Below are 144,179 nucleotides of genomic sequence, written 5' to 3'. Positions count from 1 at the left end.
TGTAGTCATGCAACTGTCACTGCCAAGTGGTGTTGGACCTGGAACTATGAAGATATCATCAAAGGGAGCACCCTAACAATCTATAGAGAGGCACCTAACAACCTCTGGGAACCCTAATGTCCTCTGGAGGGACCGCTATCAATTTTTGGGGAGGCCCCTAACAACTTCTGGAGGTTCCCCTAATAATCTCTGGCGTAACCCTTAACAATTTTTGGAGGGATGCCTAATAGCCTCTGGAGGGACCTCTTACAATCTCTGAAGTGGTCATGCAACTGTCACTGCCAAGTGGTGTTGGATCTGGAACTATGAAGGTATCATCAAAGGGAGGCCCCTAACAATCTCTGGAGGAACCCTTAACAATGTCTGGAGGGGCCCCTAACAATCTCTGGGGGAACTTCTAACAACCTCTAGAGGGACTCCAAACAATCTCTGAGAGGCCATTAACAACTTCTGGGGTAGCTGATGGAAGGAATGCCCCCCTTTGTGGTGGAGGTCAATACAAAGAATGCCCCAGGTCAAAGACCATTGTAGTCATGCAGCTGTCACCGCCAAGTGACCTGGAACCTAAAGGTAACATCAAAGTGGGGGGGGGGACCCTAACAATCGCTGGAGGAGCCCCTAACAACTTCTAGAAGGACCCTAACAATGTCTGGAGGAATCCATAATCTGGCTAATCCAGGTCAGACATTTTTGACCACAGCCAAGAACTGCACAGACACCCGGATTTACATGACTGCGATCCTGAACAAAGATGGCGTTGTCCTTCCAAATAGAAGAATAGCTAAATGCAATGCCAGGAGATAAATCTACAGTACATATATAAATACCATATCAGCTCTATGGTGTCTGTGTAACACTGGGAAAAAAAGGGTAATGGAACTTTTTGATAATTTCTAAAAAGGCACATCGACTGGTGTTGGTTTTTTGATAAGAAAAACAAAATAATTATCTCCGTTATCGACATCATTTTTCTTTGCTGACATGACGATTCTGTTCATTGGCCAGCAGCCAGGAAAAACTTTTCACGCGGCGTAGTACGATCTACCCTCACAAAACATTCACTGCACTGAATTGTGAAAAGCATGCCTTATGCAAATGAGCATGTAGATGAGTTCCCATCTAATTAGGCATTCACAGACTATTTCATGAATGTCAAGATTGCATTTCACATAAACAGTGGATGCAGAATCCCGGGGCCCCTGGAGAAGGAAGAGTCTGGATGAAAATTAGGGGAGAGGAGAGGAGGGAGGAGAAAGCAATTTTTTCATGAACTCTCACTATTGAGTCCTAGATGAGCAACAGACATAAGATGGCTTGGTATGAATAATGGGAGTCTTGTACAGTTTTATCAGCTACTCTTCAGGACAGAAATTGCTTATTCTGATTTCACTGCACACTGTGAGCTTTTTACAATGTACATTAGAAACTGCAGCAAGACCCCGCTTCATTTCATGGTTAGAAGATGTCCTGCCTCACCCAGCGCCTCACTTCTGGCCTGACAGTCCCTAACCCACCCTATGCAGCCATTTGTTTTCAGCTCTGTCAATCATGTAGATTCAGCACCACAAGTGGGTGTCAGCTATTGGGTGGGTCTATGCAAATAAACCTAAGAGCACCCACTCCTCCAGACTGACATGCACCCATGAAATATATTGATATTTGCATAACGTTGGCCCACTGGTTGCAAAAAGGATGAGGACTTGGTAGTAGACAACAGAAGCAAAGTTCTGTGAAAGCTATATGTAGCACTCTGTTGGTCCCTCCCTCCAGCCATAACTTGCCTGCATTGCATAGTGAAGCACGTAGACCCAATGTTGCCTATCTGGGTCTAAAATAAAAACCCTTGTCAGGTTTTTATTGCTGCCTGTGTCCCTGTAAAATGGGCTGCACCGCCTGATTCTTCATTTTTTTTTTTTTTTTTTTGTCAAGCACATGAACATTCTGCTTGACACCAGAAAGCACCTTTGGATGTGGTTAGCTGATGTCGGCAATTGATGTGGCATTTGGTCATGACTAGCCCTAATGGCTGTACTTAGTCCAAGAGGACACATAGCACCCTTTACTACAATATAAACATGAATCAGAGCATATGGACACGTATTATTAATATAGTGAGCATCTAGCCCCACCCCCGAGGAGCAAAGCTCAATGATAAGACACAGACAGCTCAGGCGTGATCATAAATGTGTTTATTGCTCATATACCCAACGCGTTTCTGGGCTGTAATGGTGTAGCCTTCATCGGGGCTGTCCATATGAAACCAATTATACCCTGGCCAAATACCATTTACATATATTACAGATTTCCAGAAACTTTTTGGATAGAGAACACCAGCAGCAGCAGCAGCCGGGCATAGAAAGAACCGAGCTGTATACAGAAATGTGTCGCCATCCAAGTGAGATGATTTTCTGTGCAGTTACCCCACAAAGATAATTCTCTATGTTTACAGCCATCATTGGTAATCTTCTCAGCATCAAACTGCACATCTATTTTTGCTCAATTTTGACAGACACAATTCCTTGTTTACGAGCGATATGCATGAGCAGCGGGCATCGTACTGTGCTTGTTAGCCGCTCGGCAGCAGAAGGCGGTCACGGCGGGCTGTTGTTTGAGATGTAGCTGGATATCGTATTGTGTTCCGGTGTGTTATGCGTGGGTATAATTCACATTGAAAATAAGGGGCCTATAAAATAGAATTTCCCAGGACACTGGAAGTTTTCTGTCTATTTCAGGGCAAACAAACTGGAGAAGACAATCATGGGAGAACCTGGGTGATCCAGACTGACAGAAAACTAAAGGTCCAAATGTTCAAAAACAAAACAATTTATACCTTTACCAACAGATGGATGCCACTTTATCAAAGAGAAATCATCCTAAGCACAGTTCAGGGGGTGTTGACTAACTGGTCCCCTTCTGAATTGAATGGTTCCTTCCACTCACCATTAGATAAATACAGGTGTGTGAGCCAGTGGAAGGTACCACAGCATCAGCAGGGGAGCCAATATTCAACACACTAGAAAATGAGGAATTTCTGCAAATCAGCAATGCATTTTTATTTTTATTTATTTATTAATTGCCCCTACAAAGGTAAATTTGAAGTACCTTTGTTTTCAGGCTGCTTTTAGTTGTGTTTCAGACCCCAATATTATGGTAATAAAAAATTACGGAATTTATTTCTGCTATACATGCACATTTCCTCATATCTCCTCGAAAGCACTACGACTACAGATAGGTATTTGCTCCTCATGCAAGAAATCAATAGAGCGCCTAACTTCCTTTTTTGAGCTGACAACGCTGCACTGAAATCACAAGCAGTGTGGTCAGCCTCCCTATAACAACAAAACACCTTCCCCTTTTTCCTCCATACAATAGGTGGGGGGTTCTGTAGTCTAGAGGAGAACTGAGGAAGGCTGAAAACAAAGCCTGGGGTTTTAGTGCAACATTGTCAGCCCACTACAGGAAATTAAGAGTTTAGGAATTCTGGCACATCAGCAGATTAATGCAGATACTACATGGGTAGATGTGTTTTTCTTTCATATTTTGCAAACACTTTGGGGTCTTTTTATAAAACAGGGATTCTGATATTGACTGAAACATTCCCCGGTGGGGATAATACTCCCATTCAAACACATAGAACTGGAAGATTCTCCACCAGGGAATGTTTTAATGAATGTCAGATTCACTGCTTTATAAATGAACACACTGTAGGTAAACGCAGGGTATCAGGGGCGAGATGGGTGAATCACAAGAGCAGGTTTTCTCATTACTTTGGCAGGTTTTCTCATTACCATACATCTCAGCTCAGGCTGGCAATTGATTAGCCTTAACATGCTGAGCTTATAATAAACATTTGCCTGTGAAAGGAATCCGCTCCCCTACAAATCTTTTGCGCCCATGAATGGGAAGCCATCTCACATTTTCTGTAAGTGCGTCCGCTTGCAGTACGCCAAAACCTGGGAGACAATTACCGCTGTCACTGTCCGGCCACAGACATAAACTTCGCCAATTTATTATAGAACTGACTGGAAAATTGCATCAAGGGGCAGGATAAAAATAACGCGCTCTAGAATTACGTCTCCTCCCGCAGACCGCTGTCTGACCAGCGCTCAAAAAAGTACATTTCACTTTTTTTGGAGTTTTTTCTTTAACCCTTGGATGGATAGACAAATAGATGTATGGATGAATGGATGGATGGATGTATGGATGAATGGATGGAAGGATGAATGGATGTATGGATGAATGAATGGATGCATGAATGGATGGATGGATGGATGGATGGATGGAAGGATGAATGGATGAATATATGGATAGATGAATGGATGTATGGATGTATGGATGAAAAGATGGATGGATGGATGGATGGACGAATAGATGGTTGGATGAATGAATGAATGGATGTATCGATAGATGTATGGATGAATAGATGGATAGATAGATGGATGAATAGATGGATGGATGAATGAATGGATGGATGGACGAAAAGATGGATGAATAGATATATGTATGGATGAATGGATGGATGGATGAATGAATAGATGGACGAATGGATGGATGAATGGACGAAAAGATGGATGGATGGATGAATGAATAGATGGACAAATGGATGGATGGATGGATGAATGGGTGGATGAATAGATGTATGTATTGATGGATAAATAAATGAATGGATGAACGAATAGATGGATGGATGGATATATAGGTGGATGGATGAATGAATAGATGGACGAATGAATGGATGGATGGATGGATGGATGAATGAATAGATGGATGGATGGATGGATGTATGGATGGATAAATGGATGGATAGATGAATAGATAGATGGATGGACGAATAGATAAACGGATGGATGAATAGATGGAGGGATGGATGGATGGATGGATAGATATATGGATGAATAGATGGATGTATGGATGAACGAATAGATGGACAAATGGATAGATGGATGGATAGATGTATGGATGAATTTGTGGATGGGTGGATGAATGGATAGATAGACTACAATTAAAGGGTAGTTCCAGTTTAACATGAATCTAGAGGCAAATGTGTGGGTTTCCAGTCAAGGCACAAAAAATCCATTTCTATTTTGGGCTATTTTGCAAAAAAACAGCATTTGACAACACTGCCCAGGAATGCAAGATCTAATAAGAGATTTATCAAACCTGTCATTGGATAAATGTTTAATGTTGGGGCCCCTTCTGACCTATGGTGTCAAACCCAGCTGGCACACTGCCCAGGCATGCAGCAAACTGCTATTATATGATTAGAGGATATATGTACACCATGGGCTACAAGATTTGAGGTGCGTTGCAAATCTTCAGGCCACAACCACAGACCACACTGAGAATTGCAACAGCTATGTACAAAGAAAAGGGTCCCAACTGCTCCCACTAACTTGAATGGAAGAGGTTCGGACTGCCTACTAGACCACGGGTTTAATATGGCCATTAAATGCATATATTTGTGCGATCTTTCTAGTGACAGATGAACGAACGAGCACACAGCGCAGAAGAGGGAAGAACAAGCGAGCAGCACCCGACTGTGCTTTCCTTCTTTAAAATCCATAGCGGTCATTCCTAATTGGTTGCTTATTGAAACGTCAGGATGGATCAATGAACGACTTTTGACATCTGCTGTCCATGTCAGATTTTTACCAAAGAAGAGCACAACTGTTTGTTTGCAGCAATGATTCTCAAACATGTGAATCTCAGTGTCTGCACAGTTGTTGTGTTCACCAATATCTGACACAGCCCTCCACTGCTGATCCTTAAACTACATACACATCAAACTTCAGTAGCTGCAAACATTCTTTTGTGAATGATTCCTGCAAAATAAGAATGAACAAGCTCTCTACACACAGCACTGTTTAGTACAATGGAGATGAGAAGGGGGAGGACAAGCAAGAGGAGCCCTGCTGCATCCTCCCCCCTATAGGAAATGACAGCAGTTGCCCCAAGTTGGACATTTAGTGTTCCACCATGGCGGACCTAATTACATCAGGTGACTGCTGCCGATCACAATCTTTTGTCTTGAGTGACAATTATCCAGCCTTTGTACATAGCTTTGGTTTATGACTTGCTACAATGTTGCAGTCTGGAAGGGGATGAGACTGAGGGAATGCTTCTTTCTCTCTGCAGCAGATTTATAACATCATTTGATCTTAGGGAAGTCATTGGGTTGGAGCCTAACTGACAGGGTACTGTTACTGTGTATTGTGACCTGTCAGGAATGCATCTATATATTTACTGAAATCTTAGCCGGACCATGTGTTATCACCTCCCAGATATTTGATGTACTGTGACTGAAGTGTAACTGTGTTTTTTATGTAGATCTATAAAACCCCACCGTGCCTGGGAGCTGTATGTGTGCAGAATGTGAGCTTTGTGTAGAAACTTTACATTGTATACAATAAAACTACTCCATTTCCATCTGTGTAAACATTCTTGCTACCATAAAATTTACCCCCCTTGGGTTGCTCTCAGTTGGCTGCTGTTGGCAAAATTCAGCCTCTTGTAACAATTCATTGCTACACCAGCTTCTGATATCATATAGCACATATCAGATCCATGGTGAGTGTTCTCACATGGGTTCCACCTCAATCCCAACTTTTCCAATTCAAGTGATTGGGAGAGGTTGGTATCCATCCAGCAGATCACGGTGCTGTCCCCAAATCATGATGTGTGACCGCAGCTGCATACAAATCTGGTTACCCATGGTGCAGTTTGCCACTGCCAGGCAGAAGTTTAATGTGCTTCTAGTAGTTGCCAGCTATACAATTTCACTCTTCAGGTCTGCAGCCTAAATTTTAATGAGACAGAACTGAGGGGAATTTGTCCAATGGGGAACCCCGATGGTTATTGACAATGGGCCTGATTTATTAAAGCTCTCCTGAAAAGATAAACTATCATGTGTGAACCTGAGCAATTTAGCAAACTTGAAATGGTTTCTTAAAAATCCTTCATTGGCAAAAGTTTTAAATTCTGGACCAGATCCATTTCTGGTTTGCTGGATCATCCATGATAAACTATCTTCTCCAGTCTTAGAGAGCTTTAATAAATCAGGGCCTATGTCTAATATTTCCTCTTAATTTGTAGAATTTCAAATCTTTGCAGAGAAACCACTAGTTCTGCACAGAGAGCAAGGATCCTCTAAGCCCTTCCAACAATCCCATGTTTAAACCTCCTTACCCCCCCCCATCCCCCAATGAATTCCTTCCACCATTAACTACTATCTTCTGGTAAAACTTACATGCCATTGATATCTGCCTGCAGTTTGATATCTGCACATTGTTGATATTTACTTGCCCTTGCTATCATCTACTTTTTGCTGGTTTTATTTATATGCCATTGATATCTATCTGTCATTGGTAATATCTGCCAGAAGTTTGTAATATCTGCATGTTGCTGATCCCTGATTGTCATTGGTAATATCTGCTTGTCTTTGGCATTATCTGCATGCCAATAATATTAATATTACACAGTATTTTATAGTGCCAACATATTACACAGTGCTTTACAAAGCCCATAGTCATGTTACTAGCCATCCCTCCAAGGAGCTCACAATCTAATGTCCCTTCTATAGTCATATAACATTAATACAGTCTAAGATCAGTTTGAAGGGGAAGCCAATTAACCTAACTGCATGTTTTTTTGGGATGTTGGAGGAAAACAAAGTACCCAAAGGAAACCATTGCAAACATGCTGCCCATTGTTTAGCTTGTTGATGGTATTATCTGCATGCCATTGATGTCTACCTGTTGTTGGCAGTATGCTCCTGGCATTGGTCTCTGCCTGGTATTGGTAATACCAGTTAGCCAGTGGTATTTTTTGCATGGCAATGAATAATTCACCTGTTAGTAATATCTGTCATTAGAATCGGCTAATCAGTAAATAATAAATACATGTCAGTGGTATGGAGCACATGCAGCATAACTGCAGCAATCACATATGGGCCCCAGTCTCAGCTTTTCCGGACCCCAATCAGTCAGCAATCAGTGTGGTCTGCCAGTTTCTTTTAGCAGTGTGATCTTAAACTCTCTATAAAAACTATTAACACATTACAAGGGGGAATACAACATCTAGGACACACTATGGATGGAAATGCAAAGCTGAGACATCCTTTAGGGATGCTGTGAAGCTGGAGCACCCTTTAGGGCACACTATGCTTTTCATAGTGATATATAGGAAACTGGAAAGCTTTGTCACTGTGCAGAGGGCATTGGGGATCTTCAACACTAATGAGGACACTTTGGCACTCCTGCTACCCCTACTACACTCCATATCTGACAGCGGTGTCCTGGTTGTATTAGCCCTAATCCAGAAGGTCCCAAGCCTCCCATGACCCCACGTAGAATGAGTTGGCAGCCCACAATCAAGGAAATGAAGCACCAGGCAGTCTTCTTGTCCAATTTTGGCCATTTTAATCCAGTTTGCCTAGAGACCGTCAATATCTAAAATCCAAACTCTTTTTGTTTTTCATTATTTTACTTTCCATGTCTCCTTAGTAAAAAAAAAAAAGCCTTTCTTGGAAAAAAAAAAGTAATTCCTTTCAGACCTCATCCAGAGAAGAAATCCACATGTTTACCCATAACAGGAAAATAAACTCTTAAGTTCCAGAACATTTGCCGTGTCACTGAAGCATGGAGATTACCGAGATGATAATATTTAGATAGAGCCAGGTCATTGGAAAGTCAAGGAAAATGATGAGTCAGAGTGTAAAATTAAACCTTCTAATCAGGCAGAATCATACAGCATTATGCATCACATACTGCGCTCTGATGTATGGTGGCCAATTATTGTTCACTTCCGAAATGCATACAGCATCAACATTACCGGTCCATGGGAATATTTAAATAGGAGAGCAAGAAAGGGCTTCAATCAATGTCAGAGCATTCATGCTGTTTCATTGGTGAGATTTCCCCTTACTTCCTGTAATGGTGTCTATCAGGACAGGAAGGGGAGTCATCAAAATTAGCAGGTGATCTTCCTTCTGGAATAAAATAAAGTTACCTGTTCACCTCATCTCCTGGGTCCATCATGGGGCATCTGCACCTAGTCTTCAGGTTCAGGTCTTTGGCCATCCTAATTGGCCAGGCTGCCATGATATGTACATGGGAGTCAATTATTTCTCAGCATTCTCAGCAGCCGGGGGTATGCCAGGATACCCAGTATTGTACATGTGTACATTCAAGAAAGAGTTTCGGGCAATCAGGTAACATTGCAAAGCTTTAAACAATAATTTTGCATAGTTCCTGTAAGGAACTTACCCGCCCTGCGAGCCTGCGGTGTCCCTGGGGTTCCCAGCCACAGAGGGAGAGCCCTCAGTAGCAAGCAGCATAATAACCAAGGCTGCTCCTCTGCTCACAGCTTGTCTGTCTCTGCAGGCGGAGGGATCCGCCCTGGACTAATTACTGATCAGCCAGGCAGCAGCCCTTGCATCCCTTTGAATGTGGTTCCTGCTCCCAGCACTGTGCAAGTGCAAAGTAGTGCACGTCCTAGGGGTACTGTGGGAAGAGGTGCGCGTGTTACCATGCGTCCCTCTTGTACCCCCCGAGGGCGTGGCACTCGGCTGCTTCGCCCCAGGGCGGGACATAGTTAGTTTGAATTCCCTGCGGCCAATCAGCTGCAGGGGATTTACTCAGTCTCCCATCAGACAGTGCCAGGTGGCGCAAGGTGATTGGTCATCCTGGCTATTTAAGGAGAGCCTGTCCATCACCCCATTGCCCGCTATAGCCTCTGTTAACACAGTGTGCTTGGGTGTGTCTCTATGTGGTTTAAAGTTTATCTGTTTGTCATTACCTTAGTGACCTGGTCTGAAACTCACCTTGCTTGAACTCTGCCAGCCCTGACCTCGGATTGTTATTGACCATTCTGCCTGCTGCCTGCCCTGACTTAGGATTGTTCTTGACCTGCATTTGCCTTATCCTCCTGTACTTCGCTTTATTGGACTTAACCCTTGCTGTGCTGTATGATCTTGAATAAAGCCTGATTTAAGGGTATCTGGAGTTGGTCGTGGTTTGTGTGCCCAGGCGCATTACAGTTCCATTTTGAAAAGTTTGACTTCATTGTTGTTCTCAGGTTGGATTCACCTCCCCAGTTTGTTATGGTGATCACTGTCAATGAGAAAGTAATGGGAAATCCAAAATTATAGTTGTCACATGACTAAGAGATGAGTCCACTAAGAGTGCTTCTTCCAGTGACAGCTACAAAGTAAATTCCCTCACTTTCTAAAGATTTGTTTCTTGTTGTATCTCCAAGACAGAGAGTCATGGGAAATTTTCCCCACCATGGCACACAAAAAAACTAATCAGACAGTGGTGTTAAAGCTGAATTGTTCTTGTTGGTGGGTGGTAAGTCTCTGCTAAAGTTAACAAGAATGCTCAGCATACGCGGCGATTATGGCAGACACCATGCAGCAATGACAGGTCTCCATGGAAGACCACACGGAGACCCTCTTTGACCATTGGATGACCACTAATGATGGCATGAACAGGAGTTACATTGTACCCGACAGCTGGATCTGTATGTGGCATCGCATCCACAGCTGAACTCTATACTAAACAGCACATGTAACGGCAACGGCTAAAACAAAAAGCCACCAAGAGCGAGGACAGTATTTTTTGGCATTTGGCTCAACCTCCTGGTGACTTTTTGTTTTTTTAGGTTAGGTCTGCTTTAGCCCTTCACCGCTTTATTTAAAAATAAATAAAAATAAATACAAACACTAATAAATTCCTCTTTACCGTTGACTTCAACATTGCAAGATTTTGTCAAGTTTTACTGATTTTCCCCAAGATCTTAAGAAAATCAAAACTCTCAATAATTCTCATCTTGAATAACCTCTGTAGGGCCCAAAAAATTATTTATTTGCTGACGGAGTTTTCAAAAAAAAGTTTGGCCTAAAGTTTGGCTAATCCTGAGACTTTACACTCAGTAAACATTTGATATACTACAAGGGCAGATGTAACATAAACATCTTGTGACACATTGGTCTGTACAGATGAAGGGGGCTTGTGAATGGATTAATTGGTTGATTGTGTACATTGAGGACATGAAGTCATCAGGCTGAGTCAGGGAAGGAGAAGTGTAAAATAACACATGTCCAGGGTGACTGATGGAGGGGACACAAAGGCAGCCGCTGGCCGTGCCAATAACAGAAGGTGACTCACCATCAGATGCAGCTGACACAGACGATCGGACGCGGCACAAGCATCTGACGGGATGCCAAAGTGTATTTAATGGAGCACAAAGGGACATAAATACGCATTAAATTTTGCCTTGGAGTCCAGGATAAAAATAGATCCTTATATAGGAACATTTGATTCCATTAGAATGTATTCAAGATTTATCACTGGTTTGTTTTGCAATTTGTTTTTATTAAAAGTGACTGCTGCAAGTCATCCTGAGGTTGGGCACTTTCTAAAACCACATGCAAAGTTTAGGCACTGCTTCTTGCCATCATCACTACAGTACAGTATAGGGCAGCAATTCTGAACTAGGGTTCAATTAAACCTCATGGTTCCTCCACAGTTTGCTCGGAGTTCCTTCATTGGCCAACACCAGTTGGCCAGCTGCATGACCCATAGATTTTTCTACAAAGGTAGTGTTCTAGCCACTATATTAAGGGCTACCAAGTTAGGAGGCTTATTTCCCATTTACCCCAATTTTAGCAGGGGTTTCCTAAGACCTAAAACTTTTTACAAGGGTTCCTTAGGGGTAAAATTTTTTAGGAAGGCTGGTATAGAGATTAGATTGGTTTATTTTGTTCATGTGATTGGCTCATTACTTCACCTTAAGGTCTGCAGAGTTTGAAGGCTGGCATTGGACAGACCTGACCTAGACCAGGGCTCTGGAATATATTTCCCACTGGTAGCATATAGGCAGCAACGAGTAGAGGTGACAACACTGGACCCTGTAAAACTCCATAAATTGGTTGGACTGGGTTGGATTAATGGGAACCTAGGCATACCTGCTGAGACCTGCCGAACAGAATACATAGGAAACCAAAGTTGTGCCCGGAACACATGGGCTGATTCTCACTTCCATTTCAATACCACAATCAGATAGAAAGGAAAGTTGAAGAGAATTTGGCAGCCAACCTATCAAAGATTGTTGGGTTTCTGAATGGGGGTGGCAGTATTTATTGAACAGAAGTTGTGCAGTGTACAAATGATTGGGTACATCCGATATGAAATCGGAATTATTGCTATCCCAGGAATACAATTGTGGGACATTAAACTCGTGTGTAGAGTTTGGGACTACTGAGATATGATTACCAGTCAGTACAATACAGAATAATAATCTGATTGGTGAGCGAGGCTCAAAATAGTCTGCTCTTGTGTAACAGACCACAGTGGTTCTGTAAGATATAGATTCATATTACATGGTCCACACAATCGAAAATCAGGCACAGTGTTCCTCAACTATTTTAACATGGGGGACCCTTTAAATATTTTTCAGGTCTTGCTATAATTACTATATCCACAGTTCACAGTACATGGGTTTGGTGGTCAGTAGGAAGAATGCCACTTACATTGCTGGCCAGTAGAAAGAATGTTTTATAGCCAAAAAGATCATTGGTGACAGTTAAAATGATCTGAGAAGCATAAATTGCTCAACTGCTCTAGAAACCCAGCAAAATCTGCTGGAACCCTGTTTGAGAAACATTGGGCGAGCAGAACAAAGCATTGTACAGATGTTGGATGCATGTCGGATTTTTGTAGCTAGTCTTTTGTGATCATTTCCAGTGACAGGAGAATGACCGAGTTCTGTTCTGTTTAATGGAGAAAGGTAGGGGGAGAACCAGCTAGCAGCAGCCCACTGTGCTTTTCTCCATAGGAGTGCATGGCAGTTGTTTCTGATCAGTTGTTCATCTATAAATCATTGCAGACTGATGAACAACATTGGGTAATCTCAGATTTGCACCCAAGATTAACAAAATCACGATCTTCATCTAGGGCAGTGTTTCTCAAGCTTTTTAACAGGGGGGACCCTTGAAATATCTTTCAGGTCTTAGGAACCCCTTTTATAATTACTATATCCACAGCTCACAGTATATTAGTGTGGTGGTCAGTGGGAAGAATTCCTCTTACATTGCTGGCCATTGGGAAGAATGTCACCCTTGCAGATAGCCAAAAAGATCATTGGTGTCACTTAATCTGTACAAATTGCTCATTGCTCAAAGAATCTCTAGCAGAATCTTGATTGAGAAACTCTGATCTAGGGCAATGAATACTAGGGTGACGAACTAAACTTTAGGGTTTAGCATTTAAGAAGATACTGGCAGGACCGCCAGGTGAAAATCAAGGGAATCTAATGCGGCCACCACATCTAAGCACCGGTCAGCTGCCATTGATTACATTTCTGATCTTGGGTTTAGATGCACATTACAATTCTAGAGCCTGGAGCAAAGTGCTCCATGAGTCACAAGATCCTGCGCCCAAACTTGGCCCCTGACACAAACCCGCAGCTCAGTTTCCACAGCCTTCCGCTGGTGCTGTTAAGAATTCACGGTATGGACAGGGAAACATGAGGAACCAATGAACGGGGACCCCCAGCCGCTTGGCTCTTATGTAGGAATGTGCGCAAGGCCATATATGAAGTAGAAGTTTATGTGCGGTATGGTTTTAATTTATCATGCCTGCTTATGAGTGGGAAGAGCTGACTCAGAAGCAGATTGTTTTTATAGCATACGGAATTAAATACCAGCATCGGATTTGTTGTATAGCTGGGGATCAGCTGTGTGCAGTGACAACGTACACCATCGATTGCACAATGGGTGATGAAAGCACCCGTTGTAATTTACTAAACAAGTCAAATTTCTGGTGATGGAAATGATCTTTTAATATCATTTTTGTAAATTAAATGAATGAGCGCTGTACACACAGAGAGTGGAGGGGGGAGGATTCACAGGAGGCTCCCCGCTGCATTTCCCTATAGGAAATAACTGTGATCATCCCCAGTTCTGACAGATCATTCTGACATCAAGGGACCACTGTACACATGCTAAGATTTCATGCAATCACAATTTTTATTCTTGCCAATTATTTGACATGTGCACATAACTGTAGTTTATGACTTGCTATAATGTTGCAATCTTGGAGAAGGATTGAGGGAATGATTCCCTCTGTCTGTAACAGAATTTATTTAATATTGCGAAAGTCATTTGATTGAAGTATAAGGTTTGTAATGCTTTTGTTGTAGAATAAAGCGTGCCTGAACTCAGAATTTTTACTTACATAAAAAGGTAGACAACCCGATCCCGGGAGGCTCTTGGGTGCTCATTCTGCTCATGGCTGAGCATCTCGGGCATGCGCAGAAGGAGCCTTTTCATGAAAAGGGAAAAAAATTGCAAATCTCACACTTGCTCAGTGAGATCGACACGTTTTTTTCCAACCGACCAGGGTGGGGTGACATAGGAAGAAGAGGCAAAGATGGCGGCACCCAGAGCTCCGGCCCACGGACTGATGCCGGGATGGCAGGGATCTGATGGAAGACACTGTGGGATTGAAGGTAAGTTTTTGTGTTTTGGGAGATTTTGAGTTTAGTTCCTCTTTGAGACCTGTCATGTGTGCAAACAATCCTTCATCCAATGTGTGTAGGTTGCTTTAGGGTTGACCAGGGAGCAAATAGGATCAGTTTTAGGCATTGTTTGATTGGTAATAAATTGATAAATATTGGAGAATTCTGATGAATTCTCATGGATGCAATAAAAACCTATTTGCTATGGAGTAAAGTAAGAAATCCTGCATTGCATGATGACTGCGAATTACCTCGGCGGTCCCAGGGATCGTTGGGTCTGCAATGCAGGGAAAATCCGGGCCCCGGTACAAAGAAGGTGTGGGGGACCCTATACAAAATTCTACACACGTGTATGTGTGTATATTATCATTTATTTCTAACATTCATAGATTACATTGATACATTTAGAAAAGTATGTATATGTATAAATGTATTCATAAAGTAATATATTTATAATAGTAAAAGATGTTTATATTAGCATTTATTGTCTGCTTAACAAAGGTGCTTTTCTGGCCTTTTTCCTGGAGAAACTCTGAATTACATAATCAAAATTAATCTGTTTTGCTAAATCAGAACCCCTTCCTCCTCATCACATCCCACTGAGCGGGGAATACCCTTGTAGACCACATGACTTCTCTCCCAGGGCAGCGTTCATAAATGTCTCTTACGCCCATGTGCCTTTTAAATTTTGAAACTAAACAGACTTGCCAAATTTTAAAAAATACAAAAAAAATTAAATAAAAAAATGTTCTTATTATAATAAAAATTATGGACGCGTTGGGATTCATGGGCCCTCTTGAGCTTCATAGGCCCCGGAGCGATGTACCGGCTGCCCCTCTCGTTGGGCCTGCTGCCATGTATTGGTCATCATTAAAGCTGGACTCCAGACATACACATATAACTGCAGTCCAGACCTGCCTCTGGATTAAGCATTCCTGCACAGCTCCCAGCACCCTGCTAGCTGCTCGATCACTTGCACCACAGGGCTGGCTCCTAAAGAACCAGCAACTGCAGATTTGACAGCTACCGGCAGAACTGCTAATTGCCACCCCTATTTATTCTCTATGGGGCTGCCGTGGGGAGAAGCTACATGTAGCCCCCCCTTCACCTGTGATAGCGATACATGAGGGAGCAGTAACAGCACCATAACCTTATGGCCAGTGTGAACAAAGCCTAATCATTTATTAAACATTATTTATTTTATGCTAACATTTATACCTGTTCCTGTGCAGCTGCCTGGGAAAAGTTAAAGCAGCACAAGAAATCAATTCACTGTGCTTCCTGGCTAACAAGGGAAATGCTTATGAAATGGGAGATCAGAGTGACAGAGAGATGAGCTTCTTAGTCATCCGCTTCTCTTTATATTGTCCAGTGACAAGTTTGGAGGAGGAGCCAGACCTGGAGCTGCAGCAGAGAAAGATTGGGTCTCCTGCCTATCAAGACGGAGCTTTGTTGTTATTATTACACAGTATTTATATAGCGCCAACATATTACACAGCACTGTACAAAACACCCCAGTAAGTACAGGTATTCCCTCTGTTTGCCTGGATTTCTACCCCTTCACCCATCTAGGGCAATATTTCATATGGATGAGGTGATATGCATTAGGTTTTCCTGGAGCTGTGATTGACGTCCCCCCTGTCTTTTGTCTCTCCCTCTCTATCTTTTATTTTTCCTCCCTCTCACAAGCAGGATATATTTAGAATTGTTTAGTATACCAAGATGTACCGAGCAGCGGATGTCTGACTCCATTCCAAACACTTGCAGGTCTGCTTCTGTGGCTGCCAAGTCATCTGCGCTCCTACAATGTGAGATGCGTTCTCTTTTCCTGGCTTGTTTTGTAGTTTTTTGGGAGAACAAACACAAGATCCCAAAAAAACATTCACCGCGGTCCAGCAAAGTTTCTGTTCGCCTTGGGATACCTCAACCAGGACTGGCACTGGGGCAGCTCTGGCTTTTACCTGTGAAGCTGGCCCATCTGAGCGGTCAGATCCCAACGTAAAAATGTAAAAAAAAGTCAACTTTATTTCTTGGATGCAATCAACGTGGCTGTCAGTCCATAAATATTATTGCTCCATTCATTTTTTGGCATGCGTAGTTTTGGCGTTGGATCTGAATGTTTTATGCAAAGTGCAAGAAGAGATGAATGAAAGGAAAGGGTTAAATTTATCTCCATAACATAGTGAGGAAGTGTTGTGTAGTCTACTGCAGAGTTTAGGAATGGAGGGGAACAAACTGGACAATTGCCAAAGGGCTTTATCTTCCCCAGGGCCCCAGAATGACAGGGGCACAGAAAGCTGAAATGCTGTGCATTTGAGGGCCCCTAAATATTTCCGAGGGCCCCAATTCCTCTACTCAGGGACCACAGTGGACCATGCTTACAAAATTTGCCACATTGCCATTGTAGTCTGCATTGGAAACCAGGTGACAACTCAGAGACACAACTGGGAGACAGGGACAGAATGTTGTCACTCTATACCAGGAAAAGCTTGAACAAAGATTTTTATGGCAGGATCACCAGGTAATATTCTAATGGAAGCTAGGAATCTACTAATATTAACATTTAATTTTTAAATTATAAATTTAAACACCAGGCAGATATAAAAGACACAAATAAATGCCAGATCTGCAATCTTTAACATATCATTCCAGTATTTTATTTCAAGCAGTGCAAGTGCCTGGTTTTGACTTTTTATCAGTTTCTGGCAGTCACTGTACAGCAGGAATGGAATATAAGGGGGAAACAACACAAGGGGCCAATCAATATGCTACAAAGAAGAATGCTGATAGGAGGAGAGAACAATGACAAAGAGATGAGCTGCTTGCCCTTCAGTGCCCAGACACAGCGGGGATGGATCTTAGACTGTAAGCTCTTCGGGTCAGGTTCCTCGCCTCTTCCTGTGTCACTGTCTGGATCTGTTTGCCATTTGCAACCCATATTTATTTTACAGCACTCTATATGTGTAATATGTTGGTGCTATATAAAAAGTGTTTTACATTATTATTATTATTATTATTATTATTAATATTAATAATAGGTCCAGGAGGACTTGGGCTCAGTGGAAGTGGGTGGAATCATGCTGGGCATCAGACAGAGGACATCTAGTGGCAGTCATCTAGTACTGCAGGCAAGTTTTTGAATTGAACGTAATTATTGAAGGAAAAGTTGTTTTTTTGATTTATTCATTTTTAGATTTTTTTTTTGGAGAGGGGACAGGAGTTCTTAAGGCTTAGACATTAGGTTTACATCTACCTTGACGTGTCACTTTACCAAGTGTTCTGTCATTGATATGTGAATTGCTGTGAGTTATTTTGGTCGAGTGTTTCTGTATATATCTGGGAATAATGAAGAGCAGCCATACGCCAGGAGTCCCATTGACATAGCGGGCATATCTGGACATTCCTAACCTATAAACACATAGAATTCCAGTCCCCGGCGGAGAGACGTGAGGAAGAATCTGTGTGTCACAAATAGTTCCAGGAGATATCCAAACCCTTCTCCGTGTTACACAACCTCTCCACACTGTCAGCAATGTGACATCAATTTATCATTCACTGTCAAGGGAAATTCACTCAAACTTCTGCAGAATTTACCGTGATCTAAATTTGTTCATCAACACGTACTCTGCGCTCCATCGGTAAAACGCTAATACAATCCATCTGTAGTTCTGACCAATGACAGCGCAGAAAGCTGAAGTTTAATCTACTTTTATTTGACTTTTTTAAAGCCACATACAGATTTCCGATGAATGATGCTGGAAATGATCTTTGTGGCTGATGAAAAAACAAGCGCTGTGCACACTGACCTTTCTGTTCTATGGAGCATGGAGGAGGGAAAGCAAGTGAGCAGCACCCCGCTGTGCTCGCCTCCATAGAATTGGTTGTTCTAGATTGGTCAATCATCAATTCACCTTGGCTGAATGATGAATGGTTGATCACTGTACATCATCTGATGTGTGCAAACGGTAATTCCTCCATTCTCTTTATTATTCATATGCAAAATACATTTTTTTTAAAGAGAACCTGTTTTCACTTCATGCTTTATTTTGCACTCACTGTGCAATGCAGGCTGATCATGGCTGGTAAGGGAGGGAGCTGCATATGGCTTCCAAAAAAACATTACAGCACCCTGCTTCAGTACTACTTTCAATAGCCCATTTGCATGCAGACATGCAGGTGAAGCCACCATGTGATGCTAAGCTGCCATGATTGGCAGAACCAAAATCCAATGAAGAGAAGAAGTGGGTCAGGGACATTCAGGATGGGGAGGAAAGGGCTAGAAAAGATCAGTGGATCAATGGGCCAGTGGATCAACGGGCCCATGTTTAACGCTGGACCAGGATACTATCTGCATGGAGTTTGTATATTCACCCATTTTTTTTGTGGGTTTCCTATGTCACCCGTTCCTGTGTGGGTTTCCTATCACATTCCAAAAATCATCAAAAGTCAATTGAGTTCGGCTACGAGCCATGTCTTAGTAATGTCAGAGTAATATTTTGCTTCTCAGCAATCCAGCATTCATATTAGCAGTAATGCCCATACTCGTATTTGTCCATGTGGAAAACATTCAAAATTCAATTTGCAACATTAACAATGTTTACAAAATTGAGCCCATTGATAAGGTACACAGTCTTCAGTGTAACCATTGGCTGGTGGTTGTCAGGGAACCACCCCTGACAACCACTAAAAAATGAGAATGCTGCCTGCTGTGTACTTTCAGAACTGGCTGATATTCAACCATTAACAATATTATTTAGTAATAACAAAAACTCCTCAATAACCACATTCACAATGAAGCTTTGCACGAATAATCGAAATCCATTGAACAAATTCCTTGTGTGTATGTCCAGGCTTAGTCACAAGGCAGCTCAGGCTGACATCATAGTGAAAATAACTCATTGTGACATCAGCACGGCACCGTCTCCAAATTTGGACAGGCCAGAGATAAATATCGTGGGGCCACCTCAGCAGAAATGAATGCGCTTTGCTCATCGGTGTCAGACAAACAAAGCCAAACCACAGGAGTGCTGGAATTGTCCAGGAATTAGGCAACCGTCCTGACAGGAGAGGAGTGTAGGGATTACACACTGAGGAGGGATCCAACACAGAGGGGAGCCCGACATTGTCCTCCCAGAAATGTTCCTGTTTATTCAATCGCTCCCAGCGACTGCATCACACATTCCTTTCCAAAGATCTCAGTTTAAAAATACTGAAGTACCCCCACCCCCAAATTCGACCCTCCATGGTGTCTTTTAATACCCACAGGATAGTCAAACCTCATGGGGCTTTGTCAGGGCAAATTATTAAAGTGGAACTCCAGGTATGGTACTGAGTGCAAAAAGTGTCCTGAGCAAATGGGCATTTTTAGCTCTCCTGGGACCCGGGACTACCTGTGGTCCTTTACTTAGGTCCCATGGTTTCCTTTTCACAAGTTGTCACTGGCATCCAGAATATGACAAATTGATCTGAATAAAAACTTTTTATCTTGTGCATCTGTAGTGCTCCACTTGTGAGAATATTTTTCTATTAGAATATGTTAGTAGGTAGTTTGGTCAAAGCAGAATTCCAGCAAAAAAGCAGTTTTTGTTTCAAGACTCACCTTCAATCCATTACCACCCCTATAATACTTTATTGCAACTGCAAGACGCCCCCAGTCATTGGATTTTATTATGAGTAGCTTCATTCAACCCACTTCCTTTGAGCCCAGGTGGTTATTGGCCCAACTCCAGAAGTAGAAAAATAGCATAAAGAACTAATTTCTATTTTAGTATTAGTCCCCATACAGCAGAGTTCTGACTCCAAGACGTTGATAATCCTTGTCCATTATAGATATATTTACACATATAGACACTGATTGGCTCAGTACTAAGAGATGTGCAGAAGCAACATCCACTTTTTATTATTTTATGCTACAAGACTATTAACCTTTATTGTAGATGCAAAGGGGAGACCTGGGCCCATTAGAACCCTAGGTTCTTGCTAGATCATCTAATCGACCAATACTCGCCTTGGAGGAATGATCCTGCTGCTCCATTGAGGTCACTGCACAATACTCAGTACAACTAGGGATGAAGGAGCTCCCATAATGCCATGCTTGGGTCAATCGCCATAATAATATTATTATTATTAATAAACAGGATTTATATAGCGCCAACATATTACACAGCGCTGTACATTAAATAGGGGTTGCAAATGACAGACTAATACAGACAGTGATACAGGAGGAGAGGACCCTGCCCCGAAGAGCTTACAATCTAGTAGGTGGGGGAATTTACACACAATAGGAGGGGGATATGTAGTGGTGGGAAGTAGTGATGGTTTCAAAAGAAGATGGGTAGGCAAATTGAAAAAATGGGTTTTGAGCGCTCTTTTAAATGAGCAGAAAGTAGAAGCAAGCCGAATAGGACGAGGAAGACCATTCCAGAGAGTCGGGGCAGCTCTAGAGAAGTCTTGTATCCATGCGTATGATGAGGTTATGAGTGAGGAAGTCATTAGTAGGTCATTGGAGGAGAGGAGAGAGCCGCTAGGGGAGTACTTTTTTACCAGGTCAGAAAGGTAAGTGGGACAAGAACTGTGGAGGGATTTGAAGGCAAAGCACAGGAGCTTGAACTTCTAAGGTGAAATGGAAGCCAATGGAGAGAACTACAAAGAGATGCAGCAGAAGAGGATTGGAGGGATGGATGAATGAGTCTGGCTGCAGCATTCATAATAGATTGTAGAGGAGAGAGTCGGATTAGTGGAATACCAGGGAGGAGGACGTTACAGTAGTAACACCATAACCAAACCCTGCCAAGTGAGGACAGCACAGGGGGGCGAATTGGGATTTGAACCTAGAACAAGACAGTGGAGAAGCCTGAGGGTTAGGACCTGGAACCGAGCGTTGGGATATCTTGGGGTATAGATCTGGAACAGAACAGTAAGGAGATTACCTGGAAAAGGTCATTAGGAGATACTGAGGTTTTGAACTAGAACAGAACATTGGGGAAACATGTGAAGTACAGGTCTGGAGCAGTGCAGGAGCTCATGGTTTGGACTTGGAATAGAATTTGAGTTTAAAAATAGAACAGGACAACGTTTGGGTTTGAACACTAATGAGAACAGTGGGGTAACTTAGTGAATGGACATGGAGGAGGAGAGTGGGGGAGCTTGAGATATGGACCAGGAACAGAACAGTGGGAGGTCATTGGGTATGGACCAGGAACAGAACAGAGCACTAACTCAGGGTATGAACCTGGGACAGAACAGTTGGGGAAGCTCAAGGCTATGGACCAGGAACAGAACAGTAAGGGAACCTTTGGTTTAGATCTGGAACTGAATAGTGGGACCACCTGGGACATGGACCTGGAACAGGACAGCAGGAAAAATGTTAAGTACAGGTCAGGAACAAAAACAGTGGAGAAACTCATGGTATGGACTTGGAACAGATCTTGGAGTTTGGAACCAGAACAGAACAGTGAGACAACTTTGGGTTTGAACCTTGAGGCAACTTAGTGTATGGACCTGGAAGAGAAGACTGAGTGAACTTTGGGTATGAACCAGGAATAGAAAAGTAGTGGAACTTTGGGTATAATCTGGGAAAAGAACAGTGGGGGAACATTGGTTATGAGCCAGGAACAGAACAGTGGGATACCTTAGGGTAAAATCCCTTGGGGTATAATCCCGGAACAATGGGGGAGCATGCAAAGATAGACATAATTGGTTGGAAGGTGGATTGTAATGAAACTCTGAATATGCAACATGACCTATCCTTTTTAAAGAATTCTCAGTGTCCCATAAGTTTATCTATAACAGCCACTGTGGATCTGTTCTGCATTTTAAAAAAAGCCTGCACTTACAGAATGTTCAGAATTCCTTTGCTGCTCAATCCTTCAGGAAATGCAATTTGCCCAACCACTGTGCTTTAAAGCTTTAGTACTTAAGCACTGGTAAGCAGAATCCTAGATTTGTCTATAAGTAGAGATAAATAGTGATATGTATTTTTAGGTCCAACAAAGCCCCATCACATAGTTGAAGGAAATCGGATCACTTCCTTTATACATTAGCTCACTGTTCTATATTCTGAGCATGAATGAGACCAAACTAAATAGAAACTCAGTATTGCAAGAATTTAGCTTTGCCTTTGGCACCTCAATGACAATAGGCAGGCAGATCAATATTGATGATCAATGATTCATTTATCGAGTTTATAAATCTTCCAACACGTTTCAGGGCAATCACAATGTCACCTTCATCAGGGCAGTTTGTATTAATTTGTATAGGTAACAAATTTGCACCAAGGACTGCACGCTATTACTTGTAACAGCCAAAATGTAAATTTTTTAAACTCACCCATAAAAATATGAAACTGGAGTAGTTTATGTAGGAATTTTAAAGTTGCATCAACAAATATATTATAGTAATAGTATAGTAAATTAGATAAAAAACATTCAAATGAGTGCTCGTTGAGAACAATCGTTCCTCCTTAGGCAATCTCCATGTCAGCAGATCTCTCAGCAGTGATAGCTATTACACTTCATATTTTACACAGACAGAGAACACAAGTCTCATAATATCAACCAGATGTTTGATTCTGTATCCAGCCAGCACATTCAATTCATGCAACCAAATGAATGCAGGAACGCTGCCGCAGAATCTGGGGTACAAGTCAGAGGTTTATGTTAAGTGTACAGAACCACTGACCATGTATATGTCTGTATGAATGACAGGGATCATGAAGCTCTAAAGCTGAACTTCACCCCTAATGCAGCCCTGTATTCATTATTCATTTTTTATAACAGTTCATGTTGAAAAGCAAGGCTCAGACAGGGAGAGAGAAAAGCAGCATAACAGTCACCACTGTAAAGAAGTTGTTGCAAAGCAAGGAACATGTTGATAGCAGGAGGAGATATTAAAAAGGCAGAGAGATGAGCTCATCAATCTTCTGCTACTCCTTCCATTGTCTAGTGACAGGCTGGGGGGGATAAGGTCCTGAACTGCAGCAGATCAAAATCAGATCTCCTACCTTGCCAGACCAGGCTGTGCTCTGTAGCTGTATGCCATTAAAAGGAACTTGTTGCAGGCGAGTACAGAGGACAGTATAGAGGAAAAAACAAAAGATTTTAGCTTTAGTAATCTTGTGGTAGCAATTTTGGCACAGATTCCCAAATGAAACAAGTCACCAGAATTTGTAGCTACAGCATTAACTCGTTAACCCTTTATTAGGTTTCAATGCTGGTTTAAAAATACTAAGGCTGGGTACACACAAGCAAAGATCGCGAAAGATCCTTTCCAATGACAAACGACTGCACAATGCATGAACGAGCTCTGTACATACAGCATCGTTCTGCTCTATGGAGAGGAGAGGAGGGAGAACGACGGAACAGCACCTCTCCACGCTTTCTTCCCTTCACTTTCATTACTACCGTTCCTTGTCCGTGGATTCGCCTGGGCGGTCGTTTGGACGACGGACGACCTTGGCTGTACACGCCAGATTCTCGTCTGATATCAGCCTGAGCCGATTATCGGATGAGAACCATCTGACCTGTATACAAATTCTAAGGGCCCTTATAGACCTGTGGTATAAAACTGTGCAACTGTGCAGAGGGGTAAACTGCACCTTGGACAACCAGATTGGCATTTGGCTGCAGTCAAAACTGCAATTAATATCTTTCAAAGCACAAATGCACATCCAAAAATGTCAGTTTTGGGAACTGATTTGAATTGAGTATTTGAGGATTTGAAGGAGTAAGCAAAGACAAGACCTTATTTTTGTTTTGTTGCCTCTTCAATATCCATTCACATGCTGGGGACAGGTCCCAGACCAGGATGAAATGCTGAACAGAAGTATAGCATACAGAGCAGTCCAGCCAGAACCTGCATGTTGCATGGCAGGGGTTACAAGACCATTAAACTCGCTAAACAGAATTATAGATTTAGGTAAAGTAAATCAATATATATATATACTGTATATTTCTGTATCTGTATGCCTGCAATGTACTTTAAACCCCAACAAAATTAAGATCTGAAATCTGCATGGAAAACCACATTTGTAAACAGGAATTGCAGCATTTCCAAAGAGTACCTGGCAGTCACAGAGGAGCGCGTGGAGAGGATTTACAAGCAGACACACACTGGATTTAGTTTCATAAACATCTGTCCATGTATGGCCAAAATATGAGACTGAAGAAAGAAAAAAAGGAATAGAGAATAGAGGAGAAACTTCTTTATTAGCAAACCTTGATAATGAACTCATATTGCAGTTTTGGGTGGTCATTGGTAGTCACACCCATCCGCCAGCTTCATGTATCTTTCAACTATCCACTCCAAAAATCCATTATTGAGGTTTTTAGTTGTCTTCATTTTTATCTTTTACTAATGGCTAAAAATGAAAATCTTAAAGCTGGAATCCTCAGATTGCTGTCTGGTCACTGATATGGTGGATACCATGGGGAAGGTGACCCCATCATTTAGAATGTTCCACCCATGTAGCAAGACAAGCTTGCCAATGGAAGGTTAAAACCAATATGTGACTGCATCAGTTAACAATTCTGCAGGATGAAAATATTTGTTTTAGGTAGGATTTGCAGGTACAATTAATTCATTGGTGACAGGGTATGGGCCTGACCCTCTTCAGTTGATAATCAGCATCACCATTCTTTCTCACGGCCATTTGCTCCTAATAGTCCCCAGGTATGGAGGAGAATATGAAGTTTCTGCCTTCCTATAGTGCAGTACATGGACTCTGAGCCCCAATTACCAGTCCAAGCATGGTCATTGGACAACACCTAGCCTGGACAGACCAACATGGAGTTTTAAACTCAAGGCTCTGGGTGGCAAACAGCACAAATGGGATAGGGAAGCCTCACTGGGAAGCAGGGTGGGATATCAAAAGAAGCTGCATTTGCCCCTAATGGTTCAATCACGTGAAAAGACAATGATCAGGTAGACGTGTCAACCCACTCACATGCAATAAGAATAATCACAATGGATGGCAGATGTGCAACTATGAGAATATATCCACATAAACTGCTTTCATTGCACTTTTGAATATGAAGCAAATAGATTTTAGGTTAATTTAGAAAATCTCCTATCACATAATATGTATACTCAATCACCCAAATCTTCCTGTTCTGGTACTCCCTGGTAAAAGGGTAACAATGCCCTCCCCTAAACTTTTTATTGTGCTTCTGTGTTGTCACCCTTTCACAGGGGCTATGGAGACTACAAATGCACGTTTCAACTCACAGGTACAGTCCACTGGTGGAAACCATTATTGAGAAATGCCATGCAGCTGTCACCGCATGTAGACAGGAATTGGTTGCTCATTGGGTGCTGGTGACCTCAGCTGAGTTCATCAGCACAGATGCAACAATGAATGATCATCACCCAATGCTTTAGCAGACTGAAGGTTATTCAGTTGGGGTTTACATCTAAATTAATACATTGAATAAACATAGGCTTGGAATTTTGTACTACCTCCATCCTCCTCCTGACAAATGGGGTCAATGAGCTAAAATCAGCGTAGAACATTCATGAGGTCACCATATTGGAGGCTTTGTATGTGATCCTCACTGAAAATATTTTTGGGATGACTGATATCCCAGCTCTGCCAATACTGAACAGATATGTAATGCTGGATATCTGAAGCCAAATGGATTAACAACACAAAACATGGAGCAATTCTCTTGTTCCTTCTAGTCTAAAGCTGAACTTCAGCCAAACAGCTGAACACACAGTTGGGATGCCTTTGTGAATCATTTTACCTGCCCAATTCTGTTCTGCAAATCTTTCACTCCAGCGCCATTCTGCATGGTCAAATGGTGACACTGAGATTCCTTGTTGCAGCTTTGTAACTTCTTATCTGTAAATTGGACAATGAATAACATCACCATAGGGCTACGATAACCCGTCTGAGCTTCTTCTAATCACCTCCGCTAGTGCCTGAAAACATTTTTATGGTGCAAAAACGGTGACCTGATCAGGAATCCTTGCACTGATTTCCAAAGCAGCTATGAACGTTTGCAGAAATCTCTGCCATTAGCGGGCTGATTTACTACAGGAATATAGACTGTTCATATAGCAAAGTGAATTATCTCCTTGCAAAAGATAATGAGATGATAAGATAATGCTCTGCTGACTTCAACAATCCAATCATGTGCGAGGAAAAATCCTTAAATTTCATTGTTCTTCTTCAAAATCCTTCGATTTCCTAGTTCATGATTGGGTATTCTTTCCAAAGTGAATTGTCATAAAATGCACTAGTCTTTGTGAATTATCCAAAGAGATATTTCACCTTGATAAGGGAAGCTTAAAGTCGAACTAAACCCACAATACTCACCTGTCCTGGTTTGTTCCATGCCATCACCATCTTTTTCCTTCTTCTCTTCCTGTTGATGAGCTTTGACCATTTTGATTGGCCTGGGAGTTCCTTTATTCCCAACATGAGCATAGGAAGTCGGTATTGCTGAGAATCCTGGCAATCAAAACTAATGCCCAGGTAGATGCCCAGAAAGATCAGGCAGGTAGAATGGATGATTGAAGAAGGGACATTGTCTTTTATTCGTGGAACGCAAATTTTAGTTCCACTTTAAATTCTTTTAGTACATCAGCCCCATGGTGTCTGATAAGGAAGAAGTTATACATGGCCAGGGGCTTATTTTAATGGTATTGACCAGAAATCAGCTTGTCAATTCCAATCCAGCCACATGGCCACCATGACAGCTCTTTGGATAGTTGGTTGGATAGTCTTCAGGTACATTTGTTGAAGAAAAAATGGCATAATAATATCGTGACCAAAGTTTCAAGACTTTTATTCTGCATCTTCTGAATTGTGATAGACACACACATAAAATACAGCTCAGTCAGTCCTTCTATTTTTAAGCCCACAACAAGGGATTACCATTATCTGTGCGTCTCCACGGTTCACAGCAATTTAGCTAATTACCAGCACGGTGTGGTGCAGTCACAAAACGCCGGTGAGTTGTTTCACCTGATACATGATGTAATATTTAATGACTCCGCTTGTCGAGAAAGTTTAAGCTTCTGCCTTACAGAGCATGAGAGAAATAGGAGGGAACGGTCTTCAGAGATAAGACAGGACATGTCCTGACCCAGAACCGCGTCTGCAAAGGGTTTATAAAGCCATTTTGAGAAAGGTTTTTCTGGGATCTCATTCAGTGAAAAGAAGACATTTAAAGTAGACCTCAGATGAGTTTTTATAGGTTAATGTAATCTTATAAGATGTTTTGAAACTTTTTTTAAATCTGCAGCTTTCAATAAAAGAATACCTGATGTGAATGTCATGACTTGTTCAGGTATTTCCTGATATGGGGTGACAACTTTATCCAATTTTTAGGCCTGAAATATCACTCTGTGACAGGCACCGTTGGTGTACAAGCATGTAGTCATACCAGGAAGATGGCCCAGAGAAAGAATGTGTAGTCAATTCTAGAGTGAGTCCATGTAGACAGGAGGTGAGAGTCAGCGGAGGGACTGGGACTTGAAGGAGGGACAGTCACTTCAAAGGAGTGAGAATTGGGAGGTACAGAGAGGGAGAGTCTTTCCAAATTAGAGACAGTTAGAGAGGATCAAGATAGACAGTGCCTCCAAATCAGAGACAGAAGGTATCAGGGAAGACAGTGCCTCCAAATCAGGGACAGTCAGAAGGTATCAAGAAAGACAGTGCCTCCAAATCAGGGACAGTTGAGGGGTATGAAGGACAGTCCTTCTGAATCAGGAATAGTTAGGATGTATGAAGAAGGACAGGCTCACCAAATCAGGAACAGTTAAGAGGTATAAAGATAGACAGTCCCTCCAAATCAGGAGCACTTAGGAGGTATAAAGAGGGACATATCAGGTACATTTGAGGGGTATGAAAAACAGTCCCTCCAAATCAGAGACAGTTGGAAGGTATAAGAATAGACAGTCCCTCCAAATCAGGGTCAGTTGGGAGATATGAAGAGGAACAGCTTCTCGAAAGCAGGGACAGTTGGGGGTTATGAAAAACAGTCCCTCCAAAACAGAAACAGCTGGGAGGTATGGAGAGGGTCAGTCCTTCCAAATCAGTAACAAGAAGTAGAAAGATAGACAGTCCCTCTAAATCAGAGGCAGTTGGAAGGTGTAAAGAGGGACAACTTCTCTAAATCAGGGACAATTGAGGGGTATGAAGAACAGTCCTCCCAAATCAGGAATAGTTAGGAGGTATGAAGAGGGACAGTCTCACCAAATCAGGAACAGTTACGAGGTATAAATATAGACAATCCCTCCAAATCAGAGGCAGTTGGGGGTAAAAAGAGGGATAACTTCTCCATATCAGGGACAGTTGAGGAGTATGAAGAACAATCCCTCCAAATCAGAGACAGTTGGAAAGTGTAAAGAGGGTCAACTTCTCCATATCAGGGACAGTTGAGGGGTATGAGGAACAGTCCTTCCAAATCAGGAACAACTGTGAGGTATGAAAAGGGACAGTTCCTCCAAATCCGAGACAGCTGGGGGATATGAAGAACAGTCCCTCCAAAACAGAAACAAAGCTTGGAGACATGAAGAGGGAGGTATGGAGGGGGTCAGTCCCTCCATATCAGAGATAGTTGGGAGGAATGGAGAGGCACAGTCTCTCAAAATCAGGAACAGTTGCTTGTTGGTGTAACCAAACAGTCTTTGCAAATGTATTCTTTGTGATCCCCATAACTGGGGTTACTGTACTTTGTACTAAAGTAGTTCCTCTTTCTCATCATATAAAGTTGTAAGGTAACCCTCCTAAGCCCCCTCAGACTAAGGCCGTCTATCACAGTGATGGGCCAGGCAACTTCATGGTTGGTCCCTATTGATATATCCAATCTGCATTTTCTGTAAGTTCTTCTTGTTCTGGGCATGTGTTGCCAGCTCAGTTCCCGTATTAGAACCACCAGCAGATAATGTATTTTCAGTTATTTAATGCCGCCTTTTTTCAGATGGCAGTTCAGAATCGCCCAACCCATAAAAACCCTCCCCTGAGCTTTGTTAATTCTTGCTCTAAGCCTCCGGGATCCTCATTATATGAAGCAGAAAATTACCCGGTATAGCCAGTTGTCAGCACATTAAGCTGGAGCATTGTGCACAGGGCGAGGGGCGACACCCTATCACCTGAAGACATAATTACACATTGTAGACCGCCATTCTTACCGACCAGAAAATCATTATATACAGTTTGTGTATGGGTACAGAACACTTAATGGCAGAAGTGAGCTGAGAGCATGGAAATCCCCAAAAAGCCTGTGCACCAATTTTAAAAATCGAGATCGAAAGGTTCATAACATAAGGCTTAACATAACATAAGGCTTTTTTTTTACCTGGACTTTTGTTTCCAATAGATTGGTGAACATCTAGAATTTTTTTTGAATTTTTACTTCTATCCAAGGATCAGTAGTATTTCACCCTCACTTCCTGTTATGGTGACAACACTTTTAACTAAACAGGAAGGCAGCAGTTTCTCCAAATGGGAATTGATGCTAAATCTGCAACATCAACACAGACAGAAAAAAAAAAAACAATCATCTTTTATACTCCAACCTGTTTGCATGGTATGGCTGTTTGTCCCTGGTGCAAATGAAGATTCTGGGCAAATTTAGCTTGTAAATCTTCAGATTACAGGACAATACAAGAGGAAATGTCTCTGTGTTTCTCAGTGCATTAGCTAAGATAGTTTGCCCAAAAATTTTGGAAAGAATCTTCTTAAAAATCAAGAGAACTGCCATATTCCCATACGTGTATCCCCAATAGAAGATCTCCACTTTTGTCGCCCTAACGGGGGCAAGGGCAGAAGACAACCCTGATAGTAGTCCCTGCCTTTACCCACTATGCCCAAAAAGTCAGCAAAAAACATGAGCTTATTTTGATATATATATATATATATATATATATATATATACATACATATAAAATGTATGATAAGTTCACATCCCCCGGCAGGACTGAAATATATTTTATGATTGCCAATTAGGTGGCACTGGGCCTATCCATTCACTTACTGTATTTCTACAGCCAGTCTAATGACTTGTATTTACCACATCAACCCAATATTGTTGTTTCTTAAAGAATGATATTTCTCTTTTTTCAGTCAAGGAAATTTAAAGTGGCATGGCAGTAAAATATAGGCTCATTCTTTGTCATGGGTCACCGTCTGTCTCCTTCCCTTGCTAATCTTCACCTATGTGTTAAAGTACACATATGACTGCAGTTGAACTTTATTACACAATGCAGACACAAACAGTATTCCTCCAGGGCAGACATGTGTCACCACAACAAGAACAAATGTCCAAAGGGTAAGAGGATTGAGCACATACATACATACATATACGGTCAAAGGTTTGTGAACCCTGCACCATCACACCTATTCTATATGGCCAAAAAATGTAGACAACCCTTCAAATGATTGAGTTCAGCATACAAAGACATTTGTGAAATGTGTGCACAGTTTAGGGAATACCCTTTTCTGTTCCAGAATGGCTATGTCCTGTGCACAAAGAAATAAGGACAAGCTTTGATGAGTTTCAGATTGAGGAATTTCAGTGGCCTACTCACTGGTCTTGACCTCAACCTTTATGAACACTTTTGGGATGAATTAGAATGCCAACCACCATCAATACCTGACCTTGCTAATTTACACTGTTGGCTGAATTACCATAAATTCCCCCAGACATACTCCAAAATCTTGTTGAAAGCCTTCCCAGAAGAGAGGCTGTTATAATGCCCCAAAGGGGAACAACTCGATATAAATCCTCATGACTTTGGAATAGAATGTCCAACAATCCCCTAGGGGAATTATATAGAGAGGTTTTCACACACATAAAATGTGTGTTTGGCATGTACACACCCTGAACACTCACATTTGTAGGTAATGGTTCACCCCAGTTAAACATACACATGTAATGTAATAGTGCTCAGTGATGGGTGGGAGAATGTAGGTCATAAGGGATGTATAACTAAAATAAAAATATAAAAAATAAATCTACAAAACAGGAATTTTGCTTGCACATGACTGGATGGGTAAAGTCAGTGGATCTTTTACTAATTTCCCATGCAAGCAGATAATTCACATTGCTCAGTGTCAAATAATGCAGTGGTGGAAATTGCAATTGTGCTATCACTGTAAAGCAGGGGTGTCAAACTTTGGCCCCAGGGGCAAAATCGGACCACAACGTCCTTTTTTTTGGCCCCTAAAGGAATTCTAAATATGAACTGCAGTGGCCTGCCACTGCATTGAAATAGCACCACTACTACAATTTCGGGCATCACTTGCGTCTATAGACCAGCGGGCTCTCTGCCTATGCGTGGCCCCGAGTTGGACTGTTTTATAGACGCAAATATTGCCAGGAATTTTAGTAGCGGCGCTATTTCAATAAATAGGGGATTCCAGCGGCGGGCCACTCATAAGATTTAGCCACACATTGGCTGCGTCTGGCATTTCCAGCACTCCCCCTCAGCTGTTTTCCTTGCTACTCCAAGACATGGACTTGAATAGTTGGATTTTCATAGAAGAATATTGTTATTATTAATGTTAGCCTGTGCAAAAAGTTTACCATTGAAATTTAACTACAAATAGAGAAAGAGGCATAAGATTTTTTCTCAAATAAAATTAAAAAAAAAAAAAATCTTATGCCTCTTTCTCTATTATAAGCTCATTCCAGATTGAAAGTGAAGCAAAACCTCTTTGTTTCCATATGAAAAGGTTTTATATCTAATGAGAAGAAAAACTTCCTTAATTTTTTCAATAAATTTCAAAGTTGGCCCGCAACTTTTAATTTTGGCCCACTGTGTATTAGAGTTTGACACCCCTGCTGTAAAGTGAGATTGTGCCATCAGTGCAGAGAGATATGTGCACATCGGTTTGGTAGCAGTGAGTTGGGTCATGCACATCAATGTAGTGGTGGACAGTGAAATTGTGCTATTGGCACAGTGGAGTTGTACTTTTATTGCAGTGGGGCTTAAGCATGCCAGTACAGAGTGTGGGGTAGCCTAGTAATGGAGAATGTTGAGTTGTGCCATGAATGCCGAGCCAAATAGTGGCCTTGTGCCTCCAGTACGGTGGCAGAGAATGTGGTTGGTAATGTCAGTGCAATGATGGAGAGTAAACTTGTGCCATTGCTGTGGTGGCAGATAATGGGGTTGTGCCATAAGTGCACGAGTAAAGATTGAGGTTGTGTTTGTTCGTGCAGTAGCAAAGACTGAAATATGTGCATGGTGTAGGAGCTAAGATTGAATTTATTTGAATGGTAAAAGTCAGGGTTACGTTTGTGAAATTTTTTTTTGTAGAAATATAAAATGATAATATATATAAAAACAAACAGCTGCAAAACAAGCTAAATTCATCAACTTTTTTCTAAAAATAAAATCTCAGCATTATAAAGTTTCACAATCCCTACGTAGGCGTTTAAGTGAGATATTGGCAAATATCCAGCACGTGATCCGATTTGCCGGACAGACAGCTGGATGGCTCATTTACAAATCATCAAGTCGTAACGGAACTCAGGACAATGTGGGAATGAAAATTGCTATATGGCAAGTGTAAAGAGCCGGTGTCAGCACTCAGGTGACGGGAGGTGCTACAGACACTAAGCAGACCAGGACACTTCATGTTACTGCTCACAGCAGCCAGTCATATTTATCTTTTCTATATCTTTGTTTTAACTTGCACTAGGAATGTCATACGGAGTTATATTGGTCTGCACGGTCTTTTGGGACATTTGGTAATGGGCAACATTACCCCAGGCCCTTTCCAAAAAAAAGAAAAGATACCTTCTTAGCTTTTACGATAATCTTTGGGTCTTTTTGGGCTATGAGGAAAAGCATGTTTGTGGATTAAGAAAGTCAAAAAAGTCAGAAGCCCTGATCTGTATGTGTTTTTCAGGTCAATGGCCCAAAATATTCAAACATGAATCTTAGGATAGCACTTAGCATATGTAGAATAAAGATTCAGCAATAGCAGGCTCAGTGGTTTTCCAAGCATTTTATTTACTGATTTTTCAAAACCGGGCTATGTTTTACATTGAGATGACTGATATGGACATTAATTTCCAAACATGTATAAAAAAACACTTGGTTGTGTTGGCCCTGGAAGTGTATGTCCAATAGCAGTACAGTGGTGAGTGAGTTAGAAGAACAATGCCAGACCTTGGTGGATTATTACCTAATGGTTTTTACCTAAAAGATCAGTAAAAAGTATCAATCCAAAGTGGGTCAGTGCTAAACAAGTCTCCTATTGGTCAGTGGACAACAAAAAAAACATTTCCAAGTGGACCACTGAAAAGTACATTGTCATTAGGTTTTGGGCCAATGGAAAGTGAAACACCAGGCCCTGATGGTTTAGTGGAAAGAACAAAGAAATTTACTGATTCACCAGAAGAAAGTACTTTGCTAATCCGCTGAAGGCCTGTGTAAAGCCAGTCTATAATTGGTCATTGGAAAAAAAAATAACATGTAAAGATAACGGAGACTGTTGATCCAGTGAACATCCGGATGCTTGCCTCATGGAATCAGGAAGGAATTTGTTTCCCCCATTGAAGCAAAGTGAACCAGGTATTTTTTTGCCTTCCTCTGGATCAACTAGTTCTTTTAGGGTTTTTATCTGGGATATGGTAATTTCCACAGTGTTGAACTTAATGGACTTATGTCCTTTTTCAACCCTGACTATGTAACTGTATACCAATGGGCCAGTGCAAATTTGCCATTAGATAATCAGTGTTCAACCCAGAGTTTTTTTTTAAGCCAGGTGGAAAGAAATTGTAGGCGGGTGGGAGCCCTTTGTTGTGACCCAACTACTCAGTAACCCCCCAAAACAGCCGGGTGGTTACTGAAAATTGCTGGGTCATGTGGCTGTCTAAAAGGGGCTGGGGAGAATACTGGATGATGGGCCAATTGAATTTACAACACCAGTCCTTGGTGGGTCAATGAAAAACAATACTATTTACAAATGAGAGGAAAGTACTTTGGTAATCCCTAGTGGGCCAGTCTCTAGTTGGTCCGCGGAAGGTACATAATCAGACCCACTTGGCCAAGTGAACTAAACACCAGTGCCGAAAAACTTAGTTGAAAACACAATACTTGTACCAGTAAAAAGAATAATGATAGACCCTGATTGGCCAGTGGACTGATGTTGATCCCCTGATAGCCTAGTGGAAAAAAACAGGGCCAATTTTTTCTTTGGGTCCATGAGAAAAACAATGCTAGACCCTCACGGACCAGCAGAAAGTACTCTTTTTAAATAATATATTTTACTAATTTATCAGTAAAAATACCCTGCTAGCAGCTGTTAAACCCATGGAAAGTACAACAGCAGTCCCTGGGGAGTCAGTGGAAAGAACAATGCCATTACTTGATGGACTGTTAAAAGTTAATTACCAGTAGCCGTTGGGCCAATGGAAAGTACAACACCAGTTCTTGCAGGGTTACAAGAAAAAATAATGCCATTCCCTAATGAACCAGCAAAAAGTACACCACAAATATTTAGTGGACCAGTGTAAAGAACAAAGCCTGACCCTGCTTGACAGTAGAAAACACATTCCACTGGACCTAGAGGGTTTGGCAAAGTATCTGATTGCTTATTTCAAAGCACAATACAAGTTCCTGTTGGGCCAGTGGAATGAACAATGCTAAACCTTGGCTGGTCATTAGAAATTTTAAAGACAGTCTCTAGTTGGCCAGTTGAAATTCTAATTGAAATACTAATTCATAAAAGGCAATGTAAAACTGCTGTTGGGCCAGGAAAGATCATATTGCCAATCACTGGTGGACCATGAGGACAAAATGCAATGGCAGCAGCAAAAGAAAATGCTAATTCCGGTACGTTTACTACACAAATGCTGCAATATACATTAAACCTGTGAAAAATATTTTGTCTCTATCATAGTTTTTTATGATCAGGTATAAAACGCCGGAAAAAGATTTACACACCTGGACTTTCCATACAGCAGGTTATAATATGCTCATTTCCTTGAATGGCTTCATTTGTCCTCATGCAATCTATACATATTATCACAACTGAAATCACTGACTCAACATAAACACAACTTTATACCCCGGAAATAACTGACATCTCATGGAGGCTTGAGGTTTACAAGAGGACAGGACAGCTAAGGCTGGAACTATACAGGGGACTATGACTAAAAACAAATCCCATTATCAATCAGTTGTTTAATGACCTTGACTGTTTATGATTTTTTTCATGATTCAGGCAATCTGTAGCTTCAATAAAGAGGAGTTTGCAAAAGTTTATGTAAACTTTTTGAAACCACATGTGGAAGGGACTTTGAGTGACTTATTGCTCAAATAATCAAAGAAATTGGGTAAAAAAAAATCTTCTTTCTGCTATAAGACTCATTTGGTGCACTGAGCTAACATCTGTGAGCAACATGCATGAAACTCTTTCAATTACAAATCTGTCCTAAAGCAGGCGATTGATCCCCACTGATTTTAGTCGTGATCAAGACTTGTCCCTGTAGGATTAGCTTTTTTATTTCTAGAGGAAAAAATATATGTTATGGTAATTATACAATGATACAAATATATTAGGATTGGAATTCTATTTTGACCAATAAATGTTAATGTGGAACTCCATTCTTATCATTTTTTATGGTTGTCTATGTCACTGTAAGGAAAATCTACCCTTACTCCCTGCCCTATCAGAGTCACGAACTGTAATACAAACACTAATAATAAAAAAAATATATATATTTCAAGGTATTCAATACCACAGGCTGCATTTAAAGTCCCATTTATAAACAGTATGCTGCGGAATTGAGTAGAATTCCTCTGTAATTGGAAGAAGAGACATTCATATGACTTTACCAGCAAGCTATTCTTCATTTTTTTAAAGCAGAGGTATTCCACTCTTAGATATATCCCTAAAGACTAAAACACATTTTTCCTTTGTGGTGCTTTACCACAATGCAGGTTAAGCGCTTTAGCTCATTATGAAGCCATTCATTCTGAATTGAACCATATGGCATTGCCATTTATATAAATAAATGGCACCAATTCTTCTGAATGGCACCCTAATGCATTGAGACAACACAACAACACTGATATAAATGAGTTGTAGCACACCATAGCTACAGTAATGGCTGCCTGTTTGTTTGGAGATATATGGAGCACTGGAAGCACATTTCTTTGAACAGAATACCTTACACAGAGCGCCAGGACACCAAGGGCTGAATGAGTCCAAAGACTGAATTCACATTTTTCTGTGTCCATTGTTGCATGCATGGTAATATATAGGTGTTGGTGTTTCCATATAGTATCCCTTTCACTGTATACTGCAGCACAATGATGTGTAATAACCACATGGAAAAGAATGGAAATCTATTTAACAACAGCAAAATGCATGCTGTGGAAGTATAACTAGGCCCTACAAGTAAGGGGGTTCCATTTGAGCTGAATTCACATCTATGAAGACACTGTACTTTCCAGTGTATTGCCCAATTATATGAATAGGTTGCGTACCAGCAATTGCATCATTGCAGACCTATTGGCAAGATGTGTTGGGATTCAAGTTATGAGTGGTAATATTGTGGGAGGAATGTATTTTACATTGGTGTCAGGTAAACTAACCTGTGAGGATCAAATTATTATTATCATTATTATTATCCAGTATTTATATAGCACCGACCATTGTCCATAGTCATGTCACTAGCTGTCCCTCAAAGGAGCTTACAATCTAATGTCCCTACCATGGTCATATGTCATGGGGGAAGCCAAATAACCTAACTGCATGCTTTTGGAATTGGGGAGGAAACTGGAGTACCCGGGGGAAACCCACGCAAACACAGGGAGAACCTGCAAACTCCATGCAAATTACAAACTGCTCGTGGCTCCAGGAACCCCTAGCAACCTCTGGAGGAACCCTGGTTGAGAAACACTAATAGCATATGCAGTGCCACACCACACTGACGTAAATAAGACCTCAGATACCTGTATGCATGTATTTTGTAGTTTCTTGGTGCATTTTGATGGGCTTTCATGTGAGTGGGTTTTTCATAGGCCATCAGGTATTTTTAGCAAGTAAATTTTGAGTTATTATTTCAATGCTTCACATATATTAATAATGTCATTCACATCAACCTGTTGTACATATTTATCCAAAACAAAAATTGGAAGAAGAGCTGAGTGTACACATTTGATAGACACCTGCCGATAAATCTGCGTTTGAGCGGTCGGTTGCCGCTTGCAGCGTCCTTGCTTGCCTCCTGCACGAATCTCTCCCGTGGATCCTGGTGTCTCTTCTGTTTTGCCAGCAGTCTGTTTGTTTGGCTGTCTGCGTCTCTGTGAATAGGACAACAAGAGGTGTTGAGACTGCCACTCCCTGCAGCTAGGAAATAACATATTTACCTAAGGCTCAGTCCTGAGAAAACTTCTCTCCCTGAGCTGAACAACCTGGGGTGGGGTGTGCAGCATTTTACAGATTTTCTGCAGCTGAAAAGCAGAGCTGCGTGTTTATTTTAAGGGCTGAATTTGGTTAATTGCAAACAAATATGTCCAATCACACATTAAATGCCTATAAGGGAACTGTTTTACCTGTATTTCCATCCATGGTGAGTTTTATGCAATTACAGCAAGCACAGCCCTTTCTAGGAGGACAGAAGACCTAATTATTCTATGTTGCAGTTAAGTAACTCTTATAGGTCTTGCTCCTCCCCAAGCCAGTGATTGGGCAGTAAAATGAGAATAAGAAGACGGATGAGCTCAACTTTCTGCCACTTAGCTCTCTCTGTGTTCGCACTTGAGCACTGCAGCACAACCTATTGGCTCCTTGTGCTGCTTCTTTCTCCCTCAACTTAGCCTTCTACAGAGGACTGAAAGACACTGATACCAATATTCAGAATGATTTGTATTAGTGAATACAGAGATGCATTGGTTTGTGTCTTATATATCTGCCTGGAGTTTAGTTAAGGCCCCCAGGAACACCCAAACCCAGGGCCACCTGCTATGATGCTGACACAATGGCCCCGATTTAATAAAGCCCTCCAAGACTGGAGAGGATACACTTTTTTCAGTGATGCTGGGTGATCCAGGGTGGATCTGGTCCAGGATTAAAAACATTTGCTAACAAATAGCCAACACTATTGCAGGTTTGCTGGATCACCCAACTTCACTGATAAACGTGTATCCTCTCCAGCCTTGGAGAGCTTTAATAAGTCAGGCCCAATGTGCGGGCAATGATTCAGGTCCAAGTGACTTTACCTTCAGTATAGATTTGGATGGCAGACGTTGCATAAACTTTGATTTAAGTTAGCTGGAAAATGGAGGAAGGTTCAGACCAGTGGCAGGGGAGGTTAGGAAGTACATTGTGCTGACTTATCAACTTTTGCTAATCGTTTGCGTTTGAGTCACAGGAAAAAAATCTGCAATACTTTCCCGAGTTTTCAGCAGATGGTATATTCATTACAATTCTGTGCTTCTCTGAGCATCTTCTATTACAATCACCTCATTCATAAAAGTGTGTTTTGTTATTTCATAACATTGACATATTCCAAAGCTTTTTATGGACAAACCTGAACTATTCACTTCCTTTCTACATTCACTCACAGAACGTGGGGCCAATTTAAATGGACTTGGATTAAAGCTACTGAAGGATGAGGTTTAAGTTGGATCTCATCATAAGTTTGGCTTTATTGTTGCTATTTCCTCAAACTTATGTTAAATGTGCAGCAGACAAAGTGATTGAATAGGCGAAGATCAGCTGTGAGCCCATTGTTACATTTCTTGATCTCTTTTTCATCATAGCAAAACCTAAAGGCTTTTGTACACAATGGACCATACAAAATAGTGCAAAAGATTGTAGAAAACTCTTGACACACATGTTAGAATTGGACTGTAACATTTTATAAATTTCTAACAAAAACAATAAATTGAAAGAACCTGAATGAAGGTATATGATGATCCTTGGATGTAAACACTTAGGTTTGTATTAAATAAAGAAAGAAAAGTACAAATTAGTGTCATGTTTTAATTTATGTCTTTGACTCCATTGGGAAGGGGGGGTGTTCATTAACCTCTTCTCTTTGTGACTGCAGATCACATGATGGGGGGTTGGCTCTCTTCATGTCATTTATAATACAACATGGTTTTGGGTTAAAATAAGCTCATAGCTTGTGTATGTAAACCCAAAGCAGTGGTGTCAGCCTGCCCTGTGCTCTCAATTAGTTGGGCTTCCTATCAGAGAGGTGTCCCAATGGCCAACTGAAGGCAAGCACAAAGCTGGCTGACAACTCTTCTGCTGATTGTGAGGAAGCGGAGTCAGCCTACAATAGGAAAAGCTGTTACCGTTTGGTTTCCCAGGAATTAAACTTTTAGCTATGACAGCAAACAATTACTTAAAGCAACTGTTTACACCCAATTGGCTTCTCAGTGTGATTGCTGACATAAAGAAACAACTACATGCCCCCAAATTACATGCTAGTCCCAAGTCTTTTCTCTTCTTCTGTATACAGAAGAAAAGAGACCTTTTTCTGGTGTTGATGAAAATACCAGACACGTTCTATTGGCTGTTCAGTGGCTGGGCCCTCTCGGGATCCAGAAGTCTACAGCAGTGATGCCAACCCAATGAGACTATTGGGGGTTGGCTGGCATGGGGAATTACGTATATATTGCGCCCAGAACTGGCACCAGTTTGGTGCTGGAAAGGTGTACTTAGGTATATCATTACAAGGTGAGAAGGGGGTTAATATTTGTTCAGAGATGAAGTTCGCAAAACCCATGTACAGTGAGGAATGATGCCAAACATACCAAAAAAATTGTATTTTAGGATTACATACCCAGCTATGACCAGAGGACCGGCAGCATAAGCATCACTCTTACCGCATCGCTCATGAATGTGTCTCTCTTTATAAATGAGCTCCCTTGTCTCTTCGTTTTGATCAATGAGAAAAAAATAAGCATGTCTCATCTCCTAACATTCTTTGTGCTGAGCTATTCCTAGACTGTGGATGCCATATGGAAGAGATCAGAGCTGAAACAGCTCTCTTGAGTCAGAGGTGAGGATACTGTACAAAGTATATTCTGGTCTTCTGAGCCGATACTCATTCCACTCACCGGAGTATCCAGCTTATGTAAAACCATCAGCATTGGTGACTTATGACCTCTAATGAAATAAACACCGGTGCTCACTTCAATGGCCTTATACATGAAGGGTGAATCACCGCCTGTAGCTGTAGAGATGTATGTTCCTCTTGAAAATGTAATGCAGTCTGATGAAGAACACATAACTTGCTAAAGCAGAGCTATGAGTGTTAGAAATATTATACTTATGATGGTAATTAAAGCAGAACTTTTTACCTAATACAAGAAAGCAGTGCTGGGATTTTAGCACCCAAGGTGAACTGGCCAAAAGTGCCCATTGAGCACCACATTAGCACCACACATAACCAGCATCCGCAATGACCATAGGTTTATTGTAAAAAAATATGCATGCAAGGAAGTAAACATCAATCAGAGGAATCTGGATGAGTAAGGGACCAGTGTCAAACAATACAACTGACAACTCCAGGACATACAGTACACTGCTGCTGTGCAGCTGGAAGTGGCAAACTGCACCATGGCCAACAATATTTGCACCCAGCCGTTTGGGCCAGGCTTTGGAGAACCATGGCACAATCTGCTGCAGCTGCAGTCTCATGCAATAAAAGGGTCCCATCTTCTCCAACTCACTTGAACTGGAGAGATTAGGACTGTGATTGAGCCTGTGGCAGACTGCTCACTGTGGGCCTGATTTATTAAAGCTCTCCAGGGCTAGAGAGGATACACTTTCATGGGTAAAGCTGGGTGATCCAGCAAACCTGGAATGGATTAGGTCCAGGACTAAAAACATTTGCTAACAAATAGCATTTGAATTTTAGAAAATCCATTTCAGGCTTGCTGGATCAACCAGTTTCACCCATGAAAGTGTATCCTCTCCAGCCTTGGAGATCTTTAATAAATCAGCCACTGTGAGTGTAAAATGCGATTTTGAGCTACATGCATTGAGGATGCAGATTCATCATATGCTGGCTATATATGTGAAGTCCAGGCAAGGTCAGGCAAGAATTTGGGGTATTTAGCCTCAGGGTGTATTTTAGGATATGAATGAGGAATCTTTTGTTTGCATTCATTTAATAAAATATATCCATGGCCAAAGCTCTGCTTTAAGGGTTTAAAGGTTCTGTGTCAGGTCACAGCTCTGCCCACTTCCCCAATTATACTTCCCTTTTATAATATTTAAACTTTACCTTGTGGAGCTTTTTGCTTTTCCCTCTGTAAGGAATTTCTTAACTCAAAAATTTACAGGAACAGACCATTTAAAAAGTGAAATGCATCAGTTTTGTGGTCCCATAATATTTGCTTGGGTTTTTTCTTGTCCTAAGATTTCACAATTGCCAATGTACTTCCGGTCTTAAGGCGATGAACTATGATATGCAAGACTAAAAGAAAAATTATAAAGAGCCACTGTAAGCAACAAAAAAAAAAATTGTGACCTTACTGTTTTTTAAAATGGAACTATATGCATAAATTATCGTGCCAGCAAATCTGTTATTTTTCCATTTCCAATGGGTTCCAACACTGTTCATTCTGCCATAAAATAGCACAGAACATTTGTCACCCTCTGTAGTCATAGGTGGACATGAAGTCTTAAATATACTTTAGGTCCAGCACTAGTTGTTTCCCTAGTGAGATCATGGACTTCTTTCTGTTCTTGCCTTTTATTCTTTTTCCTTTCATTCTTTTTCCTTTTTTTTTTTTATTTGATTTTTGCAAAGGCGTTTATTCAGGAATGCTCATTTGTTTTACTTAATGTTAGATAAGTACTGATTGTGTGTTGATATAATCCATACGAAGGGTTAGAAAAACACAGGTGTATTTGTATCTTGTTTTGTTTCTGTGGTTTTGTATGTATTTCATGATGTTTGTTTTCATGTTTTGACATCATTCTGTATTTTGCGCCTACCTTTCTCTTATTGTTTAATATATGTTTTTTTTGCTTTTTTTTCTTTGTGATCCTGCTTTGTTGTATACTTGTATATGTTAAAAACTTTAATAAACATTTACATTTAAAAAATGATAAACAAATTATCAAGCAACTTCTTAGCAACAATAAAAAAAGTAAATGTTTGAAAAAAAAAAAAAAAATGCTTAACACCCCATGGCTGTAATCCCATGACTAAAGTCTGTTGGTACATAATCATTGGTACAAAAGTGGGCCACCCTATGGTCATCTACACTCCAGATCCACCATCTGCAATACCCACTACAAAATTCTCATCATGGAAATGAATAGAAGTCCACAACTAGATGTTGATATATGTCTTTTGTTCTTCACATCTGTCTATGGTCAGTCATACATTTATTAATCGAAACCTGGAATATGTGGGTATAATAACATTAAATATTATTTTCTCCCAAACCTTTATATTCAAGAAGTGTTAATTAGTTACAGATTTTGTCAGTGCCATATATGGGCACTGCCTGGAGTTCAGTTAAGGGCCCCAGGAACACCCAAACCCAGGGCCCCTGCTATGATGCTGACACAATGGCCCTGATTTATTAAAGCCCTCCAAGACTAGAGAGGATACACTTTTTTCAGTGATGCTGGGTGATCCAGGGTGGATCTGGTCCAGCATTAAAAACATTTGCTAACAAATAGCCAACACTATTGCGAGTTTTCTGGATCACCCAACTTCACTGATAAAAGTGTAATAAGATAAGTGTAATAAGATAAGTAATAGGATAATACATGGGCATCCTTAGGGCTTGGGCTCCTGGGCACTGAACTCTGTGTGGTTCCAAGCCAAGATCAGCATGACAATGAAAACACTCTGGTACAATAAAATGTTTCCATGCCAAGAATAACAGTTTGAGGCCAGCTTCTTTGAATCTTTGGACACATAAGGAACATAAATGGACTTCATTGCACGCCAGCACCTTGATCTCTGAGCACTGGTGCTATTGACCTGGCGTTTTCCTGTGCAGATTATTTTATTGCAGGGAAAGATGAGCCAACTAATATCACAAATTGTTTTGGGTAGATATTGACAATTATGCTTGAATCTGCTTGGTGAACCAGCTTACTTCCCCCCTCTTCTGCATTTACTGTTTAAGTAGTTGTTTAGATACTTTTACAGTTCTTTATCAAGTATTGGGTCCAAGTCCATGAATAATAATGCAGCTCTAATGGTGAAGAAAAGGGCTGGGGAACTAAAAACAAAAAAAAAATATAGTATTTTTTTTTTTTTTTATCAGATCAATCAATATTGATTTTTTTTGGCTGGCTGCTGACATCTTGCTCTTCTCTACTAACTACCAACACACTAAAGTAAATATCTGATACTATGTAAAACTACATTCTTCGCTAGTCTAGTCCACGTCAATCAAGGCTTCTATGATTCTAGGAGAATTTCATTAATACGTCTTGCGGTTTTCTATGTGAATCAAGATTTTTACGGCGATTGATTATATAACCACATAATAGAAGTATCCAATCAATCGATACCTATATAATAATAAAAAGGAGCAAAAGTTAAATACTTAAGAACTTCAGAATAACCTTAATAACAATTAAAACTTCTATATAAATGAACTTTTGTCCATGCACAAGAGAGCTGTAGACAACCAATAAACTCTAATATTCAGCTAAGAATAAGTTTGACTTATACTTTCTTGTCCTCCCTCCTACACTAGGTCTGATATTTAATGCTACTCTCTTCTCACCAAGCAATTGCAGTCTCAAGATATCCAAAAAGAGGAAGCTTTTTGGAGCGAAACGTGTCAGGGTTTGAGACACAATATTGCAAGCTGCCTTTTTGACTACAATTACCAACTCAGTCATGAATATGTGAATATGAGAACTGAATTTAGGATCATTATGTATAGCTCAGGTATTTAGCATAGAAGGTCTATGTTGATAGATTGGTCAATTTTAGTGTTATTAAACTATATTTGTTTTTGCACTATACTGCCAAAAAGCCTGTCTTTTCTTTCCTCTTTCTATTTTGAATCAGTCAATATCGATCTAATTTTCTGTCGGTGTGTGTTATCTGTTGTTAAATCTCTTTTGCTAGTCATTGCAGACACTGGGCCGGACACTATGACGCCACTTTCCATTACAGCGCTGGATTCTCATGTTGTGCTTTGAATTAAAGCTCCATTCTTCCGGGCTACTGATGAAGTGTCAGAGAATCACTGTACACTGCTTACATCCCTGTGACAGCTCCACGCTGCAAAATGAGCCGTCGTTATAGGGACTGTGTACAACACTGAGGATGGGGCAGATGATGATGACTTCCAAATGTCTGACAAGGGGATAACTCCCTCATTGCCAGTCTGTCTCCTTGATAATGCTTTATTATTTTGTTAACAATTACATATATCAATGTACATATAACAATCTAATTGTTATATGTACATATAGGCTTTGCATATATTGATGAACACGCTACTACCTCTTCCCCTTCTTTTTTTTCATCAAACTGTTTAGGAAAAGACTTATGTCTCTATTATATAATGCCAGGTAAAAAAAAGAGTTGCATACTTATTGGTTTAATTACAGCACACATTCACCATGGTATGATTTCTGTAAACTTGTTGCAACATTTATTCCTATCTAGAACTGCATTCATTTTTCACCAAGATCTTGTATTAATAATGGAAAAAGGACCGCTGTGGGTTGCTTCTCCAGCTCATCCTAAAGATTTTCAATGGGGTTTAGGTCTGGGCTCTGTAATGGTCATTCCATGTGTGAAAATCATGTCTCATGCTCCCTGAACCACTCTATCACAAATATGATGCTGATGAATCTTGCCATTCTGCGTTTATTCATTTACAGCTATTCTGAGATCATACACATACAAAAAAATGGGAACAGGCAGGTAAGTTTGTTTTATGGCTCAAAAGAACTTGCCTGTCCCTTCAACAATAAACAACTTGCATTCTTGTATTATTTTAAAATTCATTTCTACTTTAATGTATTAGTCACATGACCACAGCATACTGACTATCCAATATAACAATGATATAATGATACAGATCAGCTGTCATTTCCTGCAGTAGTCCCATGGATCTCTAATCCACAAACTGATGTTTGGAGTCATTGCAGCAAAGCACCATATTCCTGTATGTCCTAATCTCTGATGTATCTGCTTTTACTGCCCAATGTTTATGAAGAAGTCCCAAATAACAGAAATAAAAGTCATGATTTATATCAATTCCTTCCTGATACTTTGCTTCTTTTACAGCCTAATAGCCATTAGCGAAGCTCTCTTAATTCAGGTGCGTCATGGAAAATTTAAACCTGATATCGAAGGAAAAAAGTTTCTGGATTTTCTTTTCCTTACTTAAACAAAGGATCTGTCCTGCAGCAATAAGACTTAGGGACTGAGCCATAGGATCTGTTATGCCGTAATCAAAGTTTTCCTCATCAATTTAGCATTAACTCTGGACTGATGAATTATGGAGATGGAACAAACTTTCTGGTACAATAAAAATAACTTTTTTTGTAATACTGCTTTTATTAAAACTGGACAAAAGCAAACATCTAACTACATGAGTGAGTGATTCCTTGTACATAACAAAGGGTTTGAAATTTTGTCCAGTCGTGTAATTTAGGAACCTTTTGTAACTAAACCAGCTTCTACACTCAGGGTCGAGGCGCTATCAGATTATTCTACCCCTTGGATTTGTGCTACCTTGGAAGTGAATGTATGCAGTGACGTCTTTGGTAGTAAACAATTATGCTAACAACTCCCTGTGCTATATCACTTAATCCATTTGTTGAATAGACCTGAGATTATCAATTTCACTTAACATTTACTTGTGCTACATGGACATGAAATTTTCAGGATGTCTAAAGGACCCCTTTAGCTTTTAGCACCCAAAATTTCCAAAGCCTCCTAGCATTTGAGAGGTTCCAGATATTGGGTCACAAGTTCAAAACATGAAAACAAATAGGGCTCTCTTCTCACTTAAGAGGGGGGGGGGGCTAGTTTACGATCACAGGCTCCCAGGGGCCCTAAATTGAGCCAGGAACCCATGGGGCTTAATAAAAGACCTCTAGGAACCATGGTCTCAAAATACCACCCCCCCCCCCCAAATGATGAGATCCCTCTTTTCATGTTTTTTGAACTTGTGACCCATATCTTGCAACTTCCAAGAGCTAAATGACTGGAAATTAGGGTGCTAATCCCATAAGGGTCCATACAACACACAAATATGAGATATGTAACACAGGGAGATGTTAGGGATTTGCAAGCACAGCTGTCATATTGTGCTAATAGATGATGTCACTGCACACAATCACCTCAAGGTACCACAAATTTGGGCAGCAGGATCTGATCTAACAGTTTTTTCTTTTAAATGGGGCAAATTGGATTACTGCTCAGCCCCCCAACTGACAGAACGGCAGGGGTGCATGGAGGTGGTAAATTTTGGACATATTTGTATATTTGTGTATACCCATTTTATATTTGCTAATTTGCATTTTTTAAGTATCTGAGTGTTTTAGCACAGCAATGTGCCCACAGGTGCCCAACCCAGCCCCAAGACATGGATGTGCATTGGGTGCCAATATTTTGACAAAAGGCACGTCATGTAACACATACTTTACCACATTGCATTGCAAAAGTTTGTTTCATCCATAAACTGAATGATTGGAAATAGGAAGAAAGACGTCCCTACAGTAGTCCATAGTGGGTGAGGGACTTACAGTAGTTCTAGAGGGGTTCAACAGATATTTACACCACATTTACAAAGTGCCGCATTGCAAGCAGACCTTGTACTCCATGCAAGGCTTCTTGCTGAATTGCCAAACATACTCACCTTTACCTCGTCTTCAGTGTCCAGCCCTGGGGGTCGAATGCATTTGTTATGCCAATATTTGATCTTTCATATAAATCTTTTTACAAATCACTGATCATGCTACTCATGAAACTGATTTTATGACAATAAGAAATTGCATGTCACCCCTTTAAAGGCTAATATTCTATAAATCATACCAATTTATTATGCTAAAGCCAGGATCTTGAATATTATTTTAGGAGCTCCTCTAGGGTTGGGTTACCTTATTATAGAAGCAGAGTCTTTGGTCTGTTAAATCCCTTTTAGAAGCCTTTGACACCCATAAAGAAATACCTGCTCATCATTTAAATGTTTTGGGAGTAAATCTCAATGAACAAATTGCTGCTCACGTTTAGACTACTTACAGACATTAGATTTTCAGTGGCTGGTGTTACATAGTTAGATCCATGAAGTCCATCAAGTTCAACCACTAGAGAACTAAAGATACTTAAAACCTGCATATTCCAGATAAAACCATATGGACATAGTTGATCAAGAACGCAAAAAAAAAAAACCCTTATAAAGCGTGGTTCAATTTGTTCCTAATGGGGAAAAAATTCCTTCCTGATCAGGTGAGGCAATCGGATGTTCCTTGGATCAACAGTGTCTGGTGTCATCCCTTTAAAACTTCAATACAAGGTAGTCCCCGGGTTACATACCAGATAGAGACTGTAGGTTTCTTAAGTTGAATTTATATGTAAGTCGGAACAGGTACATTATTTTAATAAATGCAATTAGGACAGGTGTTTGTCTCAACCTATTATTAGGCAGTGAGGTGTCAGTTACTTTATAAAATCCTCACTGTCAGTTAATCACAAACAAAGCAAAAAAAGAAACTTTATGGAGCCTAGACATTCATTAACTCCTGGAGCAAGCTGTGCTTTGATATGCAAAAAGAAACAACTGCAGAGTTTGTCTTGGTCATTAAAGTGTTACAAGATGCTGCAGAAGAGCTCAGTCTCAGTTGTGTTTAGCAAAAGATTTCTTCTGCAAGTCATGCAAACTGCCCCCCTCCAAGCCTCCTTTCTGCACACCATGGAGCAGGGAAACCCAGTTTGTATCCTGGAGAAGTCCGTATGTCGAATGTCCTTAACCCGGGGACTACTATCCTGTGCTTCTACAAAAGCATCCAGGTTATTCTTAAAGCAAGGTGTTGGAATGCAAAGGGCGTTTCAGAGGTTGCAACGTGTGGTCATTCCTGCCAACATAATTGCAGGTCTGGATATCTTTTTGGCTCCTCTTGGGCAGGGACTATTTTCTTACTATCTATAGACTACTACAGAAATTGTCAGTGCTATAGGAATGAATTAATTGCAAGCTCTACAGTCGTCCAGATCCTTGCCCTGCCTCCATGAATGAATAAATCTCCCCAATTATAAGCAGATTGCAGGCTGTGGTGCTCCATGTGGCTGCTAGAAAAGGAGGAGTTCCCTGTGTTCTAATGCATTATGACGTCACCCCCCTCGGCACCCGCAGGTTTCCCTTTCTCCCTTGCTCGAACAGCTGAGCATGGCACAGTGGGCGGGATCAGTGTCGCTGTGGGGGGCGTGGCTCGCTGCCTTCGGGAACGCGCGGAATAAGTCCCATTCGTGCCCGCGCCTTTTTTCCCCCTTGTTCTCCTGGTCAGCGCGTGACGTCACTCAGACTCGGGAGCGCGCGCCGCCTGTTCTGGGCGTCTGGGTCCGCGCATGCGCGCTGTGAGGCCCTTTGGTCGCGGGATAGACGGGCGGCTGCAGCGGCGGCGCAGAGAGAAGAGCTGCACCGGTGCGGACCTGGGAGCTGGATTGTGGTTATTGGCCGGTGTACAGAAGACTGTGGTTGCTCCCTACCCCTTCCCTAAGGAGTGTTGGGGTGTCTCGGTATACGCGCTCGGATGCCACTCCCTGTCTGCGCACCGGGAACCGGGGAGAGGAACGTCTCCATTCACTAGCGGCAGAGGGAGGAGAGCGGACACCATGAGGTGAGGGAGCTCAGCAATGCTCACAGACGGTCATTGTCTCTTGCTCTTCTGTTTCCCATTCATTTCTATGGGGGGTGATTGACAACCGACCCTGCAAGAGGTCAGCCACCGGACCCGGTACACATCGGTTACCCCTGACCGATACCGAGCTTCCGATCTGTAACACACAGCCTCCATTATCCTTACAGCACTCATTGTTCAGGACCGAGCCTGCAACACCTACCCCATATTCCTAATACTGGAATATTAATACCCCCATATTCCTAATACTAGGAATATAATACCCCTAATGCCCCATATTCCTAATACTGGGATTATATTACCCCTAATGCCCCATATTCCTAATACTGGGATTATATTACCCCTAATGCCCCATATTCCTAATACTGGGATTATATTACCCCTAATGCCCCATATTCCTAATACTGGGATTATATTACCCCTAATGCCCCATATTCCTAATACTGGGATAATACCCCTAATGCCCCTATTCCATATACTGGGCTTATAATACCCCTAATGCCCAATATTCCTTATACTGGCATTATAATGCCGCTAATGCCCCCGTATTCCTTATACTGGGATTATAATACCCCTAATGCCCCCGTATTCCTTATACTGGGATTATAATAACCCTAATGCCACATATTCCTAATACTGAGGTTATAATAGCCCTCCAGCATTGGGTTTCCAGTACCCCTCTTGCCCCCATTGCTAGCATCAGAGTTTCTAGTACACCTATTGACAACATACTAACATCCAGCACCCTTATTGCATTATTGACCTTGCAGTCGCCCCCCAATGAAATGGTTAAACTTCTTGTATCACTGTTGCCCCCCTTCCCAGCAGTATGCCTCTAGTAAACCCATTGCCAGTATTCAGCTGACTTTACCATTGTTGCCCCATTGCCAGCCGTGGGCTACCTATATCAGTGTTGGTACCAATACCATTGCCAGCTTTGATTTTTCTGTTTCCAAACTTCCTGGACTTTTCTGCCCCATTTGTCAGCATTAAGCTTCTAGTACCACTATTGCCCCCATTGAGCTTCCAGTACCCGTTGTGCCCTTTTCTCCTTCATTCTATCTACCTCACCCCATTCCTGACAGACTTTTTTATTCTGAACTATCCTTAAAATTAGCCTATATAATTAACCCTACCACCCCCTTTTATTCCTGAGGACCCCTATTGCACCCCTTGTGCAGCATTGAGCTCTCTGATTGGTTCTCCGTGGTTTAGCAATAAGTTTTACTTATCCTTTTTAACTCCTTGTACAGCTCTGTGTCTGATGTACTTCTTCAGCACTCCTTGTAGCTCTGGTTGTATTCTTTTTCTTCTATTACTATCATCTATGCAGCACTGAGCTTACATTTCATCCCTACTGCCCCAATGCTGAGGCAGTAGTTTGCCTCCTTCAAAATTAACCATCAGCTCAGCCTTTCCGCCATTACTTACTGCACCAGGTCTTTAGTTTACTTTCTAGCCAGCATTGGCCTCCAGTATTCTTACTGACATTGAAGTCTTGCACTTCTGTACCCTTCTCCAGCACTAACTCTGTAGTATTTCTTCTATACCTTCTCTACACTGAGCCTCCTCTATTCCTCTTACCCAACACTGAGCCTCCAATCATTTTGCAGTGACCTTGGTGAACACTGAGCTTTCGGTGTCCTTTTCTGTACCCAAGCCCAGCATGTAACATCCAGCACCCCTTTCCCTACCCCTGACCATCATGGGACCTTTAGCATCTCTTCCTGTACCAATTCCCAGTTCTAAGCCTACAGCACCCCACTCTTGCCCAGGATAGAGCCTGACGGCACCCTTCCCCAGTGCCGGACCTCCAGTGCTTCAACTGTACTGTTCCCTGTGGCTCCTGCATTCCTACTGCCCAGTTTTAGGTCTCCAGTACTCAAATGTATTCCTTTTTTGCAACCTCTACCTTTCCCAAACCCTATCCTCCAGTAGCCCTGGCCAAACTTCTAGCAGTTCTCATCCACCTCCTGGCTTCCTCTTGATATTCTTCCATTGCCGGAGCTTGCTTGTGTTTGTACTCTTTCCCTGTCAATATTTTCCCAGCACTGAGCTTCCAGTATGCCGGTTGCATTCCTTTCTCAAATGCTGTGTTTTTCCAAGTGCTATCCTCTAATATGTCCATATACCTTCTACCCGGTGTTCATCAATATGAAATGATTGTAATAATTCCATAATTCGCCTACAATAATTTCTTTTAATATTCCTGTATTTCACTCGTTACTTGTGCCAATAAGCCTTCTCTTTGCAGCCACCCAATACCATGCCCAGGAGGAACATTGCCATGCTAAGCCCTTATTCTGCTGCCTGCCCAGCACCAGGCCTCCCGATTGTTTCCTAATGCCGAGCCTTCCATTGGGTTCTTCTCTTCATGTCAATCAGTGCTTGTCCTAATATTTGTCCCTTACACCAGATATTCCACATGCCTCTGTAAATTGCTTGTATCTTACTCTTCCCCATTTTTCTACCTTTACACCATTGCTCAAAATAAGCATTCTCCCACATTCCTATATATAGTGTTCTGTGGGTTCCCGTTATACCTTCACCATTATACCTCATGTAGATAATTCCAGCACCCCAAGGATGGGCATTGTCCAAATCTTTTCTCACTGTAAATAATTGCTGAACAATTTACTCTTTACACAAACTAATGAATACACATCCTCTCTGTAAAACTTATCCACTCCCTTCTATACCTAATATGCACTGAGCAGTCTTTGCATGAATTGTGTGTACATTAGGAGTTAAAAGGTGTACAAACACCAGTCCTGTTTTACTTCCTGCTTCTGACCAGGTCGACCAAAAAGAAAAAGGCCGTCCAATGCATTGTGCATTTAACAAGGTGCTTTGTCCCTGATCCTTCAAGATTACACACTGTGCTGGAACACCAAGTGCAATTCATGTCCTGCTTGATTGTCCTGAACAATAGAGATGTATTGTCACATGGCCCTATTCTACGGAGGGCAGATACCTGGGGCATAATGGTTTTTTTGTTTTTTCTTTGAATGTTTGCATTTAGATGAAGCAGATTAGTTATATTGTTGCATTTGAAATTGAAAGCCAAGAAAAAGGTCTAGGTGCTGAAACCGTGTACAAATACGACATACTTTCAGCCTGAAGGAGCGTCGGCCAGCATGATGTGTAGCTAAGAAGTGAGTGGGCTCCACATATGTTGGTGTTTTCTAAATGCAGGGTAATAATTGACTCACGCAGTGTGTGGAATTTGCTCTGAATGGGTGAAGCAGCTGTGCTGGTCTCAGTCTATCTCCAAGCCTTGCAATGAGGAATGTGCAAGGAGACGCAGCTCTGTATGATAAGGCCTTGTCCTGTTCTAGACCTTTTTGGTGAGGGGGACTTTTAAAGCCCCCTCATCGGTATTGTGCTCAAGGAGTTAGGACCACCCATATACAATTGACAAATGTTCCTTATTGAAAGGATCGCCCATTAATAAGGGTCAGGAGTGCATTTTGTAATTTAGAACATTTTAGTGCTGACAGTTGGTCTTTTGATTTGGTCACTTTTGATGTATTGGTTGTCTTATAAAAAGTATGAATATTATTTTACATTTTGGATAGAAAAGGAGTTCCCCCACCTCCTAGATTGTAAGCTCTTCTGTGCAGGGCCCTCTTGTGTCAGGGTCTGTATCTGTCATTTGCAACCCCCATTTAATCTAAAGTGCTGCCTAATATGTTGGCACTATATCCTGTTTAATAATAAATAATAACCTCAATGAACTTTTTGATATTCGCTGCTTGGGAGATTCTTTCACCTTCAGATGCACTAGAAATTCAACTTAAGGGGAATTCCTAATTGTCACTGGATAATTGGTCCTCTTTTGGATGTTTAATTTGGTCGGGTGACAACTCTAAGCTTTCCGGGGGGGGCGGGCGCTAGGGCTTGCGTGCGGATTATTAAACTTTAGATTAGGATTTTAGATGGGGGTATTAAGCTTTAGATTTTTTAGGCTGAATTACAGTTTTGGGTGGGTTTTTTTTCTGAACTGGACAGATTTACACTAGGTCTTATTTTCGGGGTAGGTCTTATATTAGGGCAGGTTTAGAAAATAGTGCTAGGTCTTACTTTCAGGGTAGGTCTTATTTTCGGGGAAACAAGGTATACTGACCTGAGATTCACAAATTACTCAAGGGACCCCTAGCAACCCCTGGAGGAACCCTAGGGTTTCTTAGAACCATGGTTGAGAACCTCTGGAATTTTCCAATGAGCTATAAATTGCCAGCAAACAAACAAAAAATGACCAGCTTCTCTCCTTTGGTGTAATTTGAGGAATTCTGTACCAATAATATAAATCGTCATATATTAAATAACCATTGAATCTTGCCACATTAGTTCATCTGTGTCCAGCCATACACACTTCAATTTGATGTAAACAACGAGACCGATGTTGATAGAAGAATCAAACTACGAAACTGGGTTTTGTTGGCTGTTTTCCATTGTACAAATGTTTGTGAAAAAGCCAGTTGCCTGGTTGTGGTTGGCTTGTAATTCTGATTCGTAGGGCGAGGACCAGCAATCAACAAACAAAAAAAAAAAAAAATGGAGAACAATTATTCTTTATCTCTATAACTGTTGTGGCTCAGTGACTCAAAGATTTTGCATGACAGCCAGACAAATAGAATTTTCAGGAAAAATCAGATATGGCTCACACATTTCTGTTACCTTAAAGCTAAAATTCAGGCAGGTATACAACTCCCAAAGTAACGAATTTGTCCGCTCAAAACATCTGAAATATTTGTGCGGCTAGTATATGTAGCAGCATCACATAGACTAATATCTGGAAAGGTAGAAGCAGGAGCCAATCAGGTGGTGGTAAGAGGATGAGAGGGGTGAACCACTGCTACCCGTTCACTGTCCAATCATGGAACGTTTGTCAGTTGGTGATATTTAGCCACCCATTTCCACCCCCATTTGTTTCCTCTATGGGTGAGTTGCGGTGAGATGCTGCGTGAAGCATCTCCAGCACACGCATGGTTTCCCTGCACCATAACCTTACCGCACATGATCAAGCTAATGATCAACTAATGATCACACCTTTGTTGTGATAATTTCATACATCTGGATACATTGTTGCAATATCAGGATTTATTGCATAACTTTAAATGTCATAAGTCATTCATTTTTACTACATATCATTTGTATGTAGCTGTATAGTGCTGAGAATTTAGCAACAAGTCTAGAACACAGTAAAGTTTATTTAATGTTTCAAAACAAATACATTTTTTGGGGCTTTGAACTTGCACTGCCGGACATAATAAACAGGAGATTCCATTGCCTGTAACTGGGCAGATACTTCTGTTCTTTGTCTTATGGATCAGCATACTTTGGGGGATTTTTGTAAAGACTTCTAACTGGTGGCAGCATAATGACTGCTGCACTGTATATTTTATTATTTTTAATGTGTATGTGTTTTTTCCCCTATATTTGTGTACTTAGTGGCTTTCCTTGAGTTTAGCTTTACCATGAGCATATGGGTCTGAAGAAAGAATTGTCTGCATTTGGACCAATGGGAGTCATTCCTATCCAAAGTTTTGGGAGAATCTATAGTGATTGCTACAGTGAGATTTTGAAAACTTTTGTTCCAAGATCAGCAGTGTGCAGCTAATGATCACTGGTTTGTATAATATGGTGGACACTGTTATATGCAGTACTCTTGCGCACTCTTTTTCTGTTTAGGCCCTTTGTGGGGGCTTTTGCCTACTTCCCCCTTTTAAATAATGCGGCTTTCATAAGGATTGGGCGGTATTGCAAAGAAGAGGACATTGACATTAAATCCAAGAATTTCAGACTGATAATAACATTTTTAGTATGTGTCTGTTTGTGTGTTTTTATATGTACCTAGAGATAGGCAATTGCATATGGACCTCCTGGAATGCTGTGCACAGCAGCACTGGTAGGCAGTCAGCACTAGAAGCCATTGAGAATCTGGTTCTTTTCACAGTTCTGTAATTCTCAACATCTTTACTGAGGGAATAGTAGAATATTGGCCTTCATCAGCATGCTAATGCTTCTTCAATGTCCAGTCACAGACTGTGGCACTTCTAAGCCTGGTTGCGCAGTAGTCTGCAGGAAAGTCCAGGTTCTTTTTATGATCTGGATGCAGAAGGGGTATAAAATATTACTAGAGTATTTTCCCCAGAATTGTTTTAACCTGTAGGCAGGTGGAGGCCCCTGTATTGTGACCCAAAAACAGCCTGCTGGTGCACATGGCTAAAAATGGGTTTGGGAGAATACTACTAGCTAAATAAAATAAATCTTTGAAGCATGAAAAAACTGCTGATATGCTGACCTTTTATCATTTTTAATGCATCATTCATGGCACTGCAACAGGTTCTCTTTAGTTCAGCTTCCCAAATTAGGTAAAGCTCCTTTTACTGTAGTTATATTTCACACCAAGGCCAAGTGGTCACATGGATTGAGTCACCTGCTGCTCAATACCTGGAAGTACCTGGTATTTCCCTGAGCAGAAGCAAAGACATTTGAGTATATACTTGGGGTATCAAAGCAAACCTGCATTGCTTTATAGGTACTGGTAAGCACATCTGGGCCCCTACTTTTAGTCCTGGCTTTAGCTGAACAGAGTTTCTGGTTTATTTTAAATTTGTAAGCTGTTCTTGCCTGATTTGTGGTCATCCTGCTGGGTTCAAGAAAATGAAGCTGACGCATATTTAACCTCACTGTGTCCATGCCCCATAGGAGTCGGAGTGGCTGCTTTCATTTATTATTTGCCATACAGGGTTTGTGCTCCACAATTCTCTTTATTACTGTGATGCAGCAGTACACGCAGCAAGGCATAACCTAGCAGAGGTCATCGGCCTGTCCTCATTAAACAAAGGCTCTGTTCGGATTGGCTTCAGAGGACTAAAGCTCCTTTTTTCCCCCCTTTAGCACAGAATGAAACCACAGACATCTCCCTGGCCATGTTGCCAATCGAGGGCAGATTCTCTGCTCTACCTTGTAAGCTCATCATAATACAGACTTAAGGGAAATCCCTGCATTTCATTGCGTACGAATGCAAATTGCAAAGCGCTTATGGCTGTCTCAAGCCAAATACGAATCCCTAATGCAGCGAGGGGTCCTCGGATAATGGCGAGCTTCCCCCTTGGCAAACGTTGGATTCGAATGTCTGGCTATGAATGGCTTTTCTTGTAGCGTGGTTGTGCTGCTGCAAGAATGAGCAGGGATCCCCCTTCTGCTGGCTTTTGCGTTGCTGTCTGCAGCATGCACCTTCTCGCCGCTGCTCCTCTGCGTTAATTATTGCTATGAGTTTTATCCAACCTTCCAGACGTTTGAACTGGAAAATAAAAAAAAATACATTTGACCAGTATTTCATTTCCCAACAATCATTCAGCAGGATGACGTGCATGGTACAGCATTTTGGCCAAAGGGGGTGTCAAGGTTTTGAATTTTTTTTCTTTCACCCCCCTCGTCCCGTTTGTTTGTTGCAATGCAGCAGATGCTACGATCAATATCGTGTTTACAGCATGTAAATCTTCACCGTTTATAAAGGTAATTTCATCAGCGGTGGAAGCTGTCTCGTCAGACAACCAAGCTGAGATGCATAATATGTTTGTTTTTGTGTTGCTACGCTTCTGCTTTTTGGGGGGTATTTTGCTGCAGCACTTCGTGAGGCATGAGACTTGAATGCTGATGTGATCTAAATGAAATGCTATCTCCGCTGCCCCGTCTTTTGAGGGCGAAACAATCGGGTGAAACAAAACTGCAACGTTTTGCCGAGCGAAGGGGGTTCAGCCTTCCAGGCAGTTGCTGTGCAGTTCCTGCATTAAAGATTAATGAGGAACAGTTGCTCCAGCCATTCTAATGTAACCTTGGAGGATTCTCTGGAAATAGGATACCGTGGCTTTCATGCTGTAAAAATGGACAAATGTATTTAATAAAGCCTCTAAAAATAGGATAATAAGCGTTAAAATAGCAAATAGCCACTCACCCGAGCAAACGTCGCAACTCTTTTGACGTTGCCCGTCTCCTTATTGAACCAGAATAGGGGCCTCTTGGGTGTTTGCCCTGTTGCCCCGGCTTGTAGCTCTCTTGTAATACTGTGCGCAGTGTTTTTTGTCGCCGGCCCCATTCATTGTGTATTTGTTGCCATGGCAGCGGTGTTTTCGAAGCGTCGGGGCTTCCTAGCAACATGTAGGGAAAGCCCGTGGCCAGCCTGGGAAGAAAGCGGGAAGCAAATGGGCTTAAGGGGGTGTTGCTGGTCACCTGATTTCCGCTTTGGTGCATTGGCATGTATGTAAAATGTTGTTGAGGATGGGGTGTTGTAAACTAAGGCAAATTGTTGGCCTGGCTCCATGTTTAAGGGAGCAAAACAGATGGCTGGGTGTAATTTATACATTAAGGTTCCTGTAGTGACATTTTTCGCCTCTGTATGTGATTGGGTTGCTTTGTTTTTTGATTTTTGCATGGGCGACCATCTTGATCCTAGATAAAGGTGTGGGTTGCTATCCAAAATATTACCTTTTTATTATACTCTCCTGTTACCCTTCATGAAAATGTCTCTATAGCTTACAAAAGGACAGGACAGCTTAGTCCAAAGGACCAAAATGACTGGGCCTTTTTCCAGATTGGCAAATACCTTGCAGTTGTATAAAACATGGGTTATTGTTTCACAGTATTTATTTAGCGCCAACATATTACTCAGCGCTATTACAACTATACAACATATTACTCCATAGTCATGTTACAAGCTGTCCCTCAAAGGAGCTCACAATCTAATGTCCCTACCATAGTCATATACCATTAATACAGTCTGACAATTTTAGGGGAAACCAATTACCCTAACTGCATGTTTTTGGAATGTGGGAGTAAACCGGAGTACCTGGAGGAAACCCACGCAAACACAGGGAGAACCTGCAAACTCCATGCAGATACAGTCCTGGTCGAGATTCAAAACCTAGGACCCAGTGCTGCAAAGGCAAGAGTGCTAACCACTGAGCCACCATTCTGGTGAGGCTTTAATAAATCCAGCCATTTCCATATACACCCCAACAGATGCAATAGGCACCTAGGGGTGCCCAAGTGAGTTGGTCTACTGTGTTGCTCCAACATCGATACTTCTTTTACCTAGGAAGTTGGCCTTTATTTATGCTGCTTCTGACCAACAGCCAGTGGTTTCTTCAGTAGAAAATTAACATTAAACATCTTGCTGGAACCTACAAATGGCTTTTGTTATATTGGTCACCTTACTAGGACTGAGCGTGAGCCTATTGAGCTATGGCACTGTGACCTCCCACCTGACAGTGCTGCAAAATTCCAATACACACAGCATTGATGTAAATATCCTACTTCCAGAAAAAGGCTTCTGAGTCAACTAATTATCATGGATTGAGATGCTAGTACTGTGCGGAATGTTCGTTGGTAAATGACATGAGATGTCCAATCGATGAAATAGGAAGTCAGCCGTTGATGATTTCCTTCTTAAAAATGCTAGTTGCTTGGCTGGTATTCAGCTGACTTTTGTGCTTTAAGTCAGTGAGCGGGACCATCTATAAACATTGAGAAGTTCTAAAATAAATTCTTATCTCTGTTTTAAAAGGGTCAGTGCCTCAAGCTTTAATTCATAAGGGTCTCTATTCAGTGTCGGCTGTGTCTGGTGTTCTTTGCAGGCTGTGTGTGCAACAAAAGTTTACCCTCAGGATGGATTCTTAAGACCAAATAAAATCACTTTGACAACAATGGCATGTTGAAGGCTGTGTTTAATAGGTACTTTCTGTGCTGTGTAATGTGGCTTTATTGGCTCTTTTAAACCCTAAGCCAGTTTATTTGCTGAAAACTTTTAAGAAACTTAAGCCCCAGTTTATGAATGTCAAATAATAAGTTGGATTGATTTGGAGTGTAAAAGGTATGATGGCAGAGAGTATATGCAGGAGAGAAGTGCATTGGGTATGACGTCTTGAATGCTAGCAAATAGTATGTTAAGAAGAAGCATGTGCAAGGTATTGGCAAGAATATGACAGCAGTTTGTGGTGAAGGGTATGATAGTGGGCAGCATATGTAAGTGTGTAGGGCATGACGTGCGGTGGGTCGTTATATACAGAGGAGGAGTGAAGAAGCCCAATATTGTTTTCTGTTCGCATAATTCATCACACTGAATGGAAAACAATTCTAAGTTTTTTTTTTCTGTGTCCCTCTGACCATTGTGCTCCTAATTAATTACAAAAATATCCCAGCATATTGGCCATTTGCATATTAGTCATTGCTAGGGCCCAAAAAACCTTCATCTGAAAAGTTCAAATGCAAAATTATGTAAAGAATTGACCTTAATATAATATATAACAGCCTTGAGCATCCTTAAGTTAAAATTCTCCAAATCGACGCTTGTGAGGATTGTAGTATGGGAACTGCAACATGGTCACTCTGGATCCTGGCTTCAGTAACCCTAAACAAGCACTCTAGATAGAAATATATTCTACATCACAGGTTGTATGTTTGTTGCATGACTTTAAGCCAGGATGATGGGCTTGGAGAAGTTTCTTTGAATAGTTGTAAATGGTTGGCAGCAATGGCCTCTTCAAGTTATCTCACAGGTTGCTTTAAAGCTGACCAGAGCTCCTTGCACTGCAGGTCCCCAGGTACAGCTTCCTCTTCAGCAAAGAGAAAAGCAACGGCTCAGTGACCTCCACCAAATCTCACTCCAAATCCGGTAACGCTATCAGCAACTAGCAGAATTTCCCTATGATCTCGCTCTTCAGGTATGCAGCTATGATACTCAGCCCTCGGGAAGTGTGCTTTATTTCAGGATCAACTCAAGGCAAAGGTATTCAAGGTTCTGTCAAAACTGTCCATAAACAATGGATTTAATAAATTAGACATTAAATTCAATAAACCATTTAATCTAATGAAAGCCTTATTATAAATAATCACACTCCCAATCAATATTTGACAAATCAATAAACCTTAATTGGAAATGCCTGTTCTTAGGTGACTGGGATGGGGTGCAGAGTGGTAGGAAAAATGGACACCAACTGATAGGCCGAGCAGCAAGGTGGTATTGTTCGATTTTTTTTTTTTTGTTTACACCACGATGCATTGGAGACAGTGCTCCAACAATCGAAGGTGAGTGCTTCCCTCTGTCTACAGTGCTCTCCCCAGCCTCTTTGAGCCGGTCGCACCACCTTGCATTTTTTACTCACCACCCAGCTGTTTTTGGGTGGTTACTGAAGAGTTTGGTCACAATACAGGGGCTAGAATTTCTACCCACCCAGCATTAAAAAAGGTCTGGGTTAAACACTGGTCTACAATAACACAGCAGTAAAATCAAGGCGCTCCTCTACTGATTACAGGTTGTTGGGGCAGGAGCAATCCAGACAGCCAGCAGCTGTCAGGGCCAACAACACTCTGCTCATTGGTATAATAAATCGGTTAGCTGCTGGTTGTTATGAAGCATTCTCTGCTGTATTTATTGTACTGTATATTATGCAAAAGAAAAGACGTGAATCTGAACAGTAGCACTAGTTACTATTGATATAGAAATCTGATGAGCACTGAGTAGTGCACAGCCATCTTTCAGGTAAGGTATCGATATGGGCTGACCTCAATTCCGTACCTGACTGTCCATAAACCGACCAGTGTATGGGCAGCTTTAGACACATGTAACTTTCCACTATACTATAGAACGGATTCACTTTTTGGGTTTAGCTCCAGTTTATTGCCCAAAGTGTGTACAAATATTTTTGCTTTAGTTAAGCCCCGATTTACAGGGCACGCTTGTCCCACGTGTAACAGTGTCAGCCCTGTAATGGAAACAAATGTCTTCCTAATGGTGTCCAGCAAAGGAGAGCTAAGGACAACAGCTGCTGTTGATTGATGAACAGAATGATTATCACTTCTTTCATTCACCTTCTTACAGTCTCTGCTCTCAGCTGTTGTGTCTGCTGCTCCTGCAGTTGTGGACAGGTGCTTCTCTTTTATGATTTCTCCCTTCTGTAGATGCATTCTTCATTGTGAAGACATAAGCAACATATCATTGCTGACCCCCACCTGAAACAATAGTTGCTTGGCTGTCATTGCAGTATGCTAGGTTCAGTGACCTAGAACAAGCATGCAGCAAGTTAAGGCAGAGTTCTTTATCTGTGGACTTTGCTGGGTCAGTAGTTAACGGCTGGGGTCTATAATGGGGTACATAGCAGGTACCAAAGGCCTGCAGGTTGGGCATTGGGACTTGGCCTTTATGGGAGTGTTCTTACTTTATTAAAGCTTATAAAAGCCAGTTAGATTCTTTATTTTATGTCTTTATATTTTATATTAGAAGAATAATAAAAATATCAAAGATTTTTTTTTGTTTTACTTCCACAGGATCACATTCCCCTCAAAAAGAGCCACCCTTCACAGCTGTCACCAAAACAGATGTCCCCTTTTCTCTCCTTGCATGGGTGACAACTGTAAAATTTTGGTTACCCTCCCCCATCCTTTTCCTATCAAGTGACGATATACATCAGGGCAAAAACTGAGTAGGAATTTTATTTTTAATATTTTAACATGTACTTCAAGCAAAGGTACATGTCCACCACTACCAGTGTTGGCTAGCACAGAAAAGGTGTTCTTGCTTTTATGTGGTCAGTTTAGTGGCAGATAATTCTTAGAGGAGTTTTTCTTTCAAAGAACACTGTTTTGTAATGATTAGCCAAGCAGCCAGCAGTGATGGTGCAGAATGGAGACTGTCACACTGATAAACACCCTATCTCATGGCCTGTAACATGCGCCTTTCACTTGTAAGATGGTGACACCCTTCCTTTCCGAATCTTCAGATCTGGAATGTACTTGTGATGTATTCAGCACAGCTTGGCCTGTTAAACCCGAAATATCACCATTATTCAAGAGTTTTGACCTATTTGAGAATATGCTGATATAACATTTCTAACATTAACTACTTAGCAACTCTTGACGTCAACAGAAACAAACTTGTTATAAAAGGTTTTTTTTTTCTGTGTGTTCTGTTGGGTGGATTTTCTCACTTTATGTCCTTGAGACATCAGCAGCATGCAGGAGAAATCTTTACACCATGTGTGAAAAAGCATCTCTTAAATTTTCATTGTTTTCTATTCATTGGCAAAGGCTGGGATCAATCGAATCTGCAAAAAGGGTATAGTCTGCAGTAAAAGCTTGATAACGTAACTATCCAGTGTGAGAGTGGCCCACAAGAGGACTGGAAAAAACCTCTGGGGCCCTGTCATATGTCCATAAAATTAAGGCTCTTTAAAGTGCCCTTTGCTGGGCCAGCTACTTTACAAAAAAAATTCCACTGTGCAATAGATATTTGGTAATTGATACTTAAAAATGTGCAATCCACAGCAATCGGCAACATACAATAATCTTTCTTCTTGTAACTTCAGTGAGGTATTCCAATGTACAAGTTGTTGGGGCCTTTGCAGCTCCCTCTTAAATAAGAATGCCGGTCACAATCTGCTTGACGGGCAGGGGGGTAACCTGTGCATTGCTCTGATTTCCACAAGTTTATCCAAAGAGACGACTTTGCAGATGCTCCTGGGGTAACGGCTGCATTATAGGGTGACCTGTACCCCTTGATAAGGAATTTCCAGGTGGTTGGCACTGCTTTAAATGGAATAAAATGGAGTGAAACCACCCGTCATGGGCCTGTTACCACTGTTTCCTGAGCTTGCATTCCTGACTCCTCGTTAATTGACTTACTCCAAGGCCGTGTTTTGCTTCTATGTTAAACATTCATTGCCTGACGTTGCAGTAGCTGCGGTTCGTTTGTGCTATGATGAGAGAAGGGGGGGATGGCTGCTCAGCCTATCTATTGTCAGATAACAGCTGTCCCATTCATTGGTGATTCCATCAGTTTCCTACTGCAAGGACATGTGATACTGCAGTTGTGCTCATTTCCTAAATTACTACCACCGCACACTGACCACATCATTTATGACATCAGTGTGTATGTGCAGTATGTCTGTATACACAGCAAAAGTAAAACTTGGATCTAACTTGGCACAGCTGCTGATCTTTCTGGCTGTGTTTGGTGCCAGTTTTTTATCCGTTTCTGAGCTGGGGATTGGTAAATTCTCTGGGATTCTAAACCACACATTGGAAGAAATGTGTTGTCTATGCTTGTCCAGCTTTAAGGCATATCCTAACCCCAAGGTTCTCTCCAGCCCCTTTTAGCTGGGCACACCACCCTGCACTTTTCGGTGCTGTTTTTGGGTGGTTACTAAAGAACTGGATCACAATACAATACATTTTTTACCACTCAGCTAACCCCATTAATGTAATATATTACAACTTGCCAGTGCCTAGGTTTACTGGCTACATTTATTTTCTTATTTTAAGCTTTCCACTCTTTCACCTGTGACACTTCCTGTTCTAGGGTGACAATCCTAACTTACTAATGTGTATCTATAAAGGAGCAGCGTTGTCACCATAAGAATGAACTGCAAGTCATTTCTCCTTCTCCTTTTCCCCCGGAACAGAGAGTAGTTGTGATCTTCCAAGATCACCAGGAACAATGAAACTAATAGGTACAGACTGCAAAAATGTATCCTCCTCTAGGATTTCTGGCAGGATCAGCAGGTATTGTTTTGTACTTATAAAACAGATTTACAAAATCATTTCAATAGCACCCTTAAGAGACTGAAAAGATTGATTAGGAGAAGTGCATTGTTGGGGCTTACTTTCTAAGATGACCGAGTGTTGGTTGTGCTGTCTGTGCCTTCCCCACCATAAACAGCTGATGAATGGATGGTCGTAATTTTATTTCTTCCACATGTGTATGTCTGAGCACCCATTGCCTTCATTTTTCTTTGATTTCCAGGTGGAAGGTGCAGTCTTTATTCTAGCAGAATGCAGGGTCAGCATCTGCTTCCTGGACTGTGATGGCAGCTCAGAGATCACAAAACCTTGGTGCCTGTTCAGTCCTTAGCTGTGTTCATAAATATCTAACAAAGATTAGCTTCCTGCTGCAGTCTCCCATTGTGACTTGATAGAGAATTACAACATTGCGGGTTGATCACTAGAGGAAACTGGGGAAATGTTACTTTCTCCTTGCAGCAGACTGATGACCTCAGCCTAGGCAAAGTCACCTAAAAGCTAAAAAGCAGAATGTCCTTGATAGAGGTACTATTTCTGTACTTTTCAAGTACTTTGTCACATGTCTCTTGCAGGGTGACAATCTTGTCTACCTGAACGCGACACCTGTAACGCATGCTGGTGGCATGAAGGAATCCAATGATCGGTATCGCATTAAGAATTGATGTCTTGCACATGTTAAATATTCTGTTAACAAACAAGCTGACTTTGGTATCACCTGTGTGGGAGTTTCAGATACCCCGCTGTGCTGATACACCTGGCAGACTTGCAGGTTCTGTACTCCTGTGAATAAGACCTAAATGGCCCGAGCTTAGCTCGACAATATGGCTGGAAGCACATCTTTAAGAAAATGCATAGACAATATGTCAGTGCTGCTCATTCCTAAAACTTATTGAACAATTTGATTGGCATTATAATAATTGTTATTCTTTTAGAAAGCAACCACAGAAAAGTTTGTCATCTGCCAGAATTTTGCAGAGAAGCATGCTTGGTATTTGTAGGGAAGCAATGGCCTCTCTGTAGATGTCCAACATGCTACCTGTGGAGTTAGATATATAGCTCTTCAATACATAGAGCTCATGCACCCTGCTGTTTGGAGATCCTGACTAGGCAGTGGGTGAGGGATTGGGAAGAGACTAAGACCTGAGGGATGGTGAAATGCGTTAGCGGAGATCAGTACCTGGTGGAAAATGTGAGTTGCATAAAATAAAATTTTTCCAAAAGGGAGAATAATGGTTGTGTGCTGCTTATTACTTTAGGGAGGGGACGGACCACTTTGGCAAACATGGCACTCGAGGTTGGAGATTTCAGCTACAATTTGCCTGAAACTGTACCAATTTTTTTAACCAAGGCCATATCTGTAGCACAAGAATCACAAAACTAGCTGAACGGAATTCTGAATCCTTCTTTTAAATATGTATATATCTGTGTTGGACTCGCACAGAAGGTGTGTGAGTCAGCCCCTGCTTATCAGAACTGTCATTTATCCCCATCCCTTTCCTCTCCATGGTCTATTCTTGGGCATGTCTGCATTCTTTGGCTTCTATAAAGTCCACAATTGTCCCCCCTTAAAAAGAATTTCGGAGCCGGTGGTGAATTGCTCCTTCCCAGGCCCCTGTCTGTTTGCACAGCCAGCCTTGCAAGGGAGAACTTATTACAAGAGGTGTTAACCCTCTGCCATTTTCCCAGCTGTTTATTCAGTGTGGGCCGATAAAAAGAAAAATTGCTTTGAATGGGTTTCTCCACAACTGCTTCTCTGAAGGACGGTTTGTGCGGTCGGTGCAATGACTGCCTGCAGCATTCTTCTGTGACGTATTTCAATGTCAGGGCTGCCTTGTGAAATCACACCTGCATGCTTCTTAAAGGTACTTTGTAGTCCTGTATTGATGCATAGAAAATTCAGCTGGTCTTCACAGCAAATATAATATTCAAGTACACCAAGATTGTATACAGCTGGGTATATTCTGCTTCTTGCAGAGTCCCACTGACAATACCTTCATTTTTTTCCCCCTTTCTATGAGGACCAAACCATTTTTGTTTAGGCATCATCCAGGGTGATTATTTACATAAATACAATATTGCAGCCTGACCACTGCTACAGAGATAGTTTTGCAGCCTGAAGGAGAGTGAGAAAATGCTTCTTATTGCCTGCAGCAAGCTGATGGCTTAATTTCTGCCTGGCAAGGTCACTGGTTTGGAGTATAGGATGGAACTAAAATTCCACTTTAGAAATTTGGGAATCAGGTAGGGCTTTATTGCACAAAGTGACAGGCAATGTCCCTTCTGCAAAAAGTATTACCTACTTGATCGAAAATTTGGGTTTCCGGGATGCCTGGTACACTACGTCTTCCCCTGAGAGCTAAATGAATAACATCATCCGGGCTGGCCAAGCACGATGGGAATGAGGAAAAGGAGGAAGATGATGGCGCCTTCATTACAATGGGATAGGTGAGTATAGCGGGGTTTAGTTCTGCTTTGAGAATTACTTTTCAGGATTTGATTCGTATACTTGTGAAAGTTCTGACAGGTGCACTTTATGATTGGCATATGAAAAACAAATGAAAGTGATGGGTAAAAAAGGTAACTTGTATGACTAGAACTCCTCTTAGAGTCGATTGTGTAGACTTTTGCAGCATAGGAGCTCTGGGACAACATTGGCCTAAAGCGTAACGAAACGCAATATACTCGTCTGGTCCCTTTCTTTTCGGGAGCCGCCATCATTTTACTTCTCTTCCTCGTTCTGATCTATAGCCGTCTTGATTGGCCAGGTTGGGATAATGTAACGGAGTTCAACCGTGTGTTGGTTATCCTGACAAACAATGCTGAGCTATGCAAGAAGATGAGAGGACAATCAGGCAAGTAAGAATGCTTATTGCAGAAGTAACATCTCCTGTCTCTATCTGCATGCCCTGCCTGATGCCAAATATGTGGTAAGTGTCCATAGCACACTTTCTAGTTCAGGGAATGAAGGCTGCCATGAGTATGGACCATCCATTGACAATAGCAAGAAGACCCTTCTAGGGCAAATTATGTGCAGAACCCCATAGGCTCCTTTTAATGGCGGTAATCCCAAAGTGTTATCCAACTGGGGTGGGTCCAGCTGTTGCATGATAATAGCAGTTTGCACTCCTTTGCACCTTTAATAAAGTCCCTTCTGCTTGAATCTGTGCAAGCTGCCTTCCTGATTCTCTGATTCAATCAGTCTGACGTTGTGCTCTCGATTTATATTCAGTTTTGTGACTGGGAACGTTGGCAGGCCAGTTTGGACATTGCCTCTAAACCCATTAAAGGGCGTTGCTGATTTAAACAGAACCTTTTTTTGTGGTTTAATCTTATGGAGCTGTTTAGATCGCTTTAGATTACCTCTTAACAAATTCTGCTCTCAAATATGAGGGTATACATTGTGAAAAGGGTCTGGGGTAATGTGCCCTCCCTACTTTAAATTAAATTTACTTTTTTTCATACGTTGGCTTTTTGCTTGGTCATCTTTACCACCTTCTACCGGAAACACACTTTTATCTGTCGTCCTGCTCTGTGTGCTTGGCTTTTAAATACCCATATCCTCCTAATGTCAAGTCCTAAAATACCTGTCTATTTTGGATGTCACCGAATCCTTTTGGAGCCAACCTGCAGCTTTATAAAGTTGTCTGGTTTTTGACGGAGAACCCTGGCTGGTAGTTAAAATTTCAGCCTTTGGTTTATTTTGGGGAATGGCACATTCCTTTTGTGGCCGTTACAGAGCTTTCTGTTTAAACATGGCCCTGTTAAGCTTCTGTCTGCGAACACTTAAAGGAGACACACTCTGCATATAAAAAAAAAAATATATATATATATATATATATAATTTTTTTTTCAGCAGTTTTAAAATTGTAGGCAAAATAAAAAAAAAACAATGCTCATTGTTCCTTGTCAAGGACGTTCAGATGAAAAGCTCTTGTTTCATCCTGGCTTTGCTTGTAGACACCATACCAGCCTGCTGTGTGAATTTACTTGCCTTGTGTGCTGGGAACCCCCTGATCTTCAGCATGTGGATCTGCAAGCCAGCGGTTCCTGACTCCACCCACCTCTGCAGTGTTGTGAAACCTGAATGTAGATGGGGGAACTATTGATGAGTGTGCTTCATTCTCTGCAGTGGGATGCACCACTTATAGAATGGTGCACAGCTGAAAGAAGGAGATTGCAGGTGTGGATGGCAGTAAGCCTCAGGCCTTTTCAATGGAACAGTGAAAGCTTTGCTTCATTGGGTTGCTTGCTTTTTACAATTTACATTTTTTTTTAATTTATTTATTTTTCATAGACTCTACCTTAAAGTAACCTTTGCCCATTTGTGGCATGTGACCTCCTGAAATGTGACAGTGCTGAGGTGTGGTGATCATTTGCTGGGGCCAAGCTCTCTGCCATTGTCCCCTGCTGCTCACTTTTGAACTTCTTTCACTTCCTTCACTGGAATGGGATCACTAGAAAGATGTGTTCCCTAAGGGGAGCTTTGAAGTTACGGGTAAATTGAGGGTGTCTCTTAAAGATGATTATTCCAAAATGCACCAAAACCCTCATCAGCGAAAGAATCAGAAATCTGCCTTTTCATCTTTAACTGTTTGTCCTGTTAGCAATGATTTGCCATTGTTTCATCATGACTGTTGTGTGTCATTTCCCCTGTATTCAGTGTAATAATTGTGTGATGCTCGCGCCTGTATAGACAGGTTGGTTGTGGCACAGCTGCACAGTCATCACTCTTGTAGCTACTTGCACCCTCATAGGAAATTATCGTACCGTCAGGTGAGCAAGCCGGGGCTGGCAGGGCGAGACTCGTGAGCACAGACATTTGTATACACCTCATTGTTGGGAGATTGTACCTTCACATTGTATCACTTTGTTCTTCCAACTCCATTGTCCTTTGTAACATTCAGCTCTCGGCACCTGCGTCCAGAATATAATGAGGGAACAACTACAGAGGGCAAAGACGTTTAAATTTTTCATGTTCACTTTTCCTGTTCTCAAGGTTACCTTGACTTCACCATAAATAAAATAAATGTCATTGTAATAGAGGACAAAAGTGCACCTAGATTTTGTGATAATGAGGTTCTTCCATGCGGCTTTGTTTCATGATTACCTGTAACTTCATGTTCGGTAGAAGGTGTAGTGTTGGCTTGTGTTTGGTAGAGTACATTGTTCCATTTTCTTAAATTGGTTTCAAATTTTAAAGTGATTGGAGAGATGTAGATAAGCCTGTAGGGGGAGCTCTCCGTCGCCCAGTGCAATTACTCTTAGGTTTGTTTTTAGCCGTACGGTGTGACATTAATGGACGTCTTGTGTTGCCAAACAAGGAGCAGATGCATGAATGGTGCAAGTCTTCAGGCTGATGGACAGTAATGGAGTATGCATGCATGCAGGATTGTAAGCAGCTCAGGCTTGGATAGGAGTTTTAATATATAGACAAAGTGCAGAAAACGGATAACTGATCTTTCCAAACAGTAATAAGCAATCGGGTGTCTGTCCAGGGCATGAGGACACAACCTTTTGAGGTTCTTGGTGACCTTTTCACATTGTCTGTATTCGTCTGTCATTTGTAACCCTTATTTAATGTACTCCGCTGCGTAATATGTTGGGGCTATATAAATCCTCTTTATTAATCCTCTTTATTAATATTAATAAGAATAATAACTGCAGGTGGGCACAGCAAGGACGTAAACTGCAGTGTGGCATAATCACCAGCATATGGCGATGTTTTAAATGTGTCAGCAGACCCATAGACTTTTATTGTGAGAAGCAGCAGTAAAGCAAAACCTTTCTGTAGTAATGCAAAGGAGGAAGCAAAGCCTGAGCAAGGAAAAAAAATGGAAACAAGTCTTTTCATGCTGCATAGATCGCCCCCTGCACTCTGTGTTGAAGAACACCCCTGTAACAGTTCAACACACCTCTTGCTGAGTCTGAGCTGGAGATCTCCCATAAGTAGGGAGCTTGAGCTATGTTGGTTGCAGATCTTTAAGTTTGACTTGGCAAGGGTGTCTGCAGAAAAACCTTTGCTTTCACAGCTTCTCTGCAGCATGCAGGCATGGGATAGGCTTTTTTTTCCAACTAAGGCTGTGGCTGATTTATAAAGAAAACTTGATTGTGAGCACCTTTTTGTTTTGCTGCACCTGGAGCGTATTCAGCCGATACCTAAAAGTTCAGCCGGGTTTTTAATGGTAATTTAGTAAAACAAAGGACATTGTTTTTTGAATTTGACAAAGCCTCACCCAGCAGTCCAACCCTTCAAGAAACATGCAGACATTTTTGTTCATTCTCTGATGTTAGGATTCTTCGGAGGCCTCTATTGGGCATGCACGGCATGTTTGAGCTGCTTTCTGTGCGTTTTGGAAAGCGTGCATAGCGGAGTGTTATTAATAACCGTGTATTAAACATAGATCTCAGTCTGCATTGACATTTCTGTGGGCGAGTCCCTAGTTCTCTCCAATGTACACTGGGTTTGTGACTCATAATCCTACAGGTGGCTTTCCCTTCCAAAACAAAGGCTTGAAGTGTTAAAGGGGAACTCTGGCTCTCTAGGGATCACAGCAGCCTTTTCCCGGTCAGTTTTCAGCAAAATAAATCTTAAAAAGAACATATTGTTCCTTTTGTATCCAAAGCTGAAATGTCTTAGCTGTATCTATACTTACAATGTGTCATACTTGTAACCTACATAACATTCTACAGCACAACGCCCCGCTACTTGTCCTATACCTCCTCTCTCATTGACAGATACCTTCAATTGGCAACCAGCTGAGCTGTCATTCTTTCAAGGTTAGGTTTGCAAGTTAGGTCTGGGTAAAAAGCTTCCAGTAAAGAAGAAAGTTTAATTTTTACCAACTCATCTTACACCCCCGATGCCTAGGCTAGTCTTGCTTTCTGCAGCATGATCCTAAGGAATACAGAGCAGCCCGTATAGACTTTTTCAAAGGTCTTGATTATGTTCTCATAGGATCTGGTTCATTCTACATTTTTGATGCACAATTCATAGGTAAATTAAGTGTAAATAAACCTTTTTTGGCCTATGAGCAATTCATATATAATTTTTTTTTTTTTTTTTTTTTTATCAGTTGATGGTTTCTAGCCAGGTAAACCAATGCATACTGATGCTTCTAATTTTGTCCTTAGCATCCTTATCCTTTGAGCGTTGCCACAGTATGACCAGGAAGCAATGCTGGCTGTTTATTAGGCAAATATGTATATTTTCTCCTTATGTGGGATTATAAAAAAAAATTTATATACATATAACTTCCCCTTCAGTGCTCATTCTACGGCTGTTCGGTGCATGCACCTGTGGTTGTCGGTTGTGGTTATTAGATCCTTTTGTGACATGACACATTTGTGGGACTGCGGTGTCCTGTTGCTTCACGAGTGGGAAGCCACAAGGTTTTGTCACTTAAAAACAAGCCGAAATGTCAGATTTGTCACCTCCTTAGCAGTGGCATCTGGTAAAGCAGTGTTTTTAAACAACAAGCAGATATATAATACGCACTGAAGCTAGTATGTGTTCCTTGTAAAGCCTCCAAATTAGTTTTCAGATCAGCAAGTATCCAAATCTTATCTCTATGGTCTGTAGTCACACAGGAGATGAAAGATGATTGCAGGCTTCCATAGTGGCAGCACGGTGGCTCAGTGGTTAGCACTCCAGCCTTTGCAGCGCTGGGTCCTAGATTCGAATCACAGCCAGGACACTATCTGCATGGAGTTTGCAGGTTCTCCCTGTGTTTGTGTGGGTTTCCTCCGGGTACTCCGGTTTCCTCTCACATTCCAAAAAACATGCAGTTAGGTTAATAGGCTTCCCCCTGAAAAAATTGACCTTAGACTACATTAATGACATATGACTATAGTAGAGACATTAGATTGTTAGCTCCTTTGAGGGACAGTTAGTGACACGACTATGGACTTTGTACAGCGCTGCGTAATATGATGGCGCTATATAAATACTGTATAACAATAAATAATTGGCAGTGTATGCTGTTCACTTAACACAGACCTTGCAGATTATTAATATTAAACAGTATTTATATAGTGCTGACTTATTATGCAGCGCTGAACAATAAATAGGGGTTGCAAATGACAGACAGATAACAGACAGTGACACAGGAGGAGGAGAGGACCCTGCCCAGAAGAGCTTACAATCTAGGAGAAGGCTTATGCCTTCCTTTTGCTCTGTTCAGCCATTGGTTGCTTGAGGTGTTGCATGCTCCTCTGTACTCTGCAGTGTTACTTTTTTTTCCCTTTGGCTTCTGCCTTTGAGCAAGACGGTGGGGTGAATTAAGGAAAGGCATGGGGGGTATTTTAGAGCAGACCTGCTGATTTGTCCTGGGTAGTTTTTTTACGTTCTTGGTTCTTGGGACCACCATCTCCAGTGGTGTTGATGGTCTTGGGGTGGGGCAGTGACACAAACTACAGAATTCTTTTCTAAAAAGCCTTCTTTACTCTTTTTATAGGGAGGTTAGTATAATAGTCAAAACATATGTGTTTGCACTGTCCTTTTAAAATAAATGTTTTTTTTTTCTTTGATTATACAAAATAGAATTGGTTTCCTTTTTACACTAACCATCTCCTCTTTAGTCCTTGCAGTGAACAGAGCATCTGCCAGGCCCGGGCGGCTGTAATGGTGTACGATGATGCCAACAAGAAATGGATACCAGCCGGCGGCTCTACAGGATTCAGCAGAGTCCATATTTATCACCATACAGGAAACAACACTTTCCGAGTGGTCGGCAGGAAGATTCACGATCACCAGGTATGTGGTATCTGCTAGCCCTAAAAAAAAATTGGCATCAGGCAGATTTCTTTTTGCAAAAAAGGACAAGCGACGTCTCTCCTGCAATAAGTACCCTTACCTGCCAGATCGCCTCCAATCTGTTAAAATTTGCTGGGCTTTTCAGCTTTGTTGCCAGGCATGCCCGGCAATCCTGGCTTCCTTTGTGGGTGTTGGGCCTGAATGAGCTCCTGCACCGGAATTATGTCCTCCTGGCCCGGCCAATCAAGATGGCCGAAGATCAGGATGCAGCAGAAAAAAAAGAAGATGGCGGGCCATACGACTGGACTTGTGCGTTTTCACAGGGTTTAGTCTTGCTTTAAATTATGGATAGTCTGGCCCTTTTGGCTTAATTTTCAAAGCAGGTAGGTGTAATCAAATGCAAATTGTCTGAACCATATACGCTGAATTAATTTCTGTCAGTAGCAGGACAAGCACAAAAGTAATTGCTCACCCATGTGGATCTGTACTGTCCATGCCCGCTCGTACATGGAGAGAGTCATGGCTGTACATATTATAGATTTTTTTTTTTCTTTCTTCCTCCTCTGTTATCCCACATGTGTATATAATTGTTAGAGGGAAGGAGACTCTGCAGTATTAGTGTTTGTCACTCTAAATAGTGATTAAAGGTTTTCTTTAACATTGCAGTGCGGCTGTTGTGGTACAAGCAGGAATTAACCTTTAAAACGCAGAGAAAAAACCACAAGGATTATTTCCTGGAGATTAATTGCAGTTCCGCACAGGGAGCTCCTGTGGCTTCTTTCAGAAGTCTCCTATACTAATTGTATGTGCCAGCAGGAGCCTTTTTGTACAGTCAGGAAACCGGCAGAGTGGTCTGGGCCCCCTTTTATTGTGCGATAATAACAATGGAACATGAGACTTGTGCTGTATTCTATAGGTGCACTTTTGGGTCGGTGGGGAGTCATGCAACTATTCCACCATGCGTGTTTTATTTGTTTAAAAGACCATTCACACCCAATATTTGCATGCTGCTGGGAATTCCATTGGGTTTGTGACTTCTTGAGTTTTCTGTGGGGTGCATTTGCCACATCCTCTTGTGTCTTCGCTTGTGGCAAGGCTTCTGCTCAGCTGATGGTGTTGCACTTCTCCTGTAGGTTCTTCATATTGGATGAGAGCCTGGTGCATGCAATTCCAAAATCTTTGTTTAGTATTTGTTGTATCCATCCTTGCTGTATACAAATTTTCTTTACATTCTTTTATTCTTATGCAAATTGTATGTCTTATTCTGCCAGGAACAATACTGCAGACAGACAATGCCAATTGACAATTAGTGAAGTTGTCAGCCTGCTTTGTGCACTGTTGGGCTATATATTGGGTCTAAAGAAAACTAGAAAAGGGCAAAAATCCAAGAGGCACCGGGATCTTGATATTCAGTAGAAAAGAGAATCTAAACCCAAATTTAAAAAAAAAAACACTTACCTTAAATCCCGCAGAATCGGCCGGGAGGTTTCTTCGTTGGGGTCCCACGTCGTCCCAGTACCTGTCTTTGGCCCGGGGCAGAATAGGCACTGGGCGCTGATGTCTCCTCTCTTTTTCTGATTTCTTCTTCCTGCATCACCCGTGATATCATAGATGGGGGATAAAAAGATTGCCAATCTCACTGCGCATGCATGAGATCCCAATCTTTTCTACCATTAATGAAAGAAATAAAATTTTTACTTTAAATAAAACGATTGTCTACTCTTTTATGTAAGGTTAAAATTTTGAGTTTAGGTCTGCTTTTGAAATTTTTAAAGTTTACTGGCTCTGGTGAGGTAGCTTAAAGACTATTTAACTCATCCTTGACTCCCAGACAGAATTTAGGAATAAAACATTTGCTATACTGTTCTTTTTCATATTGGGAAGCTTTAGGTGGTAGCATTTCCTAGTTTCTATCCTTGCCAGAGTCCTGCTCACCCCTACCTTGCTGAAGAGGAAGGTGTGTATGCCCCTGAAACATGTTGACTGTATGGTTTTTAATTGGCCAATAAATGTGAATTTTGAATTATTACTTTGGTATCCTACCAGAAACAGCAACACATTCACTAATAATATTTCCTTAAGAAACCTGTATATAGCAAGGCTAAAATAAATTTTGCATATACTTTAAAATAGATTTAAAAACAAACGCTACAATCTCATACAAGCTTTTATTATGAGAATACCTGGTGAACTTCCCAGTCCTGCATTATTTTACGCATTCTAATGTTTAAAGAGCAGATGTATCCATTGACTGTATCTTGCCTACGTTGGATCACAACCTTGATTTGGTCAATCTGTTTGCTGCGTAGAAATATTTGGGTTATTGTTTGTTTTTCTATTTTTGGAATAAAAGGGCTGCATTCCTTCTTATGCAACAGGTGAGCCCCTTTGTTCTCCACGAACACCTGGGCTTGCTTGTGCTGCCTGTCAGTGTGTTTTATCAGATCAGCATGAACGAGTTACAGAAGCGCGGCCTGCTGGAAAAAAAAATGTAGGAATGGCACCTTCGAGCTGCCTTTTGTTATCGGTGACGGGAGGCGGCTATGTGTAACGTGTAGATATTGGCAGGCGCGTGTTTTGTCAGCTGTGTGAACGACGTGGTCAAGGTAAGTTCAAGGTTGGAAAAGCGAGGAGGGGAGCTGGCGCAGTTGCTAACTACAGCAGGCAAGCTGCATGAATGACCAAAGGGAATCTAATGCATCACCATGTCTGGTGTTAAAGGTAACTTGTCATGACGGTCTATACCTGGCATAGCCCAAGACTCCCATCCTGTTGGTTCTGGGATGATCCCAATGAAATGGAGCTGCAGTGGTGGTCCCAGAATGTAGCACTCCTTTGGCTGTGATTGATTAAAGCTGGCATGACATATTCCCTTTAAAAGACAAGTGAGCCATAGCAAAGGGGTGTCCCAAATCATTAGATTGCCAGATAGCAAGGACTGGATAAATGACTGAGGCCCTGAGCAGGTAGGTTGTGCTCCCTCCAGACATTTCAAGGCTTCATTTTCAGTTTTAACTGGTGTGTACCAGCAGGCCTCTGTGAAATGTTCATTATGGTGACATTATTCACGGTGACCGCTCACACTCTGGATAACATTTTGTTAATGTTTAAGAAACTTTGCTGATGAATGGTCACATTGGATGGCTTTTTAACCCCTCTAAATAAAGTTGAACAGACTTTTTTTTTATTAATAAAAAAAATACTTTACAAAGGTTGCAAAAAATAAATGTATCTTAATGTCAGGATATTGGCTTTTTGCAAAACTAAATAAACTAGGGAGAGCAGAAGTTGGGGGCCAATTTAGAGTATTTCATAATATATATATATATATATATATATATATATATATATATATATATATATATAATGTACTGATGACCTCATCAGTGAGCTGCTACTTCCTGTCCAATGACAGGCAGAGGCGGGTGAGTGACCAAGCTGTATTGCCTAACGGCAGTTGGAAAAGAGTCAGGTCAGCTGACTGGAGGGAAAGAAATGTAAATCTTTTAGCTTCCTACTACCTACTGGACAGTAGGGAGGAAAGAAAAAAGACAGGCTTTTGTACATATTTGTATGTTATTAAAGCGTTTGTTTCAGTTATTTTTTTGGAAAACAGGACATCAGCAGCACCACGGTGGCTCAGTGGTTAGCACTGTGGCCTCTGCAGCACTGGGTCCCAGGTTCGAATCTCGGCCAGGACACTAGCTGCGTGGAGTTTGCAGGTTCCCCCCGTGTCTCTGTACAGCGCTGCGTAATATGATGGCGCTATATAAATACTGTGTAATAAAAATAATAATCAATAAGGTAATGTTGCATTAAATGTGTATTACTTCATAGTTACATATTACATTACATATGAACTATATAAGTATAGAGGATAGCAGATAAATAATAAAACATACATGTGAACAAGTGTTAATCAAAGATCTACTAAATCATAGTTCATCAAAGAGTTGTACTAATCTAAGAAAATCTAAGTGTCTCTGAAAGTTACCCGACGCGTTTCGCCAAATCAATGTCTTCCTCAGTGGATCAAGAGACTTGAGTAGATATAAATAAAAATAAAGGTCAAAAGACTTAATGTGAGAGAAAGTAATCGCTGTAATGAGGTGAAAGATACCAAAGTAGATATGACGCTGGATCGTAGGATTGCAAATAAGGATATAGATGAAAATAATTTAGTGGCGATAAAGTCCTATTGGGTGTTACAGTCGTCCTTGAAATAGGCAAGCATATGACTCAACAGACCGTTGAGAGACAGATTAAGGATGTATCCAGAGTGGTTAAAGAAGTATGCTACTTGTTGAAAAATCCAATGAATTATAGAGTAATGTAGTAATTGCTATATGCGTCTATATCTGTAGAAGAGATAGACTATATGGATAGTGTGGGACGACCAGTCCTGAAGGGATGGTAATGATCACAGACTGGCACCTATGTCAGGAGAGCGTAAGCTTCAGAGGATACATCTATTCATAGATAGTGTGGTATAGAAAGTGAACAAAATCCTGTCGGCGGCCAGCCACTAGGGAAAAGCCCGTCTTTTTCTTCTTTCCTCCCTATTATCCATTACATATTTCAGGCTTGGCAAAAAAGAACCTTTCTTATGATATAGTGTGCAACGGATCTCTTCTTTTCCAGACCAGAGAACGGTCTGCCCACCCCACCCCATATTTTTTTTAATATTGAGCATTTATTGCTGTTGGTGTACTCATTGGGTGGGGGATTTCCTATTGCCTGTACAGGTCCTCTTTAAGCTAACATGATACAGGTTCTAATTACGGTGCTATTCACATGTTAAGCTGGCATTTACCGCTCCTGGTAAAGCCGTCACCATTGCTGTGTACAGACTCTCCTTAAGCTAACCTCATACAGATCCTCATTAAGCTGTCATTGTCATATTAAGACAGCATTATACAGTTCCTGGACTCATGTTAAGCTGCCATCATTGCTATGTAATAAGTTCTCACTCCCCATTCTCTCCTGTGTTCTCTACTGAAGGTGGTGATCAACTGTGCCATTCCTAAGGGGCTGAAGTACAACCAGGCGACTCAGACCTTCCACCAATGGCGGGATGCGCGGCAAGTTTACGGGCTCAATTTCGGGAGCAAAGAAGATGCCAATGTTTTTGCAAGTGCCATGATGCATGCCCTGGAGGTGTTGAACTCGCAGGAATCAGGTGAGTGACACTTGGCTTCTTATGATGAGTGGACTATTGAGAAGGAAATAGTGAGAAGTAGAAGATGGTTACAAAATTAAAGACAAGTCCAGACTTGGCTTTTGTTTGTATCTTAATCCTAATGCTTCTTTATGCTATTAATATAAGATGCAAATATCAAAACCAGTCTATAGTTCGTGTCTGACTTTTAAATATCCATTATTTACCCATGGCTAGCTTTAGCAAAATTGTAGTGTGCCCTGCAAGGTCATTGGTGGGCAGGGCTAGGTTGCAGCTAGGACATCTTTTTCTTTATACCACATTTAGCTGTTCAGTTTTAGGGCTTTCCCCATGGATCAGTTTACGAAAACTTGAGAATTCACTGAAAAGTGCATTCAGTGTTCAACCCACAATTGTTTTTAAGCCCGGTGGTAAGAAATTGTAGGTGGGTGGCAGCCCCAGTATTGTGACCCAACTCTTCAGTAACCACCTAAAAACAGCCGGGTGGTTACTGAAAAGTGCCGGGTGATGCGCCCAGCTGAAAGGGGCTGGGGAGAACACTGGGTGCATTGAACTTAAACCTGATCTCTTTCTGACCAACATTAAGTAGGTTTTGGGCTCTGCTTTTTCTTCCAAATTCAAGCCACTTGGAGCAAACCATAGCCACTGGCTCTTATTTAGAAGGGTGGCACCACTGAAGAGGGGAGAGCAACACTGAAAGCGTTGTCACCAGGAATGAGAATGCAAATTCTATCGGGGTTTTTTGTTTTGTTTTTTTGCATACTGCAAAGCTTTGTATTAAAACACCATAACACCCATCATATACAAATAACTTTTGGGTTTACTGACACATTAAACCCAGAGTTATGCCCCACTGTATATCTAGTTCCTGCACTGTTGCTGCTTTGTGTACTCTGCTCTGTGACTGCCAACACCGGGGAGGGGAGCTGGCTTTTGCCAGAGGAATGCATATTTACAAGACCTCTGCTGTCTCTCTTAACACACGCTTGGATGGAGACGGGCCATGGGCTGAAGCCAACAAGTCCCCTCTGTCCCTCTCTGCTCCTAGCAATCAACACATTAAAGAGTACCTGTCCCTGAGCTGTATTCTCGGTAGTGATATTAAAAGCCCTGCCTTTTGTTAGTAGAGATACCAGTTTGTAAACCTGCCTGGAAGGGTGTGTGCCATAGCTTGCCGCAACGTGTCTGGGAATCACATGATGACAGGAGCTGCTTAGGATTACTAAGATTTGGACTGGTTTTATAGGTTGTTTCTGCCCTTCCATGGTGAGCAGTCAAAGTGGCAAAGTGGATTTGTGAACAGACATACATAACATTATTTGCTATCCTGTTTTAAAAGTTCTTTATATATTGTATAGCTGGAAAGAGTAGGGACCTGTGTTGCTCAATGGACAAAATGCAGCATGCTTGAGGTGCTTCTGAGTTCATTCTGGAATCCGTGGAGGTGGATTTGGGCTGCTTCAAGCTGCTTTTGTATTCGTAGATTTGTTTGGGAGACAGAAAAATGTATAAAGTTAACTTAAGCCCATCAACACTGACCCCACCACCCCTTATGCTTATTGAAGCTTTGCACTGTCTGGCTGTTATCCCATGCTCCCCCTTATTTTATTTTTCCTCCTATTAATACAGCAAACCTGCCATAATCCAAATCCAGCCCCAGTCTGTTTGATGGCACCCCCACTGCCTAAAGCGTAACCCTTCTTTGATTTCTGCCCATTCTAGGTTCATTTTTGTTCAGATATCATCCCTGATCTAATGCGGACTCCTAGATGACACCAGCATGTAAAATCTAGTGCCTGTGCAGTGTTTGGCTGTGTCAACAAATGTCTGGCACAGATCTGTCCCTGCTGCAGCCTCTCACCTTGTGATTTGCTGCAAAGTTACAAATGTTACATTCTGATCACTGAGGCTAAAGAGACTGAGGAAATGCTTTCTCCTGCCCGCAATAGACCTTTAACATAATCTTCTTTTTAATAATGATCAGTGAAACTTTCTTAAAAAAATGTTTTTGCTGCTGATTAGAACATTTTAGGAATTTATAAGTTGAATTTTAAAGGTACTGAAAAGTACTGTGGCTGGTTATGATAGAGATCCTATTTTTATTATATGCGGCTCAGGAAATTATGGAATCTACCTTCTGAGACATCACTTCCCCCCACTGTTGCTGTATATTAAATAACAAGTCAGGAATTTCTCCATGCAGATTTGTAAAAGTTCAATTTAACATTCTTGTGTAAATCAGGAATGGATTTTGTTAGTGTTTTTCTGCCAGCAATGGATGTGTATGTGTCTATGCACTCTGTAAAGTTCTGCATGATCTCCCAGCATTCTGGAAAGATGGAAATCATTCATTTTCACAAACCAAATTGAATGAGCTCTGCAACAGTTGTGTAAATCTCACTTTGGCATGTGAAGTTTAAACTTTGAGAATCATTACAGTAACTGGGATAGATGGTGTTCTCCAGCTTATGCAGTGAGGGGATTTAAGGACAAGATGAAAGAGGGGGAAATGCTAACAGTAGTAGTTTGATAATTGTATCCAGGTTTGTGCAACCAACATAGAAGGGCCATTTACTATTCACATACTGCCCTCTGGTGGCCAATTCCGGGGCTGACTGCTGAGCAGATTGTATTTGGTTTATTTTATCCTCTTCTCATATTACAGCTGCTACACAAAATATTTCTTAGGATTTTATGTTCTTAAAAATGGAAATGCTTAAATTAAACTGTAACCAGTATGGAAAATAGATTATTTTAGTCCTAATTAAAGTGGAACACCCAAGGGGATATTGTGTATATCTCAGGGAAACCCACAAAATTTACTTTCAAGAGTTACCTTAGGGGCATTTCTTTCATTTTGATTTTTGTAGACTTATGAATCCTGTCAGCTTAATTATATGCAACATTTATTTCATTTTGGATGCAGAGAGTTAGTGTCAATTTTTTGCCCATACGTGCCACTGTTTGGAAACTTCGAGAGAGAGCCAGGAAATGTAGGGATTTCTTCCCCACAGAACAACAGATAAATACATAGGAAGTACCCAGATACTCTGATAAGGTATTTGAGTTATCAGGAGTTCCTCAAAACAAAGGAGACAGACATGATTGATCGGTTAGATTTGTTGCGTGTCTGGACATTGCAATAGGGAAGATGTTGATTGGAACAATTTTCACCTTTCGGAATAGTTCTTCACTGAACTTGCAGCATCTCAGAAACTGCCGTCCTTCCGGAGCATTCTCACACTGCAATCTCTAGAGTCTCATGCAGTAGATTTGGAGAGCGGCTGTTGCTCAGAACATCTTGTTAAAGCAGAACTTCACTTTCTGTGCAAGGTAAAAGATAATCACTGATACACAGTATTTTAGATCCGAAGAAGAAGGTGATCTCTGAACACATGGCACACGGCACCTTGAAGGGTTATAGCAGCAAAAGACCATGACTGCTTCCTGCACAGCGATGATCAGGGTTTGTGTCCACGGAGGGAATTGGCTCACATCAGCACAATGACTGAAAACCGTAAACACATCGGGTTCAATTCATACAGCTTTAACACCTGGATCAGGATCTTATTTTAGTTTTTTAGCCACGTGACTTTAAATCTCAGCTGACCATTCTAAACTTGGGTTCTTCAAGATGTTGCTGGTTCTTTGAACTGTGGCCGGTCCAGCTTCCATTTGATGATGTCTGCATTGTTCTGGGGTCAACACTGCTTGGTGCAACCAGCTACATGGCTCTAATGATGTTCAGGAGGCATTCTTTTCATCCACTGGCTTGATTTTACCTCATCCCCCCCACCACATTTTTCCCATTGTTCCTCAAAAAATTGTTCCTATTCATTTGAATGGGAGAGGTTGAGCCTTTTGCTGCTGTATTTTGCATCAGCTAGTGTCCCTGTCCCTGTCCCTGTCCCTGTGAGCACTGTAAAGAAACCTATTACTAGGCATTGTTTTTGGGGGTTTTTTGATAGGAAAGTGAAGGGGGGGGGGGGAAGCAAGATCATGAGATAAGCTCATCTGTCACTTTGCTCTTTCCTTCACTCCTACTTCTTCTCTCCACATGAACTAATAGGCCCCTTATGCTGCTTCTACCTCTCCTACTCTGAGCTTTGCAGTACAGAGACTGATCCCAAGTCCGATTTATCTACTTGCATTTACAATCAAAAACAATAATGAATTATTTATTAGGAATACTCAGCAGCATCTATTTGTGTTTGCGTTCCTCCTTTCCTCCTGTGTCACTGTCTGTATCTGTCTGTCATTTGAAACCCCCACTTAATGTACAGTGCTGCATATTATGTTGGCGCTATAAAAATACACTATAAAAAAGTTTAGTATTGTTGTATGCAACATAATACAAATACAGTACAAAACATCAGACATCAGTATTAATGGATAATAATTAATACATTAGTATTGACTGACATACTTTTTACAGCAAATTACATTTTTTTAATTTTATTTACATAGTTACATAGTAATTCAAGTTGGAAAAAAAGTTCATCAAGTTCAACCACTAGGGAAATAAACATATCGCAGATCCTAGATTTAAAAGTAGATTTCTTGTTTGTGACAACCCATCAAGCAAAATTAAAAACCCTGGGGACATACGTGAAGGGAAAATTCAATTCTTCCCTACTCAGCTTTGCTAAGAGTTTAACACCCTTTATGCTCACCATTTTAAAGGTTTCATATATTTTATATAAATCTTCTTGCATAAGTTTTATTCCAGCTCATAAATGCTTCTTATTTTAACAATTGCCATTATCGATTTGTTTTGCTTAAATGGGTGTAAGCAAATTCTATTTTGACCCATCCGGCAGCTGAGCGGACCTGGGCCTATGCTGACTGTACCGTAAGGCTCTCTCCCTTTTTAATGGATCTGTCTGAAGGACATTGCCGGCCCTCTGAGCTGGAGGTTAATGAATCAATAATTGCCAACTCTGTGTAATGCTTGGTAATATGCTGAAATGCCTTCCTGCTCGGCGAGGCCAGTATTTACATTAGCCTCTCTTAGATGGCGGAGGGGATAGAAGCCTTATGGATATAGAAGCATCAATAATTCATGCGATTCGGGGAAAGTGCATACCGCAATCTCACTTCAGTCTCAACATTGAGTAAACAGCAAGGAGAAGCAGTGGAGAAGTCACCGGCATACCCAGCACAGTCTGTCGCCATGCTCCAGTCTGCAGTTTAGTAGAAAGACATCGCTGGAATCATGGTCTTGTTCCTGCAATCAGAGGCCGGCCGTGAAATGTCACCGCAGTCTTCCCAGGATGGCATGTGGAAGTATTTGTGTTGTCACAAACGGGATAACGCGCATATTTTTGCTTGTGAGTACTGAACTTCACTACGTCTAAATAGTTCGTGTTAGAAGCGGGGTAGCAATTAGAAAGGAGGATTACCACCACACCCACCTGGTTCCTGTGATTTATTCCTGTATTGGGGTAGCATTAATCGAATCGGGATTTCTGATTGGGCCCAATTGATTATTTATCGGATTGGGCCCTAGTGTTTCGTCTATTGCATTATAACAAGTGTGGCTCATAATGAGCATCATGTACCCACACCTATGACAACCATTTTAATGGTAGTAAGGATGTAGCTAGCACTCTTACCTTGCAGCACTAAGATCCTAATTTCAAGTCATGGCCAGGACTCTATATGCGTGGAGGTCGTATGTCCTTTCAGGGTTTGCATGGGTTTACAGTCACTTCAGTTTCCTACCACATTTCAAATCATCCCCTCTTTCACCAAGTTGCCCTTCGTTAATGTTAAGGGCATATAATTATGGCTATGCAAGGGATATTCGATTGTGAGCTCCTACGAGAGGCAGTTGGTCACATGGTTTTTCTACTCCAAAATTTGCTGTGCTATATGATCAATATTGGTGTTAGGCCAAGGTGATCAAGTTGGGTGATTAAAAAAAAGAAAAAAATATACAATAAGTTAAAAAGTAAAAAGATTGACAAGAAGTTCCAAATTTCTAAGTGGTAATAAAAACTTGAATGTCACTAATTACATATAACCAGCCATGGAGTTAACTGCCGAGCAATGTTAAGCAGTTCTGAATGATTGCTTTTCCCAGAATTTGCAGACCTATCTGATCATAGTGATCATTCTTTCTGATGGAAAAATCAGATTGGACAGGCAATCAATCTCCCAGCTGTATAGATTTTATATGCAAATTGGTCATCAGTTAACATCTGATACACTATAAACAAAATAGGATCAAACAACATGACTTAAATTTTATACTCTGCTAGATTCTGATGGTCAACAATGGGCGTTGGGTCGTGCGTCCGTCATTTTCTTACCGGTTGTTGTTTAGTGCAGGTCCAAAAAGTTGGGACCTTCTAGTCATGGGATGAACCATAGGTCAGGTGGGAGCCCTCCTATTGGATTTCCATCATTGGTCCTAAACTAGAATTATGCTTGGGCAGCTGTTGAATTCACATATAATAAGTTGATCCAATTGGAAGTGAAAATCGGCCTTATGTTCACGTAGATGCATGTGAAGTAATGTGTCCGTGTAACTTTTCTGGGTATTAGCCTTCACATTACAGGGGTTCTACCCCTTCACATTTTTTACCTTGTTCCCAGCCCTCCAGATCACGTTTCCAAAATTATCCTAAAACCTTAGTCTATACAGCTGGCAGATCGATTGCCTGTCCAATTTGATTATTCCACTGTCAACTCAATGTCCATCTGCTTTGTATGGGAAGCTTCATTCTTCCCATCTTGTACACGAAGCCTTATGGCCCTCCTGGCAGATAAAGTCCCCGGAAAAGAAATGTTTTGTATACGGATGTAATGCAGCTGGTTGAATACTGAATGTGCTGCAGACCACAAAATGACTCTTGATGTATCTAAAGCTAGAAAGTACTTGTTTGGAACAGTGTTGGGTTAGAAGCTCAGTCAGTTAGTGCTTCCTATTCCCCTGTTGTGTGAATAACATTATCTTGATTTGTCCTGGTGGACTTTGGTACTGGGATTGTAGAAGCTCTTTCACACATCCGGTGAATTATTTGGCTGTTCTTTGCAGTGGTTTTCTGTGTACCTGGGAGCGGCAAACTGCTTTGCAACTAACCAGATTTGCACACAATTGTGGCTGCGAATCTTTAAAAAGCAACCACATGGCCTAAAGCAACTTGATGCATTTTGGGAGCCACACTGCATTGTGGCACAGCAGTATGCAAAAATAGTTCCTTTTCACTTTATTGGGAGGATGGTTGAGTTCACGGGCGAAAACTGCATCTCACTGCCGTGCTGAATCGTCTCCTAAGTGAGAGGGTAATCCAAAAATTGAGTCGACCCCACAACAGGAAGGAAAAGGACATTTTGCATATTACTTGCTGATGTGATAACTGCCTTAGAGGGGTTTTACAAGTACCTCATATTGTAGACTCTCCCTCATTTCCTGTTGGACCTTCAAGAAGAGAAAGTCACTCTAATGGAACATGAATAGGAAAACCAAACAAGAATTTGACCATTCCCAGCTCTATACAAAAAAAAAAAGTTTGGGCAAATTTTGCAACCAAAGTCACTGAAACTGAATGTAAGGGATAAGCCAATATTGTCCAAATTTCTCTCCTTTTCTATCCCTATTGTTTTTATTAGGTGATTGACCTTGCTGTTTTTATTTTGTAGTTGGTTTTAGCCTTAAACCACACCCCCCCCCACCCCAAACATACCACCCACATACCTTCCTTCAGACTTGTGTCCGGTTGTTATTATTGGCTGTTGGTGCCCAGTAGCTGTCTGGGATGAACTCACATGTCCAAGTTTAGCTTCATTGTATATAAATTCCTAAATGCCTGCCTCAATGGCCACCATGCTGCTTATTTGTGACTGTTGAATCGGACCAAAAACAGTGGGAATTTTTAGGTACAACCTTTTATAAAGTTGAAATAGCAAAGACTTATTTTATTTAAATACAATACTTTAAAACATCAAAATGTGACCATAAATGACATTGTGAGTTGTGACTGTTTCAGTGCAGTGGTGAATATCAACCATTTCTAACATTAATATTATCTCTTTTCTAGGTCCAACGTTGTCTCGTCAGAATTCCCATATACCGCAGCAAGTACAGAATGGCCCCTCGCAGGAAGAGCTGGAGATACAGAGAAGGTAGGGAGACGTTATTATAACTCTTGCAGTTTATATTCACAAAAGGATTTTCAGTTCAGGGCTTTGAAAATTCTGGAGTTACAACACTGATCCATTAACATGGATGCCTAGGCAAAAATAAAAGGGACAGGAGTTCTGTAGTCCTTATAGGTAGGTTGAATCATACAACATGGGAATATATGTATGTGTGCAGAATGGTGGTGGCCAACCTTCTTTGTGTTGGTAACTCAATCTTTCATAAAACCAAAAAGCAGTCTCCTTAATCCAGTCATAGTTGGGAGAATTGAGTTTTATGTGCTGTATATGGGGCAATTGTGGACCTCGGAAGTTGCCACTTGTTTTGGAATATTCTATGAAAGTCATTAATTCTATTTCTGGAGTTGTGGAACTGAGTTTTGGTTATGACCTGGTTCTGGAGTTGTCAATAAGTCTTTAATATTTACGGCCAGTCAACTTCGCTGCTCTTGGAGAAAAGTTGGGCGTTATTTGTATGGAAGGTGACACAAATGAGGATTAGGTCATACCAGAGTTTTCTATGCTTCAGACACCCTGTATCCTGGAGATTTGTACTTTGCACAATGGTTCCCTTTTTAAGAAACAGTTTCTCCATAAAATTCTGTTGATATACTTATCAATAAAATCGTCTGTTTTGTTCTAAAACTTTTTCCTCATGGCCAGAATTTGGTTTGGCAATAATTTATGCTCTGGTATCTCTTCTGAGGGGTTGGACCAGGCAGTTTATAAACACCCACTTAACACACATACACACATTGAGCCTTGGGTGCCCGTGACCCTGTACAACTTTTGCTAGTTCTATTTCCTTGGACCACATTTATTAGTTACAAACCACAGCCTACTGGGGTCACCACCCAACCTCTGACCCAGTCATCTGGCCTTTGTAAAAGCCCCTTAGAAGATTTCATTCTAGAGCTGACTATTCTGTGCCATTAGGTGCCATTTTTATGGAGATTTTTAATGTTAGTTCATCTGTTGATGTCAATGTTTTGGCTGATGGGTTTCATTTCTTGCCATCTCCAAAAACCTGCTACTGGACTCCATATTTCATCCCATGGTTACATAGTAAATCAGGTTAAAAAAAAACCTTAAGTTTATGAAGTTCAACCACTAGGGAAATAAAACATATCCTAGATATAAACACCCCATGGACATAATTGATCCAGAGGAAGGCAAAAAAACACTGGAACAATTTTTTCCAACAATAGGAAAAAAATTCTTCCTGATTTCATGAGGCAATCGGATGTTCCCTGTATCAACGTCTCTGTCATCCTTACTTTAAAGCTTTAATCTCCAGTTATATTCTGTGCTTCTAGAAATCATCCAGCTTTTTCTTAAAGCAATCTATAGTAGTTGCTAAAACTACCCGAGGGAGCCGATCCCACATTTTCACACCTTACAGTGAAGAATCCCTTCCTTATCTGGAGATTAGACATAATGAATGCCCCCTTGTGCTTTGTAATGATCTTAAAGTGAACAATTGGGAAGAGAGTTCCCTTTATGGACCATGTATGTATTTATACAGGGTGATCATAATCCCCCTTATGTCTCCATAAGGGAGAGTAGGTTGTGTTGTTGGTGTGTTACTACCTATAAATCACTGTAGGTATATTGGAACTTTCGTAGTATTATAAATGGTGCAAAAAATGTATTCAGTTTTGATACTGAAACTCATCAGGACATTGTTGGCAAAATGTGTTTTGAAGGTGTCTATTGTTTGTGGTAGATCACAACAAGTGTACTGTAATACATTAAAATATCAGTCAGTTGATCTAATCTCTCCCCATAGCTGAGCTCCTCCATTCCTTGTGTTAGTTTAGTTGCCTTTCTCTGCACTCCCTCCAATTCCACAATATCCTTTTTGTGAACTGGACTCTCAAATGTTGTCCTTCTAGATTCCACGCCACAATCTGACTTTTGTTTAGCAGGTCACGCTGGTATTTGTAGTTCACTGACCTACCACAGGCTGCCCATGACTACTCTTCATCATCCTGTATGGATAATATCTTCAGATTCCCAGTTTCTCATTCTTCTCTCAGAGCACAGTCTCTTTGAAGAATATCTTTGAAGCTTTACGTGTGTTTTTGAAGCAGATCTTTGTGTAGGTGATTGTATTTATAGAGCGCATACAGTCATGGATATTTATAGAATCTCTGAGGCAATGGCCTGGCAGCCTTCAGGCTTTCTCGAGCCGTACATCGCAACTCCTAATCCACATGGAAGTTTTTCCAAACTGGATTTTATGTTCTCGATGTATTTCTCTCCGATTAAGCAATAAGGACACAGTAGGACAAATGTGTTTACACAACACAGTCCACCATCAGCAGCATTAAAAGCAAAAGTATTGACTGAGCTGTAGAAACTCACTAGAATTATTTACTGAAGCTATTCAGCAAATGGAGGGTTTTATTTATTTATTTTTATGTAGGACATTGCAAGTAATTTGTAACCCTCTAGCACAGGGATGGGCAATCTTTTTTAGTTAGGGGCCACAAGCTGAAAAATAAATTTGCCAAGAAGGGCCAGGTCGATGGTGGAGTGGGCGGGGTTATGCCATCATGACATGACACCCCTGGACTTGATGTCATGATGGCATAACCCCACCCACTCTCCCATCGCGCATCTGAGCTTGCGATGGGAGAGTGGGTGGGTTGTGTCACTGCACAAAACCCGCCCACTCTCCCATCGCAGGCTCAGATCCGAGGATGTTTTCCGCGGCTCTGGCCGATGCACCCTCCCCTGGCGGGGTCCTTCTCGTGACCTTGCTCGGGGTGGCACAGGCCAGAGCCACGGAACACCCAAAGGGCCAGAGAAACATGCCCATTGGGCTGAGGTTTGCCCATGCCCGATCTAGCAGAACATAGGCAAAAAATTATTATTGTTAGCCAGTATTTATATAGTGCCAACATAGTACATAGTGTAAGCCAATAGTCCTGTAATAGCTTGCACTCAAAGGAGCTCACAATCTAATGTCCCTAGCATAGTCATATGTCTAACAGTCTAAGGACAATTTTGGGGGGAAGCCAGTTAACCTAACTGTATGTTTTTGCAATGTGGGAGGAAATCCGAGTACCTGGAGGAAACCCACACAAACACGGGGAGAACCTGCAAACCCCATGCGGATAGTGTCCTGGCTGAGATTTGAACCTGTGATCCAGGGCTGCAAAGGCCTTAGTGCTAACCACTGAGCCATTGTGCTGCTCAAGCTTCACAACAAACCACAAAAAGCATGGACAAGACATCTTTGATCATCAAGTTATCTGTATATACTAGCACAGCCCCAACCTGTGTATTTTGCCCATGTTACACTAAAAGAATCCTACATTTTTGAGCATGAAACTTAATATACCAGCAGCTAGGTTGTAGTTAAAAAACCGCACACTTGTTAGATTGTTCCTTTGACTTCCACTTAAACACAGCTGCCAGCAATCGCTACCATTTAAATTTCTCTGTAAACACAAGTGCCAGCAACTGCTGTCATTCAAATCTCCATCCATTTGACGTCTCATGTTAGGAAATGAATGGAATGTGTTTACAGTTGGGACTATACATCCAGTAATGTCCTATTAAATTCCGTCGGTAACTTTGTCCACATGACTTCATCCCGCCACGAGCCAATGGCTGCATTCTGTGTAAGAGGCAGTACAGCTGGCTGTGAACTGGAGCTCATATTAAGAATGACACGAGGATGACTCAGACTTGAAGAGGGTCTCACGGTGTCACCAAGGCTTGGATACACTATTAATAGTTGGGAAGTCACTGCGAAGGCTTACACCGCTTATAAAGAGAACAGGAGCACCACAAGGCAAGGTTTCCAGGGAATCTCCAAAGAATGAAGCCTTACGGGTATTACATTGTCCTCCAGCAGGGAAATGGGCCAAAAGTAGATCGACTTTTGCTGTAAGTACAACTAGATGACCAAGATTCTAAAATTGTTGTTGCCTTTTTAGCCAACAAATGTGTATCTGGTCAGAAGTTGAATGTTATGACTTTATTATTTTCCAGTCCTTTGCTATTGCCCAATATTGCTATATGCCCAAGCCAGCCGGATAGTTTCAGCATTATATCACAATCATTCTACATGATCATGTGGTGGTCAAACACAAAACCTTCTTTCCACAGCCTTCCCTTTATGGGCGCCTTGAAAAGTGTGGTATATTTAGGCGTGATGAACAGATCAGGAGTGGCCTTAGAAGACCCATTTTGCTGACCACAGCTGGTGTCCCATAATGGATCTAAAATACAATATGGAAACTAGAATAAAGGAGTTGTCCAAAGCATCCAAGGATGTAGTTACTATAGGCATCTTAATTTCTGCTATTTACTATGGTTCATTCTGAACTTTGTTCTTGCAGTTATGTAGAATTATCACTTGAGATGTTCTTTTGTGTGAATGCATATATAGTTTGCATTTTGTTTAGAGTAATTTACTGCACTAAAATGGTTAATATTGAAGTGTTATGAGTCCCTCAACATGGCATCAAAAGACCTGAATAATTATTATACCTGTATAAAGTATGGTCTAGCACCTATTCTGACCCTGTGCATGGAAGAATGCTTTCCCTGGGGTTGGTTTTTCCTCAGGCCTGATTGGGTTAGATTAAAAATTCTAGGCTTTGTATGCAGTATCCTAAGAGCATGCAATCTAATGTGCAGGTAGAAAGTGGATCTTTTCTTAGGTAAAGGATGAGACCTTTGCTTTTTGTGAACTCTCCTCTGGAAGAGGCACACAAAGGTACATGATATATGCTACTGCAGATTAAAGGTTCATAGGGTATTACATTTTCAGTTGCACTTGTGGAATGTGGTGCCAAAACTGTTTACCTTTAAGCTCTATGTGGTTTTGGTATAGAGATAAAATTCAAGTTGCCCTATTGAGTGCGGTGAAAAACCACAACCATATAAAATGTATTAAAGCTGTCATTGTATTGCCCAGTATCCATCAATGTCTAATATGGTAGATATCCCTGTACGTAAAGTTGACTGGAAATGGCCATGTTAAGTCTTTGGGGCATTAAAATCCTCCTCTGTGCACTCACTTTGGTTGTGTAGAAAATGCACCTATAAGGATAAATAGGATCTACAACATGCAATGACAAGTACTAGAGTACAGCTAATGTTATAAATAAAAGCTTATATTACAGTGGTGTTGCCATCATATCCTTCTGAATTGTATTTTTATTCTGTCACCAAACCAAATAGGAAAACTTTTTTTTACTCTGCGAGGTAGAAAGGATATCCATATCATAGGGTCTGGTTTCTGTATGGTGTTTTTGTGTGTCATTGGTCAATTAGAACTTATGATGTGGGTACAGGCAAAATGTGTCCTTGATAAGAGGATATTGGTATTGATGACCTAATAGTACCTAATAAACCAAAGCTTTTATTTTATCATTTTAGAAAGAGGTTAGCATTTATTCTGGGTGTTCAGAGACTTCACTGCTTCTGGTATATTTGAGGACGATTCAGCAGCTACAGAAGTCAGTGATAACTTGTTTTATAGTTCATCTGCTGCTTACTAAAATATATAAATACCTAAATACCCATAGTATGGCCACAGGTATGCTTTAAATTTGAAGGCAGCAAAATGTTAACATTGTTTGAGACATCACTGCTTTAGGGTTCCATGGCTGGCAGTCTTATTCAGTGTGGTCATCATTATTAGGTTTGTATCGCTGCCCTTTTATTGTTCGACATTAAATACATTGATTTTTTTTTTAATTAAAACAATACTGCTGCCACAGAGCCTGCCTAAAATTTGTGGGTAAGGAAAGGTTATTTGCGATAATTCCTAAAGCAAGCCTATGTCCAAAGAAACTGCAAAACTCCCAGCAGCTGCCCCTGCAAACATTGTACAAGCCTGGTAAGGTAACTGAGATATAAGGGAGCTGATTCTTGCAACAGTAACAAACTAAAGGGGAAAAATAGAATGGCCGACATGTTCTAGAGATTTTGGGCTTATTTTGGCTTATGTATTTTTGGGTTATGTGTGCAGTTTATACTGCCCTTGTACAGGGCACAATCTTGCAACCAATTCTCCTTGGATTTTGCCCATTTGTTGTCTTGAAATGTTAACCTCTGATACCATGATGCCTGTGCTGCTCAAACACATCCTCCTGTTCACTGCAACAAAAATAACTGATTAGTTTTCTGCTAAAATATTAATGCAGGTTGAGCTAAGCATTTAACTGGTAACCATAGAGACATTTCTCCCTTTAACACTTCTTCTCCTCTGCTTTCTTTACAGGCAGCTGCAGGAGCAGCAGCGTCAAAAGGAGCTGGAACGTGAGCGTCAGGAACGTGAACGTATGGAACGAGAGCGTCTGGAGCGCGAGAGGTTGGAGAGGGAGAGGCAGGAACGAGAGCGGCTCGAAAGGGAGCGGCTGGAGCGCGAACGCCTCGAGCGTGAGCGACTCGAGCGTGAGCGCTTAGAACAAGATCAACTGGAACGGGAAAGAGAGCGCGAGAGACAAGAGAGGGAGCGCCAAGAGCAGCTAGAGAGAGAGCTGCAGGAGCAAGAGAGGCTGGAGCAAGAGAGACAAGAAAGAGAGCTGCAGGAACAGCTGGAGAAGGAGCAGCTGCAATGGGACCGTGAGAGAAGGGTATCCAATGCTGGTAAGAGACTGCCCATGTGCACACACGTAGACATACACAGGAGATCTGCAACACTCTTTACACCCATTTCTTTCACTCATAGCATATTAAGCATCAGACACCCATACAGCTCATTAATTACTGCTAGCAGATATCCGAGAATGCAGAAATGCCAAGTGAAAGGGTTTTTTTTTTTTTTTTTAGCTCTTAAAGGCTCTGGTTGCAAAATCTGTTCTGTATTCCTTGGTTTGCCAATATGGCACTATTCAGGCTAGTGCCACACTGACACAGAACAGGTAAAAGACTTAATAGGAAATCAGAAAAAAAGTGTGCTTTTATCAAGGTTTAAAATTAGGCTAAATTCCCATTAGATAGTAAAATGTGACAACAGATGCCAGGGAACCTCATCCCATAAAAGCCAACAAAGGCATTAGTCTGCAAAGGGCATCAAAACTTGTCCTGTTAAAAAACCTTTACGAAGACGGAGCGGGCAAATTGAGCAAAGTAAACGTCCAGGTACATGCTTTGAGCCTTGCTTGTTGACTCTAATAAAGCGGTAGTAATTTTTAAAGCCATTAATTGCAAAAGTTGAACCTAAACTATTCACTAAAGCAAAAAAGGTAGTTTTAGTCACATAACACCAGTGCCAAAGTAAAATGCTCCAGTAAAGCAAGTCGGGGCAACTATTAGGTGCTCGATATTGCTAGGGTTTGTAGTGTAATGTTGGTCTGAATATCTCACAGGTGGGCATGTAAACAAAGCAGACTTCAGACAAGCTGTAGATGGAAGCAACCATTCTCTATGATTAAAAACTCTAAATATGCAGTTTGACAAATACAAGATGTGTTGCATTTTAGAGGGGCACTGGAAGACACTATATTTACAAAACCCACCAGGCTTTACAGTGCTTTCATTTGAACACAAGGGCAGCACACAATACATATGCCTGGGGATGTTGGGAAACCAAGGGCAGCTGGTTTGTTCAGAGGTGTTCATGAGTTAATGAATCCCTGGCAGAATTTGTAAAATGTGAACCATATTCTGACTTGAAAAACAATATATATGTAATAGTAATGGAAGATAATAGAATATTAAAAAGGTTTTTATACCCCTAGTTGTATTTTGATTTCTTATATTAAAGTAAAGCTGCCCTTTATTCTTGTCCAAAAAGCTTTTAGATTATGTAAATTATTTGGTTGTCTACTGTTTACTGCATTTAAGATTCCCCTAAACTGACCCAATGATGTTGATGTCATGAGATTATGATACACATTTTAGAACCTTCACTTTTTCTGAGTGCAGCCTCTAAAGCAATGATTCTCAATCAGGGTTTCCTCAGGGGTTGCTAGGGGTTCCTTGAGCAATGAGCAGTTTGCACTTCTCAGGTGAGTTTAAGGGACACCATTTAGCTTTTTGGCTATCTGTAAGGGTGACATTCCTCCCAATGGCCACCATTCTAGACCTGAAAGTTAGTTTAAGGGTTCCCCCATTTTAAAAAGGTTGAGAAACACTGCTCCTCTGGCATCAGAGATCCACTTCCATTCTTCACAGTATGCTCTTCTTCATAGACCTTGTTGAGAATCTCCAAACAAAGTATTTATAGTTGTCACCATAAAGTTAAATTTTGACCTCATTACTCTACAAGATTTTGTTCTAGAAGTTAGAATGCCTTGCAGGGTTTTTGGCATTTTTTAAGTTGTTTTTTAAATTTGGAAAAGCAATTTTTTTTTACCATTTTATAAATTCTGCGAGGGGATATAAACCTATGAGCACAAATGTATAATAAATTCCCATACAAAAAAAGCGCATATAGGAGATCTGAACACCCACCTTATAGTAGTCTGTATCTAGATAATCATTTTTACCAGTTGTTCTCCATTTGTACTGTTGATTTGTGTCAGGTTGGTAGTAAACTTTCAAGCAATAACTTCTTTTTCTAATCTTATACTAACCGTAGTTCTCATTTAATCTTTTCCTTTGAATGCTGGTTTGGTTGCTTCATTAGCTCCTTTTTTCTCTTTTTTTTCTTCTTTATTTGTCTTGTCTGTTGCTGCTTTTGTGCACAAAATCCACCCCAGACTCATCTTTCGACAACTCATATAACACTGCGCATCTCGATTACTCTAGCTCTCAGTCTCACTCCGCATCCCCCATCTCTTACGCTAAAGCCATCTCTGTCCCAGTGTCATCCATATGCACAGACTCCATCGGCGACTATGTCATTGTCACTTCTCAATCCATCAGTTCAACACCACCTACCCCTCCCCTGCGCCACTCTGCCTCACGATTTGCCACATCGCTGGGCTCTGCCTTCCATCCTGTCCTTCCACATTACGCCACTGTCCCACGGCCTATTAATAAAATTTCACGGCCGCCATCCCCTGTAAGCCAAGCGCCACCTCCACCACCCCCACCTCCCCCTCCAGTTAAGCCCATAACGTGGTCTGCTTCTAACTTTGCTCCACTTCCTCCCTCTCCGCCAGTTATGATCAGCAGTCCACCTGGCAAAGCCACAGGCCCTAGGGCTGTACATCTAGTGTCTGCCGCTCAGCTAGCCCTCCTATCCTCCACTCCTAATGGGCACACTGATACCCCTTCCTATGATGCATCATCTACTTCTGCCCTACCTCCTCCTCCACCACCACCTCCATCCTTTGCTCCATTCTCACTGTCCTCATCTCAAGCTGTCACTTGTTCTCCGAGCGCTTCTGTTGTCTCAGCATGCCAGCCAAGTGTTCTCCCTTCTCCCTCTGCAGCTTCCCCTGCCTCTGTCGAGAACTCTTTACTCTCTGTGCTGGGAGACACCTATGCTTCTCAGCCAGACTTGACCACCTCCTCTCAACCGACTGACCCTGCGGCCCATCCGGGTAAGGCTTTCTGTCACTGCCATTAACTGACTAACCGGCACATGCCATCCTTAAGCTTGTGTTAAGAAAAGGTTGGTCTGACCATAACCTGGCTGTGTAGTCCTAGGAACATGTTGCCATTCTGATGTTTTACATGTGTTTTATTTCCTTGTGATCTAAAGGAGTGGTGCGCAGCCTTTGTTTTTAAGATGATGCCCCAATTGTCTGTGTTACTCTTTAAGTTTTCAAACTTTTTGGTCTTACAAAATGTGGGTCTGTTTAAAACAGAATGTAATAAAAATAGCTCAAAAAAAAGAAAAAAGAAACGAAGAAAAGAAAAAGGTGATTTTTGGGGGTCCTACTCTTTTTGGTGTCCACCTGATCTAAATAATGGGTCTGGATCTGCCCTATTAGTAATTAATAAACACCATGAAACCCATGCATGATCCATGATGACCCTACAGTACATTGGCACTAGGAGAACAAGAATAATTGTGCATGGGCATTTGGGCATCTGAAAACAAAGGTACAGCGGGCCTATAAAAGGAATGCAGTGGTTGGTTTTCTTGCCCCCAAATAGGAGTGCGCTAAGATTTGGCTTGTGCAGGGATGCTTGGATCGTCCAGAATAAGATGTAATAATCCTTGGGATGGTCCAACATACCTTTTGGTGCCATCTTAACTTGTCCACCAAGGTTTTAGGCCAACTAAGTAATTAAATATATTTTGTAAAGTTTTTTTTTTTGCATTGCACCATCAGACACTGAAAAGAAAAGTAGAAAGTGGAACTAAACCTTCCTATCTTCTGAGGATGATAACTGATTTGACCTTCATTTATATCTGCAGTTGCAGTGGTTCCACACATGTAGCCAACTACAAGATCTGACATAATTACCTGCAATGTTCCATGCATTGTGCATGCACCAGTAAGCATAATATAATGAAAAACAATGCAGAAAAGGACATTGGTGTATTTACAGATTGAACAATATTTAAAGCCTCAGCTTTGTGAAAATTTGTGGGTTTATTTGTAGTTTAAATGCAGCTTTTAGGTGGATATCTCGCAGCTAAAACCAATGGATGCCAGCTGTTGTAGCCCTAATTGCTTTTAGGCATGGGGACATTTCATGCAGTGTGATAGCGCACACCTGTAGTATCATGTCAGAATTTTGCTGTAGCCCATTGACTGACCAGATTTGGAACAGCTTGGTTTGCTGCAACAGAACATCTGACTTTGGTTTTCACATTCTCACTCACAAAGTGTGAGCAGACCAATTATCAGGTTACCCGTAACACTGAAAGTAAATTTTTTTTGCTTTAGTTTATTTCACAACTGCTTTCCCTTTTTCAAAATTCCCACTAACTTTAACATTTTGTTTGCTTTTTAAGTCTTTTCCTTTTCCTTGCTTACTTTAGTAATGAAATGTATGAATTAAATAATAACGTGGATATTTTATTAATGGCAATTCCTCATGCTTTCTCCTTTGTGTAGGTGTTTTACCAGGACCGCCAGCACCTCCGCCTCCACCTCCTCTGCCAACTGGTTCAAATTTGTCTCAAGTGGGCATGCCCCCGCCTCCCCCAGCCCCACCACTTCCCCCTTCAGCTTCTGCCCTACCTCCTCCTCCTGGTCCCCCTCCACCACCTGGTCCTCCACCACCTGCACCAATGGTAACACCTCCTCCACCAGCCCCCCCACCACCTCCTGCACCTCCACTACCTTTTTCTGCGGCTTCCGTGGCCTCAGAAGACAACCGTCCGCTATCAGGCCTTGCTGCTGCTTTGGCTGGAGCCAAGCTTAGAAAAGTTTCTCGGGTAAATATATTTAAATTTGATTTTTAAAGCCCTTTGAATATTTTGGAAGCTTGTAACTGATTCTGATCCCAAATGTAATGAGCACCTCTTTGACTTTGAAGACATTTTTACTGTAAATGCTTTCAAAGCATTGGGTAAATGTTTAAACACTAATGTTTGTCCCAACCCCATCTCATTTCTTGATGACTGTTGTCCTTTAGGCAATTTTTACCGTAAGAACATTCATAGCATAGGGTGTCATTCACACTGCAGTCTTTTTTCTTGATGGGTTTTTAGTTGGTTCTGACTCCTGCACCCTATAGACACCGGACCTAAAAGTATATTGTCATACAGGGTACCTCCAGTGAAAGCAACATGTGAACTACTAGTGGATCCAGAGATATAGGCTAAAATTATTAGACGAAATTTGACTTTTTCTGTAAAACATACATTGTGTGTGCATGTTACCATTCCACTGCCACATGCAGGAGTTGCACGTGGCAGAAGCCGAGGAAGATTTGGCTTAGGCACTATCACACTGCCACTGATGTGATTCCCCCCATCTTTCTGTTTTCCAGTATCTGAAAACAACCCATGAAACCTAAGGAAATGGTCCTCAATAATGCTATATTTTTCTTACACCGTTATTTTGTTGCCATGTAGAGAAAAAAAAAAGTAGGACCTTTATTATAAACTGCTACAAGCAGCTGGAAAGTCCAAAGCCTTTAATGTTGCCTGTTCTTTATTTCATAGACTGAAGACTCCTCCAGTCAGGGAGGTACAGGTTCCGTCGGAGCCAGTTCGGGACCCTCCAAAGCAGAATCAAGTCGTGGAAATGGCCCCCTTCCAATAGGTGGGGGTGGATTGATGGAAGAAATGAGTGCACTATTAGCCAGGAGGTGAGACTAACGCGAAGGACAGTTGCAGTTAGGTTAATTGGATTTCCAAATTGACTTTAGACTGTGACAAAATTAGGAACCAAATTAGATTGTGACTCTTTTTGAGGGACAGCTAGTGACATGACTATGGACTTTGTAAAGCGCTGCGTAATATGTCAGCACTATATTAAATACCCGATATTATTATATGCTGGCTCAAACATGTTCAGCATTGCCCATTTCGGGAGCATCAGATGTCTAGTTCCCCCTGCGTGCTGTGCTTCTTTTAGACCGTTAAACTTTTGTCAACCTATCAAGGCAATTTATTATTTGCTCACTGCTTGCAGGCTGCATGCTGATTGCTCTTGGCAGGAGCTCTGAGCTTGGGTGCTTTGAAAATTTCATAAAGCTATGTGCAGCACCCCAACAGCCATTTTTCTTGCATAGCAGAGTGATGATCTCACTAGATCTAAAATACCTAATGTAATTAATAAAGGTTTTATTTAACTTTCATTCGAATGTTGAAGAAGGGAAAGGAGTAACCGGGAAAATGAAACCTGATAATGCATTCAAGTTGTTGTAAACAGGAGCATAGTCATGCATTCCTACACCCCATAATGCAAAGCTTGCATCTTTCAATACCTCAATCACCTGTATTAGAAATATGGCTGCCTTTGTTCCAACAGAGCAAATTTGATCATTTGTTATACCTATACAGCGGAAATATTATTAATGGCACCCTTTTTCCTTCCTGGTACAGGAGACGGATTGCAGAAAAAGTACCATCAGACTCCGACTCAAAAGAAGACAAAACGGTAAGTGCAAAATCCACAGCTGGGGAATAAAAAAAGGAGCAAACTATTAGCCTATCACCGAAGTAATCAAACTGTGGGGAAAAAATGGGACAAGACTTAACTTTTCAGGGGCCTATCTAAAGTAACAGGGCCTTGGTACACGTTTTAAACTAACTCGTAGATCAGCTCATGGAATAAGTTCACCACATACCAGTGAAGCTGCTTTACCCACCCCTCCAAGCAACATAGTGGTAGAAAAATTCGACTTTCAAAACTTTATTTTATTTCAGTGGTCAGTGAACATTGCAGTGCATGGCCACCTTCTAATGTATTTTGCCCTAAAGTTTAGCTTAGTTGCATATCTCCAACTTTGCTCCAACAAAGTTGGTAAAATTTAAAATTACATAGTGCTTGCTTTTGGGTCATTAATATGAACTTGTAGCTGGTAAATAATAAGAAAGTGCATCTATAATTGGGCCTCATACGATAGTACGATAGTACTTTTTATACAGTATATAAATGCTTGTCTTTTGATTATTTTATTAACTTTGTATTTTCCAGGATGACACTGAGCATGTACCTGCAAAAGCACCCTCTGCTGGCACACCTGGTAAGAATGCTTTGCAGCTTTTTGACACAGTGGGGGGCATTTTTTTGTCAATGAAATAGGGGTCACAAAACCAGCTGCTCCACATTTAGCAAAGTCTTTGCAACAGTTTTAGTGCCTTTGATAGTATAAGTTGCAGTTAGTTATGCACTAGCTCATCTTACTTTGTTGATGCAGTAATCCAAAAATATTTTTAAATATCTTTTTTTTTCCCTTCACTTCTCATAGAACCCACAAGAAAGCCTTGGGAAAGAACAAACACGATAAATGGTAGCAAATCTCCTATAATCTCCAGGTAAATAGTAGTTTATTTGTCTATACATGCGTTATTGCAAATATGTAATTGACTGGTGGTGATGTCTTGGTGTCACATCAGTCTTTATTGTGACCAGACAATAGCCAGCCACCATGTTTTGGAGGATCCCTTCTGTTCCATAACAACCATTCCTTCTTGTTTCAGACCAAAGTCCACACCAACGGGGCAGCCAAGTGCCAATGGGGTACAGTCAGAAGCATTGGACTATGACAGATTGAAACAGGTACTCCAGTGGGCATTGGCCAAGCCAGCAAAGTTGCCCTTTTTTTAAATGTTTGTTTATTTAGGTCTATGTACAATGTGCAGAAACTTTACATTAGCACAATAATTACTGCACTATTACTTAAACCAAAAACGTGATCAAAAATTTGTTCTGAAGTGGTTGACAGCTTGCACACCTTTTTGTTTTGATGCACATGGAATATATTTAGCAGATTTAATGAAAGGTTTTTTGGACTTTATTCCAAGAACATGAAATTCTTAAAGCCATTTTACTGAATGTCGCCTGATCCCTTCTTGCACTAACCTCTTCCTTTAATCTTTAGGATATATTAGAAGAAATGAGGAAAGAATTAACAAAACTTAAAGAGGAACTAATTGATGGTGAGTATGGTTTACTTTGCTCATTGATGTTATTTGTTTATGGCAGTGGCCTGATAATGTGCAGCTAAAGAGACAAAGTTGGTAACTCTGGATGAATATATAAAAAAAAAACCTTATTATAGCAGTTTGACAGTTGATTTAACTTAGTAGGTTTTGTTTTTCCACTCGTTGTTTACCTCGTTACAGATGTATTACCTGCCAGTAGATCTGTTAACTTTCTATCTAGTTTAACAGGGTGACAACTCACAACTGTTCAATAAATGGCACACAAGCTTTGTCAGCCTGTGGACATATTAGCCATAGATGAACATGTAGCTTTAAATGGACCTGGTTGACATTTATGGTTTTCCTAGAGGTAAACGGTTTTACTTTAAATCTGCTCAACGCCTACCCATCACTACTGTGCATTAACTGCAGTCCTAGCAATGTGCCAGTACACATAAAAGCTTTTGGAAGATGGCCAGGAAAACATCCTGTAGAGTTTTGAGGGCCAGCAAGTTCATAATTAAAATTATTAAAGGCAGAGGTGGGTGGTTTTGATGGCTTTTTTTCCCCGTTTTCAAGAATTCAGAATGCGGTCAGTTATGTATAGCCTTTATTGTACAACAAAGTGCTATTACATCACCAAACTACTTTCAATTCACCTTGAAAACCGCATACGACTGGCTACTTGAAATTTTCAGAGATACAACTGTCATTGTAAACGAAATCTTAAAAGCAAACAAATTAAAGCCCAATTCTAGCTAAATGGTTACGGCAGATCCAGATCAAGCAACCCTGGTCACCTTGGCAGGTGCTCAGTGACCCATAGTGCTGGGTATTAATGTACCAGGACTTGCAGATTAGGTATTGGGCTTCAGTGAGCACCACTCATTTATGCCCCCTATTCATCTATTGGGTTGCCACAGGTTGTCACTGCATATATCAGGTTGTTGCTCCATATATCATCTCCCTAGTTCACTGACATGAGGAAGCTATAACCTCACTTTTGTTCTGAATATTAATTTTCTTTTTTTCTTTTTTTTAGCCATCCGGCAAGAGCTGGGCAAGTCGAATAGCGCATAGAGACCGCCAAGCACCTGTTCAACTGGCCTGATTAGAAAAGGACTTTTTTTTTTTTTTTTCCTAAGCTGTTTTAAAGGAAGTCTGAACTCCTGCAACCGGGGAACAGCATATAAAAGACCTTTCAGAGACTTCTTCACTTTGGATGTATACAAATACTTTTTTTTTTTTTTTTTTTCTAAGCTGTTTTAAAGGAAGTCTGAACTCCTGCAACCGGGGAACAGCATATAAAAGACCTTTCAGAGACTTCTTCACTTTGGATGTATACAAATTCTCTCCTGGATTTCTGCTTTATTTTTTTTCCCTCCTTTCTCTGCGCTTCGAGAGCGATGAGGATAAATGGTCTTAAAGTTGCTAACCAATTATGCAGAAATTATTTTTCATACATTTTTTCCCCTTTCTGTCCAATGAGCTTGCAGTGCATATCAAAAACAACTGCGTCAAAAAGAGAGAAAGCAATCATCGCGCATTTTCACATTTTTAGAACAATCCACAGAGGTAGAGATGGCTGGTTTAGAGAGGGTTCTACAGTTAGGTGAACTGCAAGTGTTAAACTCAGGTTTGTCTTCCTATAATATTTTAATATTTCTTTTTAGCAAGGCAAAACACATTAGAGAACAACAGGTTCCAGGAACAGTCATGAAACACAGGCAAAGTTGAAAAGAGCAAAAAGATTTTATATGTATTGTTTTGATACTTTAAATGAGTTGCCTCTTTTTTCTTCTTTTTGGTATTGAAAACCACAATAGCAATTCTCTATTGTAAGACATAAAAGTGTTGCGATGCTTTACCAAATCCCCCTTCAAAAATCAATCTGCCAGTTTGCATGAGGAGAAAAAAAAGCCAACTTGAGAAGGTCAAGTGACCATTGTTTCATTACAGATGCTGTGCATGCTACTTTCATAGAAAATTCCAGAAAAAAACCTAAAATTTTAGCTCCTCTCAAATCTGCAGATTTTTTTTAGACTCTTTCCTGTTGAGTAGATCGTCTTAGCAGCCATATGATCTTCTCTATCATGGCCTATTTAAGCATTAATCCTGCCGATCTGTTGATCTCGTTTTAATAAGGAGTTTGGTAAATAAGTGACCTAAAGCTGCCATCCCAGGTTGTTCAGGTTTAGAATATAATTGCCCCTGAAGTATGGGAGAGTTTTTGGTGTTTGACCTGCACTCTGCACTGCACTCTTGTACTGGAAGGGTTCAGAGTCCTCCAGTTGGTATAACGGTGACTTGCATTGAGAATTTTTATAAAATTCAGGAGAGACAGTCCAAGATGTAAAATGCGCAGCGGAGTCTTTGTGGATCAGAATTGTGCCATATTGCCATGGAACCCGGCCGTCAAGGAACTGACTGCAGCTCAAAGAACACAAACCCCCCCCCCCCTTTCCTCTTCCCCCAGGAAGTGCTGGTCACCAAAGTATCATGCATTTTTAGGAAGCTTTGAGCAACCATCATCCTCTTTGTTGGTCTGCTGTTAAATGATTACAGAGACCTGGACTCTACACAAAAGGATTATCAACATCCAAAATGTGCGAGCAGCCTTTTTATTCCCCCCCTCAAAACTGTTGTGCATGGTAGGAAGTTAAAGGCGTTGTTGACTGACGCATCAAGCTTGTCCAGAAAATCCATCAACGCTATCATCCTTTTCCAATAACCATCATACTTCTGTTACTGCGGCCATTTCAACGATTAGAGAGTTCAGCCATGTATGTGACAGTAGCGCGTGTTTATTTTTTCTTTTTCTTTTTTTTCCCCTCCGTGTTTATTTACAAATTTTTACAAAAATTAAGACTAAAGCCACCTTATATTAGTATGTGACTATGAGCAGTCCAAAGTAAGACAGCTTGATGGGTCTCCCTTGTTATTGAATGGAAACCGGTTTATGCACTACGCGTTTTGTGCCTTGGTGAAAAAAAACAAGCATATTTTTCAGTTGTTGAGTGATCCAGTGTCTTCGTTATGTCTTCACATCTTGTCTTGCATATCTTTTATTCATATTTTTTTTTCACCACTCCTACATAATTTTTTCTGAAATCTTTGATACGCAATTAAGTAACCTGCCAGCATGGTTGGCTCATGAGAAATTTCAGTGAGTAAAATTTGACGAGATTCTTTTGAAAAATCCTGAAAACGATTTTTTGGGGAGTGATTTGTTGTCTTGTTGGGTAAGACGTCTTGAGTTTTTTTTTTTTTTTCTCCCAATTTTTTTTTTCTCGTAACACTGTGACCTAAGCTGTGATCAAATGAGGTTAAACAAAATCAATCACAATGAAACTGAATGTATAAATCGTGAGTGCTGGTGCTGAAGTCTCTATTCACATTCATCCTGGTTTGACACTTTTTTTTCCCACACCCATCTTGTATGTCTCATCGAAAGCCGAAGTTAGAAAAATTTGAAGTGGAGCTGTCATGCCTACGCAGTGAAGGAAGCCATCTTTGCTTTGGGCTGATAAAAAGCCTTTCATCTTACAAGGAACTCTTGACATCACAACTGTGTGCGGTATTCCAAGTCAGCAGCTCCTAGAAAGTCGATAGGCTTGTCTATACTGGTACGTTGGCCCAAGAGCAAAATGCCTTCCAATTTCAAGGTGACAGGTGCACTTTAATTGAATGTCGCTTGTCCATGTCTAACTGTTTTTTCCCACTTTTAGCTTTTACCCATCCAAGTCATCTCTGCTATTTTTTTTTACCATTTGTTTGTTTTAAATTTACTACATGCTAACTTTTTTGTTTTGTTTGAGCGATTGAAATAAAATTGCAATATAAGTGTTGCCTGCCATCGTTCTGTTGAAACCTTCTAATCTTTGGACTGCTAAAGGAGTTTCCTGCCAGGATTCTTGAATGTTATTTAAAAAAAAAATATATATATATATATATGCTGAATACCCTATAGAGGACTTAAAAATTTGGTACTTGCTTCTTGGAGGTTTACATAATGCTATCATTATTTTTCTAAGTTTAAAGAGGCATTTTACCAGAATTGAATACACTTCAATAATGTTAAAAACTCTATGTAGTGTGTATAAATGAACACTGTATATAAACACATTTGTGTGTGTTTGTTAACTGTTGGGGGGGGGTTAAGTGTCGTCGGGATAAGGAATAGATGTTCTGGTGCAAAGACGAAGGCACATATTGATTATTGTTGGTAAATTATAATTATTATTTTTCCAAGGTGGAATTGTGGTTTATGGTACCTGCATATTTATTATCTTTACACAAAATTGACTTATTTTCCAATATTTGTAAAGTACATTTAAAGAGACCTTTATGGTATACAACATCACTATTGTCATATTAAACAATATAAAATGTATTACATAGTTACAAAGGTTAAAAAATGTCCATCAAGTTCAGCCACTAGGGAAATAAACATATCCCAGATATAAAACCCTACAGGCATAGTTGACCCAGAGGAAGGCAAAAAAAAAACCCTGGTACAGTTTGCTCCAGCAGGGGATAAAAAGTTCCTTCCCGATTCCATGAGGCAATCGGATGTTCCCTGGTTCAGCAGTCTGTTATTTTTATTTTAAAGCTTTAATCCCCAGTTATATTCTGTGCTTCTAGAAATCATCCAGCTTTTTCTTAAAGCAATCTATAGTAGTTGCTGAAACTACTTCAGGAGGGAGCCGATTCCACATTTTCACAGATCTTACAGTGAAGAATCCCTTCCTTATCCGGAGATTAAACTTCTTTTCCTCCAGACGCAGAGCACTCCCTTGTGCTTTGTAATGATCTCGAAGTGAATGGGAAGAGAGTTCTCTATATGGACCATTTATATATTTATACAGGATGATCATATCCCCCCTTTTACGTCTCTTCTCAGGGCAGAATAGACTCAGTTCAGCTAATCTCTCCTTTAGCTGAGCTCCTCCATACCTTTTATTAGTTTAGTTGGCCTTCTCTGCACTTTTTCCAATTCCACAATGTCCTTTTTGTGAACTGGTGCTCAAAACTGGACTGCATATTCCAGATGTGGTGTGACCAATGCTTTGTACAGGGGCAGGATGTCTCCATCTCTGCAGTCTATTCCTCATTTAATACAAGAAAGTACTTTGCTAGCTTTAGATATTGCAGCTTGGCATTGCATGCTGTTATTAAGTCTATGATCTATCTGAACCCCCCCAGATCCTTTTCCATTTCTTACTCCCCCAAATATATTTCCCCTAGACAGTATGCAGCATGCATGTTGTTAAGCCCCCAAGTGCATAACTTTACATTTATCTTTATTAAATGTCATTTGCCACTTGGCTGCCTAACCAAACAGTACATCCAGGTCTGCTTGTAGATTATGGAAATCCTCTATGGACTTTATTTAATTTTGGTTTTTAAAAAGAATTTTAATATAGATCACTATACTTGGTTTACAATTGTAAATTAGCACAAACTTTGAAGTTTTTTTTCACAACATTTCTATAAATCTCTGTGTGTGTTTTGCCGTATGCGCTTCATGAGAAGAACATTCTTAAGTTTCATAATCATATTCAAATTATGATTATTTCTCCAAGACCAATGATGGTTAATAAGCATATTTGAAAAAAAGGCAGCCTTGAGAGTAGTTAAAATGGGCATGCACGAGGGGGTACCTGTTCAGGTATATTTATTGGCAATCCATCTGTGAGATTCTTAAACAAATCCTTGGTTCATAGAAACCACTACTGAAATAAAACTTAAGTATTGTGTTGCCGGTGTGATACTTTAAACATGATGTATGGTCAACTGGGTGATTAGGTAAACCAATTTGTGCAATCCCATTCAAACAAAATATCTACTTAAATGCCTCTAAAAAATTGCCATTTTTTTTCAGAATATGGGAAATATGCTTAATCACTATAATTGGTGATGGGGAACTGAAAATATTTTGGGATATAATTATGAAACATTCTAAGAATGTTGTGATGACGCATATACGGAGAAATGTGTGAAGAGCAGAGAGATTTATAGAAATATATATAAGAAATATAGGAATAGTAAAAAAATTTTTTTAATGTTTGTACTAACTTACAATTATAAGCCCGGTATAGGGATCGACATTGTATTTGTTTTCGGAAACCATGATGAATACATTTTGTATAGTTTTAAATGACAATAGTGATGTTTGTATATATTTACCATAAAAGTCTCCTTTCAAATATTAGAAAATAATTTGTGTAAATTATTGGTGGTACAGCACCTGTCGTCCAACGGCCGTCCTGGTGGATCCACGGACGACGAACGATCCTAATGAAAGTGAAGGGGGAGAGCACGCAGCAGGGTGCCGCTCCATCATTCTCCCCCTCCCCTCTCCATAGAGCAGAAGGGTGCTGTATGTACAGAGCTTGTTCATGCATCGTGCAGTCGTTTGTTGTTGGAAAGGATCGTGAAAGATCTTTTCCAACGACAATTATTGCATGTGTGTATGCAGCCTTAAACTATATCTTTATGGAGATAGCTCTGTGCACCTGGATAATCACAGTGAAATGGAAAAAAAGATCTTCCTCAATGTGTTAAAATTTCAAAAACACCATTGTCTAAATGTGGATTGTATTGTCTGCTGTAACAAGAGAAGAATCTGAACCCAGGTTAGGCATTCACAAACATTTGGCCATGTGATTTAGGAACACATAGGTTGTCTCCCAGCTTTTTATAATTATAAAATAAAATTCTGAAGAATTCAGCCTTACTAGACATGAAGAAGAGCTAATAAAGCTGCTTCTCATCTGCAATAAAAAAGGTCTATTCTTACAGAAATTAAATATTAAATGAAGGTTCTTCTACCAAAATTGAAAAATTCTGACAGCAATTGGGTTGATAAGTGAATGCAAACAGTTTATAGACGGTACTGGTGGATAGAATATCTGCTTGCATACTACACCACAGCTCATTGGCTTCGATCTCTGAATTTGGCTGGTGCAAGAGTCAATCAGGCACGACCATGCAATATCCATACTACCGGTAGGAAGAACAATAGATTCTGGACTACGTTTCCCAACATCCCTGAATTACTTTGCAAACAATGTGTCTTTGTGAGGAAACAAGATTCATAGGCACAAATACAAGCAATGGTAACAAATAAGTCTGATAGACAAGATAAGCAAGCACTAAGTGTTTTCTGCTGTCCCTCTCCCTCTAGCCATGAAGTATAGATGTTCCAGCAATACAATTGTCTGCATTTATGGAACATGTTATTGCAAGAAACCTCATCTAAGGATTGGATTTTCCCCTACTGTCCATAGCTAATGTGTCAACAACCTGTTTACAATTACATAAAGTACGGTAAAGAGACATATTGTGACATTGCGGACTTCCTGTCCAGCAATTCTATAGAAGCTTGTTGCCAAAGGTTGCTGCATTTTAACATCATTTACAATATAAATATTCATGTAAGTCATGCCCATGTCAGTCTTAGCAAAGCACAAAAATGCTTTAAGTATCTCATGCTTGGCAAGCATTAAAACTGATTTTACTTACTGCCTTGTTCACATGATAGATAAGAGGGAAAATCAAGTTGAGTTTGTAAGTCTACTAACCAGGAACTGCAGGGAAACATAGCTACCGCTGTATACAGATAGGGGTGAGGATATGCTATGCTATGCTTAGTTTGCTGTTTTCCAATAGGAATTTGTTCACAAATATACACGAGTCAAGTCATCAGTGCAATGACTTGTCTCCATTCCGGACACCTTTCGCCTGAATGCCTCCTAAGTGGATTATAGAGAGACACAATATTGAGTAAAGGGTAGCCGGGGTTCACCAGTAGAAAGAACATAGGAATAGACCAAAGTGGTGTGTTGGGTATTCCGATGTTGGCTGGTGATAAGTTCTTAGAGGATGGCTTCAAGATTCCTCTAGGTGTATTAGAGAATTTGTGTCAATGTTGCAATATCAAGGTGAGAGAGAACAGTTATTGGCATTCAGGTAAAGTTCCTAAATAGAGGGATGGCTATAAAACTTTTTGGAAATTAGGGTTAGAAATATCTATCTGTCAGAACAGATATATACCTAGGTATACTGAAGGTAAAGGGTTCTTAAAATGTCCGGATACAATGGAAAATATTTTGGGTTTTTTTTTTTAGTTGTCCAATCCCTAATTCAGTTGTTGGAAGCCATCGAGAGAGAATTCTCTTATAAGTTGGTGTAGAGTGAAGATGGCGGGAAGCCAGCAACCAGCTTCCAGAGGCAGATAAGAGAAGGAAGCAAGTTGAATTGTAAGTCTCCACTAATCGGGAACTACAAGGAAACAGCTACCTCTATATACATATACAGCACATACAAAGATGATACATGATGTTTGATCCTAGGCTAGAGCTTAGAACAGCCCTTATTAACAAGGAGGAACCCTTTAAATAAAGAGGGAACCCCCTCCTAAAATTCATGCAATCTAATTCATGAAACAATTAGAATGTACAATGGGTAACAATATAAAAAAATGTGCCATGTTTGATACCGGATCTTCTCCATACATCTAAACCGCAAAATATAGACAATGAAAAATGTAGAGTTCCTTTACATTGGTGCCGTAAGGAAAAGGGGTCCGTTCCATTGGTGCTCGGGGGAAGAATGACCCTTATATAGGTGGTCAGTAGGAGCAGGGCCCCTTTACATTAATGTTAATTACCGGGCACTGGTTAGGTAAAGGAATGCTCCTAATTTTGGTTATAAATGGAAAAATGCTCCCCCCTTACAGATAGCTAAAAGTGGTGTCAGTGATAACCTGTGTGGGGCAAAAATGTCACCATATTTTAGGAAACCCCTAATAACCTCTGGAGGAATGTTAAACAGGAGCTTGTTTTTTAAAGCCAATTATAGAAGTTAGACCTGTAGATATAATTTTAGATTTTTACTGTGTCTGCTCTTACTTATAATAGAGCTAGGCCTGTAAATGGGAAGATAATAAACAGCAGCCCTAACTTTTGCATCAGCTATTTATCTGTCGTGGTGGAAACATCTTGATGCTGAATGGGTATTAAAGTGGAACTTATAGGTTAACATTGAAAAACTGCGATCAGCAGGTGTCTTCTGCTATAAAACAAGCTTATCTGCCTGTTTGCAATCTTTTCTTCAATGAGCTATGCATCACCTGTTACTTCTGCAATAAACAACCTGCCTGCACACATTTTTTTTTAAATGTTTAGTTCTGTTTTAATCAAACTATTTTCTCAATAGTGCTGCACAAGGAAAAATAGTGAGTTTGCCAAAGCAGTATCAGATTTGTCCACTAGATGGCACCTTTTTAAAACTTTTTTTTTTTGCTTTAAACTGAGTAGAATGTGCAAAAACATGAACAAAACAATTTTTCATAACCAATTTCATAATTTCCCTTTTTTTTTGTAATATGTAACATAAGAGAGAAAAAAAAAATCTTCATTGCACCACACAAAAGGGATACCCAAAAAAACATTACATATTTATAACATTCCTGGAGCTAAAGCCATAACAATCTCTGTGCATTTGAAATTAATTTGTGGTTCTTTATACACAATTTATTCTGGGGTTATTGTAAAAGGCATTGCAGTATTCTCTTTTGATACACAATTTTTTTTAATTTGAAATGCTAGTTGCCTGGCTGGTTTGTGCTATGAGTCAGTAGATCAAAGCTTTAAAGCTACTAGATCAGCATGAGAACTACAGATATAGCATTTTGCAAAAGTAGAAGTCAGTCATGGCACTCCCTACAGGCTTTCTTTGTTTTTCAATGTGGAAGCACAGCCTTGCTGCAGCAATACTGCTTTTTTTAGCAGAAAAAATCTGCTTGGCATTCCAATGGCTTTGAAATTAAACTTTTTGTGATGTTATTAATCCCATAGGGCTACTTAGGGGTTATACCAAATAGCAACATCTATTCTTTATTATTAGCCCCATAGGTATGTAAAAGAGAACCAATAATAGCATTGGGTCAGCTTTATTTATCCTTTTTACTGCAAATAAAATACAATAACATTTATACAGGACAAAGGAACACCAAAGCATGGTGTGTGGTCTAAAGAGAAAGCAGAGTAGAAAAAGCATGCAGCTCCTTTTGTTTTCTCAGACTCAATGATCACCTTGAACTCTGATGACAGCAATGAAGTTCTGCAAAGAATGGGAATTCTTTTCAGCATAGGTAAAGTGATACAATGTTTTACATGGGAAACATAGACTAGAGCTCCATCTGCTGACTGGATAAAAGACTGCATGATATAAATATGCTAGATATTGCATATACGTAAAAAAGGGCAAAGAATGTGCAGTAAACCCAAAACTTCAAACCTTCGTGCCATGTCTGAATCTCAGACCATTCTGACAGACAAAGCTATAATCCTTCCTTAAAGTGCTGGGACTTACCCACCCCTTTCTTCCTATGTATTGCTACTGGAAAGAAAGTCTGCCCATCATAGTGACCTATGAAAAGCTCTGACCTTATCCACCTTGTTGATACTTTCCCTGTTGAAATGCCCTGGTGTTAGTCATGGCATGGTTGCAGCAGTTTATGTGCACCAACCAATATTAGCTTGTCCTTTTTTTTTTCAAGCTTCATTGGTCCACTGCAAATCTTTAGGAATATGTGTGGTTACTGAGAAAAGACCCTGCAGCAGACTGATGGCAACATCTCAGCCTAGGCAAAGTCACTGGGTTGTAGCTCATAGATGGCTTTTTATTAACAATATGGTGACAATACATTTATGATATTTTGTGTCAGGAATGTGGTCGTGCAGACTAGCTCTTGTACTCTTCAATATTACTATTTGTCTGCCAATAAAGCCTTTATAAATAAAAGGCAAATTATTAGGGGGGGAGGTGGCAGTATATTTCAATTTCCACTATTTTAGATTCCCCACAGGACATGTTGGTCCAGTCCAATCTCTGGAATAAATCAGTGAAGGGCATGCTATGTTCCTGTGTTATTAGCTTAGGAACACTTCCTACCATTTCATACTTCAGGATGCTGGCTGGAGGCGATAGACAAACATTTGTTTCCTGGTCTTAACCAGTAGTACATCTGCAAAGGAAATCATATCAAAGTGTTATTTTGTTTTAAAAAGCAAATAGCCTATTGTATTCAATTACAACCTTTTGTATAAAGTCTAAATCCTTTTTTAATGTTTCCCTGGAGGTTAAAACAACTTTCTTTCATTAAACAAGCAGCTGTCTCCTGCAGTACCTTTTCTTCACACAAGATGTCCTCGGTTTTACATGTTAAATGACACCCTGCTTCATTCAAGCCAGAGGACAGAGGAAAGACTGTGAGTACAGGGTCTGTTTGCCTCTTGAGCACGGCTCGCTGCAGGGGATACAGAGAGCAATGCCAAGCTCATCTGCAGATTATGACCAACGAAAAAATAGATCCAATGCATGATATCAAAGACAACTGGAAGGTATGAAGAGGGACAAACCCTCACCTACTACCGTAGATTGTAAGCTCTTCTGGGGCAGGGTACTCTCCTCCTCCTTGAGGAGGGATAGTCCTTCCAAATCAGGAACGGTTGGGAGGAATTAAGCTGGACAGTCCCTCTAAATAAGGAACAGCTGGGAGGGATGGTCCATCCAAGTATAAGACAATTGGAAGTATGATGAAGTACAGTGCTTCCAAATCAGAGGTATTTGTGGGGTATGAAGAAGAATGGTCCCTTCAAGTCAGGGACACTTTGGAGGTATGAAGAGGAATAGTCCCTTTAAATCATGGACACCTATGAGATATGAAGAGGGACAGTTGGGGGTATAAAGAACACTCCTTCCAAATCAGAAACAGATGGGAGGTATAAAGTTCTCACTAAGTATGGGACAGTTGGGAGGTATGAAGCTGGACAGAGTCTCCAAATCAGGGACAGTTCCTCCAAATCAGGGACAGTTGGGAGGTATGACGAGGGATAGTCCTTCTAAATCAGGGACAGCTGGGAGGAATGGAGACGCTATAACATATATATGTTATATAGAAGGATATCTGATGTTCTACTTTAAAATGATTCACAGTAATCAGATAACATCCACATATATACCAAACAACTGTACAAACTTCCTATAACACAATATACTATATATTTTTTTTTTAATTTAAGCCACTCTTTTCATGACATGTTCTCTTTCTGCAGTGCTGACTGTTCTAATACCACAGAGGAAATAGGCTTGGTTAGTCCTGCGCATGGTTGGACATATTGCTCTGACCTTGTGGCAGATTCATGATAGGGATTTGCTCACCACTCGGGAGAATCACCTGACTCCCATGTGCCATTCCTCAGAAGCGTAAGCTATCCTGCTTATTATACATCAGAGGGCTACAAGGCTGCCTGTAACACAATCATCAGCAAGACACAGCCTGTGGTACTTGTGTTATTGTTATTGTCTGATCAAATATTTCTAGTAATCCATGTGTAGGAGGCAATTACATATTCAGTAACAAGATCTCTTTAAAACAAACCAAACTCAAAAGTCAAAATCCAAAATTCAAAAAGTAAATATTAATGTTATATATTCATACTATTTTATTTAAATGCAGATGGACTACGTATCTTCATTTGACTTGACAGAGGCTTATGTTATTTTTGCATACCAGCACAGAGACTGCTAAAGAAGGGGTGAAAGAAGCAAATCAGACAATGCTGCATGGTCAGGGGTCATCCAGGGTCACCATTTACTTCCATAACTGAGATGCCAACTTTGAGGTGACACAATTCTGCTGTCTGTGCAATTGTTGTCTGTATTCACCATGTCTGACCCAGATCAGCCCTTGTGCAGCCTTTCACCTTGTGACTTGTTATAATGTTGCAGTGGTCACTTGGGGAGAAGAGACTAAGGAAATGCTTCTTCTTATCTGCGGAGTACCAAGAGCATCTCAGAGCAGGCAAAGTCATTGGGCTGCAGTTTTAGGATGGCATTTATTGATAAAGGTGGACATTTTTTAATGTAATTTGCTGTATAGGGTGACCTGTCAGTATGTATTCATGCAGAATAGGAAGTTGCTGAAAGGTCTATTTTAGGGTTTTTAGACTGCTGGTGTGGTTATGGTGCAGTTACCACTTCTTCCACACCTGAACCATGTCAGCAGCTGAAGATCACCCAGCCGTGCCCTTAGGTAATGAATGGAGTAGTAATGAGTGGTTCAGTAATGCCTGCTGTAAAAATTTCAAATGCTGATGCATCATGAACCAATGGAGGTTGCCAAGCAGCTGGTTTGGTAGCCAGGCAGCAAGTACTGTTGGTCTGAAGAAGTGTTGATGGAGCCCATTCTTTATCAAACTGTTTGTCCTGGAAATCCCATTGTTATTTATTAGCAGGGGCATGTGGAATCTTGGAAGGGGACTCACTGTCTTCTGTAACATCCCTGCTCCAAGGAGGAATAACCATGCATCAATAGGAACACTCACTCCTTAGCCTCTTTAAATGCAAGCAGAAGTATCTGAGTTTGGCCTGGTATCAGCCTCTTGCAGTCCAGGTATAGCAGGGTTGGAGTATGAGAGAGAAAAACAGCACAAGCAGCCAGTTAATTTGTGTTCTTACCAATAATATGCCAATAGAAGGAAAGAACAAAGTGACAGGGAGTTGAGCTCATCATTGTCCTCTTCTTTCACTGTCTAGTCTATAGGTTTGCCTGGGATGACCTGGACTCAGAAGAAGTAGATTGAATAATGCTGACCATTAGACTGAGGACATCTATTGGCAGGAAATGAGTACTGGAAGTAAAATCTCTAAATTAAAGCATTATTTATTCCTCTTTGTATATTCATCTGAGGTTCCACTTTAACCCATCTTTGTATACAGCAAATATGTATTATATCCTGTTGGTTTCTAAATTCTGAAATATCCTATAAAACAGATACAAAAATAGAATTTGTGTTGCAGAGACTTTCTTTCCATATTTCATAGGATATTCCAGCACATGAAGTAGATGAAGTATCATTATTGGAGGGGAGAACAGTATATTGTTGTCATGCAGACTAGCCGAAGGGAAAATAACTGAAATGCCTTTCTGGTGTGGAAGGATGAACTATAATCACTTAAGTTCCTCAAAGTCTCTGCAGATGGATGAATCTCAGCCAGCATCCTGTACAGAGGGAAGCGAAACGGGTTTTTCAAAAACAACTGAAGCGTTAAAAAATAATTCAATTATTGTAGTCAGAAGAGTGGCGACATTGCTCTGTTTACACATGTTCTGCGTACAATCACATGTAAAGTTGTAAAAACAGTGTTATTGTTCCATATACACAAAGGTTCTCAGTCAGGTAAAGGTCATCTCCTCTAAAAACTGGAGCTGAGGTTTTTGGGTGGTCATCAATCAATAGTTTCCCTTACTGTAGGTGTTGGTAACCAGGGCTGTGGAATTGTTGGGTTACTATTACTTAGTCAGACCTCTAGTATATGTGCCTGACCATTACATCTAATATATGACCAAAAGCCTGGACACCTGACCATCACACCTACTATATGGCCAAAAGCCTGGAGACCTGACCATCACATCTAATATATGATCAAAGGCCTGGACACCTGACCATTACATCTACTATATGACTAATGGCCTGGACACCTGACCATCACATCTAATATATGACCAAAAGCCTGAACACCTGACTATCACATCTACTATATGCCCAAAGGCCTGGACACCTAACCATCACACCTACTATATGGCCAAAAGCCTGGACACCTGACTAACACATCTACTATATGCCTAAATGCCTGGACACCTGACCATTACATCTACTATATGGCCAAAAGCCTGGACACCTGACCGTCACATCTAATATATGACCAAAAGCCTGGACACCTGACTATCACATCTACTATATGCCTAAAGGCCTGGAGACCTGACCATCACATCTAATATATGCCTAAAGGCCTGGACACCTGACCATTACATCTACTATATGGCCAAAAGTCTGGACACCTGACCGTCACATCTAATATATGACCAAAAGCCTGGACACCTGACCATCACACCTACTATATGGCCAAAAGCCTGGAGACCTGACCATCACATCTAATATATAATCAAAGGCCTGGACACCTGACCATTACATCTACTATATGACTAATGGCCTGGTCACCTGACCATCACATCTAATATATGACCAAAAGCCTGGACACCTGACTATCACATCTACTATATGCCTAAAGGCCTGGACACCTGACCATTACATCTACTATATGGCCAAAAGCCTGGACAGTTGTGGGTAGATGACATTGAGACAGGTTTTATTTGCAACATTTTAAAACTGCATTTAATCATTTTTGATGACTGTGCTACCGGACTAAAGGTTGTCTTTATATCTGCTTGCAGTTACACATTAATTTTGTATTTCATAACTGCTTTTCTCATTGATGTTCAAGAGAACTTATAGTCAGAGCTTCTCTGTAGTGAAAGGCAGAAATTATGGTGCAACTGCGATATTACTGAAACAGGAAATCTCTTTGTAACGGAAACTGCAGCATGGGTACAAGCTTCAGCCAGCTGTAACCATAGAGGAACAAAGTTGCATCGACTTATAAATCTATTGCACAAACTAAATCATTTATGCAAGCACCTGCTGGTAGGAAAATTACGATTAGCGAAGTACACCTACACCTAATATAGATCTAGCATTAGATATATTTATTTATAAATAATGTGTTGGTGTATAACCTCCCATTGAGATAATAGTACTCCACTCCCATCCCCAACATTGCCTTAATCAGATTTTCTTTGCACGAGGGCGATGCCAATTCTGTTCAAACATCATCCAGGGTCCCCATCTATTTGCCAGCTCAGTGTTAGGTACATACAAAAACATATAAGTATACAAGTTATCACTGAGAAGAAAGAGACCAAGGAAATGCCTCCATCCTTCTGCAGCAGACTGGCAAAATCATCTCAGCCTAGCCAAAGTCTTAGAGGTAGCTTTTTAATGTTGAAGGATGGAGTTTTTTTTTAGTTATTACATTTTTGTTGTATATTATGAAATGTCAAGAGTAAATTCCTGGAGACTTGAAAAGTTTCTGAAAGTAAAGCAAAACTCAAATCAACATATAAACACCCAATATCTAGGCATGTATAGGTCTATCTTCAATGTACACTTTTGGTAGGGTTGTTTGTGAGTGTGGCTTCCAGTGATCAATCCTGTATGTGTTCACGGAGATTTGCATTGCAGTAGTTATGCCAAAAGTGTAAAAAAAAAAACATGGCATGCTGCTGATTGAAAAGCCAAAATCAAGGCTTTAGTGTTTTAGTGCTGGGGGGCACAGAAGACTCAAGGGTGACAACGTTGCCCTTAAATTCATACCTATCAAACACTGTTGTCACCTTATGCAGGTTGAACCATTTGGCTACTGGGATCAGGAAGGACTTTTTGCACACTACTAGGGAAATATATGAAATAATAATATTATTTTTGCCATAAGTATAATAATATTCAGGAAATATATTCCTATAGGCCAGTTTCTGAGTACAAACCTCAACAATTGTCAAGATTTCAGAATGCCTGTCGACATGTTTTTGAGTGACCATTCGCAATGTTCAAAATTGCTACATAATAAAAAAAATAAATTTTGGAATCCTTATTATATCAGTAAAACCAATATCCAGGTCACCACTTGTCACACTTCAGCCAATGATAAAGCTGTAACTGTATTTGGCAGTTACCTGGAATGTTCTTATCACCAACCTTCTGTTTGATTTGGCCGTGTCTGTACAAATGTCATGAGAAGTCTTGTGCAACACATATAATTTTACATCTAGTCAAAGTATTTGCCATCTTCAGACCATAGATATCAAACGTGTAGGACATGAAAACTGGGATCTCCACAGATCTCTTGAGGAAACTTGTAACTTTTGGTATGCGTCTGACTTTTTTCACTTTCATTTTCGTTGTCAAACCTTCTGGATGCTCTGGTAGCTCATAAGAAAAAAAGAAAAGGATTTGTATAAAAAAAAACATCAATAATACAAATTTGTACAGAATAACATAACATAAATGAAACAACACATTCAGTAATATTTGTCTGATAAGTTAGACTGTATGGACAAAAGTTAGTGATAACCTGACTATCACAGCTACTCTATATGACCAAACTCTATGACAACCCTCCAAATGATGGAGGTTTAGTGACTCCAGTAAAGGATACTTTTATATCTCCAACAACGAGATTATAGACAATTGGGGTCTTCCAAGCTATAGTTTCAGGAACTTTTTGGTGTTCAAGCATGACCGTGCTCCTCAGCTCTATAAAGACGTAGTTTGATGAGGAGGAACTTGAGTGTCCTACACAAAGCTCTGAACACAATCTTACAACCTTATGATGAGTTGGAACACCAATTATAGGCCAGGTCCTTTCATGCAACATCAATACTGGACCTCAGAAATGTTCTTTTGGCTTAACAGGAGCAAATTCCTACAAACAAGCTCCAAAATCTTGTCAAAAAAATTCTCGGAAGTGTTGGTGTTGTAGCTACAAATAGATGGAAAGCAATTCCATATAAAAGGATACGAAGCTTGTATAGATGTGATCAGATGGCCACATATCTGTTTTCAGGTTAGGTATAATTGTCAACAAGAGCATGTGATATATATTAAATACATAAAGTATAGAAATATACATGTACAAACAAAAGGTTTTTAGAGACGATTGCCTTGAAATGGCATCAAGAAGACCAAGCAGGCAAATAACTGAGGATTTCAAGTAAGAAGATATCCACCAGGATCATAGAAATAATGAATCCATGTACAATAATATATTAAAATAGGAGCATATTTGACCTTCTAGAACATTGTAATCTAATATTTCTGATACTTGATTGTCAACATCAGGAAGGTTTAGGACTTTCATATAATGTCCATGTGATTTCTGGGTATATACTGAATTTGTTTATGGTAAGGAATTTGCCCCCTCAGGTATTTATTACCTAGGAGAAGGAGTGAAGTGAAGTTACATAAGGTTCTACCAATTTTGTGGAATGTAGATTTGTAAAGAGTCCAAAATGCTGACGTAGTGCGACCACCCCACCAGATACGAGGTTTGAAACTGTGGCTGGCCAGCCCTTGAAACAGGCTGAGGACATTAGGAAATGAATTGTGAATATTTTCTGACACTAAATTTATCCTGCAGGATAACTTGATGAGGGGTCCATTAAGGTTACTTGATAGTTTTCTATGCTGAGCGTAGCACTTTTGCCAGCTGTCCAGCGTTAGGTTAATACCTTGGGCCTCTCAGGCAAGCGTTAAGGTTAATTTAGTATCAACAGGTGACAGTTGATCTTTAATTGCTCCTTCCATGTCCTTTCCATCACCCTTCCCATTTCATCACCCTAAATTAAAAAAATATTCTAATACCTAAACTTATCAATGCTGTCATACAATGTCCCAGGGTCCTTCTCTATCTTTACCTGCGTCAGCGGTGGGAGGTTGTTAATCCTGCATGTATTGACGTCAGCTCCATTCTCCGCAGCAAGGTTCTGTTAGCCCAGGCCAATGTAATGATGCTTCCCCAAGGGGATGTGTCCATGACACCCTGTATACAGGAAGCCAGTTGTATGACGCTGAACACCTATTCAACCCAGTAGAGCAGACATTCTCAACCAGTGTTCTGAGGGGCCTCCATGTTCCTCCAGAGATTGCTAGGCAATCCTCGAACTGTGGCTGATTCACCTCCCATTTGATGATGCCTCCAAAGTTTTGGGGTATTACCACTTAGTAGAACCAGCTCCAGGACATTTTTAGGTGTCTATAAAGGTGTTTGTCTAGTAATCACTGTAGGGGGGCATGCTTTCCACTGGCCACCATTTTTTCCATTGACTCCCCCAAAAGATTGGTTCTAGTATGGGTTCCCCAAGAACTAAAAAGTAACGGAACCTCAAGGGTAAAAAAGTTCATAAGAATTGCCATGGGGGATCATTTCTTGATGACGTAGCGGGTTACTGCTTGCAATCTCCTTTAGGACAACATAGAACAGGGTGACAACAAAGTAAGGTTCAGGAAACTGAACCTTAGGTCATAACAGGAAGTGACCAAATAAGGACCATCATGGCAGGGTCCCCATGTATTAGTTTAATGATGCAACAGATCAGAAGTGGAACCATCTACAAACTTCTGGTGACAAGAACTGGAAATTTTCAGTTTATTGATTATATTCCATTATCATTTCCACCTCTTTCCATTGACTTAGAGCAGGGGTCGGCAAACTTTTATGGCCATTTCGGGGGTGAGCAGGAGCACACTAGGCAGGACTCTGAGTCCCGCCCTAATGCCCCCACCAGGGAACCCCTGAAGTGAAATCCATGCAATGCATACGCAGGAGAGGGATTTACCTTCAGGGAGCTTTCCCTATTTACCAAGGTGGCAGAAGTATCAGACTTGCCATGGTAAATAGGGGAGCCACAGCAAGGAGGCGGCACTGGATCTCTGGTGGCTCCGGCTCCGGTAGTTCCTAATGCCCCCTGACAAATCTGGTCGGCAACCCGCGGCTCCGGAGCTTTAGGCCGGATTGGCCAGGGGGCGTTAGTCCGGAACAAACTACTGGCTAGGCAGTGTCTGGCCTAAAGGCCGGAGTTTGCCGACCCCTGACTTAGAGGTTAAATGAAAGATTATTGTGACCGTTTTTTAAGTCAGTTATACAGCCTACAGGCAAATTGAGTTTTTGCTTTTTCAAAAATAAACGTTTGACTTTTTGGCTCTATTTATAAAAGAGGGAATCTGACATTCCCTGGTGGGAATTAGTTACTGCCACTGAATATTACAACAAGGGAATGTTTTAGGGAATGTCTCATTCCCTGTTTTATAAATCGAGTCAAAGTCAGAGGAACTTTCCCTGTGTAGTGTAACAATGTGGATTGTGAAATACATTTTTATTTACAGCCATTTGCCAGTAAAGTTATCATATTGACCCCTAAAGATGGGAGTTGTTACCTGTTAAAAATCACACATCAAGCACAGGCCTGCACATTGTCCTGTTTTACAGTATTGGTGACACCTCTAAGGCTGTGTATTACCTGTTTTGCATTTCTTTAGACTCAGCAGGTTCTATACAGGTATGTTTAGTTCTCAGGCAAAGTGGGCTCCATGCACACAATGCATTTTGCATTTGAACACCAACTACATTTACAAGTGCTGTGTTTAAATGTAAAATACAACATTTGGCAAGGCTTGTGTATACAAACCCGAAGAAGGCCTTATCTTGCAGATTGCGTAGAAAATAAAATAATTTTGCTCAACAATGTAATAAAAGAAAGCTTTATGTGTTCCATATATATATATATATATATATATATATATATATATATATGAGATATGTATGATGTATGATATATGAGGTTAGCATTCTTTGCAGCACTGGGTCCCAGGTTGGAATCTCGGCCAGGACACCATCTGCATGGAGTTTGCAAGTTCTCCCCGTGTTTGTGTAAGTTTCCTCTGGGTACTCTGGTTCCCCACATTCCAAAAACATGTAGTTGGGTTAATTGACTTCCCCCCAAAATTGACCTTAGACTGTATTAAAGACATATAAATATATAAATATGTTAAATATGGTTTCATTGATTGTGAGCCTTCGAGGGACAGCCAGTGACATGAATATTGACTTTGTACAGTGCTGCGTAATATGTTGGCACTATATAAATACTGTGTAATAATATTAATATATAAAATCTTACATAATGACAATGTTACATAGGGTAAATGTACAAAACTTACTCGTTAGATGTATACAGTGGGTGCAAAGTGGTTACAGCAAAACTAATCATTTTTTTATATATTACAGAAAATTTTACTTAGATATGGAGCCTGAATTAGTTTCCTTTTTATGTATGATCAAAATAACATTCACAGAATGTCCATGCAACTTCCTGTGACCTGAATTGACATCTCAAACTATTGTACTCGCTTTACAAATATTCTTTGGTGGACTACAGAACAACTCCTCACTATCTTGTGAAGAGGAGGAGAATGTTAGGGCTCCATTTTATAAAGCAGGGAATCAGACATTTCCTCAAACATTCCCTTGTGGGAATCTTCCAGGTCAATGTGTTTCAAAAGCTGTAATTAACTCCCACTAGGGAATGTTTGAGGGAATGTCAAATTATGTTTTATAAATAGAGCCCTTAGTGTGGTCTGTTTCCTGTCGTAGAGTGACAACATTGCTCCTGCATATATAGACAATGAGCAAGTGTTGTCACCGTAGGACATGAAATGCGTTATTAGCGCAATAAAAATAGGAAAATAAAGGGGAAAACCCTGAACAAAGGAAACCAATACATCTGAAGATTGCAATATATCAGTTTTATTTTTGGGATTTATGTAGTGTATTAGCAATTAATATAACACACTTCTTTTCACAGATTTGTTTATTTTATAAACTTTAATCATTGCATATTTCTGTGCTCAGTTATTTTTTTTATTATACTTTCATTATTTTTGTGGGGTAATTTGTCTTTTTATTGACTTCTCAAATTTTTAAACATTCTAAAAGTCCACAAAAGCTTGTATTTCTGTGAACTTCACACTTTTCTGGTTGTTTTGTACGGTTATGAACAATTTTTAGAAGTACTGGGGACTTTTAAGCTTAACACAGGGCGTCGTGAGGTGAATTCCATCCCTCAGCAGCCCGCCCTGCAATGCGGCTCATCTACACACTTCCCGCCTCCATTTTACTCCTCACTCTGCCTCAGGCGCCAGACCGTGGGCCGTGTTCAGTCACTAGCCTTACCCCGCCCACAACACCTGCGCCGGCCAATCCTAGTCAGGGGCAAGTTCCAAACAACCCCGCGACGACCAATCACATCGCTTCGCGCCTACTGACACTTTTGCGAAGTTTCGGAGTACCGGAGACGGAGCCGTTACGGACGGGGGGCGCTGTGATTGCTGTGAGGTACCGAGAGCAGCTGGTCAGCGAAGCGGAAGGAGAAGGTAATCACCAGAGGGCGTACTGCAGGCCGGGAGTGTGATGGCGCCGGCTGTGATCCTTATCTCGCTGGCTGTTTATTTGAGGGCTTATTACACCGAGAGATACCGGGAGTTCTGTGGGGCTGAGCTGTAAACTTCTGAAGTAAAAGTTTGCAATATATAAATAACTCCAGCCTGTATATGATATATTTACAAGTACATTAAAGTATGTTAAAAGCCAAAACTTATTTTTAGAGCAGAATATATAATTTAGTGATGTGATGAGAGTTGTCACAGGAACAGGAAAGGAAGGAAAATGTTCCAGTGGGGACACTTATTATGGCTAGCATTTCTTCTCACCTCTTGCAGCTATAGGACAGGAAGTGAGGGGAAATCTGCCCACAGACAAATTTACCCTTCTCTGATGGAAATTAATTAGTTTTGGATATACATGAGATGGGGTCACTCTTTATTCTTTTGTAATTTTAAGGTGAACTAAACCTGACATAGAGCAGGGAATGGGGCTGCAGTCCACCGGACGTACATTACTTTGCATTGCTACGTTATGATTGGTCCTCAGCTGTTGGTGCTTTCTGGGCTTGTTCACCATAGAGAAGTTTGGTTGACCAGATAGGTATGTTGTACCTTACTTTGCATTGTTGTGATTGGTCCCCCAGCTGTTGGTGCTTAGGTCCTGTTCACCATAGAGAAGTTTGGTTGACCAGATATGTATGCCATACATTACTTTGCATTGCTAGATTGTAAGCTCCTCAGGTTCCTCCGATGTCAGCCTGTTTTCTGTCATTTCCAAGCCCTATTTAATGTAGTTAAATAGTTAGTCAATTTAATGTGTAATTCAGCTGTGATACTGTACAGAAAATGTATTTTAGCTTCCATGTTTTTGGGGGGTGTTGTTGGTACTGCTCTTCTTCCTGATATCACTTGAAACAAGCACTTCCTGCTCCAACAGGTAATATAAATCAATGGAAAATGCTGCCTGACAACGAGCAGCCAATGGGATTTCTCCATGCTGTTTACTATAGCAACACACCTACTGTAAACAGCAATTAGCGTTCCCATTGGCTGCCGTTTGGCAAGAACATCCCATTTGGTTTACATTAACCCAGTGTTTCTCAACTTTTGTTAACATTGGGGAACCCTTGAAATAAAGTTCAGTTAACCTGCTTTTATATTTACTATATCAAGTATATTAGTGTGGTCATCAATAGGACAAATGCCTCTTACATTGCTGTGCAGTGGGAAGAATGCCAACCTTACAGATAGCCAAAAAGATCATTGGGGTCACTAAAAGTGAGAGGCACAATTATTTAATTGCTCAAAGAACCCCTAGCAACCTCTGGAGGAATGCTGGATGAAAAACACTAGTGTTCTCCCCAATGCCTTTTAGCTGGTGCACCACTTTTCGGTAACCACCCAACGATTTTTGTTGTGCTACTGATGAGAGGATGATCAATTGGTGCACAGCAGTGTATGACCCCCCTGTGTTTAGTGTGTGTTATTCACCATCTCTTTATTATGATTAGTTACAGTGGCCAAAAAAGGATGTGGTGGGTTATTATTATTAATAAACAGTATTTATATAGCGCCAACATATTACGCAGCGCTGTACATTAAATAGGGGTCGCAAATGACAAACAAATACAGACAGTGACACCAGAGGAGTGGACCCTGCCCCGAAGAGCGTACAATCTAGGAGGTGGGGAAATTAACATATACAATATGAGTGAAGATATGGAATGGTGGAAAGTAGTGATGGTTTCAAAAGACTGAAGAAGACAGGATTGAAAAAATGGGATTTGAGCGCTCTTTTAAATGAGCAGAAAGTAGGAGCAAGCCGAATAGGACGAGGAAGACCATTCCAGAGAGTCGGGGCAGCTCTAGAAAAGTTTTGTCCAGGTCATTGGAGGAGCGGAGAGAGCGGCTTGGGGAGGATTTTTCTATCAGGTCAGAAACGTAAGTGGGACAAGAACTGTGGAGGGATTTGAAGGCATAGCACAGGAGAGGAATTTGATTCTAAGGTGAAATGGAAGCCTATTTAGAGAACTGCAAAGAGATGCAGCGGAAGAGGAGTGGTGGGAATGCTGTGTATGGGGTAGGAAGGTGTGTAGGTACGTGGAAAGGATGGATAAGTCTGGCTGCAACATTCATTATAGATTGCAGAGGGTGGAGTCTAGACGTAAGGAACTAATTCAACTTTCCTTGGCCATCTTTGTGAGAATTTATTTATGGTTTCTGCATGCTCTGAACACCTGGATGAGGTAAATGTTTTCAGTCTTGGTCTGTTGATGTTACATTTTTGTATAATTGTCACTGGAGTTTGCAAATAGTTGCAGAACTGTATTGATTTAAATTCACATGACAGCCAGCTGAGTAGCTGATACAAATCAGCGGTGATAACAGCTAACAGTGCAAGCAATGATATCAGCACTGTGTACACAATCCAGTGAATGTGTGTGATGATAGCCGTATATATCGTTGCCCGTGTGCATTTATATACAGCGTTGGGAGCTGAGTCTGGCAGCAGCGTGGGGATTTTGGTTTTCTGTCGGTTATCTATGACTATTGCAGAGTTTTTATAATTAATTTTCAGTTGTGTGGTGTAAAATAACAACTCATGGCTGGGATCGGTGACAGCAGCTTTATTACATCAGTGGCCACAATGTCAGTCTGTGTATAAAGCCGTGAATCTAGCATTCACCATTCTCTGCAATTCAGTCAGATGGACCTGGAAAATTCTTCACCCGAGAATGTTCATGACTGGTTTATTGCTGTGTTTATAAACTCTGCAATGTTCAGTATTTGTAATGCTAGGGATGTTAGATTCTGCAGACGTATCTGAGGAAATGGTCAAAGACCTTGAAGTAGGGAGGAGTACAATTGCTCAATTTCCATATATGCTTTTGGTGAAATCTGGAAGCCCCCCCCCCCCTTTAATAAGGTTTTAATGAGATATCCACCTGCAACCAGGGGTATTCTTACTGACTTAAAAAAAAAAAAACTGGTGGAATTTAAAGGCACTTTTATGGTAATTCCACATTAGAGGGTGAAATTACTTTCCAGTTTGGATTTTTTTGTGTGTTTGCACCTCCCTGAATCTGAAACCAAATTAAACTAACACTTGCAAATAAAAACAAGTGAGTGCACTGAAAGTCTACCACCAAAAATGGACAAAGAGATTTACATGGTCTGTTCTTGAAAGAGACTAGGTCCTCATTACCTGAATCACCTGGATGTAATGCCATGGGTCAGGCTTCTGACACTCAGCCCCCTTGGCCAAAACTTACTTTACTAACTTTACTTACTGACTTCAGTACTTTGAAGGACCAACTAGAGCCAGGCCCTCTGATGTAATTAAAAGGACTCTTTCAAAAAGAGACCCCCGGACTAAGGCTAAGTACACAAGTGCAATGATTGTCGTTAGAAAACGAACGATTAACGACCAATCAACGATTATTCACAATTTTTTTAAATGATCGTATTGTGCACAATTCTGTACATGCTGAAACGATCCGTTTGTTCAAATATAATCCACCAACAATGTACAGGCACTAGATACAATCGTTTGAATGATGCAGGGAGTGGAGAAAGTGTATCACAGAACCATCCACGATCACTGAACGACCGTACACACAATAGATAGCGAATGATCGTTGCCCAATCAGATCGGCCGCTATGGTCATTCATTTCCAGCCACTTTCTTCGTTCATCAGCATCATTGAGCACTCTTTTGTTAACAATTATTGGACGGTCGGTCATCAATCGTTCGTTTCTAACGATAATTATTGCACTTGTGTACGTAGCCTTAGGGAGAGCCATACCATATTCTACAAGTTTGTTGGGGGACATGCTGCAAATGACAGCGAGACCCCTATGATGCGGGTAAGTATGTCCAGGGTTAGTGAGATCGCTGCCATGACCCCCTTTCACTAAAAACTTTGGGCACCTGGGTTAGAATGCCCACATCATTACACCAACTTAGAACTCTCTTTTAAAAATATAATTTTCATGGCTTTTATACTGATCCTTTCACGTCAGCACTATAAAGCCCTGTACAAGACACCCAATGGACATCAGAGATTTGTCTTTGGAAATTATCTTTCATAATAGTTTCCAGTGACCGATGAATGAGCTAACGCTATACACACAGTGCCGTCCTGCTTTATGGAAAAGGAGTGAGCAGCACCTACTGGGCACTCCTCCAAAGGTGTAAATATAGCTTTATAGTCGATAACCATACACAAGTATAGATGAGGAATTTTGCCATTTCTGCTTGATCCCAGACTGATGGAAAAGTACAATATTCAACAGCCAGGAAACTACTATTCTCAAGAGGCCAGGCATTGGCAGCCCTTTTTCTTTTTTTAATAGCCATATCACTTTAAATGTATATTCATTCTTACAGAGAGCCTCATATTTAGGTGTCTGCAGGAAGAATTGTTTATGCTAACTATATGTGATTCTTTTCTTCAACGTCTACTATTAACGTGCTAACTTGTGGGATGCAAGTTGTCAGTATCTAGACCAGTTCTTGGCAATCCTTTAATGTCTGAAACATCTCCAGCTACCAAATCCTTATTTAGTTATCTCTGAAATGTTTTTTTTTTTATTAATCATTTTGCTAAGTACTGATGCCGTAATGCAAGACTTAAACAGCACAGAGCAGCATCATCCATCTCTGATCCAAAGCAAGCACCCAGTCAGCAAAAGTATTGTGATTCAGAATTGTAATAAAGGACAGGATAAGCATGACCATCTTTGAGCTTGTAGCAACAACCCCTAATTTTATTCTGACATATTCTGCTTAGAATTGTGCCTTGTATGAGCCGTTCATTGACTTAAAATCAGCACTGCTGTTTCTGTTTCTTGACAGGGTCAAGTGAGGATTTTATGTCTGTTGTGGCCGGCAGATGTCTTTTGGCATTTTTTAAAAATGTAATGTTTATTGGCAAGTCTGTTTTGACAGATTATGGGTTTTACTGTCACTGGTGAAATATAGTATTTATCAATGACCATTAAAGTAAAGCTAAGTACACACTTCCAATTATTATCGTTGGTAAACGAACGACGAACGATCCTGCACGATATCTGCGAACGATCGTATAGCACCGATCCTGTACATACAGATAACGACACGATCGTTCGTAGATATTGTACACACAATAGATGCGATCGTTTGAGCGATACAGGAAGTGACGTGCACGACAGGAAGTGAACGAACTTTCGTTCATCACGCATGCTCAGACCATGGACGATCAATGAACGATCGTACACACGAACGATGGTCAACGATCGTCGTCCGATCCGCCGGTCCGGTCGTTCATTTCCAACGACTTTCCTCGTTCGTCGCCGTCGTTGGTTACTTTTTTTACGAACGATTTTTGCCCAATCGATCGTTCGTTCGTCGTTCATTTTGAACGATAAAAATTGGAAGTGTGTACGCAGCTTAACTCTCACTGGAACTTGCAAAAAAAAAGAAAAAGTTCTTGCAAAACTGCTCCACTGCAAAGAAATTGCTTGGGAAAATATCTCCCTATGCCAGATTTTCCATGCATGTGGATCTTCTATGTACCATGCTGTGCTCCTGACTCTTGTTGCTGACCCTCCCTTTACGTTCTTACTCCTGTTCTGTAATGATGTTGAAGTCAGTAGGAGGGACAAGTCGGGAAGGGTGGGGGGACAGGAGCTTGATGACAGTCCCGGAGTTGCATGTTTCAGAAGATTTCAGCCGGCAATTTTCTACAATGGAGCCAGTTTAATCGAGAGTCACTTCACAGTAGTTTGAAACCAAGATTGCAATCTGCCTAAAACAGTAAGAAGATGTCCTATTTATAATATATTTAAAATATTTTACCTGCCACATTTGTGGTACATCTGCAGTAAATAAAAGTGTTGTTTGCATTCTGAATACAACCGTTGTTACTGACATTACATGCAAGTTGTTTCCAGGATGTGGTTTTATTTTGTGAAAGCCTTCAAACTAAATCAGTGACAGAAATACATTAGGTGGGGATTGACTAGCTTGTTATGTTTTAGTAGGTTGTCAACACGTGAGTATGTTACTTTCATGTTAGAGTGTTCTTCTGTTTGGAAGTCGTCCTGCAGTAGTTAATGCTCATAGTGGTTTGTAATTGTTTAATTTGAATTTCCCATGTGTGGATTTAAAGTAAAGCCTCGTTGCACATAATTTCACACCTGCATTATTCTGGTAGTAAAAGAGCAGCCATGACCCTGTCTGACCCAAGTGTTTAATTATGGGCATTCAGTAAGCCATCAGATTGTCTTCACTGAATGTGATGTATTGTTAAGGGATCTTCTTTTGTATCCTTGCCACTTAATTCAGTTACCTGTAATGAAGCGCATGCTTAAAGTTATGGAAAGGCATGTTAGCCACCTTTGCTTTCATGTGAACGTGCTGGTTATTGGCACAGTCACACTGAAGAGTAGAGAGAGACCGTAACCCTGTGTTAGCTCAAACCAGAGAGACTTAAGGGTTTAAGAAAAAAAAAAAAAAATATTTATATATACCCTAAATGTCCTAAAGCTTTTCTTTTATCTCCTGTTCTTCTGTCATAACCAATTTACCAGGTAGGAAATTGAGTAAAATCTGCAACAAGTAAATAAACAAACAAAAGCTAATTGGGGTTCTGGATTCCCCCACTTAATGTGTTTGAAGCATCTGAACCTCAGAAAGATGCATCAATAATCTTGCATAAATCTTTACACTGTAAGTAGTTGACATGACAAGTTTATTCTCTCAGGCTTTAGGTTTTCCCTATTTTTAAAACCATTTTATTTTTTACTTTTATAGAGCAATATCACTTTAAAATGCCTAGTCAAAAATTTGACGATGGATCCACGGTCATGGGCAGATGGCCAGGAAGCAGCCTTTACTATGAAGTGCAGATTGTGTCATTTTATCCATCAACTCAGCTTTATACAGTGCGATATAAAGATGGAACAGAGCTTGACCTTAGAGACGGTGATATTAAAGTAAGTAAATACAGTTTCTGGTCTTTTATTTATAATGTTTTCAGGTATATGTAAATATCTTAAGCATCAAATGGACCCGTTAGAAAAAAAAAAAAACTTTTTCTAAGTTACTTAAAGCTCATGCTCATTAGTGTGATCTGATGCATAGGTGAAAGTTTATTTGGTCCTGGGGAACTATGCTTCATGTGTCTGATAAACGTATTATAGTAATATTGTCATGAGCAGTATCACGTTGCAGAATTGCAAAGCATGCAGATGTAATAAGCATATTTGATTTTTTAAAATTCATTTCTACCAAGGACTCAATAATAAATTTGCTTAAATTTCTTGTAGTATTCATTTTCTAACCTTAACATATTTCTGTGCTAGACCCTGGGTTCTTTTCGAACCAAAAAGAGAAACTCTGCCTCTCCCTCCAGACGGAGGAGCCGATCTAGATCGCGTTCTCCTGCTCGAGCAAGGTCACCAGGACGCCAGCCGAAGAGAGCCCAGCAGGCATCTCCTGCTCCTGTCACCAGAAACAGCCGCAAGGGGGACTTCTTAAAAGTTCAACTAACACCACTGGTAATGGCATTGTAATTCCCTCTATCTTTCAGAAAGTCTGTGACATTAGAGGGAGTCATACTTGTAGCCTGATGTATTTTTCTTTGGTTTTTCAAAACTAACTCACTTTATTTAATTTCAGAGACTTGAAGACTATAGCGTTGGAAAGAGCAATGGTGAAGCAGAGGGTATAGGAAAAACTGTTGATTACATCAGAGAGCATTTGCGTACTAATGTGGAGAAAGAAGATTACCTCAGGGAACCTTTACGTAGTAACGTGCAGAGAGAGGATTACTTCAGGGAGTCTTTGCATAGTAACAGAGAGAGAGAGGTAAACGCATACAGTATCTTGGATCTTTCCAGCATAGTATCAACAATACATTTTTTTACTATAAGAAGAATCTTTTGTCAAATTTTTCTCCTCCTTTCAGGATAGGGGGTAACAAAAGGGCTTTTGAAAAAAGCTTTTGAATCTGAAGGTCCCCTTATCCCATATTGCTGTCAGTGTACAAATTTGAGAGTTTTCACGTTTTGTCCTGTTTAACATTTTTTGCCATGGATTCATAGGTCTTCAAATAATCTTAGTACTAACTCCTTCCTACACTACTTAAAGTGTTTTCATTTTTTGTTAATGTGATTGCCCATATACCCCACCCGCTCACATGCATGACAAAAAGACCTTTCAGTTAATCCCCAAAGGTGTTCAGTAGGATTGAGGTCAGTACTTTGTGCTGGTCACCTGAGTTCTTGTACCACAAGCTCATCAAACCATGTCTTTATGGAGCTGTATGTGTAGACATACCAAAATCAGTTATAAATATGGACGTTAGAAGTGGATTATTGTCTAAAATCATTTTATGCTGCAGCATGAATGGTAACTATATCAGGAAATGTCCAAACTCGATAATTTGCACAAATTTTTGGCCTTTAATGTGAGTGTGTGATAGTCAGGTGTCCCAAACGCACTTCGTTTAATGTATATTTATAGTTTATCAAGTAGCATTTAATCTTTTATTGATACTTTCATGAAACTGTTTTTTTTAAAATATATATACATTTTTGTCCTTATAAAAATCTAATAATTAATTTATATTTTTATATAATATTTAAGGAAATTTATTTATATATTATATTTAAGGAAAACGTGGTGAAGGAGATTGTTAGGAGTGAGCGAGTCTTGAGGTATAAACGCACAAAAGAGCAATACGCAGAAAAAGAACCTAATAATATAGAAGTTCTTAAAGTAAAGCCAGCTGAGAAAATCCAGACTTCAGAGTTTGGAGGGAGGATAGGTAAGTCTTGTTTTCAAAGAACTTTTCATCCTTATTTTTGTTTATTTGCATGACATATTTGTTAAAAACAAAATTGCATAAAACATCAGAAGAGTATTATATAAAATGAGCGATGGGTGCTCTTTATTGATATTCAGGGCCTAGCCTGTATATTCTGTTTAGTGACCATGAGCAAAAAAAGTGTTGGTGTATCAAATGTGGGAAGGAATTATTTATTATGCCCTGGGGGATGGTTAATGCCAATGTAGTAAAGGATCTGCCTATAGTGGCCACCCAGTTTCCTACACTTAGGGACAATAAAACAAGGAATACCTTTATAGATCTTGGCTACCATTGTGGACTTTTCCATTGGGAAATGCTAGCTGCCTCACTTTTAACTATAGAAATAATAAGTTTGACTGAATTTCATTTCAATTTCATTTGCTGCATATTTCTCATTTAGTTTCTGTGATTTAAAAATTTTGAAGTAAGATCTGGTCTGGCAAATAACAATTTCAGATACAGGCAAACTACTACAACCTTTGTACTGTAATCATTCTATATTGTGGCTTCTCAATCACATTCATTTTTATTTTTCGCTAAAGGAACCCTGTTCATGATGTTGTCATTGCCGCCATTGTTATTCTATTTGCTGTACCAGTGTACTCAGAAGAATGTGCCGCTCTTCAGTTTCTACTCTTACTCAGCACTGGTTGACTTGTGGAATCCTACAGTTTTGGGGTATTTTACTCTGTGGATACTTCTTAACGCATTATTCTACCTGCTCCCCATTGGCAAGGTGAGACATTTTCTATAGTTTTGAGGAACTTAATCTTAATATATATAAAGCTAAACAAAGTAGTGTTTTTTCTTCTAGTAGTAAGCTTGGCGGATTTGATAGAAATTAATTTAGTCAGCTGTCTATCAAGCAAAAATTCTAACAAATTACTCTTTGAGTATGACCATCATTGCTTGGTAGTAGTGTATACGGATTTATTGTGTTAGCTTTATTCGTATCTCCTTTCATATTTGTCATCTTTAAACTAAGTCTGCAGCACAAAAAGTCACTTGTATAGAAAGGATTTTATTGCTGGAAACCTTACCTAGAAAAAGCAGACAGAGCAAAAAAGGACTAATCACCAGTAATGCCTGTCGTTTCAGCTGATCTCTTCCCATTACTGACTTGCCATGCATTGTTCTGCACTGTTTCTGTGTGGAGGTGAATGTTTTGGTAAAGATTTTGCTTCCTTATGTCAGAGCTGCTAAAATTCACAGTGCATTTCTGTTTGTAGGAGGCATTCAAGACTAAACTAGACAATTTTGTTCTGCGTTTACCTTTTTTACCCACAGTTTTTAATTTTTGGTAACCTTAGAGGCATGTACTGTGTAATGTCGGGTAACTGGTACAATAAGCATTATCATAAGAAACAACTTTTATATCTGTTGGATAATTCTTACAGTACAAGAACACATTTTTTGATGTAAACTTTTTTTTTGTGTTAAGGTTGCATATGGTGTGCCCCTTGATAATGGAAACAGTCTGAAATACAGAATAAATGGTAAGATTTCTTTCTTAGTATTCTCTGTTCTCCTAACTGGTACCTACACTTGCTTAGATCAGTTATTTAGATCCTGTGGAGGATCATGGACTGAACAGAACATATGTATCTAACTTTTCAGCATACTTCAGTTATGCTTTACTACACCTGGTCCTAAGCCTTATTTTAAGAAAACCAGGCACTATCTCACAAGTATTCTAAAAAGATAACAGTAGTTTTTTTAAAACGCAGGACTTAATGATAAGTTTGAACTTGCATCCAGGGTATTACCAACAAAGTGTAGGTATTTTCAGGCACCAGGAGATGCTTGTGCATTTGTTGTGTTTGTTTCCTTTTTTATGGTAAAATTCATCCATTATATTTATGTAGTCTTGTAAAAACATTTGGCGAACCAGTACAGTGATCAAGGCAACGCATCTTGCTTCTATATACATATACCAGCAACATTACTTTGTGAACACACTGGAACTACTTTGTGAACACGCCTTTTAAGCAGTTATTCTTTAACATGTCTGTGTAATTTTGGTTCTTTATGAATACCTGAGCCTTTTTTGAACCCCACATATGTAGCCTATCTTGGTAGTCCCCCTTCATTCTGCAGTGATATTGCTCTGCACAGAAGGTTCCTATATATGGCTCGGGAGAACTTTTTTAATTTTGGGTCGGCAAGAAAAGTACTTGGTTCTGTCTTTTCTACATCACTTATATATGTTTTCTCTTTACAGGATTCCATTCATTGATCTTGGTTGCTGTGGTTGTAGGAGGGCTTTTGTACTACCAGGTCAACCTGCTTTATGTATACAAACATCTCCACCAGTTTGCAGCTGCAGCTACTTTATTCTCTGTGGTTCTAAGTGTTTATGCAGTTGCACGTTCATATAGAGCCCCAAAAGAGGAACTTTCTGAGGCTGGGAAATCTGGTACGTCATGATTTTAACAAGCACATAGTTAACGCAAACATTCTCACATTTTGCTCTTTATTGAATGTATGAACCTGTACTTGCATGTATATACATATTTTGACGGGAGGGGGGGTATATTTTGAAACAATGGGTCATTGGAATCTGGATTTTTTTTTTCTTTTTTTTTTTTGATTACAGAGTGTTCTCTGCAGGTTTATTTAGAGAGCACTGCATGTTCTGAGAAATGATAGAAGTATTCTGGTATAAATTGATCTTTATTGTTAGTGTCACATTTCACACATTTGTTTGATTCCTTTAATTCCTGTTTGTGACTCAGAACCAAATCAGTCTTTGCTTCCTTATTACAGGCAATTTCATCTATACCTTCTTCATGGGTCGAGAGTTAAACCCTCGCATTGGAAACTTTGATTTTAAGTATTTTATTGCCATCCAACCTTCAGTCAATGGCTGGGTAAGGCTTCATTTTTCAATGTTTTACCTTTATATAAAGACCTGGGAAATTTTATCTCCGTGGGGAAAGGGTGGCGGGTGGGGAGGGGGAACAGTAAATCAATAAGGGGTCAGTGATGAGAAAATCAAGTATGTAAGCAGCTTAAATGTGTTAACTGTAAAGATTGATCTTGGATACACTCCTTTTTGAAATTTGCCAATTAGCCAATCTGGCTATTTGACATTAAAGCTGACCTTTAATGGCTAAATCTTGCAGAGTACTTTTCCTGTACAGGCACAACAAAACAAAGGTTGCTTTTTATATAAACATGATTGTCTTTGCGCAAAATGTTAATTTGGGTCAAAGGTATAATTTTTTGCAGATCTGCAACTATGGAAATGAGCTGTTGATATCCACATATTTAATGTTTTCTAATTTGCACCTTATGAGCCCATCATGCTCTGGGGATAATATTGCTGGGAGTGGGGGCATAATTGCAGGAATGACTCTCTGATCCTGTCAAAAATACTATCGTAGTGTTCTGGTAAACAACTCATGGCCTTGAGAAGGGTTGTGCGTTACAGCCACCAGTCTCACTAACAAGAAATAGGAAACCAGAAACTCTTTCAATACTAAGATATAATTTTCTGGCTGCTTTATGGAATTAAAAAAACTGCATTCGCATTTAATGTCTGTTTATTAAAACACTTAAATTGCTGCCGGGAGTTGAGCTTTGAAAGAACCAAAGTTTAGGGCTAAGCAAGACTAAATTTTTAGATTACTGTTATTAATGAAGCTATCGTATCCTTTTTTTCATTATATATTTGATTTGTATGCGCCAGGTTTTAGCATGGGTTAAAGACTATTTTAACATCTACATCTGTAATTTGGTGTTTAGTACTTTTCTTAACGTTTGATGTTTACATCTGTAATTTCTTACTATGATTTTTTTTCAGGTTTTCCTTAACTTCATAATGCTTTTGGCTGAAATGAATGTTCAAAAGCTTGACAATCCTTCAATATCCATGATCCTTGTAAACAGCTTCCAGCTGTTGTATGTCCTTCATGTGCTTTGGAATCAGGTAATTCACAGTAACTTAACTAGGTTTTTTATTAAGATTTGTGTGTTGTTTTTGCTTTGTTTTGTTTTGTTTTTCCCCCAATGCATGTTTTAAAGCTTTTTTAGACACCAACTCTCCTCTGCCTTTACTACTGAATGTCACATTAGTATGTGAGCACCATTCAGTGCAGTAGTGCTGTGAGATTAGATGTCAGTAGTTCACAGATTGTGGGGTTGATGACACTGGCTCAGAGACGAGGTGCTATGTAGTGGAGTGTCGACCTTCTGGTGAAGGCATAAATCCCCTTAATAAAGTGTGGTCATCTTATTTAAAGCTTCTACCAGAAAGTGTTGTTCTGCTTTTATCCGTTCCTGGAACATTTCATGTCAGATTCTTCCTAGGAGAGAAGAACACACAGACACATACACTTCAGGGCCAGTCTTGATGTAATCAATTAATTTGGTGAGCAAAGAACATGCAAACTGAAGAAAATGTTATCTTAATACCAAATTTGGTACCCCAGAGATGTTTAGCTGCTGATCTACCTGATGTAACTGTAAAACAGTAGCTGCTTAGCTGCTTTAGAAGGACCTATACTGAGGTGTCAAGCTTCTCAAAAATCATAAAGTTAACCCGCCATATTAAAGATACATGACCAGGTAATCCCCCAAAACTGGAAGTGTGCCACACAATGTTGTAAGCATGCCTTAGTCACTTTCTGAGCTGTCAGTGAAGCTTTTTAAAACTTTTATCTAGTTATTTACTGCCATATCAGGGAGAGTATTTCTAGGCACCTCCACTTGATAATGTGTGGAAGTTAACTCCACATGTGAACTTGTTTGTAGAAATATTGTAAAGTCACTGCATCATACGTGTGACTGGTCTCGTTTTAAAATTTGGATTCATATTGCTTACTAATGTTGAGCATTTTAACTGATCCTTGTGTCTTTGTTTAGGAGGGAATCCTAACCTCTTTGGATATTACCCACGATGGTTTTGGCTTTATGTTGGCGTTAGTAGGCCTTGTCTGGGTTCCAATCATATACTCCCTGCAAGCAATGTATTTGGTCAACCATCCAGTGGATCTTTCCCGTACAGTTGTTGCAGCCATTATTGTTTTGAACAGTAAGTTTCCTCTGTTATGAATTCTGCGTTTTTGGTTTAGTGCATACAGCTAGATTGATGCATAGGCCTTGTCTAAGCTGTCATTCTCAGTACTTTCCTACTATATACATATATACCTATGTATATATGGTGTGAGTCACTGCAGAACAGAGAAATGTATGATTGGGTTCCATGTCCGCTCCTGATTTTGTAGCTATTACTGTAGTATTTTTAGATGCTTTTAAGGGATTTTTTTTTAAAACCACTAATATTAAATTAAATGAGAAATACCGACAGGGGAGGAGAGGACACTGCCCAGAAGAGCTTACAATCTAAGAGGTGGGGGATGTATCACACAATAAGAGGGGGATATGGATTGTTTAGTTTAGACTCATTCATACGTCAGGGCTCTCATTTAGCAAAGTGTCCAAAATAACTATCTCTGATTTATAAAGACTTGATAATTGCCAATAAAGCTGAAGCCTGGGCTAAATAACATTGCCATGGCTAATGTTATGCAACTGTAATGTTCTTTGCAAGTAAAGAAACTCTGTATGATTTGCCACAATGGGCCTAATTTATTAAAGCTCTCTAAGACTGGAAAGGAGTATAAACTCTTTCATCAGTGAAGCTGGGTGATCCAAAAAACTGGAATGGATCTGGTCCAGGATGATAAAAAATAGCTAATGACTTTTAAGAAATCCATTCCACGTTTGCTGGAACCCCCAGCTTCACTGATGAAAGTGTATCTTCTCCAGCTCTGAAGGGCTTTAATAAATCTGGCTTTACCAACCAATAACTCTCAAAGGAAAGGGGAAGTCTTTTTTTTTTTCTTTGCTTTATAGTTTCAGCAGCCTTTAAAACTGGTATAGAGTAGCTGCCAAGCAGAAATCGGTTTGCAGTTGCAAATCTTTCTGTTGCTATGTTACTAATTCAGGTATCATGTTATTACTCATTCATCCATGCCAGATCTTTCATTTATGTTGTTTTATGCTTGTGTAAATTTAGCTTTCGGATACCTTCTATTTCGATGTGCAAACAACCAGAAATACGCCTTCAGGAAAAATCCAGATGACCCAAAACTTTCACGTGAGTCCAATCACCCTCCCTTCCCTCGTCTGATCCTTTGATTGGTCTGAATCCAGTTCTTGTCCTCATCCGGATTACATGCAGCTGTGTAAATGTTCTCTTTTCTCTCACCAGATCTGAAAACAATCCCAACTGCAGCTGGCAGTAGGCTGATCGTGTCTGGGCTTTGGGGATTGGTCCGACACCCAAACTACTTGGGTGACCTCATAATGGCCTGGGCCTGGTGTTTGCCTTGTGGTGAGTATTACGTTATGACACTATTCAGCCGTTTTGTACTAAAAGAAAAATTGCTGCAGTTTTTCTTGTGGACATCATAGACTTTTGCAGTTTAAAACTTTGTTAGGTGGATTAAACAAAAGGAATTACAAAACATAAATATAACATAACAGAAATAACCGGTTTATCAATCTTTCTACATATGTACAAAACTGTATACAAAGAAAAAATATAACAGTGCAAAGTAATCATTTTCAAAATTCACCACGAAACTTAATTTTTCTGAAGTAACATAATAATAATAAAGTCTGTTGAATTTAGGGGTTCTTAAAGGAAGTGAGGATAAAAAAGGAAAGGGGGGCACTTGATCGGGGACAAATAAGTTAGCTGAACACATATAGTTAAGAGATAACCTTGACTTATTTGGGCGTGTAAGGATCTAGATATACAATCAAAGGTCTAATGTGCTGAGGTGAAATATTCAGGTGATTCACGGAAAAAGGTCCAATAGAACCATCTCTGGTTTGTAATGTCCTCAGTGTCTGTAGGAGATGCTGTTAGGTTCTCTATCAGATAAAGCTTGTTATGACGGTTAAACCATTGGGCAATACTGGGGGTCCCTGGTTGAGGCCACATTGCCGGGATACTTGCTCTTGCAGCATCCACTAACCTTATTAAAATGGATCTGTGATAAAACTTTCTTGGAATAGAGGTAAGATATAAAAGAAAAAACCCTGCCTCAAAAGGTATCTGGTAAACCTAGGGTGGGAGACCATGCACCCTTTCCCAGAGGGGAGGAACTCTTGGGTAATCCCAGAAAATATGCCATAAGGTGCCTTTATGTTCATTACTTCTCCTGCAAATATCTGAAGCCTCTGGAAACCTAGATCGCAAGCAGACCGGCACTCTGTACCATCTCGTCAGGATTTTATATCCCGTCTCATTAAGACGGGTTGAGCAATTGAAAGTAGTTGCTCACATTGGTCAGATGAAAGATCTATATTAAGATCTTGGGCCCACTTTGTAACAAACGGGGGGACAAATTCTGGATTTGGGACGATTAAGGATGAGCACAAATGTGAAGTCAAATGCCGAACTGGTTTCTGTGTCATACACGGACTCAAAATCTGTGAGTGTCTTCCTAAAATTGTCCAGTCTCGGGAGAGAATGCAAAAAAATTGTGTAGCTGACATATGCCAATTCAGCAAATGATTTATTTCCAGTAGGGATGGCCGCTTGGAGTGCTATAAGAAGAAACTTTCTTGGTTAGCACCCAATTCTGCCACAGCCTTAAATTTTGGATTCTCTAGACCTGGTAGAAAATTAATAGGTCAAATCACAGGACTCAAGTGACAGCGTAGAAATTTTGTTTTATAAATTGCTGTATTCAAGATACATTAATGTTTATTGCTTTTACTTGCTAAATGTTTTTACAAGTGTATCTCAAGCCAAAACATCATTATTTATTTTAGCTGTGCAGATTTGGGAATTTTAGGAAGTTGTCTTCCTTTGATGCTGCTCCTTAATTCTAACCTATAAAGCAAAATATATATCCTCAGCTCCTCTCTGGAGGTCCCCTGTGCAGACCTGTCCATTCATTTATGCTCCAGCCTCATTTATTCCTGTGGCTGGCCTGTGTTTCTGAAGGACATCTCCATTCAGAGGAGTCTGAATGCTGCAGTATGGATAATATAACTTGTACACAGGGTTTTTTTTATTTTTTTTTTTTTAATGTACTCTGATAGGGTGCAATGAAAAATAAATAGTTACTTGGCACAAGTATGCATCTTGCCTTCAATAGCTTTTGGAAATCGGAGTGAAGTTACAGAAATATGACGAGTATAAAGTTGATTTATTGCCAGTTATAGAATTGTAGATTGACTAAGCTGCTTTATATCCTATAGTTAATGCCTTATTGCCATCAATTACTGCTATTACCTGAACCCCTTTGTTTTTCTTTCTAGGTTTCACCAGCATTTTGCCATATTTCTATGGCTTTTATCTCACTTGCCTTCTCCTCCATCGGGTATTCAGAGTGGAACAGCAGTGTAACATGAAATATGGCCCTGACTGGCAGAAGTATTGTCAGCATGTTCCGTATCGCCTCATCCCTTACATTTATTAGCAAGGCAACTCTACACATTTGTGTCATTGTCTTTGGATTCTGTCCTAATTTAGGGACAAGTGAAATCCGCTTTGGCCATGCAGGCTTTTGTAAATGTTTAATATTTTGTAAATAATGATAAAATTATTATTTTTTAAATGTATGTCATAGCAGCTGAGAGGCTTTATGTTTCCCGCCAAGCAAGGATAACTATTTTTGTATGTAAAATAACTTTCTAAGCTTTGTGTTTTCCGTTAGATTGGATTATATGCACATAAAGGGTACCTATAAGGTAAAGTGCAACGTGACATAGGAAAGCCATATTTTTTGCGGATATCATTTGGGCTGTCCAAGATCTTTTTGTAACCTGATCAAAGTGTATCTGAAGTCAAAACTATTTTTGGATAGAGGTGTGTACAGGTTACAATCCCTGTTAGGTTTTTTTTACTGCATATGAGCAAAGTTAACCCTGGATTCAAGCACACCATTCTTTAGTGTAGTTGCATATAGCCAACTGCTGTTTCAGGGACACAAGGCCTCTTTTATCCAACATATATATATATATATATATATATATATATATATACTGTATGTACTGTACATATCCTTGATAAAGGAGACTTCTGTGTCCTCACATTGCTGTTGGCCAGGTTTGCAGACTTTTTGTTCATATGCACTTTGCATCATTGTCAACCTTCACAAGACAGGAATCTTACAGACGTCTCCCCAGTGGGACAGACATGGCCAAAAATATGACCGCGCTTTTAACTCTACTCTACTCCTAAATGTAAAAGAACAATTTAGGCTATGTATATATGTATATATATATATATATATATATATATATATATGTATGTATGTTTATGAGAGGGATGCAACCACTGTCTGTTGGTGAGCACAATTATTAAAGTAACCTTTGAAAGGTTTTAATCAAATGTAGAATATTTATGGGTATACAGTGTACTTATACGTACATATTTTATCTCTTTAGGTGATTAGGTTTTGTGAAGACGGCACATAGTAGCTTCCCTTTTAATTGAGGTATAAATTAAATCTATGGGGGAAATCTCTATGTTCTGCTAATACACCCAGGGATATGTTGTGTGTACAATTGGTTGCAGGCTGTTTTAATGGAAAGTGTGTTAAGCTGAGTTTGCAGCTTTTGCGATGCCGGGATTTGATTTGTAAAGCTCTCACTTTCTACAATGCAGATAGAGAGATGTGTCAGCATTGTAACATCATGTATTGCTATCTGTGCTCTTCTGCACTGCCTAATAACTACTGACTGTCAAATGTAGGTATATGCTTTGCATTTTTAATACTGGAAGCTTTGATTGTGGTTTGAACCCCCTTAGCCAAATAATCACAAGCTCTGGATATGGATACAAGTACAAGAGTGGTACTACCATAAGCCACCCTCTCTACATGGATGACATCGACTCTCTGATCCTCCTGACTCGGGTCTTCAGTGCAGACATTGGAATGTCATTCAGAGTAGAGAAGTGTGGACGAATAGTAGTGAAGAGAGGTAAGGTAGTTAGGACTGATGGAGTGGAACTACCAGCAGGGCACATTGCAGACAGAGAGACCAGCTATACAAGTACCTTGGTATCCCACAGTCACATGGGAATTATGAGGAGGAGGCCAGGAAGACGGCAACATCCAAGTACCACCAAAGGGTAAGGCAGGTCCTGAAGAGCCAGCTGAATAGGAAGGAACTATCCAACTTCCCCTATGAACATATCACCAACTGGTAGCTCCTGACTTAAAACCACTGAACGACTACCTGTTGTAGTAAGTTCATCCAATGCTTTTTGTGAACATTTGGCATTCTTACTGCGTCTTTTGTTTGCTTTTTAATAGGAGAGCTTTTTCAAATTCAAAGCCTTCACCAATCTCTTCCTGATCGCTAATATGCAAATGAACATGCTCAAAATATGTTAATTACCATGCAAGCCCTGCTTTCTAGTAATTGGTAGTTACTGGGTGCCGTGCTGTGTCTTTGCCTGCCGCTTACAGCCGAGGGAGGGTTAATGTGGTCTCATTTAGATACAAAGTTGTCAGCTATGACGTTAAGATTTTTTTAAAGATATTTTATTGTGAATTAATTGATTTCTCAGGACTTTTTTATAAACTTTTTTGGAAATCCCATGTTTTAGATAGATAACTTATTATGGGTATATTGAAAGATGTGAGAAGAATCCAGATTTGTGTGTATTTCTGCTACCTCTTGTTATGGCTTTCTTGGCATAGCCGGGACCATTTACAAAATGTATCAAAAGGTCTGAACCAGTCACGGATTGGTGTCTTGAAGCAGTTTGTCTTCATTTATAACAAGCAAATTGTAAAGTTACATTTACGTGTCCCATACCCATCCTGTGCACAACCCATCAATGCCACGTGAAAGGATGTGAGCTGTAGTGCTGCAACAGGCAGGTGAAGGTGCCATCAAAGGGTCACTTTTTTTGCAGTGTGTATAGTTTGAGCTACAGGCAGTGCCAGTACAGTTATGCCATTTACCATTGGTGCGCTGCATACTGACACCAGCATCGAAGATTGCCTGATTTCATGGGCACCCCGGGGCTAAAGCAGACATCACTTTCCTTTGTTATTCATACTGGAGGATGTGTGGGTCACCAAACATTCTGCAACAAAAGTGCCATTTTAGAATTGGCAGCAAATCCGCTACCAGTTGCAAGCCAGCAAATATATATGAAGAATTCTTAAGGGCCCATTCATGCAATGGTGTCCCAATTGCTTGCACTGCAGTGCACCAAAAATCATGGTGCCAAGTCAAGGATCAATGGATTTTTTCATATTAGCTTAATTTTCCGTCTGCATACTTTTTTTTTCCTCACATGTGAATAAATTGTGTATAATCATATTTTTTGTATTATGATATATATAAGCCTCTATTTTTGGTATTTTTTTCTTACACATATATTCACATAAAACTATGAATTTGTTATTCTTATTAAACATTGTTTCACAAATGTTACTATAATTTTATTAAATGTGTGGACTTTCATGTTACCGGCCAGTGTTTTTCCTTGAGTAGATCTAGAATGGATTACAAGTAAAGCTTGTGGTGGGCGTGGCTGGTGGGCGCAGGAGGCGGGGCAGTGGCACAGAAATGTGGACATTATCGTGGCATTGCCCTTTTGAAGTTTCAGAGTTGTGATAAAGTAGATTTGTGACTATTTTATTAAACAGTTGAATCTTTCCTCAGCACAATTATTCATTATTTACACCAGCAGACCTTTTTAAATAATCCAACCACCTGTTTGTATTCGAAATAGAACTCTAATTCACCTGTAATGAAGTTAGGTGATGTGGGTCACTCCTTTAGTAAGTCAACTGACCTACTACCATCATGACCTCCAGATTGGGGCAAAAAGTGAAAGCTCTCAGTCACTCAATTATTTGGCAGAGCATGGCCACCCCCCTCCGTATCCAGTGCTCAGGTCTGACCCCTGTTGGTATATTTATGGATGTTACAAAATTTGTGGAATGACCAGTTGAAGATAAAGTTCCGGCCCTCTGTGGTGTGCGGTATAATGGACATTCATAAGTGAAAGTTGTGTTGTGGTCATCGGTGCTTTTGCTTGCAGAATCCATTTCCATCTGTAAAAAAAATAAATAAAGGTAACGCTATAGCGGATAATGCAGAGCTGAGCTTGTACAGAGGAAATTGCACCATCGTCCTTACCATGTGTGGGATGAAATGGATTGGTGGCATTGGGTAAAATCTCTGCTGATGTTCACATTCCTCCAGGCCTTGTGTATCACGGCTCCACTGAGCACTGTCCAGGAAAAGACCAAATACCAGAACGCCTTGTTCAGGCGGATCCAAGCCCTTCTGAAAGCACAGAAGAGAGTCAGGGGTGTGGGGTTCTTCATCCCTAAATTATTGAATAAAGCCAAATTCTACACGAGATAACCCAGCAACCCCAATGGAAATAAAGCCACTCATTCTGTTCAACTCATCTCCTCTGCAATGCTGTCCACTATAACTACCCACTGAACTAGCATTGGTCATCTTCCAGGTTAAATTATGTCCTTTGATAGACAGGTGCTCTTTAAAATCAAAGGTGTTCATTCTACATAACTGACACTCTGCAGCAAATGTTATTTAAAAACTAAAACCTTTGTTATTCAGGGCTGATCTATAGTCTACATCATCACCTTCATTCAGAGGAGACGGGATGAGGGAACGCACAAGGAAATGCGTTCATCTACTTACATTGAAAGCCATCTCGGTGATGCTGGCTACACTGTTTGTATCTGGACTGAAAAGCGGCTGCACTTGGTGTTTAAAGGTGAGCGAGTCCACTGATACACTTCTTTTACGTGCATAATTTTGTAATACAGCCGTCAGAAACCCTGGGGGGAAAAAAAGATGTGAGTATGAAGAAATGGTTTCAGCATTTCAATGAACCTCCTTGATTGAGAGTTGTCCGAATCAAGTAATCATTTAATGAGACATGCACCTGCTATGGAGTGAGTATGGTGAGCTGAGCCACCCACTGGCATCTTACACTTATACAATAAAACCATCTGCCTATTGATGGGTTATTTCCGTCCTGTGCTGCCAAAACAGATCTGATCTGAT

At 40.5% G+C, this 144,179-nt stretch overlaps 3 protein-coding genes across 7 annotated transcripts in view; 2 read left to right on the top strand and 1 right to left on the bottom strand.

The window, feature by feature from the left end:
• Positions 1–49,000: 49,000 nt before the first annotated feature.
• ENAH (ENAH actin regulator) lies at positions 49,001–101,612 on the top strand. 3 transcript variants are annotated; one of them, XM_072409919.1, is made up of 14 exons: positions 49,001–49,285; positions 72,476–72,641; positions 77,643–77,820; positions 85,866–85,950; positions 92,213–92,580; positions 95,316–95,426; positions 96,897–97,219; positions 97,952–98,097; positions 98,837–98,891; positions 99,432–99,480; positions 99,706–99,772; positions 99,938–100,016; positions 100,339–100,396; positions 101,424–101,612. In XM_072409919.1, the coding sequence occupies exons 1-14, from the start codon at positions 49,014–49,016 to the stop codon at positions 101,459–101,461; spliced, it is 1,995 nt and encodes a 664-aa protein (XP_072266020.1). In that variant the 5' UTR covers positions 49,001–49,013; the 3' UTR covers positions 101,462–101,612. The 3 variants fall into 3 exon arrangements, with proteins under 3 accessions (XP_072266020.1, XP_072266019.1, XP_072266021.1); XM_072409918.1 differs by having other exon boundaries at positions 94,638–95,426; XM_072409920.1 differs by lacking the exon at positions 95,316–95,426.
• A 20,509-nt stretch (positions 101,613–122,121) lies between these two features.
• LBR (lamin B receptor) lies at positions 122,122–142,600 on the top strand. Of its 3 annotated transcripts, XM_072409915.1 has the most exons (15): positions 122,142–122,280; positions 128,863–129,001; positions 129,086–129,267; positions 129,637–129,831; positions 129,953–130,141; positions 130,949–131,102; positions 131,687–131,880; positions 132,586–132,640; positions 133,366–133,560; positions 133,911–134,014; positions 134,950–135,075; positions 136,011–136,179; positions 137,167–137,247; positions 137,362–137,484; positions 139,428–142,600. In XM_072409915.1, the coding sequence occupies exons 3-15, from the start codon at positions 129,103–129,105 to the stop codon at positions 139,586–139,588; spliced, it is 1,911 nt and encodes a 636-aa protein (XP_072266016.1). In that variant the 5' UTR covers positions 122,142–122,280; positions 128,863–129,001; positions 129,086–129,102; the 3' UTR covers positions 139,589–142,600. The 3 variants fall into 3 exon arrangements, with proteins under 3 accessions (XP_072266015.1, XP_072266016.1, XP_072266017.1); XM_072409914.1 differs by lacking the exon at positions 128,863–129,001 and having other exon boundaries at positions 122,122–122,280; XM_072409916.1 differs by lacking the exons at positions 122,142–122,280; positions 128,863–129,001 and adding an exon at positions 127,843–128,086.
• Positions 142,601–142,752: 152 nt separating this feature from the next.
• DNAH14 (dynein axonemal heavy chain 14) overlaps positions 142,753–144,179 on the bottom strand; it is a 124,420-nt gene continuing 122,993 nt past the window's right edge. The window contains 3 exon segments of the mRNA XM_072410300.1: positions 142,753–143,191; positions 143,277–143,423; positions 143,811–143,950. Of these exon segments, the coding sequence (XP_072266401.1) occupies positions 142,979–143,191; positions 143,277–143,423; positions 143,811–143,950 (500 nt within the window). The 3' untranslated portion in view covers positions 142,753–142,978.

The sequence above is a fragment of the Pyxicephalus adspersus genome, chromosome 4 (genome assembly GCF_032062135.1).
Source record: "Pyxicephalus adspersus chromosome 4, UCB_Pads_2.0, whole genome shotgun sequence".
NCBI classification, from domain to species: Eukaryota; Metazoa; Chordata; class Amphibia; order Anura; family Pyxicephalidae; genus Pyxicephalus; species Pyxicephalus adspersus.
Note: the sequence above shows the minus strand (reverse complement) of the source record. Positions and strands in the feature narration are given on the sequence as shown.

What these genes read in the sequence shown, in the direction of transcription:
- ENAH (XM_072409918.1), top strand. Translation starts at nt 49,014, where the DNA reads ATGCGCGCTGTGAGGCCCTTTGGTCGCGGGATAGACGGGCGGCTGCAG. An exon ending in AGTGCACTATTAGCCAGGAG is followed by an intron (nt 98,098 to 98,836) that starts GTGAGACTAACG and finishes TTCCTGGTACAG; the next exon opens with GAGACGGATTGCAGAAAAAG. An exon ending in AAATCTCCTATAATCTCCAG is followed by an intron (nt 99,773 to 99,937) that starts GTAAATAGTAGT and finishes TTCTTGTTTCAG; the next exon opens with ACCAAAGTCCACACCAACGG.
- LBR (XM_072409914.1), top strand. Translation starts at nt 129,103, where the DNA reads ATGCCTAGTCAAAAATTTGACGATGGATCCACGGTCATGGGCAGATGG. An exon ending in AGAGTTTGGAGGGAGGATAG is followed by an intron (nt 131,103 to 131,686) that starts GTAAGTCTTGTT and finishes TTTTCGCTAAAG; the next exon opens with GAACCCTGTTCATGATGTTG. An exon ending in GGCCTGGTGTTTGCCTTGTG is followed by an intron (nt 137,485 to 139,427) that starts GTGAGTATTACG and finishes TTTTCTTTCTAG; the next exon opens with GTTTCACCAGCATTTTGCCA.